The sequence below is a fragment of the Rhinoderma darwinii genome, chromosome 1 (genome assembly GCF_050947455.1).
Source record: "Rhinoderma darwinii isolate aRhiDar2 chromosome 1, aRhiDar2.hap1, whole genome shotgun sequence".
Lineage (NCBI taxonomy): Eukaryota > Metazoa > Chordata > Amphibia > Anura > Rhinodermatidae > Rhinoderma > Rhinoderma darwinii.
The window spans coordinates 481,568,503-481,712,681 of NC_134687.1; the positions used below are offsets into that span (position 1 = coordinate 481,568,503).

Consider the following 144,179-nt stretch of genomic DNA (forward strand, 5'->3'; position numbering starts at 1 on the left):
TTTCAACAACGCTAGCAGCGCGATGACGTCATCGCACCGATTGCGTCATTCAGCCCCAGCAGACCTGATCAGAAGAGGGCAGGCCTGCATTGCCACTGGACGGCGCTGGAACGGGATCATGTGAGTATGTAAAGTTTGAGCGGCATTATCTACAGGGGAGGCTCTATCTACAGGGGGTCTATATGTGGGGATGTGGAGCAATATATACAGGGGAGCTATATGTAGAGCACTATCTACAGGGGTTGGCTATATGTGGGACACTATATACAGGGGTGGGCTATATGTGGAGCAGTATCTATAGGGGGAGCTATTTGTAGGGCACTATATACAGGGGTGGGTTATATGGGGGACACTATATACCCGGGTGGGTTACCTGTGGGGCACTATCTACAAGGGGGCTATATGTAGGGCACTATCTACAGGGGTGGGCTATATGTGGGACACTATATACAGGGGGTTCTATATGTGAGGCACTATCTACAGAGGTGGACTATATGTGGAGCACTATCTATAGTGGGAGCTATATGTGGAGCAGCACGGTGGCTCAGTGGTTAGCACTATTGCCTTGCAGTTCTGGAGTCCATATGTGGGCACTTTCTACAGGGGCTTCTATGTAGGGCACTAACTACAGAGGCTCTATGGCGGTCACTATCTACAGGGGGGCTATGGGGGCACGATCTACAGGGGGCACAATGTGTGTGTGTGTGTGTGTGTGTGTGTGTGTGTGTGTGTGTGTGTGTGGGGGACACAGTGTATGGTACTATTATAATCAGGGACACAGTGTATGGTGCTATTATAATCAGGGACACAGTGTATCATGACATTATAATTAGAGGTGCAGTGTATGGCACTATTATGTTTAGGGGTGTTGAGAATTTTATCTTCGTTTATAGGTGCAGAAATGTTTTAAAAGTGAGAAGCTGAAGACATCTGAGCGGCAAACTTGAAAAATGGGTTGTGGCCAGGAGAAGTCATCATAGAGGTCTGGACCGGATAGAGACGAAAAGAGAAAAAGAACTAGAATCTGCGACGTCACTGGTGAGTCACTTAATGTAAATGTTTATTCTGCCTCTAATCAGTAATGCAGTCACTGTATTATCTGCAGCGAGATGATTGGTGGTTTGATTATATGATTTTTTTTTGTGAAACAACAACTCCCCGCATATCCTTACCATTGTTCGGGCCATGCTGGGAGCTGTAGTTTTACGCCGTACAAACCTATACGGCAGGGGTTGCGCTAAATTGAGCTGTTGTTCTGGTGCTGTATATATGTACAGAGCTTGGTTCTGTATATATGTACTGAACTTTGTTCTGGTGCTGTATATATGTACTGAGCTTTGTTCTGGTGCTGTATATATGTACTTATCTTGGTTCTGGTGCTGTATTTATGTACTGAGCTTGGTTTTGGTGCTGTATATATGTACTGACTTTGGTTCTGGTGCTGTATATATATATATATATATATATATATATATGAGCTTGGTTCTGGTGCTGTATTTATGTACTGAGCTTGGTTTTGGTGCTGTATATATGTAGTGACTTTGGTTGTGGTACTGTATATATGTACTGAGGTTGGTTCTGGTGTTGTATATATGTACTGATCTTGGTTCTGGAACCGTATATGTTCTGATGCTGTAATTATATAGAATATATTTATAATCACAAAATTGCAGGGCAGATGGAATTGTTTTCAATGCATTGTATATTTAATGGGAATCTGGTAGTTTTAACCCCTTGAACCACCACCATGCGGTAATACATAACTTGACAATATTTCCAAATGTATGTTTTTTTTTTCAGATGCAGCAAAATCTATAAAATCAACTTTTAAAATGGCGCACACTATATGCTAACTACTCATTAAAGGGTCATGGGTCGGTGCCGCTATCCTGAAGAGTCACATAGTCCTGCCTCCAAACCCACCTTTCCATGTTTGATTGACATCCCACTGGCTGATACAACTTTCTCGGATGCGCCATTGCCTTGTACTACTTGGGCACGAACCATGCAGGGAGATGTACTCTGCCCGGCTTCATCGCTGCACTGTGCATGCCAGGGGAGTACAAGTCAACAGCGCATTCGCAAGAGTTTGAGGAGGCTGGTAGTGATGTAGAACAGCCAGGGGGATGTCAATTAAAATCTGAGGGGCGCCATTTCAATTTTTGCCTCAGGCAGCAGAAAAGCTAGAATCGGCCCAGAGGCTGCAGGCCACTTTAGGCCTGCAGCCTATAAGGTGCTGGGAAGACTCCCTGTGCAGGCCGGCGTAATGACGTCACTGCATCACGCTGGTCTGCACATGTGTCCTGTGCAGCACTCCGTCCGTAGCAAGAATGGGGCAAGGAAATGGGGCTTTGTGGCACTATATATAACGGGGGAGCGGGGTCGCACTATATACAAGGGGAGGGAGCAGGGTGCCACTATATACAAGGGATGGAGCAGGGTAGCACTATATACAAGGGGGGAGCAGGGTGGCACTATATACAAGGAAGGGAGCATATGACACTATATACAAGGGGCTATGTGGCACTACTAAGGGAGGCTTTATGGCACTATTTACAAGGGGAGGGCTGTGGCACTATCTACAGGGGGCTGTGTGTTGTGCAATCTACAGGGGTCTGTGTGTGGCACTATCTACTAAGAGGTGGCTGTGTGGCACTATCTACTAAGGGGGGCTGTGTGGCAGGGCAGGGTGAGCTGTATAGCGCTATCTACAGGGGGGCTTTATGACGATATCTACAGGGGGCTGTATGGCACTATCTACAAGGGGGAGATGGGTGGCGCTATCTACAAGTGGGGTGTGACACTGTCTACAGGGGGGCTGTATAGCACTATCTACAGGTGGCACTAAGTATAAGGGGCGCTGCTTGTGGCACCTAGGGGTGGCACAGTCAAAAGTTTGCTATGGGGCCCAGTCTTTCCTAGTTACGCCTCTGGTGGCAGTCATGGGGGCATAGGGGTCATTGTAGTAGGCATAGGGGCTTTGTAGATTGCAAAGGGGGCATTGTGGATGGCATGGGTGAAATTGAGGGTACTGTGCCCAGAATGAAGGGCATTGTGGCTATTGTGGGAAACATTTGGTACGCCAACCTTTACCTTAGCAGCATCACCCCGTTCTTTGTTAACCAGTGGCTCCGTGTAATCCGTTCATAAAGATAGGATTCTGTATTTGCGACAATTGATGGAGTGTGACACAGGTATGCTTGACAAAGACTGCTGCGTGAGTCGAAATGTCGCATGCAGGTTTTTTTGCCTGTGTGAAATAAACACCTGATTATTTGCCAAATGATTGCTGTCATGAATTTACTTATGATAAATATGAAATTTGGGATTTTTTATGCACTCCTGAATTTTTTGCATCCTTTGAATCTTCAAAACCTTTTACATGGATACATAGGTCTCAGTGACTGACTGACTGACTGTAGAAAGCGAACAGTACATAGAGCTGGGGACACATCACGGATGGTGAGAACTGGAGAAGCAGCTCCCAGAACAGCCGCCCCAACCTCAGATGAGCGCAGGACGCTGCTCCCCCACAGGGACACTTCGAGCTACGTCATGGTGATCCGGGATCCTGCCGGAGAAAAGGGGAGTGGCTTGATGACGCGCACTTCAACCAATCAAAGTCCTCCACATGCCGCGATCGTGAGCCCTGAGCAGCCTCGGAATAAAATGTTATAGCGGCTTGTACGGCACTGCCACTCGTAGCGGCGGTACAGGAGCACACAGGCTGGACGCACGGAAGGGAGAGGCCATAAAAGGGAGGCCGCAGATCCAGGATAACACTAAGGGAACCGAGTAAGGGAATTGTGAACAGAAGCTGCCCGGGACTTCGCTATAGACACCTTCCTTATTACCTCGGCTCGTCCTGGTCTGCTCAGGCGAAGCGCTTTGAGGCAGCGCGGGTTACTCGGGAACACCCGTGAATCGATATAATCGCGGGCACTACTTTGAGGAGACGCAGTCATCGGTAGCTTTGTATGAAGGAATCCTAATATCGCCTGGCAGCTAATAGCGACCGCAACCTGCCCCATCCCTGAGACAGAGCTCGTATGGGAAGAGCGCTGTAAAGACTCCGCCGGCCTATTGTGCGCTGAGAAGAAGCGAACCAGGGTGAGGAGAGGGAGGAGAGATCCAGCCATGGAGAACGCACACACCAAGACGGTGGAGGAGGTTCTGGCGCATTTCAACGTGAATGAGAGCACGGGTCTGGGCCTGGAGCAGGTGAAGAAGCAGAAGGAGAGATGGGGGACCAACGGTACGTGCCCTCAAGGTGCAGTCAGGAAGGGGGGGGGGGCATGGCAGAGTTGGTAGCATGGGCAGGGTAATGTATAGTGAGCGGCCAGTGCCCGGTGTAAGGCTTGTGTGGAGGATGCCATTGTGTGTAATGTCTGTGGAAAAGCTGCAGTCATCTTCATGTAAGCACTTCCTGTCACGGCCAATCCCTACTCTACCCGGCGTCACAGGATCACACAGAAGATGGCTGCCTGGATGCAACCTCGTGTGTTCATTCTCCGAGCCGGTGTCTCCGCTGACATCTGCTAGTGGGGCTTTATGTACCTAGTGCCATTACAGGTGGGAGTCCCTAGAAGGGACCACAGCGGGGTCTGGTAGCCGTGCTCCTAGTTGTGGGCTGTCTATTTTTGCCAAAATGATTCCAGGATGTTCTATGTGGTGGTCACATTCTTGTACTGCGAGCCTCCCCAGAAGGCCGCCCCAGATCTGTGACTGATTAGTAAGGGCCTGTTCACATCTGCTTTAGGGGCCTCCATTGCAGATCCTGCCGAAAATACTAGTAAAACCGCAGGAACCCAATGGGTTCTGTTGGCTGCCGGTGGCGTCTATCGTGCAGCGGAATCGGTGCTACAGGTATATTCGTACTGCTCCTCTGATGGAGCAGAATGGCAATATCCACACAGATGTGAACAGGCCCTAATTCTTTTATATCCTTTGTATATTGGCCTCTCACCCATCTAGAGGACCTTTTTTTTTTTTTTTTTTAAATGCTATTCTGGTTTTCCAAACTGAATCCAGCTTTGTCGTGCGGCGGATCTGCCATATTGCAGATGTGAACAGACACCAGCGGTGCCCTATGGGCATCTCTAGATGCAAGGGATGACAGATCTATAGCCGCTTTCTTATGATCATGGGTAGATCTAGACATCAGGATCCAGTTAGACTACTCCAGATTATTATTTTTGTGATGCAGTAAATATAGATGTCAATAGTAACCAATCCTAGACACTATATATAATAATCCTGGATTGTGTGTATATAGAGCCAAAGATATAAAAAGTACAGGTTTGCTGAATCCATTCAGTATACGTCACTATGAATGAGGGCTGTGTGCGGCCTGAGTAATGTGAATAGATGCCTTGGGCACTGTCAGAATAGCTTCCTTGCAAGTGTCGCCTACTTGGGATATTGTCTTGTGCTTTCTATATACATTTGATACTAATGATTTCCTTTTCTTTACCTCCCCTCCTGCTCCTGGATCATTGGCCTTCTCAGAATTGCCTGCAGAAGAAGGTATGTGCGGCTCATGATGTCTGACTAGATTTCTCTACGTTGTGCCAGTCTGTGACAAGTGTCTTTCTCTTTCCTTAGGGAAAACACTATGGGAATTGGTGATTGAACAGTTTGAAGACTTACTAGTTAGAATCTTGCTACTTGCTGCCTGTATATCATTTGTAAGTATATGGAGAAGTGTTCCTTTTATGCGTGTGGGGGACAATACACATGTTCTAAGAGCAGCTAATACCATTTACACATGTATGTAAGGCTTTCTGAAGGTTCTCGTAGTGATCATGGGGGGGTTGGGGGATATTTCTGGACTTCCTGTCAGTAGTCCCTTTGAAAATTACTACAGTTGACCGAACTGCACTTCACATGTAGATCGACTATAGCGTTCAACATTGTGTAGGTGTATAAATCTGACCTAAGTCTACGTGGTCAATACAATACGTTCAAGTAGGATGGATAGACCCATTGGTGTTCGTCTTCTTTCCGGCATGTTCTAGAACTGTTTTCCTTTGTCGAGACCGCTGTGGAAGCGTGTAGAATTCAGTTTATTTTCACTAACTGCCTAGTGTCCCCAAATGGTTCTAAGTCGAACGACAAATAGTAGCAGAGGTGACTCCTTTCTTGACCAACTTTTAGTAACTGACCTTTAATGAGGGGAGGTTTGAAATAATATATTCCTCTTCCTGCACCCAGGAAGAGATGGCATCTGTTGACAGATGGCACGGTTAATATGCTAAAATCATGTTTTGTTTTTTTTTTTGTTTTTTTTTCTGGAAGCACTCGTCCTTTAAGCTAGAGCTGTAACTTACAGCTCCTGATCTTAGAGCAGCCTGCTAAATGCAGCTGGGGCTGGAAAACATTCGGACCCCAGCTGTTTAACCCTTTGATCGCCGCGGACCATGGCATCATCAAAGGGAACTCCCCTCTGTGATCACGTCATTGGAAACCTGGTGATGTGATCAAATACCGGGGAATCCCTCTGCAGTAAGCCCTGGGTACCTAGAAAGGACCCCAGGGCGGTCTGTTCAGTTTGCCTGCTGTTACGGCACACTATGTGCTGCCTTAACAGCAGCCTGTGTTATAGTGACAGTGTAATGTATTCGCATACAGGAGTATGCTAATACGTTATAAGTAAAAAAAAAAATAGAGTTGTAGACAAAGTTATCCCTTAAGATTACAAAAAGTAAGTCATTATCTTGCATAAAATATATTTTTTCCCCTGCATTGAATAAAAACAAAAACCTACACGACCGTAATAACCCTGAAGAATTAATCTAACAGGTTATTTAGCGTGAAAAGTGAAGGGGATCTAAAATGCTGCAGAGAACCGCGTTTTCCTATATTTACTGTGTAAAAAAATGTTTTCTACCCCCCCCCCCCCCAAACGGTAAAAACTGAAAATTTAGCTGGTCATTAAGGGGTTAATCTGCGTATGTATTGTACTTTGTTTCATGGATCGTTGGAGTATATAATGTGGTTTGTCTAGGCTGCAAGTTTTCTGTCTGGATCAGTCCTGCTATGTATAGTTGTCGGAATATAATTTACTATGCTTCACAGGATGATCTTCCAGCATGACTAGAAAGTAGCTGTAAGTGAAGCTTCTTAAATGTTGAGCCTAGTTTAAAGGGGTTTTCCCATGAGACATTTGCTATGTCATGAATGTCAGATAGTTGCGGGTCCCACCTCTGGGACCCGCAACTATCTCCAGAACAGGGCCCCGAAACCCTGTCTAGCCCTCTGTGTTGTGTTGTGGCTGAATGACGTGATTTCCGACCATGAAAATTGTTAAATGGTCGTGAGTTACCTAAACGGCGTAACTCTGAGCTACGCTGTTTCTGCATCTCCCATAGCAGTGAATGGCAGTTACGGAAGTAGCGTAGCTTGTGAGCCATGCTGTTTCCGGAACGACCATTCAGCCCTATGGGACTTAGGGAAATATTGTACCTCAGCGATGGTGGGACCCACATATATATATGATATTTATGACATCCTGTGGATATGTCATAAACCCCTCTCTCATGGGAAAACCACTTTAACCTACCAGTTGTGAGGTTTAATGGGTATAGGTTTTAACTTTAGTTCTAAACTTAAACAATTACTTAGTCACTCTAGGTAAAGGGAAGTAAGGGGTAATTTAGTATTGGGGTACCTTGGATGAAGACATAACATAGGTGATCGCATATAATAAAAACATACCCCTTGGCAGAGCAACATTTTGTAATGTCTCTAGGTGTAAGGTATCTGCATAGATGGGGAAACCGTAGTGTCTGCTTCTTTTGGACAGATCAGAATGCATTTTATTTTCTCCTGATTTTTCAGTCAAAATGATAAACTGCTCCAGTGATGGGGGAATAGTAGTTACTCATGATGTGGGGGTCTAGTAAACGTTCACCTTGTTTAGTTCTGCTTTCAATGGCACAAAGCTTCGATATTAATGGATGATTCTTCAATCTTGACAGCTGTAGTATTTGCGTTACTGGTATTCAGTGGCTAGAGGACCGAGGGGATCCAGCGGAATAGCAAGTGAAGATGCAAATCCCCCTGGGAGCAAACTACGTAACATGTTGGCATTTTCTAGAGTAGCGACTTCTGCCAAATGATTCTATTTTGAATGGATGAATTGGTTCAAGCTGTACTGCGTTTCTAGTTCAGCTCATCTGAGAAAAATTGGAAATTTAAATTAAAGTTCCTCATTTACCGTCCAGCTTTGACTGCAGCTTGAATTCAATGCATCCAGACTAGAAGCTGTGTATATTTTTCATTATTCATATAGCGCCAACATAGTCCGCAGCCGGAAACGCACAAGTATGTTGCGAGCATTCATACTCTATGGAAATAAATGTTGCCTTGGTCAAACACTGGACCCCCATGTTGCTGTAGATAGAATGCTGCTTTACTGTTTTAAAGTAGGTTAGTGTAACCAGTATAGATTCACCTTGGGGCGTTTACTCTGATCTTTGCCGTTTAATCCCTTAGATGTCAGTATTAACCACTGCTCCCTTTGATTCCCCTTCACCTACCCCTGTAACACGATCGTGGGGCAAACAGTTAAATATGGCAGCCAGGGGCCTTAGAAAGGCCCCCATGTCTGCCATGTGCAGATGCCTATTAGGCTATTCTCTATGCATTGCCTAATAGGTGGCTGTCAGATTTTCATTGACCGGCACTAGTGCTTCCAATGCATTTTATTTTTTTTTATTTTTTTTGCTTTTCAAAGTAAAAATCATAAGTAAGTCCCCTAGTGGGACAAAATAAAGTTAACCAATTTGTTTAAAAAAAGCCAAAAGAAAACCAGACTAAAGAATAAAAAATAGCACTTATTGTAAAAAAAAAAAACCACAACATATTAAGACAACATATTTAAAGGGGTTGTCCAGTCCCTAATTGATGGCCTATCCTCCGGATAGGACATCAATATTTGATGGGCCAGGGTCTGACTCCCAGGACCCCCGCCAATCCGCTGTTTTGAAGGGGGTGCAGCACTCGTAGGTGCGCTACATTTGTCCATAGGTGGTGTCTGGTATTGCAGCTCATTCCCATTTAAGTGAATGAGGCTGAACTGCAATATCCGACATATCCCAGAAGTGCGGAACACCGTTTCCTCTCAGTATTTTTGTTCCCCTTGGGAACAGATTGTAGTCCACTCGCTGAGCTAGTGGTGGGAACTTTGGGTTTCTGGACATGAGAACTGTGTAAATAAGCTAGTCAGGGGAAGAGTCGTTATGTAATATGTAACGGTATATATCCCTGCTATGTATAGACAGAAAATACACAAGCCTGTAATCCTTTTAATCCTGTCTAGGATGATTTGTTAATGTGGTCTTACAAGTGCTTGCTTAATGTATACCCCCAGTGTATTTTCTCATGCTTGTATCACTGCTGGATGGAATTCAGGGACCAGGGAAGAATGTCCTTGACACATGACTTTCCTATTAAGGCTTTTTATGTCTTGTTCCACAATAATCTCTGACCATGTATTGTGTAGCTGAGCATGTATTGTGGTAAGCACGGTTAGTATATACTTCAGCGAGTTCTTGTTTAAACATAACACTGTAAGACATTCCTGCTTTGTTAGAACTTCTATTTGGGACGTTTGAGCCCTCTCCAGCTCGGCTGTCTCTTACAGAAGGGCAGACCGCTTACAGTAAAACGTTAATGAATTTATTCCTGAAACGCTCTGCCCTGTTTATCAGCCTGACAATAATTATTTTTCCCATCTTTGTCTTGGAGTTTAGTTGTGCCTAAGGTCTCATGTAGTAGTAAAAGCAGTCACCACTTAACTGTCTATTGTAAGTGTATGATAATGTAGACCGTGCCAGTAAATTCCTTATGAGGACACGGGGGTCTTGGCGTTTTTTTTGCTAATGTATTTTCTTCTTTTTCAGGTATTGGCATGGTTCGAGGAAGGTGAAGAAACAATCACAGCCTTTGTAGAGCCTTTTGTAATTTTACTTATATTAGTAGCAAATGCCATTGTGGGTGTTTGGCAGGTAAGTCAATATTTGCGGTATGGCACTGCAATCTGTCGCCTTTCCAACCTTCTCTTAGAATCAGCCGTAGATTTGCTTGGACATATTTACTCTAAATACATATCTGTTTCAGGTGACAGTGTTCACTCTTAGGCCTAGCTCACACAGAATAGTCTGCCTGCATAAATCTGTTTTTGTTTTTAAAGTGGATTTGCACCACACACTTTTCCTGATGCGTTTTTTTTATTTTTATTTTTTATCTTCAAGAGGCAAAGGCAAAACCTGAGTGTTTTTCCCAAAAATGCGTCAAAACGCAGTGGCTGTTTTTTCCATCTTTAATTAATTTTCAATGGGGTTTTTGAGGCGGAAAATGCCTCAAGATAGGTCATGTCACTTTTTTTTTTTTTTCCCCGCTTGCGGGAAAACCACGCCTCCGCCTCCCATTGAGATCAATAGGAGGCGATTTCAGCAGTTTTTTGGCGCAGTTTCCGCATCAAAAACTGAACTAGCCCTTAAAGGAACACTAAACCTAGAAATGAATGACCATAATAAACAGGAGACCAACTTAATCACACGGTCAGTCTGCAGGGGTTAATTTCCTACAGATCTACTCCATTATTAACTGGGGCGGGGTTTAGTTAATCAGCGGGACTTCTAATCTGTGTCCTGCAGAGGGGGAGGCTCCTGCTGCAGGCAGTTGTTTTACAGCCAAATACAGTATTGTGGGGAAGGTAGAATAGCTGATTTCTTGGGGGACACATATAAAATTCTTTTATTTATCAGTATTAATTGTAAAAAAAAATTGTGTGCATTTTTTGTTTAGATTTCCTTTAAGCAGGGCACATTACTGCTGAGTGGGAAATGGTCTTCAGTCTTTGTTTTCTATTCTTAATTATTTGCCTTAAGTCCACGCTTACCATTTTGGTAAAGCTCTCCAGTCTTCTGTTTCTTCATCTAACCAATCTATTTTGTTTGAAATATGATGCTGGTTTGTAGGTGCACTAAAGAGTTGTGTTCTGTAGCTGATACTTATTTGCACTGGCATGTTGTAGGGAAAATTTGTTGGCACACAGGCGTTACAAAACCTGTTTGTGAAATGTGCAAATCTCTTTCCTCCACACTCATAGGGTAAGTTCACGTGGAGGTTTTTGTTTTTGCTTTTTCATTTTGTTAAATGAATCCAATGCGTCAAATGAGCGGCACGTTTTTTGTTTTTTTTTCTTGGGCCTCCCATTGATTTCAATGGAAGGTCAGAGGTGGAAACCGTTCCAGGAAAGCGTATGCGGGTAGTCAATAGAACTTCCGCTGGGGAGATAAAACTCCTCTTCTTCCCATTGAAATCAATGGGTGCAATTTGGGGCATTTATTGGTGCTGATTCTGACTTAATTTCCACCTCAAATTCAGCGGCAAAAAAACTGAACTGACCCTTAGTTTTGAAGGTTTATATGTTCTGCCCCTATACCTCTGAAAACTGTCTTACTAATCTATCCAGTTGGTTTGAGCTCATTGCAAGTGCTGCAATTTCCTGTTGCGCAAGTCTTTAACATGTTGCCGATTGCATAAGACATATTGAGACTTTGTTTTGCAATGTTCTCATTCTTCTTTTAGTATTACAAGTGTATATGGGATATCGGTAGCATCCCACTTGACTCTTCTTACAAGGATTGAATATGTCACATTCAGAAGTACAGTCAATTGTGAAATTTGTCTGTACACATTGTTGTCTAGTAGTTGTATCTGCGATAGGTTTGTTGCATTGTGCATGAAAATAAAACCTTCATTTAAGTTTTAAAATTGTAATATGTGGCATCTTTTAGAGATCTATTTCCATGAGCCTCTTTAAACCTTTCATTGCCTAAGACGTATGTAATGTCGTGACTTGCTGTGACTGATCACGTACGGACATCAAAGGCACTCGACGGACTCCATTGACTTACAATGAGGTCCACCGCATTTCGTCGCTTTGACTGTAAGGGTATGTGCACACACACTAATTACGTCCGTAATTGACGGACGTATTTCGGCCGCAAGTAGTGGACCGAACACAGTGCAGGGAACCGGGCTCCTAGCATCATACTTATGTACGATGCTAGGAGTCCCTGCCTCGCTGCAGGACAACTGTCCCGTACTGTAAACATGATTATACTACGGGACAGTTGTCCTGCAGCGTGGCAGGGACTCCTAGCGTTGTACATAAGTATGATGCTAGGAGCCCGGCTCCCTGCACTGTGTTCGGTCCGGGACTGGCGGCCGAAATACGTCCGTCAATTACGGACGTAATTAGTGTGTGTGCACATACCCTAAAAGTAGGGCTGCATGTTTTACTCTTGTCCGATAGGACATCTTATGCGACGGAGGCTTCCAACACCGATCTGAACAGCGCCTAAGGCGTCTAATTTCATGAAATAGGGGTATAAAGGGTTTAATAGGATTTTGTTTTATATTATAGTTTAGGTATTTATTTGGGTTTCTCAAAACTTTTGGGAATTTTTGCCAAAGCGTTAAAGGGAAGGTGTCACGTAAATTTTTTTTTTTTGTTATTGCTTTTAGTATGTCATTAAAATAAATTTTATTTATTTGTGCTTTTGTGTTGTACTCTTAGAATTGACTTAAATGGACATATAACCCCCGTCTGTTGATGGAGGGGGGGGGGGGGGGAGTATTTGTTAGTGCGTGTTTTTTTTTTTTTTTTTTTACCAGCATATTGGGAAATCTTGTGTGATAGCTTCTGGTTGTCAGGTGTCATTACATGACCTCTACTTTTGACTTTACAGAGTAATTGTATTCACAAGACTGTGCTTTAGAGTAGGGCCTATAGCAAAGGGCTGACTCACATCTTTGAGTTTTGGCAACAAAGTATATGTGGTGTTTTGTCTCAAGGTCCCAAGAGTCACAGGGGGGACCGATAGCTATTCCTTCCAATACACATATGCATGCATGTGCTTTCCATGGGAAGAGGGGAGTAAGCCACTGACAGACATTTCTGTGGGAACAAAGGTTGCATGTAGAAATCCAACATACCCAATCCTTCTTTCTCTCGACATATGCCATAGAGGGAGTGTTGTGGCACCCACATGCGCATTACATAGTTTACTGGTCTCAACAAGTTGGGACGACTTTTTATTTTTTTCCCCTGTATGGGTGCCTTTACAATGTTTTCCTGAGAACAACTTTCAGGGAGGAAATATTGGTTTCAGGAAAGAAAAGAACAAGCTAGTTTTAGAGTGACGGCTGTTATCACTTAAAGGGGTTTCCCACAATTAACTTTTATCGCCTAACCACAGGATTGGTAATAAACGTATGATCGCTGGGGGCCCTAACCACTGGGACTGGTTACTCCTCACTGTGAATGTGCAATGAGGAGAAAGGCGGGAACAGTGTTGAGGGCCCCCCGCTATCATAGGTCACCTATCCACAATGTTAAAGAGGCTCTGTCACCAGATTATAAAATCCCTAGCTCCTATTGAATGTGATGGGCGCTGCAATGTAGATAACGGAAAAGGTTTTTTTTTTTAAAAAACCATCATTTTTGCCCAAGTTATGAGCAATTTTAGATTTATGCAAATTAGCTTTCCAATGGACAACTGGGCGTGCTTTCTCGTTTTACCAACTGGGCGTGCTTTCTCGTTTTACCAACTGGGCGTGCTTTCTCGTTTTACCAACTGGGCGTGCTTTCTCGTTTTACCAACTGGGCGTGCTTTCTCGTTTTACCAACTGGGCGTGCTTTCTCGTTTTACCAACTGGGCGTGCTTTCTCGTTTTACCAACTGGGCGTGCTTTCTCGTTTTACCAACTGGGCGTGCTTTCTCGTTTTACCAACTGGGCGTGTATTGTGTTTTTTACCAACTGGGTGTTGTGAATAGAAGTGTATGACGCTGACAAATCAGTGTCATACACTTCTCATCATTCCCACCCAGCTTCTTTCACTGCAGACACACAGCGTGACATCACCCACAGGTCCTTCAACCTTGGCGTCGGACGAGAGAAGATACATCGGCTCCAGGCGTCCGAGAGGGTAATATGCTCGTCTCTAGGGAGTTTACTATGCTTACCTGCACACGGTGATGCTGCTGCAGATTCAACTGTACCCTCTCGGACGCCTGGAGCCGATGTGTCTTCTCTCGTCCGACGCCAAGGTTGAAGGACCTGTGGGTGACGTCACGCTGTGTGTCTGCAGTGAAAGAAGCTGGGTGGGAACGATGAGAAGTGCATGACGCTGATTTGTCAGCGTCATACACTTCTATTCACAATGCCCAGTTGGTAAAAACACAATACACGCCCAGTTGGTAAAAACACAATACACGCCCAGTTTGTAAAAACACAATACACGCCCAGTTGTCCATTGAAAAGCTCATTTGCATAAATCTAAAATTGCGCAAAAAAAAAACTTTGCTGTTATCTAGATTGCAGCGCCGATCACATTCAATAGGAGTTAGGGATTTTATAATCTGGTGACAGAGCCTCTTTAATTATGGGAATACCCCTTTGAATTTTGGCTCTGCTTGATTTGTCTTCTAAATCTTCCCACGTGTTTTTCTTTGAAATGTTGTTTTCCATACTTTGCTGCAATGACATTTCTCTACTTCCTTAACAGGAAAGAAATGCTGAAAATGCTATTGAAGCACTCAAGGAGTATGAACCTGAAATGGGCAAAATTTACCGACAGGACCGGAAAAGTGTCCAGAGGATTAAAGCCAGAGATATTGTCCCTGGTGACATTGTTGAAGTTGCTGGTAAGCGTGTATTTGCATTCATAGTAGTAATGTGACAGGCTTTTAAGAACTGTTGTGTAATGTTTTTTTAGTTAACTCATCCTAATGATCAGTACAGTTATTTTTTTATTTTTTTCCGTGGAAACCGTCTGAATCCATGCCAAAAGTGTCCGAAATCGCCCCCCCTCTCTATTTTGAAGCGTGCCAGAGGCTTTTTTTTTTTTTTTTTTTTTTTTTTTTCTTCTCTCTCTTCTCTCGGGGTCCTTTTGGCCCCTCGTGTGTGTGGGGGGGGGGCGCATGTCCTGCTGCGGTTTCCGCCACTGACCTCCCATTAAAATCAGTGGGAGGCAGATAAAACAGCACTCATCTCTGAGTTTTTTTCCCGCGGTCCTTTCATTAGCTTAATTGGCCACAGGTGAAAAACGCTGTGGAAAAATACGTGCAGGCATTTTGGAATCTGCCTCAAAATTCATTTCTATGCTTACGTTTTTTCAATTTAGTAACCTCCAAGTGGTGGAATAATTCCCTGCTCAGGGCAAATCTAGCCGTGTAGGGTTTCCATTGATGAATTTACTGTCTGGTGCTGAGCTCTGCATGTTATAATCTTTGTCTATAAATGTCATATAGCTTTTAAGACCAGACATGAGTGAAATTTATTGTAGGTCTACAGCACTCATGTTAAGTAGCTGTTGTATGTGGAGCATATTACTAATACCTTTTATGTTTAGTATTGTATGGACTTTGCCATAGAATTTGTAGAGAGATGTCCATGTAGGGAAATGAAGCACTTCACACAGGGATGCATATCTTGAGATGGAATTCTAGGCCGTATGCCAATGACATTTGTATGTCGAAACCAGTTTGCCTTCTGTGACAGCGGAGAAAATGACTGACTGCGATCTGTTTTATGGTGTCCATTGTTCTAAGCATTTTCTGTGGCCACTATCTCTTATTATAAGAGTGCTAGCTGCTGTGTGTTTCTACAATGATCGCGCTATTGCATGTTTTGTTTTCCAATGTTTGACACACAAATATAAATGGCTTTAAAATGACTAGCCTTAATTCCTCACTACTTAACGCATGTGAATTAGTACTTGATATGGCAGATGCAGTGATTACGAAAATGGCTTGATGGAGCATGTTACATAGAAAAAAGTTTGCGGGAGGAATCCTCCAGCTCACCGTTTAGCAGGACTTCATTGCAGACTGCGCCCGGATCTCTGTGTCGGCACACGGTGATTGAAACAGGAGAGAAGACCGCGATCCAGTCCAAGAGAATTGTTAAAAGGAAACGCAGTTCCAATTTTATTTCAGAAAATTCTTAAGACAAATGTCTCAGATGCAAAGGTGGTTATCCGTATTGATGGTGCATACGCGTTTTGGACAAATGCAACGTCCTTACTCATGGCCCATGGTCAACCAAATACTAAATCGAGGTTTATATCCGGTCATCAACAGGTGAAATAGATTGCAAGCAATGCATATTAGAGCATCACGTAAGTAAATTTATGACCAAACTATTAAAGATGGAAAATAATTTGTTGGATGTATGATAGTTTTTGGTGATAGTCGTATTTTCGAATCAAATTCTGTTATAACTATATTAATACAGGTTCTTGGCGACCGGACATAAACCTTGGAATACATACATGCTCACACAAAAAAAGTTAAATATAAGAAAAAAGCTAAAAATTACATAATTTATAAATCACAGAATATCTTAAGAACAATAAGCTGGCTGGAACAGACATAGACATTAATCACAACTGCAGAATTGTTAACGCAGTTAGTCCAGCCAGCGTATGTATGTATTCCAAGGTTTATGTCTGGTCGCCAAGAACCTGTATTAATATAGTTATAACAGAATTTGATTATTCGAGAATACAACTATTATCACAAACTATCATACATCCAACAAATTCTTTTCCATCTTTAATAGTTTGGTCATTAATTTACTTACCTGATTCTCTAATATGCATTGTTTGAACTGCAATCTATTTCACCTGTTGATGACCGGATATAAACCTCGATTTAGTATGATTTGGATGACTATGAGCCATGAGTAAGGACGTTGCATTTGTCTGAAACGCGTAGGCACCATCAATACGGATAACCACCTTTGCATCTGAGACATTTGTCTTAAGAATTTTCTGAAATAAAATTGGAACTGCGTTTCCTTTTAACAATTCTCTAGCTCCCCCTAGCACATATGATTCATGCAGATTGTTGCTACCCAGATGCATAACTTTAAATTAAACCTCATTTGCCAAATGGATGCCCAAACACTTAGTGGGTCCAAATCGGCTTACAATTCACGAACATCTTCCATAGTCTGAACATTATTACATAGCTTGGTGTCATCTGCAAAAATAGAAATAGTGCTATTAATCCCATCCTCTATCATTAATAAATAAGTTGAATAATAGTGGTCCCAGCACTGAACCCTGGGGTACACCACTTATTACCGGGGACCATTCAGAGTAGGAATCATTGACCACAACTCTCTGGATACGGTCCTTGAGCCAATTCTCAATCCAATTACAAACTATACTTTCTAAACCTATAGTCCTTAATTTACCCACTAGACGTCTGAGGGACAGTGTCAAATGCCTTTGCAAAGTCCATAAACACTATATCCACAGCGGCCCCTCTGTCTAGGCTTCTGCTCACCTCTTCATAAAAACAAATCAGGTTGGTTTGACAACTTCTGTCCTTGGTAAAACCGTGCTGGATGTCACTTAGAATACTATTTTATTATTATTTTTTGGCACATAATCCTCTATATAGCCCCTCAAACCTTTTCCCCCACGATGGATGTTAAGTTTACTTGTCTATAATTACCTGGGTAAGACCTAGAGCCCTTTTTGAAAATAGGCACCAAATTTGCCCTGCCCCAGTCCCTTGGCACTATACCAGGCACTAGTGAATCGCTGAATATTATGAAGAGCAGGACAGAAATAACTAAACGAAGCTCTTTAAGAACTCTAGGGTGTAACCCATCTGGTCACAGGGCCTTGTGTACATTTATTTAATTTAGCTTGGACCATCTCTACATTCAGCCAATTCAGTATATCAACTGATATATTAACAGCACTGGCACCGGCTACATCAGCTGCTCTTTCTTCTGTTGTATATAGAGTGTTGAAGAACCAATTTAGGAACTGCCTTCTCTTGATCCCCTTGTTTTACTATCCTTGGCCACCTGCCTTTCATTTGCTATTTTTGCAGATTTTATTAAGCTCTTTGTACCCTCAGATTTGTATTTTTTAAATGCCCTTTTTTTGTCATGTATTGCCCTTTTTACAGAAGGTGTAAGCCATGTGGGGTTTAATTTTAGTCGTTTATACTTGTTGCCTATAGGAATAAATTTTGCACTATAATTATACAAAGTAGATTTTAAGAACTCCCATTTATCATTTGTACCATTATTTGACATTTTACTTCTTCCCAGTCATATTACAAAGTGGGGGCAGGAAAATAACCTGCCTAAAAAGCATGCAAGACTTCATTCGCATTCATGTAACTTCTGGCTGTGGAAAGTGCCAAGTTCATGCATGTCCTTGGAGATGTTTTAAAGCTTGACATATACTTGTACCCAGTAGCCTCATATACTTCATATCCTAAAACCAGGTCACTGCGTTACTGTTGTTAATATAGATCTATAGATGATGTAATGGAAGCTTTTTTTTTTTTTTTTTTTAAAGCCCTAGATATTGTCTTATTGGACATACGCACCAGCTGATATTTGTTCACTCACTGACTATTTAGAAAAAAGATCCATTGCATTATAGGTGCCTCATAGGTGTTTTATTTAACCTGGGAAGGTTTCCTGCAGATGTTTAATAACAGAAACCTCAAAACAAGCTATTACTTGTAATTGCATAAGGACTCCCACTAGGGACTACTAGCACATACAGCTCCCTATGGTACAGAGGCGTGCAATTCACCATGCCAGCCCTTTTGTATCTGCATTGCCGTTAATCATGGGATTGCATTAAAATTTTGTATAAAACCTCAATAAAATGATTTTGCTTTATTTTTCACTTCTCAGAATTCTAAACACGGTAGTCAATGTAAACCCTGCCTTGTTTTATTTGATGTGGATATTTTCTTCAATATGTGGCATAGCTGATAGACAGAGATATATATATATATATATATATATATATATATATATATATATAGCAGTTATTACATTACTCTCACCCTATCACAGGCTGGCAGTCGCTTTCAGAAGGTTCACTTGATTTCATATACTAGTTTATGTGCAGCAGTAAATTTTATTACTAATGCTGCTAAGCCAGAACTTGAGCACCTGGTTGAGTTCTTAGGCCGGGTTCCCACGGGACGGATACGCTGCGTAAAAAAACACGCAGCGTATCAGACCTGGAACCCGCAGTACATTCCGTCCGAAAACCGCACCATATTGTGGTGCATTTTTTTTTTTTTTGGACGGCATTTCTGCTGTAGAAAGCAGCGGTAAAAACTGCTCATACTTACGTAGGTAGGTTATGGAGATGCATCCATCCATTGCGGTCCGGCCTCCCTGGATGATGCTGCAGCCTATGATTGGCTGCAGCGGTCACATGGCATGCAATGTCATCCCAGGAGGCCGAACTGCAGGAAGGTGTGGGCGTTCTGGGTGGTAAGTGTTTTTTTGTTTGGGTTCTTTTTCCCCCAGTATTTTTGTTTTTTTGCGGCATAATCGCTGCAAAAGTCGCAACACCTGGCTTTCTGTAGCGCGTTTTGGATCCCCATTGAAGTCATTGGGGAAAACCAACAAAAATGCAGCATAAATTGACCTGGATTTTAGTTCCGCGGCATGTCAATTTAGTAACATTTACATTGCGGTTTTGTTTTCGCAGCATGGGCAAGAAATGTTCTAAATCTTATTCACTATGCTGCGGAATTTCCGCACAGAATTCCGCAGCGTTTACGCTACGTGGGACAATTGGTCAATGCATCAGATAGTTGTTTTGACGGAAGCAATACCGTAGTAAACTATGCTATTGCTTCCGTCAAAATAACTTAACCCTTGCACAACTGAGACAAACGGAAACCATTTGCACCGGATCCGTCACCATTGAAATCAATGATGATGCAAATGGAAACCTATGGTTTCCGTTTGTCAGTGTTCCATTCTGACGGGGAACTCCCTCTGTCACCCATTGGTGGCCCGCAAATGCGATCTCCGGCCGTTAACAGGTTGCCATGGCAGCCGTGTGTCTAACAAAGACCCCCCCCAAGTCTGCCCTGCCTTTATGCATGCCTATTAGGCCGTGTCGGAGGCATGGCCTAATTGCCTGTCAACTGACTATTAAGAATCCTGACACTTCGCTAACATTTGTGGTTGATTTACAGCACAGCAAGCATAATTTCGCTGTAAATTACAGTTTACAGCGTAATCTCGCGAGACTACGCTTGCTGTGCTGTAAATCCACCACAAGCGTTCAGGATTCTGAATACACATGATGTCCTGGCTGGTAGTGATGTCTATTCACTGTCAGGACACTTGAGTAACGTTAATGTGTGTGTGTATGTGGCTGCACAAAGTGATCCAGTAAGATCACTGTGTAATTGAATGGAGCTCAATGTATGACGCGGATTGGGCAGCGTCATACACTTCTCTCCAACGCCCACTTGGTCAAAAAGTAAAACACGCCCAGTTGGGCATTAAGAATCATTAGCATAAAGCTAAAATAGGTCATAACTCCGTCAAAAATGATCGTTTTTCTAAATAAAAAACATTACTGTAATCTACATTACAACGTCGATCACATTTATGTAGAAGATTGTCACCACATTATAAGTGGCCTATTTTCTTACATAATGTGATTGGCGATGTAATGTAGGTAACAGCAGTGTTTGTTTTTTTTAATTTAGAACTATCTATTTTCACCAAGTTATGAGTGATTTTAGCTTTATGCTAATGACTATTCATGCCCAACTGGGTGTGTTTTTACTTTTGACCAAGTGGGAGTTGTGGAGAGAAGTGTGACGCTGACCAATCAGCGTCATACACTTCTCTCCATTCATGTAATCCGCACATAGTGAACAACGCAGGATCACTGTCACATACACCCACATTAACATTACTGAAGTGTCTTGACAGTGAATAGACAACACCTCCAGCCAGAACGGGATGTCTATTCACAATCCTGACACTTCGGTAACATTTGTGTGGGACTTACAGCACAGGAAGACGTGATCTCTATGTGCTGTAAGTCCCACACAAACGTTAGCGAAGTGTCGGGATTGTGAATAGACATCACGTCCTGGCTGGAGGTGGTCTATTCACTGTCAAGACACTTCAGTAACGTTAATGTGGGTGTATGTGACAGCACATAGTGAACCCAGCAGGATCACTATGTGCTGAATACATGAATGGAGAGACGTGTATCACGCTGATTGGTCAGCGTCATCACTTCTCTCCACAACGCCCACTTGGTCAAAAGTAAAAACACGCCCAGTTGGGCATTAAGAAACTCATTAGCATAAAGCTAAAATCGTTCATAACTTGGTGAAAATAGATCGTTTTCTAAATAAAAAGCATTGCTGTTACCTACATTACAGCGCCCATCTCCTTATGGAGGGGAGAGGGTACTTATAATGTGGTGACAGAGCCTCTTTAAATTCTATTTTTGACTCCCATGACTAAACAAACTGTTCACAACGTAGATGTGAATAATGTTAGTTAGGGCCTGTTCACATTAGCGCTGCCCTTCCGTTGAGGGTTTCCTTCGGGTTAACACCTCAACGGAAAGGCAAACTGAAACCTAAGCTTCCGTTTCCCTCACCATTGATCTCAATGGTGACAGAAATGTTGCTAATGGTTTCCGTTTGTCACCGCTGTGACAGGGTTCCGTTGTTCTTTACTAAACCAATAGTGTAGTCGACTGCGCTATTGATTTAGTCAAAACAACGTAACCCTGTCACAGCGGTGACGAACGGAAACCTATAGCAATGTTTCGATCGATTGGTGAGGGAAACTGAAGCTAAGGTTTCAGTTTGCCTTTCCGTTGAGGGGTCAACCCGACTGAACCCCTCAACGGAAGGGCAACGCTGTTGTGAACACAGCCTTATGTTTAGATGAATCTTTTTAATGCAGATTTTGGTATTTGTAAATATTATTTAAAAAAATGTCTTGCATATTTTTTTTTCTAGTTGGTGATAAAGTCCCAGCGGACATACGGTTAACTTCTATCAAATCTACAACGTTGAGAGTAGACCAGTCCATTCTTACTGGTATGTATAAAACAAGTGGGTTACACGGTTTCACTAATAGGTTGCTATTTTGCCAATAATGAACGTGGGGTTAGCACTTTAAAGCCTTATTCACACAATGCAGATTTTGCATGTATTTTTAAGCCAAAACCAGAAACGGAACCAAATAGAAGAAATATATAAAGGAAGGCCTTAAAATTTCTCCCCTTCTAGATCCAATTCTAGCTTTTGCATAAAAAAAAAATGCCTGCAAAATCTGCATCAATTAGCCACTGTGTGAACAAGCCCTTAAAGGAGAAGTTGGTTCGAAATTCAGAGCCAATTAGTATTGCCCCCTTTTGGGCAAAAAAAATGAAATCTAATATTGAAATTGGTTTCTATGGCTTTACATGTATCAAAACAGGAGGCCTGTAACTTCAACCTCTGACAACTTGGCGCTGGAATTAGTTTTAAACGCTGTATAATATAAATCTTCTAGTAGTTCTCCTGTATCTCCACTACCTTCTAATGTAAGATGAGGAGCAGATTGTGACTCTGCAAAGGAAGGCCACACTTTGTACTCCAACATGCACATAATCCGTAGTTGGAGTATGGGTTCTGTGTTTTGTTTTCTAAGTTAGTTTTTAATTTTTTTTGCTTGAGGTAAATACAATGTTCTTACTACAACGTGCGATGTTTATTATTATTTTTTAGGGGAGTCTGTGTCTGTAATAAAGCACACTGACCCAGTCCCTGATCCTCGAGCTGTAAACCAAGATAAGAAGAACATGCTGTTTTCTGTAAGTAAGCATTATACATGGTACAGTAATTTAAAGAGGCTCTGTCACCACATTATAAGTGTCCTGTCTCCTACATAAGGAGATCAGCCCTATAATGTAGGTGACAGCAGTGCTTTTTATTTAAAAAAAAAAACAACTCTGTTTTCACCACTTTCTTAGCGATTTTAGATTTATGCTAATGAGTGTCAAAAATGCCCAAGTGGGCGTATTTTTACTTTAGACCAAGTGGACATTGTACAGGGGAGTGTATGACGCTGACCAATCAGCATCATGCACTCCTCTCCATTCATTTAGTCAGCGCATAGTGACACTGCGTTATTCACTATGTGCTGTCTTATACTGACATATTTACGTTACTGAAGTGTTTAGTCAGTGAATAGACATTCCACGGGATGTCTATTCACAATCTCTGCACTTCGTTACGGTTTCTGTGGTAGTTGCAGCAGAGTAAGTGTAATCTCGCGAAATTATGCTGTAGATGACAGGTTACAACGAGATTACGCTTTGCTCTGCTGTAAATACCACAGAAACAGTAACGAAGTGCAGAGATTGTGAATAGACATCCCGTGGAATGTCTATTCACTGACTAAACACTTCAGTAACGTAAATATGTCAGTATAAGACCGCACATAGTGAATAACGCAGTGTCACTATGCGCTGACTAAATGAATGGAGAGGAGTGCATGATCCTGATTGGTCAGCGTCATACACTCCTCTATACAACGCCCACTTGGTCTAAAGTAAAAATACGCCCACTTGGGCATTAAGACACATTAGCATAAATCTAAAAACGCTAATAAAGTGGTAAAAACAGATAGTAATGCTGTTTATTTAAAAAAAACTCGCCTACATTTATAGCGCCGATCTCCTTATGTAGGAGATGGGGCACTTATAATGTGCTGACAGAGCCCCTTTAAACTCCTTAACTATATTCACTTCAATTCTTTTTAAAATGTTTTCTGCTTTTCTCCATCAGGGTACAAACATTGCTGCTGGTAAAGCCATTGGTGTAGTGGTAGCAACTGGTGTCAACACTGAAATCGGCAAGATTCGTGATGAAATGGTAGCTACAGAGCAAGAGAGGACTCCTCTGCAGCAGAAGTTGGATGAATTTGGGGAGCAGCTTTCTAAAGTGATCTCCTTAATTTGTGTTGCTGTGTGGATCATCAACATTGGACACTTCAATGATCCGGTGCATGGCGGCTCTTGGATAAGAGGAGCAATTTACTATTTCAAAATTGCTGTTGCCCTGGCTGTTGCTGCTATTCCTGAGGGTTTGCCCGCTGTTATCACCACTTGTTTGGCTTTGGGTACTAGAAGAATGGCAAAGAAAAATGCAATTGTCAGGAGCTTGCCATCAGTTGAAACACTGGGCTGTACGTCCGTTATTTGCTCTGACAAGACCGGTACTCTAACCACTAACCAGATGTCTGTCTGTAGGGTAAGAAATCGCATCATGTTTACTTTTTTGTAAATAAATTGAATCTGTAGCGCTTTATATTACCTCAGTAAGGCTTCGTTCACATCAGCGTTGGGCTTCTGTTCATCGGCTTAATTCGATCTTTCTGTTGGAGGAACCGATTAACGGAAACCATAGCTTCCGTTTGCAATACTAATAGCCATTACAATGGTAATACTTCCATTGCAGTTGGTTTCTGTTCCGTAAAGTTCCCATTTTTTTCGTAGAAACAATTGCATAGTCATAAAAAAAAAATTCTCCAATTTGGTGAAGACTTAGATTTTGGTTTGGTCTTGTGACAGTAACCTATTGCCTGCTTTATCAATGTCACCTTGACTTTAAGTGGTGTAGTGCTTTTCTTTTAGTAAAGGAAGATCCAGCCTCCATCATTTTGCTAGTCAGTTGTGCCTGCGGTGCATTGCCTTGTTAAGTACGTCATGGATGAATGGGCAATTTCTGCTTCCATCTCTTGCTGCATTCGAAGTAGAAGATTGAGTCTGTCTGGAAAAAAACACAACCCTAAAATCAGGCTTCTCCGTATGTGCTGCAGGGGTAACCTGAATAGATTTGTTTTCATGTTTGCTCTGTTATTCATCAGTGTAATGTGTTTTGTTTCTTTCATCTGGCAGGCCAGAATTGTCAACTTTTAAAATGAAAAACTCATTAGGCTTTTATAGAATTCCTGTTCTTATTTGACTGACCGGTCGTCTTTACCTAATCCTCGCGGAGTAGAATTGTAACCTCTATTTATCAGCCGGCAGGCGCTGATCAGTATTCACCATGAGACCAGTTGCAGTCTTTTTCCGTAACTGCTGTATTCAGAGCAAGGCTTGTTCTCTTGTGCTTCCTAAGATGTTACAAAGCATTGTGTCCCCACTTTCTTCCTGCAAAATACCTTGTGAACTAGGCCTAATAAGCTTTCAAGGGGTGGGAGGGGGGGGGGGGCAGCAATTGTAAGCTTGTATGGGATAGTGGCAGCCCGCTAACTATTTGTAAATGATGTAGTGCGTGAGAATTGCTGTAATATTTGTGTCTGTTCCTACAGCAAACTTGCACAATCTCCTTTCTTGGATTTGCCCTTTGCTAGCTATTCATTATAAATCTCCTTTGTACAAGGGTTGATGTAGCCAATATTTGGGTTTTGTGTTGTAAGTCGGAGTATGTTGTTTTTTACCAAAAGTCACTGAACAAGAAAGTCTGGAAGCTGCTCATGTTGCGTTTATGATGTAGTCTGTTTTCTTAAGAGCCTGTGTATACGTACGTACATGCATCCTGTGATGTGGGACCGTGACTCATCCCAAAGCTTTCAACGATTTGCCATATACAGAAAGAAGTATGTGGAAACGGCTGTGTACACAAGGCCTTAGGAGCAGATTATTGTACCATAGCCAGCGGGGACAGCAGTTTGTATGATTTATGGAGATATACTCTGAATTGTAGGCAGGATATTAACCCCTTCCCGCCGCAGCCCTTTTTCAGATTTTTCACTTTCGTTTTTTCCTCCTCACCTTCCAAAAGCCATAACGTCTTTATTTTTCCGTCGATATAGTCCCGAGGGCTTGAGTAGTTTTTCGGAGCACCATTTATTGTGCCATATAATGTACTAGGAAACGGGAAAAAATTATTTGTGGGGTAGAAAATGAAAAAAACAGATTCCTCCATGGTTTTTTGCACGCCGTTTTTACGGAATTCACTGCAATTAAAACAACATGTTAACTTTATTCTATGGGTCAATACGATTACGGCGACACAAAATATATATATGTTTTGTTTTTTCTATATTTTACTACTTTTCCGTGTAAAAAAGAATTTTTGTGTCGCCAAATTCCGAAAGCCATAACTTTTTTTAATTTTCCGTCGATTAAGTGGTACTGGGGCTTATTTTTTGCAGGATAAACTGTAGTTTTTAATAGCATTTTGGTGTACATGCAACGTTTAGCGATTCTGGCGCTTTTACCAACTTTTTTTTTTTTTTTGAACGGCGTTCACCATGCAGGTCATGATTGGGGCAGGGCTTAATAGGTGCACAAAGATAGCGGACCTGGGGGCCTTCATTAGGCCCCCAGGCAGCCATGGCAACCATCGCCCCCCCCGTGATTGTGTTGCAGGGGGGCACGATGAGCTGTTAGAGGGGGTCGACCCCTCGTTTTAACTATTTAAATGCTGCGGTCGCTATTGACCGCAGCATTTAACGAGCGCGATGCCGCTAGTTACTCTGAAGTGTCGGCTGTAGCAAACAGCCGACACCGGCATCGTATGGAGCGGGTTCACTCTGTGAGCCCGTTCCGTTACCCCCCCCCCCCCCCTCCCGACTTTGGCGTATGGATACGTCAAATGTCGGGAAGGGGTTAAAGGGTATTTCCGTCTTATAAAGTGGTGACCTATCGCTAGGATATGTGATCTCATTATGATGCGTAAGGGGCTGACCTCTGGGCCCCCCACTGATCCTGAGAATGAAGGGGATGCAGTGCTAATTTAGTGCTGTGCCCCTTCACTTTTTTTTTTTTTTTTTTCCTCCCTGCGCCGACGTGCAGGGAAAACTTAGAAGTGGGCAGCCCCTTCATTCTCGGGATTGGTGGAGGACACAGAGGTCGGACCCCAACTGATCATAAAGTGATGGCATAACTTAGAAATATGCCATTACTTTAGGAGATGGCAATATCCCTTTAAGCGTGTAGTATCATGGCGCTCTTGTGGTTTTTTGTTTTTTTTTGTGGTCGACAGTGCTAGTATAAATGTTGAACTGCTTTTTAGGCAATGGCTACATTGGAAGAGGAGATGTTGACAGTTCTATGTTGGAAATGTTTTACCTTCAGGTTTGTGACCTGTGGGAGTCCCAGGTTTGGTGTTTTGTGCCAGCGTGGTTACCTCATGGATTTTTGTGCAGGGTTTTTTTTTTTTTTTTGTTTTTTCCCTTCAATAAGCAAGAAGTGCTCCGAATAATTAAAGACCCTCATACTTCTGTAGAAAGAAACCAATAGTTAGACGCTAGTGAGTACATTCCAGGCACTTTTGGCTACCTGACCCCTGAGATATTCAGGTCTGTAGCTAGGACACTTGTTACTGCTTTGAATAGGATAAAACAAAGTACATGACCAAGCTGTCAGTGTTTTGTGATTCTGAAATTGGAGGTAACGTTTAGGTGAGACGTGAATGGGAAATCTCTTGCTGCATTCTATATAGAGATCTTTTGGATATATTGTGAAATCAAAGATCTTAAATTTGGTTTGTTTTAACATGGAAATTGCTGTGACTTTGTAAATAAACTGCTATAGTTCAGTATTGCCACAATATAACAAATCTATAGGCCTATTGTGTACATTGACATCTATGTATATAGTGCGTCCATAGACTGTACTGTAACAATGATGTGCATGGCTCTATTCACACATGCGTTGTGCCTTCTATTCATAGCATACCCAATTGACTTATAGGGTTTCTTCATGGTTTCTGTTTTGATGGGAAGAAAAATCCTATAATATACTTGCCATCAAATGTAACTGAACTGCCGACTGAGGCTTCATTCCGAGCCACCAAAGTCAGTGTGAGCGCAGCCTAAATAAGCAGATATCCATACAGTGCAGTCCTCTGTAACATACCGAATGCAATTTGTTCTAAAGTGTCTGCGCTTTTAATGGACAAGAGAACGTCTTTAAACTCGACCTACCAATAGGAAAAAACGACTTTAGAAATATGCAAGTTTAAGGTTGTATTGACATGACGTACACTATATGATTTTTGTATATTCCGTTTAACATTTTTGAGTTTACGATAAGGACCTAAAAAAAAATGTATAATAGAATAACCCAAACTGATTGTCTTTTCCCATCTTCTTACAGATGTTTATTATTGATAGAGTTGAAGGCGATAACTGTTTTTTGAATGAGTTTTCAGTAACGGGCTCCACTTACGCACCCATTGGAGAAGTGTAAGTTTCCATAACAGTTTGCAAACCTTATTTATTGTCGTAGGGCTTGTAGTTTTTCATTTCTGAGTACAGTCATATCTTCCCTTTATAAACGTGTTTTTTTAATGTATATTTTTTTTTAAGCCTTTCTGTTAATATTAGTCCTGCTAATGTCTGTCTGATCTGCTTTCATTATATAATTAGGAATATTCTGATAAGTTACACTTGACCTATCCATAGAATATGCTAGAACTATGATGATGAGTACATGGATCCCATGTCCCCCATTACTAGCATAAACCCAACGGTTAAAGACAGGAGAGGAAAGGCAATATGTTTCCATTGAAATCCAAGCCTATGGGAAGTGACAAACCACCAACTGGGAGCACTGTCTCTCTCGTACAAGTGTATTCCAGGCCTACTCCTCTGCTTTTGCCCTGGATTTAGCGTAGATGGGACACCAGACCCCCACTGATAATTTATGGATATGCTATTAGTCGCTGGGAGTTTCTCTTTGAAATTCTTACTGTAGGGCCACTAGACTAGCATAATGGTAGTTCCCCATGTCTGTTCCAAAAACAAGCAACTGAGCATTAGAAGTTCCAGTAGTAATGTATCTTTGAAGTGTAGGCTTTTAATGTTCACTTTTTTATTTAAATAATTTATTTTTTCCCCATTGACCCTTTTAGGCTGAAAGATGACAAACTTGTAAAATGTTACCAGTATGATGGACTGGTAGAGCTTGCCACAATTTGTGCACTTTGCAATGACTCCTCTTTGGACTTTAATGAGGTTTGTATAACTGAAATAAATGGGTGAAGTCTATATAACACTTGATAAGTGGTGGAATGCAAAAGTAGGTATGAGAATTATTGACGGGTTAGCTGGTATCCAGTAATTCGACGATCTGCCCATTTGAGCAATGTTGTTCAGAATTTAAAAAAACAACAAACTGTGATATGTAATTTCATTAGCCTGTCATAGAAAAAGCATCACCACCCTAGATGATGGAAATTGCTTCCTCCATCCAACTAATGCTTTCCCTTTTGGCCCACCATTGGTTTTATAAGCGTTCTATTATTCTGGACTTGATTAGTGAGAAATGCTAGGGTCAAGGGAAACCGCTGAATTGTGAAAGTGACACTTTGTAATAGGGATTTTTACCGACGAACTACAATATCCTTCCCTGTAGAAATTGGATTTGCATGTTCGCTTGTACACTAAAGTAATACAAGAATGCCTGTTTATAAGACTATGGGGCCCTGCACACACTGCAGACTTAGCGATGGCAAATCTGCAATGTTGTACGCCCAGTTCACACTGAGTTTTTTTTTACGTGAGAACCGCGTCCGATTAGACGCCAAAAAACTTCCGAAAATGCCTCTCATTGACTAATGGGAGGAGAATTTTTTTTTTTTTTTCTAAAAATGTTTCCCCCCCTTGACTGCTTTTAACCACTCGTGGTATAACAATAAGCGGCATGATCTTACTTTCAGTGGTTACGCCACTGTAGGCTTTGAGACAGATAAAGCGTTTGTTTTGTTTTTTTTATTTTATTTTTTTCACCCCACGGCGCTTAATGGCCCGCAGGCAAATGCCGTGGAAAATCGCGGCAAGAAATTGCAGGCAGGTCAAAATCTGCCACAAAATTCCTTCAGAAATTGAGGTGGATTTTGCTGCCTGCGAAAAACTGAACAGGGCTATAACAGTTCCAGCCATGTAGTGAGATTTGAACAAAGCTCCTCTACACGCTGCAGAGTTTTTTTTTTTTCCATGGAAATTGACCTGCGTTGCGGATCTTAAAATGGTTAATTTCTGTTTTGGTTTTTACCCCTTTTTATGAGAGGGGTGAAATACACAACAATGTCCGCATGTGTAACGTTTGCGGCGATATCTGAAGGTGGATTTGCAGTGGATATTTCCGCTACATGTGCACGCGATCTTATTCAAATCTTCTCTGTGTGGAAATTATGATTGTCTGTCTTTTCTCACAATATAGGCTAAAGGAGTTTATGAGAAAGTTGGAGAAGCGACGGAGACTGCTCTTACTTGTTTGGTTGAAAAAATGAATGTGTTTGACACCGATCTTAAGGGACTGACCAGGATCGAACGTGTTAATGCTTGTAACTCGGTAAGTTTCTTCTCCTTCACTCCCCTTCCCAAGTGCAGTGATACTTGATTGAACTTTGCTAAACCGTAATGACCGTTGTGCCACCTGTGCGGATGTACAGTAACCAGTGCAGAAGTAAAACCCCTTACATGTCGTTTTAATGTAATCTCTAGCAAGGCACTAAACAATCGTGGGCAATACTTCTGTTGTAGCAGTTTTCAGTTAAATGAATGAGTTGGGTCTCCTAGAAAGGGAAGGGATTACATTTGAATATCAACTCGTGGCAGAGCGCTTATCGCAACTCCCCACCTTTCTTTTGCAGGTTATAATGCAACTTATGAAGAAAGAATTCACATTGGAGTTCTCAAGAGATAGAAAATCCATGTCTGTGTACTGTACACCAAATAAACCAAGTCGGACCAACTTGAACAAAATGTTTCTTAAGGTAACTGCAAATTCAAGAATATATACCGATGTTTTTTTTTATGAAGGAACAGACCTAAATGGGGTCGATCCCCTCTGTATTGCATGTGTGTGAGATATTGATAACCTTGCTAATATTTAAGTCCACTCGTGGCATCAGGAGGTTGTAAGTGGAGACGTGGTACATTGAAGGCTTCTGTCACTTTAACAAAAACTAATGGTAATGAACGGGTTATGGCAATGCTGGACTCCGGTAATTAACTGTGAATTTCTCTTTTCATGTTTGCTTCTTTAGGGTGCCCCTGAGGGCTTAATTGATCGCTGTACACATATTCGTGTTGGTAGTGGAAAAGTACTTTTGACTGCAGGAATTAAACAGAAGGTATTGAGTGTGATCAGAGAGTGGGGTTCAGGCAGAGACACTCTGCGCTGCTTGGCACTGGCAACACATGATAACCCTCCACGGAAAGAGGAGATGAATCTGGAAGAATCTTCCAATTTTATTAACTATGAGGTGAGCGGTTTGATATACATTAACCATGTTTCCACTTGTCCATTGTACCCATTGTTGCGATCTGTAACTAGACATGATGAAATGTTGCATCACATGCAGCTACTAGTGTATCCCTGGTTGTGTGTATTTTAGAATACGTATTTTCTACCCCTCTGATCACTGGCCCATTTGCTTAGTTTAGTTGAGCTGCATAAATGAACAAGGGTTCTATTTTGAGGAGATTGAGCAACAAATTCCAACTTCCGATGGATATTTTTTATTTTTTTTTTTTAACTGCTCTTTTACATAAACCTGTCAACCACTTGAAATAAATGCATTTTTTTTTTTTCATATTTAGACCAATCTGACATTTGTTGGCTGTGTTGGAATGTTGGACCCTCCAAGAACAGAAGTTGCCGCCTCAGTAAAAATGTGTAGACAGGCTGGTATTCGCGTGATCATGATTACTGGCGATAACAAAGGAACAGCTGTAGCAATTTGCCGACGTGTTGGTATCTTCCGTGAAGATGAAGATGTTTCTGACCGGGCTTTCACTGGCCGCGAGTTCGATGAGCTGTCTCTAGCCGCTCAGAGGGACGCTTGTATGCATGCACGGTGCTTCGCTCGTGTTGAGCCTTCACACAAATCAAAAATTATTGAATTTCTACAGTCTTTTGATGAAATTACAGCTATGGTAAGTAATTTAGGTGGCTTTTTCCTGTATAATAACTGTTGCCCCTTTAGCACTGCAGCCTTGCTCTTCGGGAACTAGTTCACAAAAGAGGCCATATTTTGTTGCACTAGTTGAGAATTCTTGTTTTACTTAATGTAGCCGGCCTCTACTAAAAAAAAAAAAAAAAACCCGCACTACAATAAAACTGCGTGTGTGAATATAACCTCAATGTGTACCAAATAGGGTTTGAGGTTTTAAGATCCTTTTTTATTATGGGTACTTGTACACCACAGTGAAATATGTGCCGACTACAAAAAAACAAACTGCATTTAGGAGTTTGGCATGATCTTGTTTGCAATATAGGATTAGTCGCGAGAATTTAATTACGTGGATTTTCACTAATGTTGGTATATTTTTCTCCACCATGAGATTCTTTTTCCTGGCCTATTGGTTATCACATCATTCAGCTTCACGCCACACTTTGAAAAAAGTAAAATAATAAAATGTTTCGGTTACAAGTGTAAATAAAGAATGCGTCTGTCTTCTTTCAGACTGGTGATGGTGTAAATGACGCCCCTGCTCTTAAAAAGGCAGAGATTGGAATAGCTATGGGATCTGGCACTGCAGTCGCTAAAACTGCCTCTGAAATGGTTCTGGCTGATGACAACTTCTCCACTATTGTAGCTGCTGTTGAAGAAGGACGGGCAATTTACAATAATATGAAGCAGTTCATACGATACCTCATTTCTTCTAACGTTGGGGAAGTGGTTTGGTATGTATTTAGTTTTTAGCTACGAAGAATCCTTTCTCTTTTTTCTGCCAAAAAACAATATTTCCCCAGATCCTTCACGGACTATTAAAGGGGTTTTCAATAATCGTACTTTGTTTGAAAGGGCTTGTCTCCTGAAGACACCTACTTCTTGAAGGAAAAAAAACGGTCTTCTCTACCCTTTTGGTGTTAAGCTCTTGTGCTTTCAAGGCTAGGCGCACCGTTCCCTTGCTGTGGCCACTTCAATGAAAAGTGCTAGTCATTCAAATGAATAGCTGTCTATGTAATGCATGGATGTGCTGGTTCTACACAATGCCTCTGTTCTGGCACATGGAGGGTTGTGGGGATCCTGTGCAGGGGATCGCCCCTCGTCCAGATGCCCAAATAGAACATATGGACAGGGGTTGTTGTGGTGAAACAGTCCATTTTTAAACTATTGATTTTATTTATTTTCCTATTCCACTAGTATTTTCTTGACTGCAGCCCTTGGGTTCCCGGAAGCATTAATTCCTGTTCAACTGTTGTGGGTAAATCTAGTAACAGACGGCCTTCCTGCCACTGCATTGGGCTTCAATCCACCGGATCTGGACATTATGAACAAGCCACCACGTAATCCCAAGGAACCATTGATCAGTGGCTGGCTGTTCTTTCGTTATCTTATTATTGGATGTGAGTGTACTTTATATCAATAATACAGCCAACGCCTTTGTTTGAAATATAATTGTTCCTTTGAGTAACCTTGTTTGATATGGTTTTGCCTTAAGTGTAACTGAGGCTGTGTTAGGAGCCTTCATCACAAATGCGGTTAAAAATGGCAGACAAAATCGTGCAAAATGCTGCGCTTTTTTCCTCCAGTTAAATGAGACACCCTGACTTAAGCTAGACGGAACCCATTGAAGTCGATGAGTTCCAACAGGCTCCATTGGTGTCCATCATGCAATTGGTCCGTCGTTTCAGGTGTTTTGTTTTTCTCCTATGACTGAGCAGACCAACGGAAGACATGAACCCAAATGTGAATGAAGTCTAAATAGGCCAGAAATTTAACATAACTAAGAGAGGTTCTCATAATGTTTTTTTTTTTTTTTATTTCTATTAAACATAGGTTATGTGGGTGCCGCTACTGTTGGAGCCGCAGCATGGTGGTTTATTGCAGCTGACGATGGACCAAGAATTACTTACTACCAACTGGTATGGATTTTGCCATTTTATTTCTATGAAGTATCAGAATGTGGTGTTAATGGCATACTGCACATTGCATCTAAGATTATAAATCATTCTCTGTAAAATGTTGAAGGGTATTCCGAAGTACGTGATTGATCCTTTAAATATACATATAAACCAAGCCGCTTCTCAATAGCCACAACCAAGGGATCAAGGTTGAGTTCACCATACTCCGACCAATCAATATATATATATATATTGCATTGTCTGTCCTAGTTATATATATTGATTGGTCGGAGTATGGTGAACTCAACCTTGATCCCTTGGTTGTGGCTATTGAGAAGCGGCTTGGTACATGGAGGAACCTCCCTTTGTCACTATATGGCAGGATTAATTTATTTTAAAATTATATACTTACCCAAATTTTTATACTTATTTCGTGCCTGTCCAGTTGTTATCTAGAAGGTTCTTTAAACAGCTTGATGGTATACTGCGATAGTTTTATTGGCAGGGTTGCGTGCCTAGGTTCTGTCTCGGTCTGCGGCAGGGGCCTAGGAAAATGTGGGGAATGGCAGCGCCAAATCTTCATTTGTACTACTTAGCCTCTCAACTAGTGATTGCGCGTTGGTGGATAGATCTGAGTAATGCAGCCACTGCACTGGCGTGTGCACTGATGTCCTCCTATGAGAGTCTTAAATCTCTGCAGCAAGTTTGTAAGTCCCCTGGGAGCTTGCCACTGCCGCTTCATACGGTGGCTGTTGCTTGGAGGGCGGCACATTCTCTGATGAAGGTATCGGAGGTTCCCTCATACTCACCTAGGACTCCTCTATGGAATAATCCCTGGTTGTCTCATCTTGAGTTGCTCCCGGGAGCGGTGATGTGTTCTGGGGCTGGGGTTAAATTCCTGGGTCAGGTTTGTAATGCAGACTCTGGCTTTGTATCCTGTTCCGCACTTCAGGATAGATTTGACATTCCAGGGACGGCCTTTTTCCATTCTCTTCAGCTGCGTCATGCTTGGTGTGCCCAATTTGGCTCTGTCATCTCCGGTTGGCCTCTCTAGCCTGGAGGACCTTCTTGGAGTTCCAGCTCTTTCCAATGTTCCTACCCAGGTCTACATCTTGTTGTCCTCCCTGGGACAAAGACCCTTTGATAAGGCATTTACGCGTTGGAGGGGAGATATCCCTGATTTGGTGGAGGAGGATTGTAGGGAGGTGGAACTTTCTTTTTTTGACTCTGTTGTGGGTGCAAGGGATTTTCTGATAGTCTCGGTTTTTACATAGGATTTATTACACACCCGTCAGACTCCGCAGGATCGGGGCATTGACCTCAGATAGCTGTTTTTCCTGCCAGATGGATGTGGGTACTTATTTACACTGTGTGGGTATGTCCCAGAGTGACCCCCTTTTGGTACACGCTCATTATGGTTTTCCACGAATGATTACACCTCAGATGTGTCTTTTGGCTATTATGAATGAAGTCATACCAAATCACTATGATAAGATATTTTTTAGGGGATGAATGTGTGTGTATGTAAGGTTGGACTGGGTTGGGGTATTGAGACATGGATATTTAGTGAATCCTGTATGTGCAATGTATCTGCTCTGTATTCACTGTAATGATGCCTATCGTAATGTCTCGTAGTTTGTCTAACTTGAAAAAAGTTTGGAAAATAAAGCCTTTTTTAAAAAACAAACTCTATTGATTTCTCATTGTAGAGCCACTTTCTTCAGTGCAAAGAGGACAATCCAGATTTTGCAAATGTTTCATGTGTAGTCTTTGAATCTCCTTACCCAATGACTATGGCATTGTCTGTCCTAGTTACTATTGAAATGTGTAACGCTTTGAACAGGTAACTTTTGCTCTTTTCTATTTCCTATAAAGCTATAGTTTTAGTTTTTATTTTTTTGGTTGTGCTGCATTTCAACTTACCTTTCCTATGCTAAATTGTAGAAGTTCTTTTTATTCCAAGCTAATGAAATGACAACCTGGAGGCCATTGTAGCCAGATTTAACGATTCTGTTTAATCCCATGTAAACATTCTATGCATCCAGAACTGTATGGCGTAAATAAGCAACTCTGTTCAGTGGCATGAATGCCTGCGCTCACTCTTATGTCTCTGTATTCCAGATTCTGTGGGTTTAACCTGTTAAGGGCACATAGGCTAAGATTTCTCATTTTTAACTTTGTATCATTTTCTTTTCGTAGCTTGTCTGAAAACCAGTCCCTACTGAGAATGCCTCCATGGGAGAACGTCTGGCTTCTGGGCTCCATTTGCTTATCCATGTCTCTTCATTTTCTAATTCTTTATGTAGAACCATTACCGGTATGTTCATATAACGCTGCCAGTAATATGGAATTTTAACAGTTTGAGCCGACCTTCATTCTAACGACTTTTTTTTCTTCTTTTTTTTTTTTTTTTTTTTTTTTTTTCTTCTATAGCTTATTTTCCAGATTACTCCATTGAACTTGATTCAGTGGTTGATGGTGCTGAAAATCTCACTACCGGTTATACTTCTGGATGAAGTACTTAAATTTGTTGCCCGTAACTTCTTGGAACCTGGTAAAGAGTGTGAAAAGCCTGCAGCCAAACCGTGCACTTTTTCAGCATGCACTGAGGGGATTTCTTGGCCGTTTGTGTTCATTTTCTTACCTTTGATTATCTGGCTTTACAGCACCGACACTAACATTACTGAGATGTTTTGGTCTTGACTGACATTTTTACAGAATGGAAATGTTTAACTTAACCAGTTCATTATTTTTTTTATTTTATTTTTTTGTTTAAAGCAACTGTCTATTTCTGCTGAATTTTCACATGAACATAGTGCTGGTGAAGGCAAGTTTGTTTCTCATACTAGGTCTTATTTTCTCATTTTGCTCCCATCTGCCCCACCCAGCCCTCTTGACTCCAATGCGGATAAGAGGTTTTTTTTTTTTGTTTTTGTTTTCCTTTCATGTAGTGTTCATTGACATGTACAGAAGACTAACACTATTTTATGCAAACATTATTTTTTTTTTGTAGATGGGGAAAAAAAAGCATGTACAGTGTTCTGTTTCATAGTATCATTTCTCATTTAAAGGAAAAAAAAAAAAAAACACATACAAGGAAGCAAAAAGGAACAATAATTTGATCCAATGGACATAATCTGCAGAAAATTAGTCGCAGATTTAGGGAACGTGTGATCTTAATTGACTAAAATTACAAAGCATGATCTGTGTTTCTGCATGGTCATTTGATTTGATATCATAATACTGTCTGTCTAATGGGCTTTTTTTATTTAGCCATAAGCCAGTTTGTTTTTTCTGCACTAAGCGGATAACTGCTACCTCAGTCAGTATTTTGTTTTCCAGCCTCATTTCATTTATTTCCTATCTGTTTACAATAGTCGGATTCCCTGTAAGAGGTATGCCTATTCTTGCTTGTGTAGTTCCCCTCCCCCAACAAGTTCAAATCATGTTTTCCTTCCATATATTTTAAGGTTATTTATTTAAATGTCTAATGTATTTTATTGTAGCCAACCAATTTTTTTTCCCCTTCGTATTGCCCATTTAATGGGCTATACTTCACAGCCTAGTAAAAATAAAATAAAACCTTTTAATGGACAGAGAAACATGTCTTGTCTTACAAATGCTTTATCACCTAAGTTCCTTATCATATTTTCTTCTTTTTTTTTTTTTTTTTTATATCATTTTTTTTTTCTATATAGAACATTGTGTGGGTGTGATCAAAAAAATTGCACTACAAAGATAAAGCTGGATTATATTTCACAGTTGTTGGCAAGCAAGCATCCATCTGTTATCATTGCAAGTTATTCTTCTAACCTGTATTAACCAGAGTTGGGGAAATAACTATGTATTTAACTTTTTTTTTATTTTGTAAAACCTGTAAATAGCACATGACCAAATGAACATATTGTATAGATCTATTTTTATTTTAAAGTGACACTAATGACCATCATTTAACTGTTAGAGCATGTTTTCAGGTTGACTTCCCTCAGCCACCAAAGTTTAGGTCATTAAACGTCCTAATTGTGGTGTTTTTCTCCAAATGCCTTCCAACACATCAACTAAAGTGAGTATTCATTGCCTCTGAAACACTCCGTCATAGCTGGTTCGTGTAACGATGCAAGAAATTACAGTCTGTATTGTTGCTAAAGAATAAAATTGGTTAAGTTTCCCAATACTTTGCACTGAGTCTGTCCTACACTTACATTTCACATACAGGAAATATTTCACTAATCCTGTTTTGTTTTCAATGTTAACGTGCCCACTAGATCTGCACTGAATGTGTATAAAATGAATTGACCTTCAGAACAGATATTCAAGCATATAGGGTCTAGGGCCTCATGCACACGGCCGTGCTTGTAATCCGCATTTGCGGAACGTGCTCGCATATAAAGTATGGGAGCACGGTTTGGGATAAGCAAAACACCCGTCCTATATTCTATGTCCCAGACACTGTCCTGTAAATAAACGGACATGTGTTCGTGGACAATAGAAATGAATTGGTCTGTAATTACGGATGATTTTTATGGCCGTGTGCATGGGCCTTACTTGTCTGGGTTACGCTATTGTCATGGGATCATGAGTTGCTAAAGCGTTTAGTAACAAATCATTTGTTTTATTTTTGGTGCTAATGGTTTCACACAATCTAGTAGTTTACCAAATAAGCAGCTGGAGGAAGTTAAAGGAGTTATTAAACGAAAACTTTTGATATGTCATAACGACACGTCAGTAGTTTTTTGATCGCTGGGAGTCTGAGCACTGGGGCCCCCACTGATCGCTAAAACAGTGGCAGAAGCGCTTGGAAATTCTGTGCTGCTTAATTTCTGATCTGCTGGGGTTTTGTGTTTTGGTTTTGTTTTTTAGAAAACCGAGCAAGTGGTGTACAGGCTCAATAGAAAGTCTATGGGTTTGTACACCGCTTGCTAGGCTTTGCTGAGGACAGCTGTTCAGAAACTAAGCAGCACTTCTGCCGCTTTGTTTTTAGCGATCGGTGGGGATCTGTGCTTGGGCCACCACCAATCAAAACTTTGTGACGTCAAAAGTTTTTAGTCATCATTTAAGCATCACTGGTTCAGAGTAACTCATGCCAAGTAACGTGAACACTTGATAGTATCATGCATGGCCCAAACGGGGATTCTTTTTTTTGGCCATAATGCTAGAGCTTTACTTTCTTAAAGAGGCTCTGTCACCAGATTATAAGTGCCCTATCTCCTACATAATGTGATCGGCGCTGTAATGTAGAGAACAGTGGTTTTTATTTTGAAAAATGATCATTTTTGAGCAAGTTATGAACAATTTTAGATTTATGCTAATTAGTTTCTTAATAGACAACTGGGCGTGTGTTTTACTTTTTACCAACTTGGTGTTGTACAGAGGAGTGTATGACTCTGACCAATCGGCGTCATACACTTCTTCTCATTGTTTCAACCCAGTGTCAATGTGCAGTGAAAGAAGCTGGGCTGGAACAATGAGAAGTGTATGATGCTGATTGATCAGCGTCATACACTTCTCTGTACAACACCCAGTTGGTAAAAACACGCCCAGTTGTCTATTAAGAAACTAATTAGTATAAATCTAAAATTGCTCATAACTTGCTCAAAAATGACAGTTTTTCAAAATAAAAACCACTGCTGTTATCTACATTACAGCGCCGATCAGATTATGTAGGAGATGGGGCACTTATAATCTGGTGACAGAGCCGCTTTAAGTTCACTTATGAAAATGGCACTATTCTAGAACCCCCCCCCCCCCCCTCGTCCTCTACTATACAGCAGATGAAGCCTGAAATTTACGATAAAATACTGCCACTGAGGTCTGACTTTCTTTGACTTGTGTGATTATCTAATCTAGCAAGAGGAGCAATGCTGATCAGCAAATGGAGCCATTTCCACCCTCATTTATTGAAGGTTGTCTGGTTTTGTGGGGTCTACATTGTACAGTGATACTGCAAGAGTGGGACTTAGGCCTCGTGCACGCTTCCGCCACAGTTTTCACGGCCGTCTGTGACTGATCCGTTTGCCCGTTTTAATGGCCGTGTGCACTCCGTGTTTCCGTTTCCGTGCGCCGAGCATGGTACTGTCCAGGGTGCTGAAAGAGTTAATGGGCTGCACTGATCGGTGGTAATTCTTTCAGCACCCTGGACAGTACCATGCTCGGCGCACGGAAGATACAATTTTAATGTAATAAAAATACATTTCATACTTTCCTCCTGTCCGGCGTCCATCGATGACGTTTCATCCATGTCACCGCTGCAGCCAATCACAGGCTGTATTGGCAGTCACGCACGTCAGGATGACGTCAGAAGGCCGGCCTCCAGGGATGACGCTTCATCCCATGTGACCGCCTCTGCAGCCAATCACAGGCTGCAACGGCCTCTGCAGCCAATCACAGGCTGTATTGGCAGTCACGCATGTCAGGATGACGTCAGAAGGCCGGCCTCCAGGGATGACGCTTCATCCCATGTGACCGCCTCTGCAGCCAATCACAGGCTGCAACGGCCTCTGCAGCCAATCACAGGCTGCCGCGTCAGAAAGGAAGGCCGGACTGGAGGAAGAAGAGGGACTCGTCACCAAGACAACGACCGGGTACATATGAACTGATTTTTATTTTTAATCGGCAGCCTCTTTTCTCTATCAGTGATTGATAGAGACAAGTGGCTGCCGATTAGTGTAATATTTTATGTTTTTCTGCCCGCCCGGCCGTTGCTAGGCAATGGCTCCGTCACACACGGACGGCACACTGATGCCTTCCGTGTGCCTTCCGTGTGCCTTCAGTTTTTTTTGACGGCCCCATTGACTTGCATGGGCCTCACGGTCATGGAATCCCGGACCAAAGTAGAACATGCTCTACTTTGGATTGGAACGGAGCAACGGGACTCTCAAAAAAACTGAAGTGTGCATGGCCCCATTGAAATGAATGGGTCAGGGTGCTAGCCGTCAGAAAAACGGCTAGCACCCTGAAGGAAAAACGGAAGTGGGCATGGGGCCTAATGCAAACATTTAGGGTATGTCCATACGGCGTAAGCACGGCAGAATTTCCGTCCGCATTGCATGTCAATTGACTTTTAAAATCTGATTCACATTTCAGCTACTGTAATACACTGGCGTATTTCCACATGGAAAAACCCAACAGAACAATTCTGCAGTGTGTGGACGTGTCCTAAATCTGTTTGCAGTGGTATGATTTATATTCAGTACACGTTTTGCAGTCTAAGGGTATGTTCACACGCAAACGCAAAATACGTCTAAAAATACGGAGCTGGTTTCAGGCGAAAACTGCTCCTGAATTTCAGACGTTTTTGCAAGTACTCGCGTTTTTCGCATCGTTCATTATGGACGTAATTGGAGCTGGTTTTCAATGGAGTCAATGAAAAACTCCAAAAACGTCCAAAGAAATGACAGCGACGCGTAAAATTACACCTCGTCTGAACAGAACATCGTAAAACCCATTGCAAGCAACGGGCAGATGTTTGCAGGCGTAATGGAGCCGTCTGAAAATAGGCCGTGTGAACATACCCTTACACTCCTAGTTTTAATGAGTTGACCGGTTACTAAGGAGTGTCTGTGTTCAGGCTACACCAGAAATAAAAGGCATGTCTTTTCTAAAGAAGTTTCAGACCATTTAACCCGTTAGTGACCGGCCCATCGTGTTTTTAGGTCGGTCACTAACTGGCCTTATTCCGATGCCATAGACTTTTTACGTCGTGGCATCGGAATAAGTTTACAGAGCAGGGAACTGTCAGATCTCCCTGCTCTCAGCTGCTGGCGTCCCTGCTCTGCCGGGTGAGATCGATATTAGTATCGATCTCACCCGTTTAACCCCTCAGATGCGGTGCGCAATAGCGAGCACCGCATCTGAGTGGTTTTGGAGAAAGGGAGGGAGCTCCCTCTCTCTCCCACCGACACCCGGCGATACGATCGCCGAGTGTCTGTGTCTCCAATGGCAGCCGGGGGCCTAATAAAGGCCCCCAGGTCTGCCTGGAGTGAATGCCTGCTAGATCATGCCGCAGGCATGACCTAGCAGATGCCTGTCCGTGTTAAACGGCCAGGCAGTAATACACTGCAATACAAAAGTATTGCAGTGTATTATAAATGCGATCGCAGAATCGCATATTATAGTCCCCTAATGGGACTAGTCAAAAAGTGAAAAAAAAGTTTAATAAAGTTAATTAGAAAAAAAATGAAAAACCCAGCTTTTCCCCTTACAAACTGCTTTACTATTAAAAAAACAAAATAAAGTTAAAAAGTTACACACATTTGGCGTCCGTAACGACCCCGACTATAAATGTATGACATTATTTAACCCGCATGGTGAACGCTGTAAGAAAATTGCTATTTTCTGTGAATACTGACTTAAAAAAAATGTGATAAAAAGTGATCAAAAAGTCGCATCTACTCCAAAATGGTAGTTTTTATTGGTACAAGTCTTCCCGCAAAAAAAAAGCCCTCATACAACCGCATCGGTGAAAAAATAAAAACGTTACTGCTCTTCAAATATGGAGACACAAACAAATAATTTTGAAAAAAAAGCGTTTTTACTGTGTAAAAGTAGTAAAACATACAAAAACTATACAAATTTGGTATCGTTGCAATCGTAACAACCCGCTGAATAAAGTTATTGTGTTATTTATACCACACTGTAAACGACGTAGATTTAAGACGCGAAAAAGAGTGGCGAAATTTCAGGTTTTTTTTCTATTTCCCCCCAAATAAAAGTTAATCAATAAATAATATGTCCCCCAAAATGGTGCTATTGAAAAGTACAACTTGTCCCGCAAAAAACAAGACCTTATACAGCTATGTCGACGCAAAAATAAAAACGTTATAGCTCTTGGAATGCGACGATGGAAAAACTTAAAAAATGGCCTGGTCATTAAGGTCCAAAATAGGCTGGTCATTAAGGGTTTAAGCATGAAATATCTGCATTGTTGCAAACAGGGCAGTTAATTCACATACACAACACTTCTATCATGAAGGAAAGAAAATTGCGTAATAAAGGGGGGGGGGCTATCCGATTGGGATTTTGTAGCACTGATTCCTGTGATTAATAGAATGGCTTGGCTCATTGCAGAGCTGCTGACAGGGCTCTCCTCCAGAAACTGTTCTGCACCCACTAGTCTAACCTTAAACATCTTATAGATGCTCTGATTTTAAATCGCCATGGTCTCATGACCATTTTGGTGTACATAGCACTTAAAAATTGACAGATTCCCTTTTTCTTATTTAAGCAGCTAGCTTGAATAACATGAGAACGGGATTCTGTCATGTGCAAATAGACGTTAACCCCTTAAGGACACAGCCTAGTTTAGCCTTCATGAAGCAGCGTTTTGTTTTTTTGTCCCATCCCTGCCGCCTTAGAGCATAACTGCACCAAATCCTTGGTTTAAAACTATATGCCACAAGAGAATACACCTTTACTGTACAGTAACGAGCCATGCACTTGTGATTACCACATGACCAGCGCTCACTCACATGCTCACTCACTCATGCTCACTCACATGCTCACTCACACTGTTGTAACCAATGAAGGTTCCAATTGTAAAACTGTAAGCAGAGATCTTAAATTGTTAGGAATTTAAATGGTCCTTTCAATCTTCTGTTTGTGGTTCTATTAATTGTAAACTAACCTGCGAGCCTAAAACACCCGGTTACCCGTGCGGAGCCCATTGATGCACTAGGATATTCATTCTGCATGCATCAATCGTGTTGCTTGAAGAAACCCTTAAATTAGGTTTGCTTACTCCCTTTTTTTTTTTTTTTTTTTATAGCATGTTTCGTTTTTCCTCCAAATGTGGTGTTTTTGTCTGGTTTTCCCTGAACACAGGTTTGTGTTAGGGGAAATCGCAAAAGATACGATTAACTGCAGCCTGTGTAAAAAAAATAGTGGAGCTGCAGTTGTGGCATAGATGAGCTCCACCTGTTATGATAAGTCTTAGTTAGTGAGTGCCCTTATTTTTAGCTCATGTATTATTACTTTTTGATTATTTGGCTTGGCTGTGTATAGTGCTACCAGCTTTAGCAGTTTGAATCAAAGCATTTTTGCTAGAAAGAGGTTCAAGCCTATTATGTCCATAAATGGAGAGGTTAAAAGCAAGCATTCCTAGTGACCAAGCTGTGTTTAACGCTACAGTCACACTTCAAAGCTGCCAGGAAAGACTTGCGGTACTTTTTTTTTCCATTTCATCAATCTTTCATAGTATATTACTTTATCCTAATTTTAGGCAGAAGAATTACAGTTGTAATCTCAATACCTTGTCCAATTTAGGGGATTTTAGGATATTAAAGCTTCTATGATGTTTTTTACCTTTTTAGTGTAAGTTTTTTTTGTTTGTTTTTTTTTGTTTTTTTGTTAATGCTTCAAACGGTACATTTTTTTTATTTTTTTTGTAGCGGTTTTCCTGTGAGAATCTTCATTTTGTGAATTTAGGTTTTTATAATGTAACACAAGGCGACTGTTTTCGTCGCTCAAGATTCCCGGTAAAATTGCGGCATTACCTGAAACGCAACAGAAGTAGTCACGACTATCACAAAAAGTTTGTTCTGGTTAAGTTGGACTATGGTGGCTGTACGGTGGCCCACAACCTTGGACGTGACTAAATGTCACCTTGTTGCTCTAGTGAGAAACCGATACGATCACCAGAATATATGAAGCAGCTGGCTTTCCTTGTCCTAAAATGTAAATGTGATAAAGTGGTAAGTAACTTGATAAATATCTTCATAGTGCCATAGATCATTTTGTTATGCTGGCTAGTTTTATTGTAGGTTTATTCCTCTGGTAGTTATTTCGGATCTAATCTACATTTTCCACACACATGTGAAACTGTCAAATTTGCAATTAAATCGGGAACTATTGCAGCAGAAGGCTAGATATTTTACTCATTTGTGCTCTTTTCCGGTTTTTGCCTGTTGGGTAGCTGCGCGGGGGTGAGGCTTAGTGTTGCTCGCCCTCTATTCCAGAAAGTAGTGGGAGAAGTCTCCTTCAGTAGTCCGTTTTCTTACAGCCTGACATAGGATTGTGAGGAAATGGCTGATCACATTGGACACACCAAAGAATGCTTAATATTTCGATCAATACTTGGAAATGAGACAGAATATTAGAGGAAGGAGATTTTCTTTTTAACATTCAGTGTTCATTTAAAGGGAACACGTCAGCGGTTTTGATTCCTCAATACTGCTGACCGCGTTATCTACAGGGTGGGGAGTGCAGCAAAACGATACCTTAAGTTGTATGACTGAGAAATCTCTATTTTGATGTAACACGGAGATGGCCTCTTAAATTTCAGTGCACTGGCCGCGGCCAGCCGCTCCCCTCTACTCTGAGTGATGCATCCAATCCGGATACTGCTAGAACAATCATTGGGAGAAGGAAGTTACGTTTACAAATGCGGCGCCAGAGCCTCACAACTGAGATTTCTTGGTACTGCAACTTGCATGACCGACAACATAGGCGTGGCTGCGCCGCACTCGCCAACCTGTTTATAGCGCTGTCAGCAGTTTTGCGAAACTCAAAACTGCTGACAAGTTACTCTTAACTAGTGACAAAATTGACAACTCTAAATACTATGTTTGCATTTCATGGTAAAAAATAAAAAAAACTTATGTTAAACTTACATTTGGGAAGCAACATCTGAATCTCGATGGTTTGTGAAAGATATGCTATCATATTGCAAAACGGTCTGATCCAGTGTAGATGCATCTCGCCCAGTGACCCATGCTACAGTAGCGATTGGTAGTTTGACTTGATAATGTGGTATGTTTTTTGCATTTAACATCTTGATTTCTACCAACCTGGAATTGAGATTTCCATTTTTGCGCTCTCAAGGTGGTGTGACCCTGGGTACAACTATGTGGGATGCTGTAGGATGGGTTTCATCTTTACTCCCAAGTTCATGTTGATCACGAGAGTATATGAACTGACAGGTCCCTGAAATACATGGCTGGTTATATTCTAAAATGTGTGATAAATCACTACTTTTAACCTTTCACCTCTACTACTTTAATAACACACTTCTTCATCCACACACTAATGAACACGGTTGTCATTTGAAGTTCACTATGCACATGAATGCTGTTAACTACTGTGATATAGAATTGTGTAGACTCATGACCCAATGATGTTGCATATTTTTTGGCAAGCAAATCAGAAATAGCCGTTCATTATGCCAGTAGGTATTTACAGTTGGATTTTAAGTCGTGCATTGAACTTTTTTTTTTTTTAACCAAATTGACTGCCAAGTTAGCGTAATATTAGGTCTCCATCAATTGAGAACTACTGATGGTAGTAATATATACTTGGTATTGTCCCATTTAGGGCGAGAACACAGAGCAGCAGCTGAAACCAGCCCACATGTGGTGGCGAATGGCTCTCTACGATGTCACTGTTAATTGTGCAGCCATTCACCGGTGTATTTTCTGCGGCATGCGACTACCGCTCAGTCTGTTCTCACCCATATCATGTGTCTGATAGAGATTTAAAAAATATATATTAGATATATATCTATCTACTGTACTACTAATTGGACCCACCATACTCTCCCACTATTGACAGAGCATCCAATGAGCTGTAAAGTCACAGTAATGTGTAACATAGTAAGATTATTCTAGATCTTTTAGTTCTACAAATCTTGTCTAAATCTCACAGCCCCCTTTACACCTGTGAATTGTATATCCCAAATATAGAGCCAATCTATGGAGCTATTTCTATGCATTAATTCTGTATTTGCAATGCAGAGCATGCTCCATTGAATGTCATATGATGGCTCTATTCTTCCCATATCTGTAAAAACGTAGTCATAATGTTTGTCCCCTTTTATTGTACCTTTTTAATATAGAATATTAGAAACCACCAAGGAATTCTTTGATAGATCAGCACAAAGCCACAGGTGGCGTGCATTTATATACACGCACCTTCCATGCTGCAGAAGCTCTTTTTGTCCACCATTTATTGAGATAAAACCGCCTCCGTCTTGTCTAAAACAAAAAAAAAGTCTTCAGCATCTGAGTTGGAGACACGGAACTGTATAATGCACTGCAGCTGCTGAAGAACCTCTTCTTTAACTGGTGAACCACATCTGACATGTAGTACCCCCACCCACTACGTGCCAGTCAGTGAGCTTCCTGCCAAAGCGGTATACATGATTGCGTCTGCAGAAAGTTGAGCAGTGCCTATAAAATAATTCCACTTCTCTATATACTTGTCAGTGATCGTTATGCAAATTTCCATAGAGATATCGTATATGATATTTCAAAATCTGATACATGACATTCCTACTATGGATCCGTATTTACAATATGGGAGAAAATACTGAAGCGAATAAAAATACGGGTAAAAAAAAAAAAACCTTAAACAACAAAGTGCCGGCATATGTAGACCATGCTGACCTTCAGACTAAATACAATTCCTATTTTTAGAGCGTGATGGCCATTTAGCACCATATTTTATAGGCCAGTGTGACGTTGCAATGTAATACAAGTTCATTAGGTCCTAGAGTAGGTTTTTATTCCAATCCGATTTGATCTTTTCAGTATTCAGTCCATGTAAGGAGGACCATAGTAAAGCCTGTTTGAGGCACCACGTATGTGTTTTATCTGGCATGTCCTCTATACATTAGAATCTAGTCCTGGGCTCTACAATATGCATATTCAGGTGCGCTGTATTCTCTTACAAGCCTGATAATCTGCAGACTTCCAAACCGCTGATGTAATATTTCTTCTTTCCTTTTCAGAACAACTGGAGTAATCCCCTTCTTAAACAATTGTGCAGAGATGTAAGGTTGCTTATATTGCGTGCATGTGTGTGTTTAGAGGCAGTTTTCAAAGTAAATGGAGACAAGAAAAGGCATGTGCTTCAAATTGTGCTAAAATACAAAACCACTTCACAATAAAATGTGATGGAAGATTCCACGGAGGCGTCTGATCATTCCGTGCACAGTGAAGATAATATATTTTGCTGCTAGAGGGTAAACCTTGAACTGGAGTGTTGGAGGCCCCTCTAGCAACAAATGAAACGAGAAGATCATCTAAGCAGCCAAGTGTCTGTGTTTCGCCATGCAAGATGTCATCCGTTCATGTACAATATCATTGTAGTGCATGCTTTCCGTTGTAAGTAGCCAGATATCTGTACTGTATCCTTTCCTTTATAAACCGCTATGTACCATATGCACTTGTTCTATTTATAAACTCATTCAAACGCTACAAATGTTGAATGTTTAAAATGTAAATCTCTAGGTCACCATTTCATAAGTTTTTGTTTTTTAACTTTTTAAGTGTGCAAATGTCATTTTTGCACTGTAATAATGTAACTTATTAAATTCTAAAGCAGATAAACTTTTTGGTGCAATACGATTTACTGTGATGCTTCGAATTCAAGAAAACCATGTCAGTTGCTACAAACGCATGTTTGGCCCCTAGACAATTGTAAATAAATTCAGTTGTTGCTGACCTAAGCATCATAAAGACATGGTTTCCGATAAATAAAAGTTTTGTTCTACTATAAAGACAGTGGCTGAATTGTATTTTTTTTAAATTTATTTTTTTAGCCTTGTATACAATAGAATAGGTAATTGGAATTATTCTTCCTTGCATGTGAACTACATTGCAAAGCCGCTGCAATGCTCGGTAAAATACTGTTTCGTTTTGCCTCACATTTTTTGACATTGGCAAATTACTGCAATGTGTAAATCCAACCTAATAAGACAGTCAGCATGGAGACTGCCATTTATCAACAGGCTTCACGCCTGATGTTGGATTCACACAATTGACTTTACTCACATTTAAAGTGGTGATACTGTTGCGAGACACTGGGGATGGAGACAGGGAAACTGCTTGAGAACCCACGTATACAGCCGTATTACAGATCTGCATTGCACCGTTCCATAAAATGGCACCGATGGACTGCTATGGCCATATTGCGTCTGTACTAAACACCTTTAGGGTATGTTCACACGCACTGTTTTCAGACGTAATTTGGGCGTTTTACGCCTTGAGTTACGCCTACAAACATCTGCCCATTGCTTTCAATGGTTTTTACAATGTTCTGTTCCCACAAGGTGTTATTTTACACGTTGCTGTCAAAAGATGGCGCGTAAAAAGACGCCCGCGAAAAAGAAGTGCATGTCACTTCGTGGCATGTTTTTGGAGCTGTTTTTCATTGACTCCATTGAAAAACAGCTCCAATAACGTCTGTAAAATACGCAGCGAAAAACACGAGTAGTTACAAAAACGTCTGAAAATCAGGAGCTGTTTTCAGGTGAAAACAGCGCTGTAATTTCAGACGTATTTTGCTACTGCATGTGAACATACCCTTACGAGGCACCACAGAAGGCTTTCTTTTTTTCTCCCTCAGAAGCAAATAGGAAACACTGCCTCCGTAAGGGTGTTTTGTTCTGCGGTTTAAAACACTAGCAGTTTAACCCATTAGTGACCGCCAATACGCCTTTTCACGGCGGTCACTAATGGGCTTCCATTGCGTATGCCTTTTCACGACGCTGCATCGGAATAAATAAACAGCAGGGAGCTGTTCAATCTCTCTGCTTGAGGGCTGGGAGCAGCCCTGCTCCGTATCAATCTCGCCAGTTTAACCCCTCAGATGCGGCGCTCAATAGCGAGCGCCGCATCTGAGGGGTTGAAAGAGGGAGCTCCCTCCCTCCAAAACCAAACAGCATCCTGCGTGTGATCGCAGAGTGCCGGTGTCTTCTATGGCAAAAATTTCTGTTTTCGGTGAATCCTGCCTTAAAAAAAAAAAAATGTGATCAACTGATCAAAAAGTCACATATACTCCAAATTGGTACCAATAAAAACAAGTTGTCCCGCAAAAAAAAAAAAAAAAAACCCTCATACAGCTGTATCGGTGTAAAAAAAAAATAAAAAAAAACAAAACAAAGTGTTTACTGTGTAAAAGTAGTAAAACATACAAAATGTATATAAATTTGGTATCGTAACAATCCGCTGAATAAAGTTATTGTGTTATTTATACCACACCGTAAATGGCGTAAATTTAGGATGTAAAAAAGTGTGGTGAAATTGCTGGGGTTTTTTCTATCTCTTCCCCCCCCCCCCCCCCCCCCCCAAAAAAAATAAAGTTAACACTTATGTACCCTAAAGTGGTGCTATTAAAAAAAAAATAAAAAAAATATAGCATGTCCCACAAAAAAACAAGGCCTTATACATCTATGTTGACGCAAAAATAAAAGTTATTGCGCTTTGAATGAGACGATGGAAAAACGTAAAAAAAATAGCTTGGTCGTTAAGGGGTTAAAAGTGTTTTGAAAGTGCAAAATTATCATTGTCACTCTTGCATTACAGCCGTGTTGTATAGTTAACGGTTCTGCTTCTCAGACAGTGGCTGGAGGTAAAATATTTCTCCCCATTGTAGGAGAAGCCAATAATAAAGAGATGCTGTATAGTAATATTTTCTTTCCTTGCGATCGAAGTATTGAGTAGAAGTAATTAAAAAAAAAAAAAAAAAACACAACACAACAAAGGACCAGCTGACCATTGTACAATCTGTGGTTTAAAACTAAAAGGGATCTTCCTTGAAACCAACCATCCTCGACCTAAGAAAATAATAGCGTTTATAATGTACATTCCTTTATAACTCTGCTCTGGTCCCTTTTCCCTGATGTGACTCACCACAGTCAGCACCATAACCGGACATAAATTGGGGGACCCTCAAGTAGTAGTAGTCCCTTTCTCAGGAAACCAGTTTGACTTGACTTACTGGCATCCCCTAGCGAGAATCAAATGTATAAAGTTCAATGTTAGGATCCAGCGAACACGTAATGATTTTCTTCTGGTTGGCACATTCATTTACTGCCACTGTATGTTCATCCGTGCAGTTTTCTGCATAGACTGTTGTTTTTCAATGGCAACTTTTGTAGAGCTGTGAATAGGATCGTTACAAGTTCAGTTTACTCCGAGGTTAAGAACTGCAGGTTTAGTTTTTGTCTTTCCTCCTAAACTAAAGCACCAAATATCCCTATGTTTTTTTTTTTTATGGCATTTACAAAGCAATTTCCCTGTACCATGTGCATTAATGTGTGGTGTTTGCAAAGGGGATTTATCATTATGCAAATATTACTAAAATGATCGGTTATGATCAATCCCCCCCCCCACTTTTAACCAGTAAAGTCTTCAATCTTTGCAGTTCTTTACGCCACTTCAGCGACAATCTCAATACTTTTCATCATAGACACCCGCTAACTGGCACCTAATACAACCTCCGCTAAGAAGTAAGCCAACCCCTAATAACATTTCACTCAGCAGAACACCTTCAACATTTAGGACATAGTCTGGGGGTTACAGTCCTATTAATTTTTTTTTTGAGTACTGTATATCTCCCTATCTTTTACCTTCGTCGTAGTATCAGTTCCAATCCCACAGCCAGTAATAAAATTAATGACCACAGCTCCCTGTCAAAGAGTAGAAAGCTATTCAAAAATAGTATCACCAGACTGAATTCCAAGACGCAATGTTTACATCTCCATGAGGTGTGTGCGGAGCTGTGTCCCCAACAGCTATTAAATCAGCCAGGCATAGATTCTCTGCCAAGGTCATGCTTGGTTCACACCACTCTCTGACATGCCAGTCATTTGTAATTACTGACAAACAATGACTGACAAACAAACGCCGACATGCGATTTAACCTTTACACATTGTATTAAGGAGCCTCCGTTTTTATCGTTTGTTCCTGAATGTAAACCTAGTATAATACTAAATAATGGCACAGTTTGTTCTTTAAGACACTATATGTACAAAGGTATTGGGGGACACCTCTTAATCATTGATTTCAGGTTTTTCATTCAGTCCCATTGCCCCATGTATCTAAAATAAAGCCCCTAGCCATGCAGTCGCCTTTACAAACATTTGTGGATAGAATGGGTCGTTCTAAAGATCTCCGAGAAGTCCAGCGTGGTAATGTAATAGGATGCCACTGTTGCAACAAGTCAGTTCGTGAAATATCTTCCCTCCTAGATATGCCACAACTCATCCACAAACTTGCAGACCATGTAATGTTAGGGTATGTTCACACGAGGGCGTCCGTTACGGCTGAAATTACGGGGATGTTTCAGCCTGAAAACATCCCTGTAATTTCAGCCGTACCGGCATGTGCAGGCGCTTGAACGCCGCGTCCATTACGGCCGTAATTAGCGCTGCTATTCATTGGAGTCAATGAATAACTGCTCCAATTACGGCCAAAGAAGTGACAGGTCACTTCTTTGACGCGGGCGTCTTTACGCGCCGTCATTTGACAGCGGCGCGTAAATATACGCCTCGTGTGAACAGACAATGGGCAGATGTTTGTCAGCGCTATTGAGGCGCTATTTTCGGACGTAATTCGGGGCAAAAACGCCCGAATTACGTCCGTAAATAGGCCGTGTGAACATACCCTTACAAAGCGGGATCGCTGAGTGCTGAGGCAAATAACTGCTGACTCAATAACTGCAGAGATCCAAATCTCCACTGTCATTAAGAACCGCACAAAAACTATGATCCTTGAGCTCCATGGTTTCCATGGCTGAGCAGCTGCATGCCAGCCTTGCCGAGCATCGGATGGAGTGGTGTAAAGCATGCCACCACTGGACCCTGGAGCAGTGGAACCGTCCATCAGACTGCCAGATAGAGAAGAGTGATTTGTCACTCCACAGAACACAAGTCTGGGTTTGGAAAATGCCAGGAGAACGTTACCTGCTTGACTGCATTGTGCCAACTGTAAAGTTTGGAGGAAGGATAATGCTATGGGGTTCTTATTTGGGGGGTTGGCCGAGGCCCCTTAGTCCCAGTGAAAGGACAGCTTATTACTTCAGCATACCAAGACATTGTGGACAATTGTGTGCTTCCAACTTTGTGGGTGCACTTTAGGGAAGGCCCTTTTCTATTCCAGCATGACTGTGCCCCAGTGCATAAAGCGAGGTCCATAAAGGCATGGTTGGATGAGATTGATGTAGAAGAACTTCACTGGCCCACATAGAGCCCTCACCTAAACCCCATAAAACATATTTGAGATGATCTAGAACAAAGCTAGCGAGCCAGGCCCTCTCCTCCAACATCAGTGTTTGACCTCACAAAGGCTCTTCTGTATGGTTGAGAAAAATTCCCACAGACACTCCAACATCTTGTAGAAAGCCTTCCCAGAAGAGTGGAAGATGTTTTAGTTCTCATGGTGACCAACTCCATATTAATGTCTATGGATTTAGAATGGGATGTCATAAAAGCTTCTGTGGGTGTAATGTGCAGATGTCCCAATATTTTTATCCATATAGTGTATTTGCAATGTGTAATTTGCCGACAATATATAAGACAATTACTTTTGACTGAAATATTTCAGAAATTCTGATACTCCAACACCACGAATATTTCCATAGGCAGATTTGGCATGTTTTTCATAAATCCGGAGCTGACATTCAGGTTTCTGCCGCGCATAGTAATTCAATGGAACTAATTTGGCAGCCTTTCAGCGCCAAATCCCTGCCAACAATGAACATGCAACTGTTCACTATTTTGCGTGGATATTTTCCTGCGCTTGTGGATGTGGTATAAAATACCCCATTCACATTCTTTGCTGGCAGAATGAATAATTGCCTAAATCCTGACAGAATACTGAACATATACAACGCTCTGACCCAGTCGTTAACCATTAGGGTATGTTCACACGGCTTAGCAAAATACGTCTGAGAATACGGAGCTGTTTTCAGGCGAAAACAGCTCCTGATTTTCAGACGTTTTTGTAGCGACTTGCGTTTTTCGCAGTGTATTTTACGGACGTTATTGGAGCTGTTTTTCAATGGAGTCAATGAAAAACGTCCCAAGAAGTGACATGCACTTCTTTTTCACGGGCGTCTTTTTACGTATTTTGACAGCGACGCGTAAAATAACACCTTGTGGAAACAGAACATCGTAAAACCCATTGAACGCAATGGGCGGATGTTTGTAGGCGTAATGGAGCCGTTTTTCAGGCGTAATTCAAGGCGTGAAACGCCTGAATTATGTCCGAAAACAGTGCGTGTGAACATACCCTTATACTTTGGCTCTTGCCAAAGTCACTCAGATCCTTCTGCTTGACCATTTTTCCTACAATACATCAACTTGAATAACTGACTGTGTACTTTCTGCCTAATATATCCCTGACAGGCGCATATGTAACAGAATAATCAATGTTATTCACTTTACCAGTCAGTGGTTTTAATGTTATGGCTGATCAATGTATATACAATAGAAATTTATTTTTGGCGCAAAACAAGGGAAAACCGAAAGCGGCTGACGGAACCCATTGACTTTCATGTGTTCCGTCGGCTTTACCAGAAATAATAGCGCAGTACGGCTGTTGTTTCAGGTATTCTCGGCCAGATCTGCGATAGAGGCCCCTAACGGGGGTCTCTGACGCAGATGTGAACAGAGCCTAACCTATCCACATCTACTGCAGATCAGGGGAATAGCTAAAGGCTCGTAGGTCCGGGTGCAAGAATTCAGCTTGGGCTCCCCAACACCACCATCATCAGACCCATGCGCGCACCTATACCCAGACGCCTTGCCCAACAGCCCCCATAGTATAATGCTCCCATAGCTACCCCCACACAGTATAATGCCCCATAACTTATAATGCCCCCCATAACAGCCCCATACCGTATAATGCTCCCCATATCAGCCCCCACAGTATAATGCCCCACATAGCTGCCCCCATACATTATAGTGCCCCCCATATCAGCCCCCATACAGTATAATGCCCCCCATATGAGCTTCCCATACAGTATAATGCTCCCCATACAGTATAATGCCCCTCCATATCAGCTCCCCATACAGTATAATGCCTCCCATATCAGCTCCCATACAGTATAATGCCCCCCATATGAGCTCCCCATACAGTGTAATGCCCCCTATATCAGCTCCCCATACAGTATAATGCCCCCATAGGAGCTCCCCATACAGTATAATGCCCCATATGAGCTCCCCATACAGTATAATGCCCCCCATATGAGCTCCCCATACAGTATAATGCCCCCCATATGAGCTACCCATACAGTATAATGCCCCCCATATGAGCTACCCATACAGTATAATGCCCCCCATAAAGTATAATTCCCCCATATCAGCCCCCATGCAGTATAATGCCCCCCATCTTATCAGCCCCCCATGCAGTATAATGCCTCCCCTGCAATATCAGTCCCCCATACAGTATAATGCCCCCATATGTGCATAATAGAAAAATATCATAATTACTTACCTATCCCCGTTCCTTCGCCCCCTCCGGTGTGTGCTATGAGTGACTCAGCGTAGGCAGGCACGATGATGTCGCTACATCCCGCCTGCCTGCGTCGAGCCGCTCAGGGCACAGTGAATGCTGGATCAAGGAGACGTCAGCTCCTTGCTCCAGCATTGAATGGAACCGGGACCTCGGTGAGTGACTCGCGACCCCCTGAAGGTCTTCACACTAATCCCCAGGGGGACGCGACCCACAGTGTATAATGTATTGTGTTGTATTGTTGAGTTTGCGGTGGAGAGAGGAGGGGGGGCTGTAATTTAACGGGCCCCCAGTCTCCACCGTAAACAGCACAATACAACACAATACATTACAATACAACACAACACAACACAACACAATACATTACAATACAGACTCTGCAGCTCACCTGGAGTCCTCTGCACCTGCTCTTCCACTGCACTGGCTGTAAGACGTGTCACGTTACAACATGGTCACATATTACACTAAGTGTACCATGTGACCGTAACCAGGAAGTGCCGGCTTCACGGCACAGAAAATAAATTTTTAAAAAGCATGCTGTATCGCAACGGGGGCCCCCCAGGCTTAGGGGCCCGGTCGCAACTGCGACCCCTATAGCTACACCACTGCTGCAGATCCAATAATGACCCATGATACATTTCAAGTAAATATTCTAATAAAAGTAAAATTTAAAGATGCCAGCAAGGAATAAGTGTATGTGCACACGCTTACTAAAAAACTTCTGAAAATTTCCTCGGAAAACAGCTCCTGATTTTCAGCCGCTTTTTATTCAAACTCGCATTTTCACTGCGTTTTTTACGGACGTTTTTGGAGCTGTTTTTCTATAGAGTCAATGAAAAACGGCTCCAAAAACGGCTCAAGAAATGATATGCACTTCATTTTCGTGGGCGTAAAAAAACGCTCAGTCATAATAAGAACGTTGTTTTTCCCATTGAAATCAATGGGCAGATGTTTGGAGTGGTTCTGCCTCCAATTTTTCAGCCGTTTACGGCCCGAAAAACGGCTGAAAATAAGCCATGTGCACATACCCTAAGGGTATGTTCACACACAAACTCAAAAGAAAACAGCTCCTGATTTTCAGACGTTTTTTATGGCACTCGCGATTTTCGCTGCGTTTTTCGTGGTGTTTTTTATGGACATTTTTGGAGCTGTTTTTCATAGACTCTATAAAAACGTCAGAAGAAGTGACAGGCACTTCTGTTTTGCTGCCGTTTTTTTACACGGCCGTTTTGAAAAACGGCCCATAGGAACACAACGCCGTTTTTCCCATTGCATTCAATGGGCAGATGTTTGGAGGCGTTCTGTTTCCAATTTTTCTGCCGTTTTTCCGCCGTTTAGCCCATGTGAACATACCCGAATTGTTATGGGGTTTCGTGGTTTTTTTTCTGAGATAACTGTTCCATGCTTCAGAATCTAAAAAACTTGATAATCCAGCATTGACTTTTACTGTATATATATATATATATATATATATATATATATATATATATATATATATATATATATATATAGTACTTTGTTAAACTATATTAACAGTGTGATATAGTAATATACTGAGACTTACCAGAAGCAATATTAAAAAAAAAGCCCTTTATTGTACATTTCCTGATTGTCCTATGGCAGCACACTTATTAAGATACTTCACCTGACTGGATAGAAGAGACATATTACTCAGCAGTAATCAATTAAACAATTAGGAGGTCCCAGGTAGTCTTAAATAGAGCCCAAATCCCTTCAGAAAGCGTATTTTTTCTCTTCTAGGAACATGGATAGTTGAAGACATCTATACCATAATGCTTTATACGGAGGGGATTCCTCTGTCCCTAAGCTGCGACCCAAGAGGACATGGGGGGGGGGCTGTATACTGGGGTTTCCGCAGTACCTCGGCCTGGCTTCTAAAAATCTTACCTGGAGGTAATGAGAAGCCACGCTTCCAGTTTGGAGTGGCATACAGATTTTACCTGTCCCTCGGCTCCTAGACGTGGATCCCATACACCTCCAGACGGGTGTCCCAAGATGGCCACCGCCGACCTAAGGTGTACGCTGGATTCCGGCGAGAATGGAAGTCTCGCGGGATCCCGGCAGTTCAAGAAAGGACCGCGAATCCGGGGCTACGGTGCTGGTTCCACTGCTCGAACCTGGAGATTAAGGTAACCCGAACTTTCATCGTGTTAATGTGAGAAGAGTTTTGCTTCCTTGAGGCCACTTACAGATAAGATTGTAAATTGCATGCCTTTTTTCCCCAGATGGCAAGTCCTGCATCTCAAGGGAAACGTAAAAGGAAATCCAAGCACAATATGTGTAAACAGTGGCGTAGCGGCTGCTACGGGGCCAGTCCCATGTGGGGGCCCGTGTCGCCCACCGGCACGGGCCCCCACCATGGCTGGAGGCTCCGCTAGCTGCCGCTATGGCTGCTACAGCGCGACGCCACTGAACACTACAGCAGAGGAGGGAGGTATCTCCCCGCTCTGCCATTAAACAAAAGACATGTATCCCCTATCCACAGGATAGAGGATACATGTGTGATCGCTGGCATTGGGAGAACGGGGGACTGAAAGTCCCCTGAAGTTCTCCATCACAAACCTCGGACTTCCGGGGTCTGTGTCGGCAGCTCCATAGAAATGAATGGAGCGCCGGTCGCGCTTGTGCGCATGCGTGACCAGCGCTCCTTTCATTTTTATTGAACTGCGCAGACGCCGGAAGTCAGAGGTTAGTCATGGAGAACTTGGGGGGACTTTCGGTCCCCCGTTCTCCCTATCGCTGCCAGCGATCACACATGTATCCCCTATCCTATGGATAGGGGATACATGTCTTTTGTAGGACACACTGTAGGTCAGATTTTTTTGGGGGGTTGGGGCTGCATAGCGTTACCTAATGGGGGGGCTGTATAGCGTTACCTACAGGGGGCTGTATAGCGTTACCTACAGGGGGGCGGTATAGCGTTACCTACAGGGGGGCTGTATGGCATTAGCACCATACTGCCCCCCCTGTAGAGAACGCCATACAGAGTCCCCCCCCTGTAGATAATGCTATACAGCCCCCCCTGTAGATAACACTATACAGCCCCCTTTGTAGATAACGCCATACACACCCCCCTGTAGATAACGCCATACAGAGTCCCCCCTGTAGCTGCAGAATTTTTGTGTGATGAGTCTCTGGATGTCTTGAAGTGTTCTTCCAGATCCCCGGCTCTCTCTAATATGGTGCATAGAACCCTCTGGATCAAGCAATGGACAGGGGACGTGCCATCTAAGGGGAGATTCACACGAACGTTGCGTTTTTGCGCGCGCAAACAACGCAGCGTTTTGCGAGCGCAAAAACCAGTTGACAGCTGCGTGTGTCATGCGTGTCTGATGCGCGGCTGCGTGATTTTCGCGCAGCCGGCATCATAGAGATGAGGCTTGTCAACGGCCGTCACTGTCCAAGGTGCTGAAAGAGCTAAATCTTTCAGCACCCTCGACAGTGAATGCCGAACACAACAGCGAAAAACCTGTAAAAAAAAAAGATAAAGTTCCTACTTACCGAGAACTTCCCGGCCGTTGCCTTGGTGACGCGTCCTTGGTGACGCGTCCTTGGTGACGCGCCTCTCTTGACATCGGGCCCCTCCTCCCTGGATGACACAGCAGTCCAAGTGACCGCTGCAGCCTGTGATTGGCTGCAGCCTGTGCTTGGCCTGTGATTGGCTGGAGCTGTCACTTGAACTGAAGTGTCATCCCGGGAGGTCGGACTGCAGGAAGGAGACAGGAGTAATCGGTAAGTTAGAACTTCGTTTTTTTTTTACAGGTTAATGTATTTTGGGATCGCAAGTCACTGTCCATGGTGCTGAAACAGTTTAACTCTTGCAGCACCATGGACAGTGACTATCTCCTGACGTCGCGTACCGATAATTTTTTTGCCGGGATCGGCCAAAACGAGTTTGGCCGAACCCGGTGAAGTTCGGTACGCTTGTCCGGCTTCGCTCATCGCAAAGACACTCCGTTTGGATGTTCGGAAACAGAAAAGCACGTGGTGCTTTTCGGTTTTCATTCATCCTTTTCACTGCTGTTGCGCGAATCACGCTCGTCCAACGGAAGTGCTTCCGTGTGGTGCGCGTGATTTTCACGCACCCATTGACTTCAATGGGTGCGTGATGCGCGAAATACGCAGAGTTATTGAACCTGTCGCGCATTTTGCGCAGCAGACAAACGCTGCGCAAAAAGCACGGACTGTCTGTACTGCCCCATAGACTTGTATTGGTCCATGCGTGCCGCGTGAAAACCACGCGGCCCGCACGGACCGAATACACGCTCGTGTGAATCCCCCCTAAGAATCATTTCTGTTCCCTACCAGTTCATCCCTCTTTTTTCTTCAGCCCTCAGCTCGAAGAAATCCTTAAATTAATAAATGATGAAATAGGGGTTTCCTACCCACGTCCTCCAAAGAGGCCGCCATTTAAAACCTTTCAAAACCATTCCAAAAGGTCCCCTAAGGGTCAAAAATATTTTAGTGGGGGTGACACGCAGTGTAGATTCAAACGCAAGCAGGATGGTAACCCCTACTTCAGGAAGAAGTCACCCTTTCAAAGAAATCCTAACATGACGCCAAGGGAGAGGAGTGTCCAGTAGGTGGAAGACTAGGAAAGTTTGTTCACCTATGGCAAAAAACGTCCACAGACGCTTGGGTCAGATCCACCATGCAGAATGGCTACTCGCTGGAACTAAACACCGTTCCAAAGAACAGATTCTGTATAAACAGAGGAAGAAATCCTATTGCTCTCAGTCTTATTCAGGACTTCATAAGGAAGGGAGCATTGGAGGAAGTCCCGTATCATCTGTGGGGTCAGAGAGTGTACTCCCCTATCTTTGCCGTTCAAGCTATCAAGGCGGTACCCTGGGCAAGGGCACACATCCGAATGTTACAATCCAACATACTAAAAAATTGGGACAAGAGAATAGTGTCACTCGACACCTTAATATCACTGCCTCCGGATGTGAAACAGGACCTCCAGTGGTGGCTGGTACCCTACCATCTCGATCGAGGCAAATCTCTGAGACTAGTTCATCGGATACTCTTCACTACGGATGCCTCAGGCTCAGGCTTGTGTGCACATGTGGGAACATCATGGGTGTAAAAGAAATGGTCCAAACACGACAGCTGCCTTCATCCAACATGAAGGAGCTCAGGGCAATCAAACTAGCCCTATTACACTTTCAGGCTGTACTCCATCATAACGATGTACAAATTCAGTCGGACAACCTCCCCGCAGTGTTTTATAAAGAAGCAGGGGGGCACCAGAAGCAATTCTCTCAGAAAGGAATGCAGTCAGATTATGCGGAGGGCAGAACGCAATCTGAGATCAGTTTCCGCAGTCCACATTCGTGGAGTGTTGAATCTGAAAGTGGATTGGCTGAGCAGGAAACTGATTCACCCAGGAGAGTGGAGCTTGAATCCGGAAGTCTTCCTCCAAATCACCAGGAAGATGGGCAAACCATCTTTAGACGTCATGGTGACCGCAAAGAATGCCAAATTAAGGAAGTTCTGCTCCCTCAACAGGTCGGATCACCCATATGCCATAGACAGTTTATCGTTGAGTTAGGAAAAGACCTTCATATATGTCTCCCCCCCCCCCCCATCCCTCTAATTTCTCGGGTGTTGAGGAAAATAAGGGACGAGAAAGTGAAGGCCATAGCGATCATTCTTCATTGGCACAGAAGGGCATGGTTTCCGCTTGTGTTGAAACTCTCGAACGGCAACTTCTGGAAACTCCCATTACGTCCAAATCTCCTGTTACAGGAGGATTGGTTTCATCCCACGTTAGACAGGTTACAGTTAACGGCATGGAAACTGAACGACAATATCTAAAAAATAAGGGCTTCTCTGATGAAGTAGTTAATACCCTATTAGCCTCCAGGAAACCCAGTACGACAAAAATATATTCTCGAATATGGCTTATATTTTCAAAATGGTGTCAGGTCAATGACAGGTCACAAGATACAGTGTCCACAGTTTTACAGCTTCTGCAAGAGGGATACCAGAAAGGCCTCAAGCCCAATGCATTAAAAGTGCATTTAACGGCCATTAATGCCAATTCAGAGGGGAGGTTCTCCAACCATCCACTGATTACCAGATTGCTGAAAGCAGTTAAAAAATGAAGGCCATACTATCACAATCCTCTGCCCTCTTGGGAATTGCCCATTGTTTTGAAGCACGTCAGCCGTGCCCCATTTGAGCCGCTTCATAGTATAAGCCTTAAGCTTCTCTCATATAAAACCCTATTCTTAGTTATTACCTCCACAAGGCAGGTTGGCGAGTTGCAAGCTCTGTCCTGTAAAGAGCCTTATCTTAGGATTTTGCCCGAGTGTGTTATCCTTAGAACAATGCCAGGGATCTTACCAAAAGTACCATCCAGCTCCAACTTAAATCAAGAGATAGTTTTGCCGGTCCTATCAGTAGACTCAGCCTCTGATACCCCTATTGATTCACAATGCTTAGACGTAAAGAGGTCCCTACTTGCCTATCTAGAAATAACCGACCCTTTTAAACAATCCGAAGGGCTGTTTCTCCAATTTCAGGGGCCAAATAAGGGGGGAAAAGCTAGAAAAGCCTCACTAGCTAGATGGCTCAAAGAAATCATCAGGGACTGCTACTCATTGGAAGGCCTAGAGTCCTCCTTAGATATTTGGACCCACTCAACCATGTCCACATCCACATCATGGGCAGAAAGTTGCCATGTCCCCTTAGAACAAGTCTGCAAAACAGCCACCTGGTCTTCTTTCTCGACCTTCATTAAACACTATAGGCTCGACTTATTTTCTTTTGAAGGTTCTACCTTTGGCAGGAAAATACTAGTGGGAGCATCCAAAGCTTAACACCCCCCCCCCCCATATTCTTATTGCCTTAAGTGTGCTGCCGTGGGACGATATACGTTACGCTTTCTGAAGGGATTTGGGCTCTATTTAAGGTTACCTGGGACCTCCTAATTGTTTAATTGATTACTGCTGAGTAATATGTCTCTTCTATCCGGTCAGATGAAGTATCTTAACCCATAAGTGTGATGCCTACGGACTCCAGGAAATGAAAATTTCAGGTAAATTTTCCACTTAACGCCTTCCCGCAAAACGACGTGTCTGGTACATTGTAGTGCAAGGGGGAATGTATAGTGCGCGCACACGCGTCGAGCGCACTCCATACGATGCGGGTGTCGGCTGTGTTTTACAGCCGACACCCGAGACCAAATGCCAGGAACAGCGATCGCCCTGTTATTGGCTGCTTAACCAGTCAAATGCTGCGGTCAATCGCGACCGCAGCATCTGAGGCGTTGAACAGCTCATCGGCTCCCCCCCCCCCGTATGAGATCAGGGGGTGATGATGGATTTCATGGCAGCCCAGAGGCCTAATGAAGGCCTGTAAAAATTACAATATACTAACGTATTTCAGTATATCGTACCAGTGATCAATTGCTGGTTCAAGTCCCCTAGAGGGACTAATGAAATGTGTAAGAAAAAAAAAAAAAAAGTCAAATATAGATTTTAGTAGTGAAAAAAACATAAAAATGGAAAGTTAAAAAAAATCCCCTTTTCCCATTTTTCCTCTGAAGAAATGTAAAAAATAAAAAAAAGTTAACAAAATTAGTATCGCTGCATCCATAAAAGTCTGAACTATTAAACTATAGCATTATGTAATGTGCACGGTGAACGCCGTAAAATATAAAACATTTAAAACACCAAAATCTTTGTTTTTTGGTCAACTTATCTCCCCAAAATTTTCTTATAAAAAGTCATCACAAAATTATATGTACCAAAAAATAATACCGATAAAACTACAGCTCGTTCCGCAAAAAATGAGCCATCACACCTCTCGATCGATTAAAAAAATAAAAAAGTTATAGATCTCAAAATGTGGCGACAAAATCATTTTTTTTTTTTAAAACGTTTTTTTCTTTGTTTCAATTATTGTTTATTGAAGGTTTACAAGAAAAGGTAAACTGTACAGAAAACAATGCAAACAGCAGTCGGGGGCATTCCCCGTAAATCGAATCATAACAGACAAATATATTCCAGATATTGCCACATGTCAAAAAAGCAAAAATCAATAAGGAAGGAATAAAAGGGAGGGATAGAAAGAAAGAGCGAAAAGAGGGGGAAAGGCAGGAGAATGAGGGTCAGGTGTCCTCTAGGCAAAATGGACCTAAGAGCTCGTCCCAAGGTATCTGCGCCATGGCTGCCAAACTTGAAGGAAGAGCTCCTCCTTATCTGAGACCATACAGTGTAAACGGTCATTGACCATAATCCAATTCAGTTTAGTCTTAACCAGATGAAGAGGAATCACAGGACTTTTCCAAGATGTACACTACCGTTCAAAAGTTTAGGGTCACTTAGAAATGTCCTTATTTTTGAAAGAAAAGCACAGTTTTTTTCAATGAAGATAACATTAAATTAATCAGAAATACACTCTATACATTGTTAATGTGCTAAATGACTATTCTAGCTGCAAACGTCTGGTTTTTAATGCAATATCTACATAGGTGTATAGAGGCCCATTTCCAGCAGCCATAATTCCAGTGTTCTAATGGTACATTGTGTTTGCTAACTGTGTTAGAAGGCTAATGGATGATTAGAAAACACTTGAAAACCCTTGTGCAATTATGTTAGCACCGCTGTAAACAGTTTTGCTGTTTAGAGGAGCTATAAAACTGACCTTCCTTTGAGCTAGTTGAGAATCTGGAGCATTACATTTGTGGGTTCGGTTAAAGAGAGCTTTCATGTGAAACTCGACAGTCTATTCTTGTTCTTAGAAATGAAGGCTATTCCATGCGAGAAATTGCCAAGAAACTGAAGATTTCCTACAACGGTGTGTACTACTCCCTTCAGAGGACAGCACAAACAGGCTCTAACCAGAGTAGAAAGAGAAGTGGGAGGCCCTGCTGCACAACTGAGCAGCAAGACAAGTACATTAGAGTCTCTAGTTTGTGAAATAGATGCCTCACAGGTCCTCAACTGGCAGGTTCATTAAATAGTACCTGCAAATTAATATAAATAATATGGGCAAAAGCACACAGACATTGGACAGAGGAAGATTGGAAAAAAGTGTTATGGACAGACGAATCGAAGTTTGAGGTGTTTGGATCACACAGAAGAACATTTGTGAGATGCAGAACAACTGAAAAGATGCTGGAAGAGTGCCTGACGCCATCTGTCAAGCATGGTGGAGGTAATGTGATGGTATGGGGTTGCTTTGGTGCTGGTAAAGTGGGAGATTTGTACAAGGTAAAAGGGATTTTGAATAAGGAAGGCTATCACTCCATTTTGCAACGCCATGCCATACCCTGTGGACAGCGCTTGATTCGAGCCAATTTCATCCTACAACAGGACAATGACCCAAAGCACACCTCCAAATTATGCAAGATCTGCAATGCAGTAATTATTTCAAATAAAAATCATTATTTCTAACCTTGTCAATGTCTTGACTATATTTTCTAGTCATTCTAGTCTGTTTTTCTATAGAGTCAATGAAAAACGGCTCCAAAAACGGCTCAAGAAATGATATGCACTTCATTTTCGTGGGCGTAAAAAAACGCTCAGTCATAATAAGAACGTTGTTTTTCCCATTGAAATCAATGGGCAGATGTTTGGAGTGGTTCTGCCTCCAATTTTTCAGCCGTTTACGGCCCGAAAAATGGCTGAAAATAAGCCATGTGCACATACCCTAAGGGTATGTTCACACACAAACTCAAAAGAAAACAGCTCCTGATTTTCAGACGTTTTTTATGGCACTCGCGATTTTCGCGGCGTTTTTCGTGGTGTTTTTTATGGACATTTTTGGAGCTGTTTTTTATAGAGTCTATGAAAAACCGCTCCAAAAACGTCAGAAGAAGTGACAGGCACTTCTGTTTTGCTGCCGTTTTTTTACACGGCCGTTTTGAAAAAACGGCCCATAGGAACACAACGCCGTTTTTCCCATTGCATTCAATGGGCAGATGTTTGGAGGCGTTCTGTTTCCAATTTTTCTGCCGTTTTTCCGCCGTTTAGCCCATGTGAACATACCCGAATTGTTATGGGGTTTCGTGTTTTTTTTTCTGAGATAACTGTTCCATGCTTCAGAATCTAAAAAACGTGATAATCCAGCATTGACTTTTACTGTATATATATATATATATATATATATATATATATATATATATAGTACTTTGTTAAACTATATTAACAGTGTGATATAGTAATATACTGAGACTTACCAGGAGCAATATTAAAAAAAAGCCCTTTATTGTACATTTCCTGATTGTCCTATGGCAGCACACTTATTAAGATACTTCACCTGACTGGATAGAAGAGACATATTACTCAGCAGTAATCAATTAAACAATTAGGAGGTCCCAGGTAGTCTTAAATAGAGCCCAAATCCCTTCAGAAAGCGTATTTTTTCTCTTCTAGGAACATGGATAGTTGAAGACATCTATACCATAATGCTTTATACGGAGGGGATTCCTCTGTCCCTAAGCTGCGACCCAAGAGGACATGGGGGGGGGGCTGTATACTGGGGTTTCCGCAGTACCTCGGCCTGGCTTCTAAAAATCTTACCTGGAGGTAATGAGAAGCCACGCTTCCAGTTTGGAGTGGCATACAGATTTTACCTGTCCCTCGGCTCCTAGACGTGGATCCCATACACCTCCAGACGGGTGTCCCAAGATGGCCACCGCCGACCTAAGGTGTACGCTGGATTCCGGCGAGAATGGAAGTCTCGCGGGATCCCGGCAGTTCAAGAAAGGACCGCGAATCCGGGGCTACGGTGCTGGTTCCACTGCTCGAACCTGGAGATTAAGGTAACCCGAACTTTCATCGTGTTAATGTGAGAAGAGTTTTGCTTCCTTGAGGCCACTTACAGATAAGATTGTAAATTGCATGCCTTTTTTCCCCAGATGGCAAGTCCTGCATCTCAAGGGAAACGTAAAAGGAAATCCAAGCACAATATGTGTAAACAGTGGCGTAGCGGCTGCTACGGGGCCAGTCCCATGTGGGGGCCCGTGTCGCCCACCGGCACGGGCCCCCACCATGGCCGGAGGCTCCGCTAGCTGCCGCTATGGCTGCTACAGCGCGACGCCACTGAACACTACAGCAGAGGAGGGAGGTATCTCCCCGCTCTGCCATTAAACAAAAGACATGTATCCCCTATCCACAGGATAGAGGATACATGTGTGATCGCTGGCATTGGGAGAACGGGGGACTGAAAGTCCCCTGAAGTTCTCCATCACAAACCTCGGACTTCCGGGGTCTGTGTCGGCAGCTCCATAGAAATGAATGGAGCGCCGGTCGCGCTTGTGCGCATGCGTGACCAGCGCTCCTTTCATTTTTATTGAACTGCACAGACGCCGGAAGTCAGAGGTTAGTCATGGAGAACTTGGGGGGACTTTCGGTCCCCCGTTCTCCCTATCGCTGCCAGCGATCACACATGTATCCCCTATCCTATGGATAGGGGATACATGTCTTTTGTAGGACACACTGTAGGTCAGATTTTTTTGGGGGGTTGGGGCTGCATAGCGTTACCTACAGGGGGGGCTGTATAGCGTTACCTACAGGGGGCTGTATAGCGTTACCTACAGGGGGGCGGTATAGCGTTACCTACAGGGGGGGCTGTATGGCATTAGCACCATACTGCCCCCCCTGTAGAGAACGCCATACAGAGTCCCCCCCTGTAGATAATGCTATACAGCCCCCCCTGTAGATAACACTATACAGCCCCCTTTGTAGATAACGCCATACAAACCCCCCTGTAGATAACGCCATACAGAGTCCCCCCTGTAGCTGCAGAATTTTTGTGTGATGAGTCTCTGGATGTCTTGAAGTGTTCTTCCAGATCCCCGGCTCTCTCTAATATGGTGCATAGAACCCTCTGGATCAAGCAATGGACAGGGGACGTGCCATCTAAGAATCATTTCTGTTCCCTACCAGTTCATCCCTCTTTTCTCTTCAGCCCTCAGCTCGAAGAAATCCTTAAATTAATAAATGATGAAATAGGGGTTTCCTACCCACGTCCTCCAAAGAGGCCGCCATTTAAAACCTTTCAAAACCATTCCAAAAGGTCCCCTAAGGGTCAAAAATATTTTAGTGGGGGTGACACGCAGTGTAGATTCAAACGCAAGCAGGATGGTAACCCCTACTTCAGGAAGAAGTCACCCTTTCACAGAAATCCTAACATGACGCCAAGGGAGAGGAGTGTCCAGTAGGTGGAAGACTAGGAAAGTTTGTTCACCTATGGCAAAAAACGTCCACAGACGCTTGGGTCAGATCCACCATGCAGAATGGCTACTCGCTGGAACTAAACACCGTTCCAAAGAACAGATTCTGTATAAACAGAGGAAGAAATCCTATTGCTCTCAGTCTTATTCAGGACTTCATAAGGAAGGGAGCATTGGAGGAAGTCCCGTATCATCTGTGGGGTCAGAGAGTGTACTCCCCTATCTTTGCCGTTCAAGCTATCAAGGCGGTACCCTGGGCAAGGGCACACATCCGAATGTTACAATCCAACATACTAAAAAATTGGGACAAGAGAATAGTGTCACTCGACACCTTAATATCACTGCCTCCGGATGTGAAACGGGACCTCCAGTGGTGGCTGGTACCCTACCATCTCGATCGAGGCAAATCTCTGAGACTAGTTCATCGGATACTCTTCACTACGGATGCCTCAGGCTCAGGCTGGTGTGCACATGTGGGAACATCATGGGTGTAAAAGAAATGGTCCAAACACGACAGCTGCCTTCATCCAACATGAAGGAGCTCAGGGCAATCAAACTAGCCCTATTACACTTTCAGGCTGTACTCCATCATAACGATGTACAAATTCAGTCGGACAACCTCCCCGCAGTGTTTTATAAACAAGCAGGGGGGCACCAGAAGCAATTCTCTCAGAAAGGAATGCAGTCAGATTATGCGGAGGGCAGAACGCAATCTGAGATCAGTTTCCGCAGTCCACATTCGTGGAGTGTTGAATCTGAAAGTGGATTGGCTGAGCAGGAAACTGATTCACCCAGGAGAGTGGAGCTTGAATCCGGAAGTCTTCCTCCAAATCACCAGGAAGATGGGCAAACCATCTTTAGACGTCATGGTGACCGCAAAGAATGCCAAATTAAGGAAGTTCTGCTCCCTCAACAGGTCGGATCACCCATATGCCATAGACAGTTTATCGTTGAGTTAGGAAAAGACCTTCATATATGTCTCCCCCCCCCCCCCCATCCCTCTAATTTCTCGGGTGTTGAGGAAAATAAGGGACGAGAAAGTGAAGGCCATAGCGATCATTCTTCATTGGCACAGAAGGGCATGGTTTCCGCTTGTGTTGAAACTCTCGAACGGCAGCTTCTGGAAACTCCCATTACGTCCAAATCTCCTGTTACAGGAGGATCGGTTTCATCCCACGTTAGACAGGTTACAGTTAACGGCATGGAAACTGAACGACAATATCTAAAAAATAAGGGCTTCTCTGATGAAGTAGTTAATACCCTATTAGCCTCCAGGAAACCCAGTACGACAAAAATATATTCTCGAATATGGCTTATATTTTCAAAATGGTGTCAGGTCAATGACAGGTCACAAGATACAGTGTCCACAGTTTTACAGTTTCTGCAAGAGGGATACCAGAAAGGCCTCAAGCCCAATACATTAAAAGTGCATTTAACGGCCATTAATGCCAATTCAGAGGGGAGGTTCTCCAACCATCCACTGATTACCAGATTGCTGAAAGCAGTTAAAAAATGAATGCCATACTATCACAATCCTCTGCCCTCTTGGGAATTGCCCATTGTTTTGAAGCACGTCAGCCGTGCCCCATTTGAGCCGCTTCATAGTATAAGCCTTAAGCTTCTCTCATATAAAACCCTATTCTTAGTTATTACCTCCACAAGGCAGGTTGGCGAGTTGCAAGCTCTGTCCTGTAAAGAGCCTTATCTTAGGATTTTGCCCGAGTGTGTTATCCTTAGAACAATGCCAGGGATCTTACCAAAAGTACCATCCAGCTCCAACTTAAATCAAGAGATAGTTTTGCCGGTCCTATCAGTAGACTCAGCCTCTGATACCCCTATTGATTCACAATGCTTAGACGTAAAGAGGTCCCTACTTGCCTATCTAGAAATAACCGACCCTTTTAAACAATCCGAAGGGCTGTTTCTCCAATTTCAGGGGCCAAATAAGGGGGGAAAAGCTAGAAAAGCCTCACTAGCTAGATGGCTCAAAGAAATCATCAGGGACTGCTACTCCTTGGAAGGCCTAGAGTCCTCCTTAGATATTTGGACCCACTCAACCATGTCCACATCCACATCATGGGCAGAAAGTTGCCATGTCCCCTTAGACCAAGTCTGCAAAACAGCCACCTGGTCTTCTTTCTCGACCTTCATTAAACACTATAGGCTCGACTTATTTTCTTTTGAAGGTTCTACCTTTGGCAGGAAAATACTAGTGGGAGCATCCAAAGCTTAACACCCCCCCCCCCCATATTCTTATTGCCTTAAGTGTGCTGCCGTGGGACGATATACGTTACGCTTTCTGAAGGGATTTGGGCTCTATTTAAGGTTACCTGGGACCTCCTAATTGTTTAATTGATTACTGCTGAGTAATATGTCTCTTCTATCCGGTCAGATGAAGTATCTTAACCCATAAGTGTGATGCCTACGGACTCCAGGAAATGAAAATTTCAGGTAAATTTTCCACTTAACGCCTTCCCGCAAAACGACGTGTCTGGTACATTGTAGTGCAAGGGGGAATGTATAGTGCGCGCACACGCGTCGAGCGCACTCCATACGATGCGGGTGTCGGCTGTGTTTTACAGCCGACACCCGAGACCAAATGCCAGGAACAGCGATCGCCCTGTTATTGGCTGCTTAACCAGTCAAATGCTGCGGTCAATCGCGACCGCAGCATCTGAGGCGTTGAACAGCTCATCGGCTCCCCCCCCCCCCCCCGTATGAGATCAGGGGGTGATGATGGATTTCATGTTAGCCCAGAGGCCTAATGAAGGCCTGTAAAAATTACAATATACTAACGTATTTCAGTATATCGTACCAGTGATCAATTGCTGGTTCAAGTCCCCTAGAGGGACTAATGAAATGTGTAAGAAAAAAAAAAAAAAAGTCAAATATAGATTTTAGTAGTGAAAAAAACATAAAAATGGAAAGTTAAAAAAAATCCCCTTTTCCCATTTTTCCTCTGAAGAAATGTAAAAAATAAAAAAAAGTTAACAAAATTAGTATCGCTGCATCCATAAAAGTCTGAACTATTAAACTATAGCATTATGTAACGTGCACGGTGAACGCCGTAAAATATAAAACATTTAAAACACCAAAATCTTTGTTTTTTGGTCAACATATCTCCCCAAAATTTTCTTATAAAAAGTCATCACAAAATTATATGTACCAAAAAATAATACCGATAAAACTACAGCTCGTTCCGCAAAAAATGAGCCATCACACCTCTCGATCGATTAAAAAAATAAAAAAGTATAGATCTCAAAATGTGGCGACAAAATCATTTTTTTTTTTTAAAACGTTTTTTTCTTTGTTTCAATTATTGTTTATTGAAGGTTTACAAGAAAAGGTAAACTGTACAGAAAACAATGCAAACAGCAGTCGGGGGCATTCCCCGTAAATCGAATCATAACAGACAAATATATTCCAGATATTGCCACATGTCAAAAAAGCAAAAATCAATAAGGAAGGAATAAAAGGGAGGGATAGAAAGAAAGAGCAAAAAGAGGGGGAAAGGCAGGAGAATGAGGGTCAGGTGTCCTCTAGGCAAAATGGACCTAAGAGCTCGTCCCAAGGTATCTGCGCCATGGCTGCCAAACTTGAAGGAAGAGCTCCTCCTTATCTGAGACCATACAGTGTAAACGGTCATTGACCATAATCCAATTCAGTTTAGTCTTAACCAGATGAAGAGGAATCACAGGACTTTTCCAAGATGTACACTACCGTTCAAAAGTTTAGGGTCACTTAGAAATGTCCTTATTTTTGAAAGAAAAGCACAGTTTTTTTCAATGAAGATAACATTAAATTAATCAGAAATACACTCTATACATTGTTAATGTGCTAAATGACTATTCTAGCTGCAAACGTCTGGTTTTTAATGCAATATCTACATAGGTGTATAGAGGCCCATTTCCAGCAGCCATAATTCCAGTGCTCTAATGGTACATTGTGTTTGCTAACTGTGTTAGAAGGCTAATGTATGATTAGAAAACACTTGAAAACCCTTGTGCAATTATGTTAGCACCGCTGTAAACAGTTTTGCTGTTTAGAGGAGCTATAAAACTGACCTTCCTTTGAGCTAGTTGAGAATCTGGAGCATTACATTTGTGGGTTCGGTTAAAGAGAGCTTTCATGTGAAACTCGACAGTCTATTCTTGTTCTTAGAAATGAAGGCTATTCCATGCGAGAAATTGCCAAGAAACTGAAGATTTCCTACAACGGTGTGTACTACTCCCTTCAGAGGACAGCACAAACAGGCTCTAACCAGAGTAGAAAGAGAAGTGGGAGGCCCTGCTGCACAACTGAGCAGCAAGACAAGTACATTAGAGTCTCTAGTTTGTGAAATAGATGCCTCACAGGTCCTCAACTGGCAGGTTCATTAAATAGTACCTGCAAATTAATATAAATAATATGGGCAAAAGCACACAGACATTGGACAGAGGAAGATTGGAAAAAAGTGTTATGGACAGACGAATCGAAGTTTGAGGTGTTTGGATCACACAGAAGAACATTTGTGAGATGCAGAACAACTGAAAAGATGCTGGAAGAGTGCCTGACGCCATCTGTCAAGCATGGTGGAGGTAATGTGATGGTCTGGGGTTGCTTTGGTGCTGGTAAAGTGGGAGATTTGTACAAGGTAAAAGGGATTTTGAATAAGGAAGGCTATCACTCCATTTTGCAACGCCATGCCATACCCTGTGGACAGCGCTTGATTCGAGCCAATTTCATCCTACAACAGGACAATGACCCAAAGCACACCTCCAAATTATGCAAGATCTGCAATGCAGTAATTATTTCAAATAAAAATCATTATTTCTAACCTTGTCAATGTCTTGACTATATTTTCTAGTCATTTTGCAACTCATTTGATAAATATAAGTGTGAGTTTTCATGGAAAACACAAAATTGTCTGGGTGACCCAAAACTTTTGAACGGTAGTGTAGCTATAGCAATTTTGGCTGCCAGGAAAAGAAAGTATACAAATTTATGAGAGGCTCTAGATAGTCCAGGGTCTCATTAAGTAATACCTGTCTGGGAGAATGTCAAGTTAATCTGAGTTATAGAATATAACATATTAAAGATTCGTCACCAAAACCGGCGTACCCTCAGGAAACCCCACCATATGTGCAGAGGGTTTCCCACACATCCACAGTGTCTGAAGCAAGAAAATGAGGCAGAAGGGAACATCTTGGCCAGTCTGGAGGGAACTAAGTACCATCGTAAAAATACTTTATAATTGGCTTCGACCAGCAAAGCGTTAATGGAGATTTTCGCAGTACGTTCTGCCATATCTTGCCATTCGCTAACAGTAAAGGATGTGTGTAAGTCCCTCTCCCACACAGCCATATGACAGCCTGTCGGATGGAGAAACCGAAAATGAGTAAATATTAGAGAAGAGATGATGACCACTAGAATTATTCAAACATAAGTTCTCAAATACGGATGTACTCTGCAGAACCGAAGTAGGTTTAAATTAGGCCATAAAATGGTGAATCTGGTAAAAGCAAAAAATCTCAGAGTCTGGCATGGGGTGGATGGACTGGTAAAAATAACAGGGTTTTACACCTAGTCTATCACAAAAGTGTCCAATTCGGTATAGATTTTTATCCAGCCACCATTGAAACGCTGACGGTTGCATTCCAGGAGCAAAAATAGGTTTAGCAAATAAACTGGCTGCAGGTGTGTGAACAGAACAGAGTCGGAACCTAACTTATCCCACAGCGCCAAGGAAGAGGAGAGTGTATATATGATTAGATCATATCAAGTGCTAGAGCTCAGTACAAATTGTACGGTGCAAACCAGTGAACAATAACTATTATAATGCGGGGAGGAAGGGAGGAACAAGTGAAATTGGGGAAGCGGCAAGGAATATGAGGAATGTTGAAGGGAAACCACTGGTAAACAGGCACTCGGCTCAGCAATATGTAAAAAGATCAAAATTTATTATCAATTAGTTAAAAAACAGAAAGTAGCACTAAGTGCGACCTTGTATCAATATGGACAATTAAACACAAAATAACAATACATACAATAGACAAACAGAAATAGACACCACAGGCCCGGCCAGGTCACTAATAACTAGCTCACATAAATCGTCAATGATAATTCAAAGGATTGTAACATCAAATTCAAGATCAAGTATTTGAAATGTGGTGAGCTAATAATAGACCCGTTCAATAAAGGGCAGTGTGCAGATCATGCGTTTGATTAGTCGATGTGTTCCACATATTAATCAAAAGTTGTATCAGCTGTGGATACAGGATGGATCTAACCTATTAATATACCACATAGGTATATTCACGTGTGTAACCTATGTATCTCACTATATGAGCATACAATGAAAAAATGCAATCAGTGTGTATAACCTATGGATCTAGCTGCAGGAGAATATAATGAAAGAATGCAAGTATTGCATAAACATAGCATACAGATTATAACCAGCAAAGTTTGTTCAACAGCACGTCAGATTATATACTTATCGCCAATAATTGTGGCTTCAGAAGGGTAGATCGACATGTTATCATTAGATTTCATATATGCTGTCAATTTCTTTGGTTGCAAGCTTTTGTGCTTTTTCAAAGTCCGTATTGTAACCGGCATCCAGGCTGGAACTACAAGGAAGCCCAGAAGGCAGTAGTGGTTTTTAGAGGGAAACAGTTATTTGTTCCAATGGAGAGAGTTCCTTGGTAGACCATGTGTCATATGGATTAAAGACAAGCAGGATAGAGCTAGCTGCGTGTATATCGGCCCCATCTCTCTGACCATCAGGCTCTCAGATCGTCAGGCTCTCATCGGCATAAAGGTTATAAGTTTCAAGCATATATATGTAGCAAGCGGTTCACAGGTGAGTCCACACACTGCTCGGCATGTGATGTCACAAACAGGGTGACTTCCTCAGAGCGTAACAACACCATCAATGATCACCTATTTAGATAGACTGGCAACCAATCAGAGACCAGGATCGCCGTCATTCAATTCAATCCTAGGTGCACAGTATGATATTAGGTAAGTATACAAATTCACTTTTGTGTTAATACTCAATTCCAAATCATCGTTAGGTGGATATCTAGAAAATAAAACATAAAAGAAAAAAGAAAAAGAAGAAAAAAGGGAAGAAAATAGAAATTTGAATGGGAACACACATAAGAGGGAGATGCAGGCTGGGTCCCGGGAGTCCGACCACACAACAATAAAGTCGTGTGAACAGAGTCCCGGGACCCATACCGCATCAAAGAAACATGTCATTTAAGTTCATTATTTAAACCCAGGGGATTAATGGTTTTAAGGGTATAGATCCACATGCTCTACTTCTATAGTAGCAAACAATCACGGTTGCCGCCCCTGTTTCCTCTAGGGAGTTGGTAAATAGCAATGAATGATAATCCTTCTGGCGATGGTTTATGATATTCTTTAAAATGCATGGCTAGGGGACTCTTTTCTTCTCCCTTCCTTATATCCCTTATATGTTCAGAAATTCTCAGCTGTACTTCCCTTATTGTTTTCCCAACGTAAATTTTTTTACAGGGACAGTATATTATATAAACGACCATCGAAGAGCGGCATTTGAGAAATATTCGTACATTCAATTCTTTACGACCACAAGATTCTGAGAATACATTTGATATTTTTACAAAAAGGTGGTCTGTGTTTGGGCTTCAGCCATAACAACTGGTCTACAGGAACATCCGGAGTAGCTGCCTGTTCAATAGGAATCCAACGTGTTTGGTTACTTATACTGTGGAGTGAGACTAAGGGTGTCAGACAAGCAGCATAGTAGTATTTAGTGAGGTTCAGTAAACCCAAACCCCCAGAAACTTTAGGATCATATAGAGTACTTTGTGGCACTCCACATCGTATAGGACCCCATACGAAGGACAATATAAGCCTTTGAAGGTCTTTTAAATAGGGGGCAGGGACATCTATTGGTAAAGTGCGGAAGAAGTATAGGATTCTGGGAAGAACCGTCATTTTGACAGCTGCTATCCTACCAAACCAGGAAAGAGGCATAGAAGCCCAGTGCAAACATTCGGTTTTCAATTTTTGTTTGAGAGGGAGGAAATTTGTGTGAAAAAGGGTGGAATAGCAAGGAGTGAGGTGAACCCCCAGATAGGAGATTTGATCTTCCTTCCATCTCAGCTCAAAGTTCAATTGTATCTACTTGGCCATGGAATGTGGAACGCTGATGTTCAAAACCTCAGACTTACCATGGTTGACCTTCAATCCCGAGACCCGGGAAAATTGGTCTAAAACGTGATAGAGATTCGGGAGGGAAGTAAGGGGGGACGATAATACCGATAAGATGTTGTCTGCATAAAGTTCACATTTATGTGTCTGACCCCTAACCTCAACTCCTTTTATGTTTTTCATCCTTATCAGGTGGGCCAGGGGCTCAATAGCCAAGACAAAAAGGATAGGGGATAGAGGGAACCCCGGTCTCATCCCCCGGGCTATGGATATACGGTCTGAGAAGAATCCCTTGATCATTACCTGGGCAGATGGAGCCGAATATAGACTACTCAAAAGGGTAATAAATTTATCACCAAACCCCCAACGCCTCAGGACAAAAAATAAGTAGTCCCAGGTCAGAGAATCAAAAGCCTTATGCAGGTCCAGTGACAGGCACAGTGCTCCCGTTTTCCGCGCTCCATCACAGTGTGAACGAACAAGGGATATAAGATCAATGATACTTCTAGTCTGATCAGCCGCTTGTCTGTTTGGAACTAAACCCACCTAATCCGGGTGAATGTATTGTTCTAGAAAGGCATGGAGTCTCGTGGCCAAGATTTTAGTGAAAATCTTCATGTCAACATTAATTAATGATTGTGGCCTATAATTTTGACAAGAAGAGAGGTCTTTACCTGATCATTGAGATGTATGCCCTGAGGGCTTCAGGTCCAGGAGGACTACCATCCCTCAAGAGGATGACCAAGTGAGGGGCCAAAACATCCGCAAATTAATTATAGTAGAGATTAGAGAATCCATCTGGTCCTAGGGGATTTAGCTGGTTTGAGGGATTTAATCGTAGCTAAAACTTCCTGAGTCGATATAGAGGCCTCCATATTATCCTTTTGGGGGTCTGTTAGTACGGGCAAGGACATATCCTTAAATAATGTATCAGCTTTCACTGCATCTAGCTGGGGATTTATACAGGGAGGAATAGAATGAAAAGAAACTATTGAGAACTTCTGTAGGGTGCTGCGTGAGATTACCGTTCGCTAACCTTAGCTTAGGGATCATAAAATTACAAGAAAATGGAGCAAGTTTCTGAGCTAAGAGGGTGCTGGCTTTGTCACTTTGGGCAAAAAAATCGATATGTGTCCAACGAATGTGACGTTCTGCGATAGTCGTAAGGCATAAGTTAAGTTCAGTACGGGCATCTTGAATTTTAGACCGCAAATCTGTATCTGCCTCCTGCTGTCCAACTAAAGCTAAATAAGTTGCTTTCTTATCCTTAGGAGTTTGGTCTCTAGTTCTTTTTAGACGTGAGGCAATCTGAATAAGTTTCTCTCTAAGGGTAGATTTATGGGCCTCCCAGTTAATAGCTGGGGAAGTGTCAGTCGTGCAGTTGATTTGTAAATACTGTTCAAAACTGTTCTTTTGAATATTTGGGGGTTTGTCAGAAGGGACACATTCAAATGCCATGAGCAAGACCGAGGTTTAAGCCAGAAGCAATCCAATGTAAACAACACCAAGTCATGATCTGACCACGAAATGGGATGTATTTTGGCCTGGAGTAGGCTATTTAAAAGCTGAGATGGAAGGAATAGATGGTCTATACGAGTGTAAATGAATGGGCATGAGAATAAGGGTATGTTCACACGACTTTTTTTCAGGCCGTATACGGCCGAAAAACGGCCAAAAAATCGGAAGCAGAATGCCTCCAAACATCTGCCATTGATTTCAATGGGAAAAACGGCGTTCTGTTCCGACGGGGCGTTTTTTTACGCAGCCGTTTTGAAAAACAGCCACGTAAAAAAACACCTGCGAAAAAGAAGTGCATGTCACTTCTTAGGCCCTTTTTGGAGCCGTTTTTCATTTAACTCTATAGAAAAACAGCTCCAAAAATGGCAGTGAAAAACGCAATTTGCTTAAAAAATGGCTGAAAATCAGGAGCTGTTTTCCCTTGAAAACAGCTCCGTATTTTCAAATGTCTTTTAGTAAGCGTGTGAACATACCCTTATAGGTATAATCCCTGGTGGAGAGATTGGCAGATCTCCAGGCATCAACAAAATCATGGGAGTGTAAGGGCGGATCCACACGAACGTGATTTTTGTCCGTGCAGCCTGCGTGGTATTCACGCGGGTCGCACGGACCTATACAAGTCTATGGGGCAGTGCAGACAGTCAAGTGAGTCCGCTGCGTAAAACCAATGACATGTTCTATATTTAGGCGTTTTTCGCGCATCACGCACCCATTGAAGTCAATGGGTGCGTGAAAATCACGCATGCCCCACGGAAGCACTTCCGTGGGACAAGCGTTATTCGCGCAACAGCAGTAAAAGAATGAATGTAAACAGAAAAGCACGCAGCTGCGCATCCATATGAACAGGACACACGGAGCTGACACGCTGCTGCCACGCGCGCAAAACTCAGGGTTTTGTGCGCGCGCTAAACGCTCATGTTCGTGTGAATCCATCCTAAGAGTTTGGCTAATTGCAACCCTTGTTTAGGGGAGGGGCAAAGGGAGGAGGAACCTGCGACCGTTTTGTAAAGTAGTTGATCCAATGCTACATTAGAATCCCCACCCAAAAACACTTTACCAAGGCAATGAGGAAGTAAATGTCTAAACATGGCATTGAAAAACTTATTTGGCCCCCGTTTGGTGCGTAATAAGAAATAAATGTGACCTGAGTGTCCTGTAGTGTACCATTTCCGAGCAAATACCTGCCCTCAGGATCAGTCACCGTGGTTTGATGTGTGAAGGGAAGATTTCTTTTGAAAAAGATGCCCACTCAGCTCCTCTTCTCCGCAGCAACCGCCGGGTAATGCAAAGGATAATGATTATGATTATGCACAAATCTAGGACAAGAGCTAGTGGAGAAATGCAGTTCTTGCAGAAACACAACATCACAATGCAAGGATTTATACATTTGGAAAGCTTGTCGCCGTTTAGTCGGCAAATTGAGTCCTTGAACATTGTGAGTGACAATATTAAAGGAGGACGGAGAGTCAGCCATGACCTAAATGTTCACAGAAAGCACAATTCCTAAGACACTCGACCATCACACGAAGGGGACAGCAAAGGAGGGGAGAGGAGCAAAAGTAAAAGAGAACAATAATCATATATTATTTTGGTACATATAGCAAGATGTAAAGCAACGCCCAAATAGGACCATGGGGGATGTTGAGAGAGTACCACCCCAAGAACAATATAATATCAGTGGGGTCTCTCAAGATCCCAAGGAGGGCATAGCATCAACCAATGGAAGGGTTGGCCCTCAATAGCTCAGCCCATATCTAGCTGAAGGACCACAGCAAAAAAAATACCACAGTAGTAAAGGCAATATCAATGTAAAATTAAACGTTAAAACGGCAAAGGGAACTAGTATGTGGAGAAAGTTCCAGTCACAGGATCCCATGAGGAGAGCAGCCAGATGACATCAAGGATTTGCAAGTTCAGGTATTAGAAGCTGAGGGTCTGGCTGAAGATCTGGAGCTCCAGAGCGGTTGAAGACGTGCTGTAGAAGAGGAGGAAGCAGGCGGTCAAGTTTTTTTTTCTTTAAAAGTAGTAAAATATAAAAAACCTATATAAATTTGGTACCACCGTAATCGTATTGAGCCACAGAATAAAGTTAAGTTGTCGTTTTTACCGCACAATGAAAGCCGTAAAAACGAAACCCAAAAAACAATTGAGGAATCTTAGTTTTTTCCAATTTCAGCACGCAAATAATTTTTTTCAGTTTTCCAGTACATTATATGGTACTTTAAATACTACCAATAGAAACTACAACTCATCCTGCAAAAAAATAAGCCCTCACACCGCTCTATTAACGGAAAAATAAAAGAGTTATGGCTCTTGGAAGGTGGCGAGTGAAAAATGAAAATGAAAAATCAAGAAATGTCTGCGGCGGGAAGGGTTTAAAGGAACAGTGTTACCACAATTTTTTTTTTAATATGTTAAAGATGTTAGTGCTTTATTAAAAACGTTTGGATTAATTTGTGTGTTTGTGTGTTACTTTTTCTTATTTTTACACTTTTTCTTCCCTATGGGGGCTGCCATTTTTTTTTCCATTTCTGTATGTGTCGATTAACGACACATACAGACATGGAATACGGCAGCCACAGTCCCATAGGGACTGCGAACGGGTCCCATCCCATCCACTTCTGTGTACGCCGTCTGTGTGGGAACTGCGCATGTGCCGCTCCCACACAGTCCAATTTGAAATGCGCGCCGTCCGGCGCCATTTTCCTGTGGACCGGAAGTCGCGGCCGGACAGTAAGATTACTACTTCCGGTCGCGGCTTCCGGACTTGTGCACTTGGACCAGCGGCAGCAGACGGAGCGGACGGGCCGGAGGGAGCCGCGGCGGCAGGAGCAGGTAAGAGATTTCTATGTATGTTCGTGTTTGTGTGTGTTTACTACTGTATGTAAACCTACTACACTGTGTGTTAGCTCAAAAAATGGCGACACACAGTGTAGGAGGTTAGACCGTTCAATCCCCTCGTTTATCCCGGCACTAGCCAGGATAAAGGAGGGGGGGATTCTCAGAGCTCACTAGAGCGAGTGCTTTTTACCCAATTTTGCAGCAAAAAGCAATGTGGTTGCTTTACCACATGCAATGCTGCAATTTTGGGAATAGCTCCATCTAGTGACCAGCAATGGGAAATATTATAAATTAGAATCTAATTTATAATATTTCCTGACTCGTGAAAAAAATAAAAAAAATGTGAACAATGTTTAAACACCTACACACTAAATGTTTAATTAAAAAAAAAAAAACATGTTTTGCTGGCAACACATTCCCTTTAAAATGTTTACCCTCTTAAGGACCGGGCCAATTTAGACTTTTTGAGTTTTTGATCAATGTAGCTGTATGAGACATTTTTGCGGGACAAGTTGTGCTTTATGTAGGTGCCATTTTTCGGTACATATACATTTATTTTAGCCAAAATGCAGTTTTTGTTTTTTCTTTTTACAGCATACACCATTTATCATAAATTAAGCTATACATTTGTTGTGCAGGTTGTTACGGTCGTGACGATACCAAATATGTGCATATTATTTTATGCTTTGGGACTTATATTTAATAACGTTTATTTACTGTAAAAAATGCATTTGTGTGTATTTTTTTACAGATTTTTTTTAGTGTTACATTTTCCCCATCACGGGGGGATTCTTAATTTAGATTTTTTTGTTTTACATTTATTTATTGTACTGGTGTGTGTATACGTGTGTGTATGTGTGTGTGTATATATATATATATATATATATATATATATATATATATATATACCAGTACGCCTGTGAACTGATAGTACACAGGCAGTTGTTATGTCTGCCCATATAAGTTATGTCCCTTAATCGCGTCGCAGGGATTTCCCCTTCACTCTTTCCCTTTGAATGCTGCAATCAGCTTTGATCGCACCATTAAAGGGTTAACGACTGAGATCATAGGTTTCTCTTATCTCCAGCATTATTCGGTGTGAAATACGGACTTGACATTTTTGGCGCCTGACGGGGACCTCACTCGAGGAAATATCGAAATCCGGATAACCGACAATCACAGGGTGAAACACTTATCTGTGTTAGTGGACAGTCTTGTGGCGATCTGTAGAACCCTTTTGTTGATTTCCTGGATTATCTCAGGCGACAAAGGCGATATTTTCTGCTGTGAGGTCGCAAACCTGTGAGACCTTACTCGCGCCCGACTAACCATCCTCTGGGTAATTAGGGACTAGATAGAAAATATAACAGACCGGAGAGCTATAGACTGAGATTTTAATATTTCCAGCGAGGCCGGAGAGTCTAGCTAAAGATTATATAACAGACCGGAGAGCTATAGACTGTGAGATTTTAATATTTCCAGCGAGGCCGGAGAGTCTAAATAAAGATTGTTATATCCTAGCGAGATGTAATAATAAATACATTGCAGACTAGGAATTGTAATATTTCGGCGGACCGGAGGCTGTAGACTGAGGAATTGTAATATTTCCGGCGAGGCCTGGGAGTCGTTGACCAAAAATTGTTATATAAATTACGTGTATAATATAGACTGTTAGGCATATGATTTAGTGAAGCGAAGAGAAGGGAAGCAGTATGTGAGTAAAATGAAGAAATTGATGGAAGTGTGTGGAATCCATAGAGGAGGGCGGCTGCAAGCCGGAGATTGGGCAAAAGGTATTGTGGAGAACAAAGGGAAGTTGGAAGGTAGTAAGTTGATGGAAAGTGCTTTAGAGGGATTTGCAGAAGAGGAAGTTAGGAATAAGAAAGGTATTATATTATGTTATATGTATTAGAAAACAAAAGAACAGCCCCCACCTTATAATGGCTCTGTAAGAAGCAGCCCCAACCTAATAATGGCGTCTGTACTTCATGTCGAGTGTGTTGTTTCCAATGGGAGAGGCTGCCCCCCTTCCCCCCCCCCCCGCCCATGATGTGGCCACGCCCGGCCCAACCAAATCAGTATGAAATAATCGCCTTGTTAATTTTATCATTTGTAGTGTCTTTTCTATTTTTAGGTTCCATTCTAGTGTGCGGGACGCTGTTCACTGATGAAACAACACGTCATCATAATATAGAGCTGGTGGCCGACAGCTTGGGCTGTTACAGATTATGTGTTTGATGTTTTGAACGTAGATAATTCCTATACAATGGTGTGATGAATGATTGCAGATACGTATGTTGTTTTCCTGGCATTGAAAGTGTTAAGATTGTTAGACTAGAAGCTGTGAGTGTGTGACCCCCCTCCCTCCCCCCTTTAGTATGCTGTGTTTGGGGAGGAGGAGGGGGGGCTGACTGGGTGCAGTCTGCAGGGCTGATGAGACAAAGGGATTTCAATATGCACTGCTTTTAGATATATATATATATCAGTGATGTCTACAAACCGAAATAAATTTCTTCTCTTTGCGCATGCGCTGTTGTTTATAAAAGTTATGATATTTATGTGTTATGATGTGATCAGATTTCATGTGTTATGATGTTAATTCAAATGTATTAAACTACAGATACTGTGAGACACAGGGTTTTGAAAATGTATGTGCCCCCCACCGTTCCCTATTTTTATATACAGGTTATTGGTTTGCAGTACTTAATGTTATCAGATATAATATTTTCGGTTTTATTGAATAACTAACTACAATTGTTTTGTTTTTTATTTCACACATGAGTTATGTCATTGTAAAAATAAAATTTATTTTCGTCAGGAAAAAAGTCATTTTTTTGTTCCAGGCTGTTGTGTATTACAGGGGTTAAACTAGTGCCGCACAGATAGAGTGCCCGACTTTGTTATGTTGAGATGTAGTTTTGAACTCTGCTACATTACTTTCGCAGAGTCCACAAAGGGGGGAATGGTGAAGGGACTGATCAGGTACAATTTTGGTTTGTTTTGAATTAATTAATTTGGTTTCAGGAGATCTAAAAATGTGTATGAGACCCCAATGAGTAATCCAGATTAAATGTGTATGAGAGTAACCTAAATGTTGAGGTTTTTCTGTGTAGATGGTTCCAGATCTTTCCAGAACAGTAAATATGTGTAACGTCTATGGCCACGGCCCGTCGATCGGTCGTTAACCCCGACGGCCGTGGCCATGGACAGCTTACCTGCCTGCAGCGTCGTCCCCCAGTCAGGCGCCGGCACTCTCTTCCGGATTCCGAGTGTCTCCGGCGGGTGCGCGCGCCCGCGCGTGCACGGCCTTAAAGGGCGGGTGCCCGCGCGTGCACGGCCCTAAAGGGCCAGTGCACGCGTTTTTGTAAAAAACTGTAATCTGGCCCAGGATGCCCTGGGCTATAAAAAGGGCTCTGCCCTCTTGCCCTTTGCCAGAGCGTTGTTAGTTTTCCCGTTGTTCGTCTTGCTTATGGTCTCCCAGTGTCTTCCAGCCTCCCAGTGTACCTTGCTCCTGTATTCCGTATCCCGTATCCTGTTTCCGTGCTACCTAGTGCTATTGCCGTGCTGTGCTACCTGCCGTGCTGTGCTACAGTCTACGCTACCCTGCTACGCCTCACCGAACGACTTCCCACCGCCTGGTTCTGGACGTGTCCGCCTCGCCACTGCCTACAATTGCCTCAGGTACTCTCACTGAACCATTGAACTGTGTACCTTCCGGTTTGGCCAGCTGCCAACCCCGCTACGCGGTACGGCCCAGTGGGTCCACACCCCGCATCGTGACATCCACACCCCGCAGCGTGACAGTACGCTCTGGCCATGGACCCCGCTGGCCAATTCAAGGGCTTGTCACCCTCCCAAGCCATGCAGGCGGATCTGCTGGATCTCCGAGCTAGGCAGGACCAGCTCCTCGTGGCCGTGGACTCTATGGCGCAGCAGCTAGGGACGCTAGTTGCCTCCATTCCTCCTTCTGTGCAAGTTCCTCAAGCCGACCCTCCTCTTGCTCCTCCTGGCAGTTCCTGTACGGACCCTCCGTTCTCGCTGCCATTGCCCTCTCGGTTCGATGGAGACGCCAGTGCTTGTCGGGGGTTCCTGAACCAATGCCACATTCATTTTACCCTGCACTCTCGGGCATTTCCGTCAGATGGAGCCAAGATCGCATTTATCATCTCCCTCCTGACCGGCAAGGCCCTGGCATGGGCTAACCCTATCTGGGAACGTCAGGGACCCGAGACCCGAGACTTCCAGGAGTTCGCACTAATTTTCCGAACCGTTTTTGAGGAACCAGGACGAGTCCCATCAGCCGCCACCGCCATCTTCAACCTTCGCCAAGAGGACAACTCCGTGGGTGAGTATACTATTCAGTTCCGGACTCTGGCAGGAGAGCTAACCTGGAACAATGAGGCATTTTTGGCATCCTATTGGCATGGTCTGTCGCCCGAGATCAAGGACGAACTGGCTGCTCGAGACCTGCCTCCCGCGTTGGACGACTTGATTCTGCTTGCCACTCGGGTTGACATAAGGCTGAGGGAGAGATCCCATGAAGTTCGTCAGGAGCGCCGGCGTCCTAGACTGGCGCCCAACTTTCAGCAACCCCTCTTGCCTGCTTCTATCGCTTTGCCTGAGGTTCCGATGCAAGTCTGTGTGTCTGTATCCTCACAAGCCAAAAAACCCCAGCGCCTAGGCTTGGTTGGAGAGACAACCCTGGGCGTCAACACATTAAAGCAAGAACTCTCCTCCAAACTATTTATTCCTGTAACCATTATTGCTGGCGAGAGGTCTCATCAGGTCTCCGCATATCTGGACTCCGGCTCTGCAGCCAACTTCATCTGCCAGGATCTTGTGGATCTCCTACAGTTGCCCACTATCCCGCTTGAAAGGCCGTTGATCGTTGCCTCGGTGGATGGACTGCCATTACCAGACCCAGTTGTGTCCATAACCAAGCCGTTGAAACTCCAAGTGGGAGCCCTTCATGCTTAGATCATCTCTCTGTTCGTCCTATCCGAGGCCGTCAACCCCGTGCTGTTGGGGTTGCCTTGGCTTCGTCTGCACGCCCCCGTCCTGGATTGGAAATCTGGAGAGGTTCTCCAGTGGGGCCCGAAGTGTCTTGACCGCTGTCTGAGTCACATCCAGTCGCCACAGCCCGCTCCTCTTCAGTCGTTGGCAGGTTTGCCCCTCTGTTTCTCTATGTTCGGCGATGTCTTCAATAAAAAAGAGGCCGAGACCTTGCCGCCACACCGGGCATATGACTGCCCAATCGACCTGGTTCCGGAATCATCTCCTCCGCGTGGTAGAGTGTATCCTCTCTCCTTGCCAGAGACCCAGTCCATGTCGGCTTACATCAAGGAGAACCTGGAGAGGGGTTTCATTCGTAAATCTTCATCCCCGGCCGGAGCAGGGTTCTTCTTTGTTAAAAAGAAAGATGGATCATTACGACCATGTATCGACTACCGAGGCCTAAACCAGATCACGGTGAAGAACAGTTACCCTCTGCCTTTAATTTCGGAACTGTTTGATCGCATACGGGGGACAATTTTGTTTTCTAAACTGGACCTGCGGGGGGCCTATAATCTGATCCGGATTCGTCGAGGTGACGAGTGGAAGACTGCCTTTAATACTCGTGATGGGCATTACGAATACTTAGTCATGCCCTTCGGCCTGTGTAACGCTCCCGCAGTATTCCAAGAATTTGTCAATGACATTTTTTGTGATCTCCTGTATGTTTGTGTTGTGGTGTATCTTGATGACATTCTGATTTTTTTCCCCAGACCCAGTAACTCATCAAAGTCATGTCCGCCAGGTGTTGCTCCGTCTAAGAGAGAATCGACTTTACGCCAAATTGGAGAAGTGTGTGTTCAAGAAGAAGTCTCTATCCTTCCTGGGCTATATTATCTCAGATCAGGGTCTCAAGATGGATCCCCAGAAGGTAAAGGCCGTCCTGGAGTGGCCACGCCCCCAAGGCTTAAGGGCCATCCAACGCTTTCTAGGATTTGCCAACTTCTACCGACTCTTCATCCCCAACTTCTCATCTTTGACAGCACCTATCTCCACCCTCACTAAGAAAGGTATGAATGCCAAGTTGTGGACCCTGGAGGCTGAAGCCGCATTTGAATCCTTAAAGAAAGCCTTCACATCTGCCTCCATTCTGCACCATCCGGACGTGTCCTTACAGTTTTCATTAGAGGTGGACGCCTCCTCGGTGGGTGCTGGTGCACTGTTGTTCCAGAAAAGACCGAAAGGCAAGGCCGTGGTATGTGGTTACTATTCCAAGCTGTTTTCTTCCGCAGAGCGTAACTACTCGATTGGGGACCGGGAGTTACTGGCCATCAAACTGGCTCTGCAGGAGTGGAGACACCTACTGGAAGGCGCGGTTCACCCTATCCTGATCTTCACGGATCACAAGAATTTGACCTACATACAGACGGCCCAGCGGTTGAATCCTCGTCAAGCCAGGTGGTCGTTGTTCTTTGCATCGGTTCCGGTTCGAACTCCACTACCGTCCCGCCGACAAGAATCTGAGGGCCGATGCCTTGTCTAGATCTTTAGAAACCGAGGATGCCATGGAATCTCCACAGAATATCATTGACCCATCCTGTATCTTCTCTGTGAATCCCCTGCAAGTCAGAGACATTCCTCCGGGTAGGACTTTTGTGCGTCTGGCTGACCGAGGAAGAATTCTTCGCTGGGGTCACAACTCTAAGCTGGCAGGTCACGCGGGTGCTCGTAAGACCCAAGATTTAATCACTCGTCAGTTCTGGTGGCCCACGCTGCCCAAAGATGTCATGGACTTTGTCTCCTCGTGCACAGTCTGTGCAGCAAATAAAGTTGCTCACTCCAGACCTGCGGGCTTGCTCCAACCACTGCCTGTGCCCGTTGCCCCGTGGCAACATGTCGCTATGGACTTCGTCACGGATCTTCCTCCTTCTGCGAGTTGCAGTGTGATCTGGGTGGTGGTGGATCGATTTTCCAAGATGGCTCACTTCATCCCGTTTACCGCTTTGCCGTCTGCTACGCGGTTGGCTGACCTCTTCATACAGCACATCTTCCGTCTGCACGGATTGCCCCTGCATATTGTCTCAGACAGAGGTGTCCAGTTTACCTCGAAGTTTTGGAGAGCACTCTGCAGGCTCCTTGGTGTGAAATTGGACTTCTCTTCGGCCTATCATCCCCAGTCCAACGGGCAAGTCGAGAGAGTTAACCAGATTATGGAGAACTACCTACGTCACTTTGTGTCCAGGCGCCATGATGATTGGGTGCAGTTGCTCCCGTGGGCAGAGTTCTCCTATAACAACCACACCAGTGAGTCGACCACATCCAGTCCATTTTTCATCGTCTACGGCCAACATCCTCGTATACCTCTTCCTGTTTCTACTATGTCCCAGGTGCCTGCAGCCGACTCCACCTTCAGGGACTTTCTACAGATATGGCAACAGACCCGATCTTCTATCCTCTTGGCGGTGGACCGCATGAAGAGAAAGGCAGACACAAGAACATGGGCGCCTCCGCAGTTCCTTCCAGGGACTAAAGTCTGGCTGTCCTCTAGGAATATCCGGCTGAAGGTGCCGTCATGCAAATTTGCCCTGAGGTCCCTTGGCCCCTTTGAAGTCCTGCTACAAATTAACCCGGTATCCTACAAGCTGCGGCTCCCCCCCACTCTCAGGATTCCTAACTCCTTTCACGTCTGCTAAAACCGGTGGTCCTGAACCGCTACTCCAGGACTCCTAGTTACACAGTGGTTCCTGCCGGTCCATCTGGGACTTTCGAGGTAAAGGAGATTCTGGCCACCAAGAAGGTGGGAGGAAGGACATTTTATTTGGTGGACTGGAGGGGGTTCAGCCCAGAAGAGAGGTCTTGGGAGCCAGAGGAGAACATCGATGCCCCTGTTCTTGTGAGGAATTTTCTCTCTCGCTCTGGTCCCAAGAAGAGGGGGCGTAAGAGGGGGGATACTGTAACGTCTATGGCCACGGCCCGTCGATCGGTCGTTAACCCCGACGGCCGTGGCCATGGACAGCTTACCTGCCTGCAGCGTCGTCCCCCAGTCAGGCGCCGGCACTCTCTTCCGGATTCCGAGTGTCTCCGGCGGGTGCGCGCGCCCGCGCGTGCACGGCCTTAAAGGGCCAGTGCGCGCGGTTTTTGTAAAAAACTGTAATCTGGCCCAGGATGCCCTTGGCTATAAAAATGGCTCTGCCCTCTTGCCCTTTGCCAGAGCGTTGTTAGTTTTCCCATTGTTCGTCTTGCTTATGGTCTCCCAGTGTCTTCCAGCCTCCCAGTGTACCTTGCTCCTGTATTCCGTATCCCGTATCCTGTTTCCGTGCTACCTAGTGCTATTGCCGTGCTGTGCTACCTGCCGTGCTGTGCTACAGTCTACGCTACCCTGCTACGCCTCACCGAACGACTTCCCACCGCCTGGTTCTGGACGTGTCCGCCTCGCCACTGCCTACGATTGCCTCAGGTAGTCTCGCTGAACCATTGAACTGTGTACCTTCCGGTTTGGCCAGCTGCCAACCCCGCTACGCGGTACGGCCCAGTGGGTCCACACCCCGCATCGTGACATCCACACCCCGCAGCGTGACAATATGGCACTTGGTAAGCTGTGCTGTAGTCTCCACCCAATATGAGGTATTGTGTAAGAGACCATCCCCCTCCAGCAAATTTACACAGGAGGCAGAGGTGACGTCACCCACACGAGTCTTTATGGATTTAGATGGGGGAGAAGGCAAAACAAAAATTGTCTGGACATTGTTAATTTGGTGTAAAGTTTTTAGGAATTTTTTATTTTTTTATTTGTTTTTGTATTAATCAAGTATTTGCAGAACCTGATAAAAGTGAGAGTCTCAAAGTATTCTGGATTATCAGATGAGTGTGGATAAGTGTATAACATTTGGTTTTATTTTAGAGGATGAAGACGCCCCCTTTTGAAATGTTCTATCTATATGTGACGTGGGTTTTTAATGTAAATTTGTAATGAAGAAATACTTCATACAGTATGTACAAGACAGGATACGAGGCACCAGGTAAAATACCCAGAAACCACTCTCATCTTCTTGTTCATCTCAAGGAGCGGAGCTGTAGGTGCTCGCTGAGGCTGTAACCTGGCAGAAGGTAAGACAGCCGACATTTACACTGACTCTAGGTATGCTTTTGGCATCACCCTCAATTATGGGCCCATTCATTGGTAGTAGGAACTTTATTGGATCATCGGGTAAGCCAATTGAGAGAGCAAGAGAAGACAGACCTGACAACAAGGGTATGTGCAGCCAGGTATCAGTAAATTGGCTTGTCCCTGGATACAATAATGCCACAGCTTGGTTTGTAGCAGAGTGCATGATGTGCGCACTGCATGACATAGGTAAAACCGCAAAGGTACCTGTGAAAAGTGCAGCCCTGCCAGATTACCCGTCACAGCGAAGGCAGAACATACAACTACCCGAGGTAGAAGTGTATGACAATGTGCTCGTGTGTGTAGACCTGTTCTCAGGGAGGCCTAAAGCCCGGCCGGTATCTTCCCCACTGCAGACGTTGTGTGTAGTGACAGGGGAACAGTTTTATCCCAAGTATTGAACTGGTGTTTGTACAATGATAAGATGTCAGCAGTTCTTTAGACATTGTCCCAAGGTTAGTTTGTTTAATAACTGTATTTAAGAAATGTTGTGGGAATATTAAATACTGAGGTTAAGTTTTATGTAAAGTTCTGGATGAGCCTCAGCATTGGACTATTGGATGTGTCAGATAAAAGGTACAGAAGCGGAATATTCCCATTCGAAAAACATTTTTATTTGTTTATTTTTGTTGTTATTATTGTGAAAGGGAAATTTTAGAGCAGAGAATTCTGTGCAGTGTATATGTGTATATATATATATATATATATATATATATATATATATATATATATATATATATATATAGTTAAACAAATATATCCAGCAGCACCAGTATGCGGTGGGTGCAACTCCTCAGGAACAGACCACGTTCTAATTCCAATAGTATCCAAAAAAGAGGCAGCACTCCGCAGAAAATATGATAAAGGGTGTATTTATTGCCCCCTGTGCGTGCAACGTTTCAGCTCTATCCTCTAGAGCCTTTCTCAAGCAGAAAACATGTGATACATTCCAAGTATATAACATAGTGACAATTAAATCAGTGAATCAATAGCAATCAGAAAAAAAATATACATCAGCATAATATAAATAGAGTAATAAATATATAGTGACAAATAACACAATAATATCAAACATATAGTGTAAGAATAAGATGAATAATCAACAGTATATATGTCTAGAACCTATAATACAGTTAAAATATCCAATTAAAGATGGTGTCCGCACCTGTGCGTATCATGTGTGTGTATTAAAAACAAATTAAAACAGGAAATCACCTCTTGGGATATAGCATCACGGCGCCGCCATGGCGATATGTAAGAAAGCGCTATTGCGCATGCGTAGGAGTTTTGCAATGTACTAGATATTACGGATATCCGGTATGTGGATCGCGCATGCGCAAAAGAGCGCAGACGCAGCCATTTTTGAATAGGGAAAAATATCTCGTAATAGGGAATATATCAAGAAAGGTATGTACAAAATGCCAGAACATACCTATATAGGAACAATATCGCTCCCGATCTAGATTATGACTATATCTGTAGAGAGTGCATATATATCTCAACGGATATCTGAATAAGACATCCAAAATAAAGATGGGAGGGAGGTAAGAACGCGGTGGTATAACCCCATTCACATTCAGGATTTAAAATACTTTAACCCCTTCGCGCTCAGGTCAGTAATAGTACGTCCTGCTAAGTAGAACGTTCGCGCTCAGGTCAGTACTATTACTGACCTGAGTAAACACGGCGCCATCTTTCCCCGGCGCGTGTCTGAGCTGTGATACCTGCTGTTTCCGACAGCAGGCTATCACAGCTTAGTGTGCAGGGACCGATCGCGGTGGTCCCCGCCGATTAACCCCTTAGAAGCCGCGTTCAATAGCGATCGCGGCTTCTTAGGGGTTAAGCTGCCATCGCCGGCCTGCTACACGATAGCGGGCCGTGATGGCTACTATGGCAACCAGAATCCTAACAATGGACTCTGGCTACGCCATCGACGGAAGCCTAGTGGGTCCCGACAAAATCAGGACCCACTATGCTTGCTGTCAGCGAACAGCTGACAGCTCTAATACACTGCACTACGCATGTAGTGCAGTGTATTAGAATAGCGATCAGAGCCTCCTGCTCTCATGTCCCCTAGTGGGACAAAGTAAAAAAAGTGTGAAAAAGTAAAAAAAAGTTGTGTAAAAATAAGAAAATAAAAGATTTAAAAGTAATAAAAGTAAAAGTCCCCCTTTTTCCCTTATCAGTTCTTTATTATTAATAAAAATATATAAATAAACAAATAAACTATACATAATTGGTATCGCCGCGTCCGTAACGTCCTGAACTACAAAACGATGTCGTTATTTATCCCGCGCGGTGAACGCCGTAAGAGAAAATAATAATAAACCGTACCACAATCACAATTGTTTGGTCACTTCACCTCCCAAAAAATGGAATAAAAAGAGATCAAAAAGTCGCATGTACCTAAAAATGGTACTGATCGAAACTACAGTTCGTTACGCAAAAAATAAGTCCTCGCACGGCTTTCCTGATGGAAAAATAAAACAGTTATGGCTCTTAGAATAAGGCAACACAAAAAATAAATTATATTTTACAAAATGTATTTTATTGTGCAAACGCCATAAGACATAAAAAAAAACTATAAACATCTGGTATCGCCGTAATCGTATCGCCCCGCAGAATAAAGTGAATATGTCATTTATAGCGCACGGTGAACGCTGTAAAAAAAATTGAATAAAAAACAATAGTAAAATTGCTGTTTTTTTAGTCACCACGCCACCTAAAAATAGAATAAAAACTGATCAAAAAGCCGCATGCACCCCAAGAAAACTACAATGGATTCCTCAAGGGGTCTAGTTTCCAAAAAGGGGTCACTTTTGGGGGGTTTCCACTGTTTTAGCACCACAAGACCTCTTCAAACCGGACATGGTGCCTAATAAATTAAATTAAATTAATTAAATGTCACCTCTACTTTGCTCTAAATTCCTGTGAAACGCCTAAAGGGTTAATAAACTTTTTAAATGCTGTTGTGAATACTTTGAGGGGTCTAGTTTCTGAAATGGGGTGTTTGATAAGGGTGTCTAATATATGGGCCCCTCAAAGCAACTTCAGAACTGAGCTGGAAACTAAAAAATAAAATAAAAATGAGGCAATACTTCGCTTCTTACATTATACTGATAATGAGCCGTGCCCACCCCGAGATGACCCCAGTTTTGACCGTTTGTATAAACGGAGACCCCTATTAGACCGTTTCAGTGCCCGGTTTGCCCAAGCATACACCCCCGAGAAGTGTATTTCTAATGATGAGTCCTTGGTACATTTTAAAGGGAGGCTTCAATTCCGCCAGTACCTGCCGGGTAAGAGGGCAAGGTATGGCGTGAAGATGTATAAGCTGTGCGAGAGTGCATCAGGGTATACCTACAAATTTAGGATATATGAAGGGAAGGACACCAGTTCTCAGCCCCCAGAATGTCCCCCCTTACTGGGAGTTAATACAAAAATTGTGTGGGATTTGGTGCACCCACTGCTGGACCAGGGTTACCACCTCTACCTGGATAATTTTTATACCAGCGTCCCACTCTTCAACTGCCTCGCTTCCAGAAGTCCTGCGGCATGCGGCACTGCTAGAAGAAACCTGAGAGGCCTCCCTACGACTCTGCTTGGGCAAACACTCAGAAGGGGTGAGAGCAGGGCACAATCTAGCAGCAACATATTGTGTCTCAAGTACAAGACTAGGGAGATGCCACACCAGTACCCATGTACCTGTACGAGGTACCAGTACAGGGACCCCCAAACTAGACTGCATCCTGGACTACAATAGGTACATGGGAGGGGTGGACTTGTCAGATCAAGTCCTGAAGCCTTACAGTACTTCTGGAAGCGGGGCCACAGGCATCATACCAGGGCAACACTTTTTAGGAGAAGTTCCCCAAACTGGCAAGAAGGGAAAAAGTCAAAAGAGGTGCAGAGTCTGCTATAAGAGGGGGATAAGGAAGGACACAATATATCAATGTGACGCGTGTCCCGAAAAAAACAGAGCTCTGTATGAAAGAGTGTTTTCAAATTTATAATCCATCCCTTTATTTTTAATTTACCCCAGTTTTACTCGCTCTGATCCACTTCGCACAGCTTACCCCTCCTCATCTTTCCCCTCTGAGCCCTGCTGTGTGCCCAGGCAGCTGATAACAGCCACATGTAGGGTATTGCCGTACCCGGGAGAGCCAACATTACAGTTTATGGGGTGTAGGTCTCCGGTGGCACATGCTGGGCACAATATATCGGACACTGACATGGCATATATATAGAAAATTGCAAATCTCACTCTGCACCATCTGCTGCGCATTATCTTTTACACAATACCTGTGGGGTCAAAATGCTCACTACACCTCTAGATGAATTCCTTAAGGGGTGTCGTTTTTAAAACGGGGTCACTTCTCGGGGGTTTCAACTGTACTGATACCTCAGGGGCTTCTGCACACACGACTTAGCACCAGAAAATTCCCAGTAGGCCACATGGTGGTCCTTTCCTTCTGAGCCCTCCCATGGGCCCAAACGGCAGTTTATCACCACAAATAGGGTATTGCCACACTCAGGACAAATTGGGCAACAAAATGCGGTATTTTATTCCTTGTGAAAATAAGAAATTTTGAGCCAAAACTACCTCTTATTGGAAAAAATAATTTTTTTTTTAATTCACAGCCCAATTCAAATAAATTCTGTGAAAAAACTGTGGGGTCTAAATGGTCACAACACCCATAAATAAATTCTTTGAGGGGTGTAGTTTCCAAAATGGGGTGACTTCTGGTGGGTTTCCATTGCTTTGATACCTTTGGGGCTCTGCAAATGCGACATGGCACCCGAAAACCAATCCAGCAAAATCTGGGCTCCAAAGAACACATAGCGCTCCTTTCCTTCTGAGGCCTCCCATGGGCCCAAACGGCAGTTTATCACCACAAATGGGGTATTGCGGCACTCAGGACAAATTGGGCAACAAATTGGGGTATTTTATTCCTTGTGAAAATAAGAAATTTTGAGCCAAAACTACCTCTTATTGGAAAAAATTTCATTTTTTTGAATTCACAGCCCAATTCAAATAAATTCTGTGAAAAAACTGTGGAGTCTAAATGGTCACAACACCCATAAATGAATTCCTTGAGGGGTGTAGTTTCCAAAATGGGGTCACTTCTGGTGGGTTTCCATTGCTTTGATACCTTTGGGGCTCTGCAAATGCGACATGGCACCCGAAAACCAATCCAGCAAAATCTCTGCTCCAAAGAACACATAGCGCTCCTTTCCTTCTAATACCTCCCATGGGCCCAAACGGCAGTTTATGGCCACAAATAGGCTATTGCCGCACTCAGGACAAATTTGGCAACAAAATGGGGTATTTTATTCGTTGTGAAAATAAGACATTTTGAGCCAAAACTACATCTTATTGGAAAAAAGTTTTTCTTTTTAAATTCACAGCCCAATTCAAATAAGTTCTGTGAAAAAACTGTGGGGTCTAAATGGTCACAACACCCATAAATAAATTCCTTGAGGGGTTTTGTTTCCAAAATGGGGTCACTTTTGGTGGGTTTCCATTGCTTTGATACCTCTGAGGCTCTGCAAATGCGACATGGCACCCGAAAACCAATACAGCAAAATCTGGACTCCAACAAACACATAGCGCTCCTTTCCTTCTGAGCCCTCCCATGGGCCCAAACGGCAGTTTATCACCACAAATGGGGTATTGCCGCACTCAGGACAAATTGGGCAACAAAATGGGGCATTTTGTTCCCTGTGAAAATAAGAAATTCTGATCAAAAATGACATCTTATTGGAAAAATTGTCATTCTTTTAATTTCACAGCCCAATTCAAATACGCGCTGTGAAAAAACTACGGGGTCAAAATGGTAACAATAACCATAAATTAATTCCTTGAGGGGTGCAGTTTCCAAAATGGGGTCAGTTTTGGGGGATTCCTACTGTTTTGGCACCTCAACACCTCTCCAAACCTGGCATGCTGCCTAAAATATATGCTAATAAAAAAGCACCACCAAAATGCACTAGGTGCTTCTTTGCTTCTGGGGCTTGTGTTTTATTCCACGAGCGCACTAGAGCCACATGTGGGACATTTCTAAAAACTGCAGAATCTGGACAATACATATTTAGTAGTGTTTCTCTGGTAAAACCTTCTTTGTTACAGAAAAAAAATAGAATAAAATTGAAATTCAGAAATAAAAACGAAATTTGCAAATTTCACCTCCACTTTGCTTTAATTCCTGTGAAATGCCTGAAGGGTTAAAAAACTTTCTAAATGCTGTTTTGAATACTTTGAGGGGTCTAGTTTTTAAAATGGGGTGCTTTATGGGGGTTTCTAATACATAGGCCCCTCAAAGCCACTTCAGAACTGAACAGGTACCTTAAAAAAAAGGCTTTTGAAATTTTCTTAAAAATATGAGAAATTGCTGTTTATGTTCTAAGCCTTGTAACGTCCAAGAAAAATAAAATAATGTTCTAAAAACGATGCTAATCTAAAGTAGACATATGGGAAATGTGAACTAGTAACTATTTTGGGTGGTATAACCGTCTGTTTTTCAAGCAGATGCATTTAAATTCTGAAAAATGCTATTTTTTCTAAATTTTCTCTAAATTTTGCAATTTTTCTCAAATAAAGACTGAATATATCGACCAAATTTTACCACGAACATGAAGCCCAAAGTGTCACGAGAAAACAATCTCGGAATCGCTTGCATAGGTTTAAGCATTCCGACGTTATTACCACATAAAGTGAAATATGTCAGATTTGAAAAATGGGCTCTGAGCCTTAAGGCCCAAACTAGGCTGCGTCCTTAAAGGAACAGTGTCATGGCAAATAATTTTTTTTATATGTTAAAGATGTTAGTGCTTTAATAAAAACGTTTTTATTCATTTGTGTGTTTGTGTTTTACTTTTTCTTATTTTTACACTTTTTCTTCCCTATGGGGGCTGCCATTTTTTGTTCCATTTCTGTGTGTGTCGATTAACGACACACACAGACATGGAGTACGGCAGCCACAGTCCCATAGGGACTGCGAACGGCTCCCGTCCCATTGACTGCCGTGTACGGCGTCTGTGTGGGAACTGCGCATGCGCCGCTCCCACACAGTCCTATTCGAAATTGGCGCCGTCCGGCGCCATTTTCCTGTGGACCGGAAGTCGCGGCCGGACTGTAATATTACTACTTCCGGTCGCGGCTTCCGGACTTGTGCACATGGAACAGCGGCAGCAAACGGAGCGGACGGGCCAGAGGGAGCCGCGGCGGCAGGAGCAGGTAAGAGATTTCAATGTATGTTAGTGTTTGTGTGTGTTTACTACTATATGTAAACCTACTACACTGTGGGTTACCTCAAAAAATGGCGACACGCAGTGTAGCAGGTTAAACCTTTCAAACCCCTCGTTTATCCCGGCACTAGCCAGGATAAAGGAGGGGGGGATGCTGAGAGCTCACTAGAGCGAGGGCTTTTAACCCAATGTTGCAATGCTGCAATTTTGGGAACAGCCCCATCTAGTGGCCAAAAATGGGTAGTATTATAAATTAGAAATAATTTATAATATTACATGGCTCGTGCCAAAAAAAAAAAAAAAAATTTGAACAATGTTTAATCACCCACACACTAAATGTTTAATTTTTTTAAAAAAAACATGTTTTTAGGGCAACACCATGCCTTTAAGGGGTTAATGAACACTGGAGTATACAGGTTGGTCAATGGCCATTTTATAAATGCCCATTTCCACCCCAATAATGGAGGAACATAGACAATGAAGACATGTCATATGCCTCAATGTCATGTTGCTCCCCTTAACCCCTATATATGTTTTTTTGAACTTCAAAGTGAATATCGTATACCTCATACACGTCCAAAACCTCTCACTACCAAAATTGATCACAATCTGTATATTTTTTACACCCTCTAGAGATAACATGGCAGAATATATGTAATAGTATAATATTTTATATAGTTTCACAATATGATATCCGTAAAAGAATACAATGCAAAAAAAATGTTTATAAAAAAAAATTTTTCATTATTTTATTATTATTTTTCAAAAGTATTGATATATAGAAAAAATCGTGATGTTCTTCGTCCGTAGAGGTGATCTTCCAACAAGTTCAAAAGAACGCTCTAGAGTAAAAAGAAGAAGATAATAATATTAGTATCTCAAAAGGTAGTAACCCTATGAATCAACATGTTAGTATTTATATCTACTAATAAAAATATCAAGCGGATCCACATAATGGGGTATGATGGAACGAAGGAGAACTCACACCACTCCACTCAACACATAATCGACATTGAGTCCATTTGGTTTGAGGGTATTGAGCCTCTTAATCCATTGTAACTCCCTAGTTTTTAATAGTGTAATCCTATTACCACCTCGTCTCAGGGGAGGAATATGATCCAAGATCCAAAATTTTAGTTGATGCTCCGTATGGCCCATCTCCGGAAAATGTTTCGAAACAGGTAAGTCCAAACGTTTTTTCCTAATCGTGTATCTATGCTGATTTAGTCTGATTTTCAACTCAAGTGTGGTTTCACCCACATATAATAGATGACAGGGACATCGTAGAACATAAATGACGAAATCTGTGTTACATGTTAGATAGTGTCTAATTTGAACATTTCTTTGTGTAGTAGGATGTATAAGAGTTGGACCTTTTAGCATGTGACTACATGTGATGAGGGTTAAAAGAATAGTTAGCGACACAGATATTGCCACTGTAACCCTTGAAAAAATGGTAAACCGTTTTCGTACTCGGGGATACCCCATGAAAATTTTGAATGAACATAAGTTTAAGGTGTTACAAACGGATAGGGATACTCTCCTTAGACCTAAAACAACTAAAATACAAACTGATCGTATCCCATTTATATCTACATATACGGACCAGAGTAAGGCCATTACGGACATCATCAGACGTCATTGGCCTATGTTGAGGAATTGTTTGACACATATCCCTGAATTTTCGAGATATCCACTGCTATCATATCGCAGATCTCAAAGCCTCAGGGACAGATTGGTGAAAACTGATGTTGGGTCCCTTAAACCCACTGGACAAACATATTTGACTAAACCCAAGGTTGGGTGTTTCCCATGTTTGAACTGTATAAACTGTAGTCACATGCTAAAAGGTCCAACTCTTATACATCCTACTACACAAAGAAATTTTCAAATTAGACACTATCTAACATGTAACACAGATTTCGTCATTTATGTTCTACGATGTCCCTGTCATCTATTATATGTGGGTGAAACCACACTTGAGTTGAAAATCAGACTAAATCAGCATAGATACACGATTAGGAAAAAACGTTTGGACTTACCTGTTTCGAAACATTTTTCGGAGATGGGCCATACGGAGCATCAACTAAAATTTTGGATCTTGGATCATATTCCTCCCCTGAGACGAGGTGGTAATAGGATTACACTATTAAAAACTAGGGAGTTACAATGGATTAAGAGGCTCAATACCCTCAAACCAAATGGACTCAATGTCGATTATGTGTTGAGTGGAGTGGTGTGAGTTCTCCTTCGTTCCATCATACCCCATTATGTGGATCCGCTTGATATTTTTATTAGTAGATATAAATACTAACATGTTGATTCATAGGGTTACTACCTTTTGAGATACTAATATTATTATCTTCTTCTTTTTACTCTAGAGCGTTCTTTTGAACTTGTTGGAAGATCACCTCTATGGACGAAGAACATCACGATTTTTTCTATATATCAATACTTTTGAAAAATAATAATAAAATAATTAAAACATTTTTTATAAAATTTTTTTTTGCATTGTATTCTTTTACGGATATCATATTGTGAAACTATATAAAATATTATACTATTACATATATTCTGCCATGTTATCTCTAGAGGGTGTAAAAAATATACAGATTGTGATCAATTTTGGTAGTGAGAGGTTTTGGACGTGTATGAGGTATACGATATTCACTTTGAAGTTCAAAAAAACATATATAGGGGTTAGGGGGAGCAACATGACATTGAGGCATATGACATGTCTTCATTGTCTATGTTCCTCCATTATTGGGGTGGAAATGGGCATTTATAAAATGGCCATTGACCAACCTGTATACTCCAGTGTTCATTAAAGTATTTTAAATCCTGAATGTGAATGGGGTTATACCACCGCGTTCTTACCTCCCTCCCATCTTTATTTTGGATGTCTTATTCAGATATCCGTTGAGATATATATGCACTCTCTACAGATATAGTCATAATCTAGATCGGGAGCGATATTGTTCCTATATAGGTATGTTCTGGCATTTTGTACATACCTTTCTTGATATATTCCCTATTACGAGATATTTTTCCCTATTCAAAAATGGCTGCGTCGCGTCTGCGCTCTTTTGCGCATGCGCGATCCACATACCGGATATCCGTAATATCTAGTACATTGCAAAACTCCTACGCATGCGCAATAGCGCTTTCTTACATATCGCCATGGCGGCGCCGTGATGCTATATCCCAAGAGGTGATTTCCTGTTTTAATTTGTTTTTAATACACACACATGATACGCACAGGTGCGGACACCATCTTTAATTGGATATTTTAACTGTATTATAGGTTCTAGACATATATACTGTTGATTATTCATCTTATTCTTACACTATATGTTTGATATTATTGTGTTATCTGTCACTATATATTTATTACTCTATTTATATTATGCTGATGTATATTTTTTTTCTGATTGCTATTGATTCACTGATTTAATTGTCACTATGTTATATACTTGGAATGTATCACATGTTTTCTGCTTGAGAAAGGCTCTAGAGGATAGAGCTGAAACGTTGCACGCACAGGGGGCAATAAATACACCCTTTATCATATTTTCTGCGGAGTGCTGCCTCTTTTTTGGATACTATATATATATATATATATATATATATAAAAAGAAAAGAGGAATCAGTTTGTAGGTATCAGTTTTATTCACTGACCAGTGTGCACGTTTAACATAAATCTGTCATTGTTAATGTTTTTCTTCAAGTTAATTATCTGATTAAGATCAATTACTGATTAGGCTATGAAAAGCTTGTTCTTCACAGGAAGAGTCCAACTGGGAGCGGAAGGCGTGAGAACCAGATTCTAACAGAATGTGGATGGATAAAGGAAGGTAAACCGGTAGTGCCCAATGCATTCTTGATAGCACTTGTATTGATGGTGTATGACCTCACATATGCCCCAAGACTGCAAGGATCGATGTGGTAAGATCTAATTGGTATGTCCCAGGCTTTACAGCTGTTGCTGCTAAATTCTGTTAGAGCTGTTTTATTTGCCTACAGAACAGTCCTGGCAGACCGGTGCCAACCTTATCATACCCGCCTCACACGAAGAGAACCGACCTTGAGAGGCCTTCCCAGGTAGAACGAACCAGATTAGAGTAAGAAAAATTGGTTTGAGACACTTGTCAGATAAACATGTGGAATCTGTGTATGTTTCTGTGAGGTGTAGATGTTCTAGGCAATCAGCTGAGATCAAGGTACAAATCCTGATGAAAGAATATCACCAAGAGCAAATGAAATGTACCCAGTAATCACACATCTGCTAGGTGCCCTGTCCATTGTAACAAAGAAGTTTTTTCCTATATATAAAAGGTGTTTGATGTCATTTGAGGGCCTGACATTATTGTATGTACTTAGAACAACGTTTATAGTGTACGCGGATGATGTTATCACCAGATTAGTATTTATTTTAACAATTGACAAGAGTTGGGGGTCCCCGGCAAGTGCCAGTAAATATGAACTAAAAGACTTTTAACACGATGAACTCCATCATTGAGATGCGGCAGGCACAGCCTGAGCCAGTACAACGCGTTTATCATGAACTGACGGCAGTGTCACAATTCTAAGCGGCCGCCCAGACAAGTAACTTGCCAGAGGAAGAGTACAGATGCGGAGGGTTTGTGATAGTCACAATACAACTCCACTAATCCGCCTACGTGGGATCTCACCCCAGGCCCACAGCATGAGGTGCTATGTACAGCCCGGTGACGTAAACTAAAGGAGACGGTGTTGGACAGATGAGAAGGACCAAACCAAGTCCTGATGACATCAGCAAAGATCAAAGTAAAGACCAAAGACCTGAGTGAATCCGTCAGCAGGATCAAGTGTTTTGATAAGTGGCTAGGAGGGGGTAATAATAACTCCCCCACTGGACACCAACGTAGTCTGACTCCACAATTGTGTGGGTTACCCTGAGGGTGACAGTCAGTGAAGAGCAGAAGACAGGAGAAGAAGGGGACGATGGTGTACAGGACTGGCAATGAACTGATGGGACCCGAAACCTGAGGGTGATAGCATGAGATTGGTGATAGCATTATGATTATTAGTTGAGGCCCTATTGTTTATAATGTCTGAGGTTTATAATTATAATGTGTGTAAATATGCCACGGTGCTGCAAATTACAATCTGAGGAGTTTTCTGTGAAGGTGTGAGGTGAAGGTCACTGTGCTGCCCATGACCTGTTATATCTGCAAGGGTAAAAGTCCCATTAGGACAGTAAGTGACAGTGCGACAATTGTTACCATTAATAAAATGTAGACTGGATTAATTATATATATATTACAACCTGCAGCGGCTTGTAGATTATATCAAGACAACCATCCTGTATCCTGAGGAGAATAGGGACAGTTAGGACCACTCCGAAACCTTGGAAGTCCAGGTACAAAGGGGGTTTACTTATAAGTGGTAGCTCGTCTCAAGCTGGTGAAGAAATCCAAAACCCTTACCCGCCTGGTTCGAGTTGTCAGTGGTAGGTTGATAGGCAAGACTCAGGGATAGAGTAATAATATTTTTAGGGGGGACTGTCAGGGATCATTACTATGTATATTGTTTGAAAAATATTATCCTCACACATATGTATATACATTTCAGTTCTTTGTGTAATATACTGATATATAATAAGTTCTTTGTTCATGTCGGACACACCTATGGAAGACACCGCCCCCTGGAATGCAAGAAGAGTGAGTCTGAGAATTTACAGCTGAGAAATCGGTGGGGGCTTGGGCACTCCCACATCTCTGGGGTGGAGGCATGTGTCTTTTTCTGTGTTTCTTTGTTCTGAATAAAAGTTTCAGTTTTCCTCCTGGCTGACAGAGGGAAAGATGTCTACCGACATTTGTCTGTGTGGTGTACTTCTTTCCAGGCATGCCTTCAGCTTTCAATTTACAGAGGTGGTTATTCGGTGTGAAATACGGACTTGACACCTGCAGTGTGCTCGGTCCGGGACTTGCGGCCGAAATACATTCCGTCCTTTACGGATCGAACATGCTCGTGTGAATCCAGCCTTAGAGTAAAGATCAGAGGTCCTCAAGTCCCCTAGTGGGACAAAAAAAAAAGTTTAAGGAAGTTAATAAAAAGTTGGATAAAAGTGTAAAAATAAAAGTTTCAAGTTTCAAAAATAAACACTGCTTCTTTTTTCCTATAATAAGTCTTTTATTATAGGAAAAAATTTAAAACGTTAAAAAAAAAGTACACATATTTGGTATCGCCGCATCCGTAAATTACCCAAACTATAAAACTATAATGTTATTTTCCCTGCACGGTGAACACGGCAAAAAAACAAAATAAAAAACCATGCCAAAATCCTATATTTTTTTATCACCACCCCTCCCAAAACATGGAATTAAAAGTGATCAAAAAGTCACATCTACCCCAAAACAGTACCAATAAAAACAACAACCTGTCCTGCAAAAAACAAGCCCTCAGGCCCCAGGCACACGACCATAAAAAATCTCCGCAATTGCGGACCGTAATACGGTCTGCAATTATGGACCCGTCCGGTTCTATTGGCCACGGACACCTTTCCGTATCGCTATAGATAGGTGTCTGTGCCATAGAACCGTGCCGGGGATTATGGAGCATGTCCTACTTTTTATTTTTTACGGGCCGTGCTCCCATACTTTGCATGAGGCCTTATACAGCTTTTTTGACTGAAAAATAAAAGAGTTACGGCTCAGTATATGGTGATACAAAAAAGAATTGTAAAAAAAAAAAAAAGTGGTTTTATTGTGCAAACGCTGCAAAACTTAAAAAAACAATATACGTATGGTATCGCCGTAATCGCATCGACCCGCAGAGTAAAGTAAAATTGTCATTTATAGCCCACGGTGAACACTGTAAAAAAAAAAAAGAATAAAAAACACGTCAGAATTTATGGTTTTTGGTCACCTTGCTTGCCAAAAAATGTAATAAAAAGTGATAAAAAAATCGCATGTACCCCAAAATGGTACCAATGAAAACAACATATTGTCCCGCAACAAATATGCCCTCACACAGCTCCGGTGGAGAAAAAATAAAAAAAGTTCCGTCTCCCAGAATATGACAACACAAAATGTGCAGTGTTCCAAAAGCGGATACGATCGGGCACCATTTATCAGTGCGACGCTGGCCACATATCTATGAATTATTATTTATTTACCCCATTATTGTACCCTCTATGCCCTTATGTACTCCGCACAAATTATATATGCCCCCACATTATAAACTGAAATACCAGCAAAACCCCAAACAGAACTATTACCAAGAAAAATCTGCGCTCCAAAAGCCAAATTCCGCTCCCTCCCTTCTGAACCTTGCAGCGTGCCCAAATAGCAGTTTACATCTACATATATGAAGAAAATAGAACCCCAGCACACACAAAAGAACATGAAGAATCAAGATGCAAAAATATTTAGGTTTTATTGCAACATAAATGGCAATATTATGGTAGTGGGCGACTTGATAGGACGTTTTGTCACTGTCGCTGATTGTAAGTGTCACTGGTATGGGATGTCCGCCGGATCTGCCCATATTTTTGCATCTTGATTCTTCATGTTCTTTTGTGTGTGCTAGGGTTCTATTTTCTTCATATTGTGGGATCTCGTCCCTACCCTACTAGCACCACACTAACAAATCGAGGAGTGCATCCCAATATTTATTCTTGACTACGTCTACATATATGGCATCGCCAAACCCGGGAGAATTAAAATGTTATTTTATATTTGCCTTCGGAGGCACAAACTGGGCGCAACATATTGTGCACTAAATTGGCATATCAGTGGAAAATTTCGATTTTCACTTTTCACCATCTGCTGCGCATTAATTTCTATTGAAAAACACCTGTGGGGATCTAAATGCTCACTACACCCCTTAAAATGCCTTAAGGGGTGTAGTTTCCAAAATAGGGGTCTCTACTTGGGGGTTTATTTTACTATTTGATCTCAGAGCCCTGCAACTGTGGACCAATGGTGTGAAAATCACCAAAATAGATCTCAAATGCTCATGGTGCTCTTCTCTTCTGAGCCCTGTCATATGTCCAGGCAAAGGATAAATGCCTTGAGGGGTGTAGTTTCTAAAATGGGGTAACTTCTTGGGGGCTTCCATTGTATTCTGGTACCTCAGGGTTTTGCAAATGCAACATGGCCCCCAAAAACCAAGCCAGCAAAATCTCTATGCCAAATAGCGCTCCTGCCTTTCTGAGCCTTCTGTGTGTCCAAACAGCAGTTTATGACCCCATATGGGGTATTGACGTAATCAGGAGAAATTGCTTTTCAAATGTTGGGGTGCTTTTTCTCCTTTATTCCCTGTAAAAATTAAAAATTTCCAAGTTTTGTAAAAAAAAAAAAATATTTTCCAATTTCACAGCATAATTGAACTAAATTCAGCAAAAAGCCAGTGGGGTCAAAATGCTCACTATACCCCTTTATAAATTCCTTCAGGGGTGTTATTTCCCAAATCGGGTCACTTTTGGGGGGTTTCCACTGGTCCGGCAGGGGTTTTGCAAATGTGGCCTGGCACCCAAAAAACATTCTAGCAAAATCTGCATGTCAAGTAGCGCTCCTGCCTTTGAGCCCTGCCGTGTATCCAAACAGTTAATGACCACATGTGGGATACTGCTGTACTCAGGAGAAATTGCTTTACAAATATTGGGGTGCTTTCTCTCCTTTCACCCTTATAGAAATTAAAAATGTCAACATTTTAGTGGAAAAAATGTTGATATTAATTTTCACGGCCTAATTCCACAAAAAAACTGTGGCGTCTAAATGCTCACTATACCCCTCTATAAATTCCTTGAGGGCTTTATTTTCCCAAATGAAGTCACTTTTTGGGGGATTCCACTGTTTTGGTAACACAGGGGCTTTGCAAATGCGACATTACACTGAAAACCATTCCAGCAAAACTTAAAGAGGCTCTGTCACCAGATTTTCCAACCCCTATCTCCTATTGCAGCAGATCGGCGCTGCAATGAAGATGAGTAATGTTTTTTGTTTTTTTTTAAAACGAGCATTTTTGGCCAAGTTATGACCATTTTTATATTTATGCAAATGAGGCTTTCCTAAGTACAACTGGGCGTGTTTAAAGTTAAGTCCAAGTGGGCGTGTATTGTGTGTGTACATCTGGGCGTTTTTACTTGTTTTACTAGCTGGGCGTTGTGAATGGAAGTGTATGATGCTGACGAATCAGCATCATCCACTTCTCTTCGTCAACACCCAGCTTCTGGCAGTGCACAGACACACAGCGTGTTCTCGAGAGATCACGCTGTGACGTCACTTCCTGCCCCAGGTCCTGCATCGTGTTGGACGAGCGAGGACACATCGGCACCAGGCGACAGAGGCTACAGTTGATTCTGCAGCAGCATCGGCGTTTGCAGGTAAGTCGATGTAGCCTCTGTCGCCTGGTGCCGATGTGTCCTCGCTCGTCCGACACGATGCAGGACCTGGAGCAGGAAGTGACGTCACAGCGTGATCTCTCGAGAACACGCTGTGTGTCTGTGCACTGCCAGAAGCTGGGTGTTGACAAAGAGAAGTGGATGATGCTGATTCACGAACATCTTCCATAGACTGAACTATATTACATAGCTTGTTGTCATCTGCAAAAATAGAAATAGTGCTATTAATCCCATCCTCTATATCATTAATAAATAAGTTGAATAATAGTGGTCCCAGCACTGAACCCTGGGGTACACCACTTATTACCGGGGACCATTCAGAGTAGGAATCATTGACCACAACTCTCTGGATACGGTCCTTGAGCCAATTCTCAATCCAATTACAAACTATATTTTCTAAACCTATAGTCCTTAATTTACCCATTAGGCGTCTATGGGGAACAGTGTCAAATGCCTTTGCAAAGTCCATAAACACTAAATCCACAGCGGCCCCTCTGTCTAGGCTTCTGCTTACCTCTTCATAAAAACAGATTAGGTTAGTTTGACAACTTCTGTCCTTCGTAAAACCGTGCTGGCTGTCACTTATAATACTATTTATTGTCACATAATCCTGTATATAGTCCCTCAATAGCCCCTCAAACATTTTCCCCACAATGGATGTTAAGCTTACTGGTCTATAATTACCCGGCGAAGACCTAGAGCCCTTTTTGAAAATAGGCACCACATTTGCCCTGCGCCAGTCCCTTGGCACTATACCAGTCACTAGAGATTCTCTGAATATTATGAAAAGGGGGACAGAAATAACTGAACTAAGCTCTTTAAGAATTCTAGGGTGTAACCCATCAGGTCCCGGGGCCTTGTGCACATTTATTTAATTTAATTTAGCTTGGACCATATCTACATTCATCCAATTCAGTATATCAACTGATATATTAACAGCACTGGCACCGGCTACATCAGCTGCTCTTTCTTCTGTTGTATATACAGAGCTAAAGAACCCATTTAGTAACTCTGCCTTCTCTTGATCCCCTGTGACCAACTCCCCATTACCACTATCTAGGGGTCCTACATGTTCAGACTTTGGCTTTTTAGCATTTATATACTTGAAGAATTTTTTGGGATTTGTTTTACTATCCTTGGCCACCTGCCTTTCATTTTGTATTTTTGCTAATTGTATTACATTTTTACAGATTTTATTAAGCTCTTTATATTTTACAAAGGCTGCAGATGTACCCTCAGATTTGTATTTTTTAAATGCCCTTTTTTTGTCATGTATTGCCCCTTTCACAGAAGGTGTAAGCCATGTGGGGTTTAATTTGAGTCGTTTATACTTGTTACCTATAGGAATAAATTTTGCACTATAATAACTCAAAGTAGATTTGAAAATCTCCCATTTATCATTTGTCCCATTATTTGACATTAGTTCTTCCCAGTCTATATCCTGAATTGCAGCCCTCATTCTGGGGAAATTGGCTTTCTTAAAATTAAATGTTTTTGCCCTCCCAGCCTGCGTTTGTTTTTTACAGTATAGGTAAAATGTAACTATATTGTGATCACTGTTACCGAGGTTTTCACGAACATTGACATTCTCAACAAGATCTGCATTATTAGAAATGACCAGATCCAACACAGCTTCACCTCTAGTCAGGTCTTCCACAAACTGGCCCATAAAATTTTCCTGCAACAGGTTGAGGAAATGTCTCCCCTTTGCAGTTGAAGCTCAACCATGACACCAATTAATATCCCGGAAATTAAAATCTCCCATTATCACTACAGTACCCGCCTGTGCAGCCTGCTCCATCTGTTTATATAGCTGACCTTCCATCTCCTCAGTTATATTGGGGGGTCTATAGATTACACCAAAAGTAATTTTTTCAGTGTTTACCTTCCTTTCTAGTTCCACCCACAAGGTTTCAACCTCCTCACAATCTTCACCCACTATTGTCTCTTTCACACTCGCCTTCATATCATTTCTCACATACAGACATACACCACCGCCTTTCCTATTTGTCCTGTCTTTCCGAAACAGTGTAAAACCCTGTAGATTTACAGCCCAGTCATGTGAAGAGTCCAGCCATGTTTCAGCAACACCAACTATATCTATATTTTCTTCCAGTATCAAGGCCTCCAGCTCCCCCATTTTGCTTGCTAGACTTCTGGCATTTGTGAACATATACTTTAACTTGCCTGTCAGTTTTTCACTTTTATCAGAAATGTGATTTGACATTATTTGGCCATTTTTATTTACACTGCTGTTCTGTAACGAAAGGATCTCCTTATCTTGTTGCCTAGTCCTCTCCCAACATTCTGTTTCTCCCCCCACCAATATAGTCTGACCCCTCTCTAACCTGGCTACCCCTTTTTTTTCTACATTGACCTCCCTCCCCAGCTAGAATTCTCTCCCCCAGCACAGCGGACCCCCTTCAATTTAGGTGCAAATCATCTGCAGAATACAGTTTGTACCCCAATGAAAAGTCAGCCCAGTGCTCTAGGAACCCAAAGCCTTCTCCTCTACACCAAGACTTAAGCCATGCATTTAACTCCCTGAGCTCCCGCTGTCTTTCCTGTGATGCGCATGGCACAGGCAGTATTCCTGAGAATACAACCTTGGAGGTTCTTCCCTTCAGCTTGTGGCCTAGTTCTTTAAAATTATTCTTAAGATTCCTCCACCTACCATTTATTCTGTTGTTGGTACCGACATGGACCACGACAGCTGGATCATCCCCAGCCCCTCCCAGCAATTTGTCCACCCGTTCCACCACATGCCGAACCCTGGCACCAGGGAGACAGCAAACCATTCGGTTGAGGCGGTCTTGGCGACAAATTATTCTATCCGTCTTCCTGATTATAGAATCCCCTACGACTATCATTTGTCTTGGCTTACCTGCATTACCATCCCGCCAACTACTAGATGGGCTGTTCTGCCGGCTGTTAGGGAGATCAGTATCCACTAGGGCTGCCATTTCTGAGACCGACACCCTCGCATCATCACCCAACTTGGCAATTTTGGTTGGAATGTCAGAAACAGGATTGGCCTTCCTTTTCTTGGACCCCTTTCTACTGCCCCTAACTACATTAACCCAGCTACTTGCCTGATCCTGCTCACCCATGTCTTCACCCTCCCATTCTAACCCACTAACATCAATCGTGGGCTGTACAATATTATCAACTTTATAATGCCCCCTCCATAGCTGCCCCACACACATTCTAATGCCCCCATAGTTGCTCCACAGTATAATGCCCCTATAGCTGCCCCATTGTATATTGCCACCCATAGCTCCCACATACAGTGTAATTCCCCAGAGCTGCCCCATTCAGTATAATGCCCCCATACAGTATAATGGCCCCCATAGATGCCCCATACAGTATAATGCCCCCCATACAGTATAATGCCCCATACAGTATAATGCCCCCATACAGTATAATGCCCCCATGCAGTATAATGCCCTCCATAGCTGCCACATACAGTATAATGCCCCCATACAGTATAATACCCCCCATAGCTGTCCCATGCAGTATAATGCCCCTCATATAGTATAATGCCCCCCATAGCTGTCCCATACAGTATAATGCCCCCATAGCTGTCCCATACAGTATAATGCCCCCCTTAGCTGTCTCATACCCAGTATAATGCTCCCTCAGCAGCTGCCATATGAGCCCCCCTCCTATACCCAGTATAATGCCCCCATATGTATGTACCTAATATAAAAACAATAACATAACTACTTATCTATCCCTGTTCCCACGACGGGTGGAGGATCCTTCTCCTCCTCTGCAGTGTGCTGTGAGTGACTCGGCGCAGACAGGCACGATGACGTCACTACATTGCGCCTGCCTGCGCCGAGCCGCCTTTGGCACAGTGAATGCTGGAGCAAGGCTGCAGCATTGAACCCAACTGAATATGCGTCCTGCGGACGCAGATTAAGTTGGAAGTGAGACCAGCACGGTCAGCACTGTGTGGCAACGGGGGCCCTATGGACCCCCCAGGCTTAGGGGCCTGGTCGCAATTGCCGGCCCGGGAGTGGACCAGTTTGGTCACCTGACCTCACGTCACTGACTCAGGTCAGGTGAAGGGACTGGTCCACTCTTGGGCTGGCACAGACCAGTCACCTGACCTAACGTCAGTGACTCAGGTCAGGTGACCGGACTGATCCACTCTTGGGCCGGCACGCACCGACCTCCTCACTTAAACTGCAGATGCCGCCACCATATGTGGCTCCTAAATATGAGTAGGGCGGAATCACGGCGGTAGTGGCGGTCAAAGTGAGGTGGGCCGGACGTTTCCCACCCCTGCTATAGACCATTGACTTGAATTTTGGATCTATCTAATTTTTTTGGGGCTGATCCAAATATAAACTATAGGTACTTCCTTGTGCTACGACCTGTGTATGCAATATAAACGGTGAATACGAAATTGTTCTGCATAGCTGATAAGCAGGTCCTCAGACTAGTTAAGTCTGTGGGTCCGACACTAGAGATATTGCCATCAGAACTAGTGAAGCCCTCTGGTTCGGCCTGTAACTTCAGGTTATTTAACAGTCTCCCCTTTTTTTCTACTATAACACTGTTAGTTGGTGTTTATAGATATTACATGTTACATAGTTATAGTCTTGTATACATGACAATTTAATTACAGTAAACTGATTGAGTGGGCCACACACGCTGATGATAGATTGTTTAATAATTTATTAGATAAAAACCATTGCAGTATTAAGTGTCCGCTCAAATGTTATAAGTTACTTTCTGTGGAGATATGCTTCTATTATTACTACTACTTTATCCAGTGTTTCCTAATGTAATATATATGAGGGGTGCCTGACTGTACCCAGATGGCATTAAACAAGAGTCAGGCATGTTGGAGGTGTCTGGCAGAGACTTATCGCCCTCTCCCTGTGGCGGTAAATATGTATGTTCATCCAATCCAAGAATGTATGTCTATGAGGGAATCGGGAGAGATGGCTGTCAGCCAAACAAGTGTTCAACCGAAAAAAATCTTATGTTCATGGCCAGCATAAGTAATATGTACTCTGTGACTTTCTGCTACTGTTACTTAGCAACTAATGGACTAAAGAGCAGGTGACAATGATGTCCATGAGTCTGAGATTAGTCTTTGTTACTCAGGTGCCACAACAACTTCTGCCCACTGGACTGCAAGTTTTCCTAGGTTAAAATGGTTGAATGCAGGCTTAAAAGAGTGAGAGAAAATGTGCTTGGCCGCAATGTCTATGGGAATTTTTAACATAGCAAGGCATTAAACCATTGAATTAAACGGATTTCCTTTCTGTTCCTTTATGGCCATTTCAGTTCTCCAACCTCTAACCCCTTCCCCATTATCATGGCCCATTTTTGTATTAATAAGACTGTTTTGCGTTTGAAAATCGTTTGGTACAATTTTTCTCAAACGAAAAACAGTCTAAATATAATATTTTTTGGTTTTAATAAAAGTCATAATTCATGCATGTCTAGTTGCATATAGCCATGTATTCAAGTCATTTATTTATAGGGATTGGCTAGCCTTGCCTTTTCTCAATATTTCCCATGTTTGGTACATACTTGGATTGTACTCTAGCTTATAATGTGCTATTTTCTCTTTTTCCACAAGAACTTGTAGTATTTCTTAATGCTTTGTAAAAATTGCTCTTTATACATTTTTGCATGCATTCACATATTTTGCAATTTTGCTGAATGATTAATATGTTTCTTAAAATGGTATTAGCATTGCCTTTACTTACATGTGTCAGGATTGGCTATTGTTGATTTTGAAACACGTGTCGAATCTGTTACGTTACGCTATGAGTAAGAACACTTTGTCCGAAACGCGTTAGCGGTAACACTCTCTACCTGTGTCCTTCTGGACTTTTAAACTTATGTTCTAATAAAGCTCTTTTTTTTACATTTTCAAATGTGGATGTGCTGAGGATTTTTTCTACATTTTTCTATATATTGGGTTCAGTGAAAGCAGGTCCTCGTGTCTCTGACACGCAGGATCCACCTGTATTTTATCACATCTCAGTTATGAATTAGATGTGATCGATAGCAGCTCAATCCTGCATGTCAGAGACACCAGGACCCGCATTCACTGAAACCGTCAGACCCGCTGACCCGACAGATTCAGGATTCAGTACTAGATACAGCTGTTCTGTATACAGGATACAAAGCAGCTGTATCTCAAAAAGTAAAAATAATTAAAAAAAAGTATTTTGAAAGTTGCACCAATCACACTGATACCCATTTTTATTTCCCTTGACTATTCATGTTAACAGTTACATGTTCTTATTTTCAAAACATAGATCTTTTAATATCTGCACTAAGCAGCCATACTACTTACTATCATGAAGTGCCTTTTTCCAATACTGTCTGTGCCTACATTACTTTTCAGGAAAATGATAATATTGCCTACATTGGCTATTGCTGTACAAGGACCCCAACCATTGAAGTTCACATACTGTTGAAAATAAAATTATACAAAACATTATTTTTTTAATTATTCTTGCATATGTGCGAAAGATTGAATTTCAATTGTAATACAATACAGAACACATTTCCAATTCAGCAGCTTTACTAAAGCTGAGAATAAACAAGTCAGGCATTTCAATCAATAAATGATTCCGAGCTCTGATCCCTGTGATTATAAATAATAGGAATCTTTAATGTAAAAATTGTTACATTCAATGTTATCTAAATCAACAAAACCTCATGTTCGCTGTTGAAGTGTGCTATGTAATAGCTAACATATACTTTTGTCTGTATTTACACAAATCCAACTTACTATTTATTTCAAGTGGAAAATATTTTTTTTTTGTCAAGACGTTTATTCTACAGTATACCATATTTCAGTAGGAACAGCTCTTTTTGTAAGTCACATACAAGCGTATGGTAAATTGGTTGTCTGGAATAATTGTATAGGTACTTAAAAAAAAGAATCCTTCCATGTATACCTATCCCAAAGCCTGCTATACACATTAAAGTTGTAATCTACATATCTCTCCCCACAATTAAACATGCATGCTTGCACCATCCAAAAGGGGGTCAGGAGGGCGCTTTGGATCACAAAAACTTTCTTAGACTGACACTTATACCATATCAGTTGTATAAACAAGTCTAGGTCAGAAGATTTTTCAGCATCTTAATGTAAACAAGAATGTTTCCATTAGGCTGTGTTCACATCTGCGTTGGGATTCCGTTCTTGGGTTCCGTTAGACCTTTGTAATGGCCGGAAGGAGGTGAAGGGAAAGTGAGCCCTAATCTACCCACCGCCCTGTCCCTGCCTACTTGCAACGACTCGCCCTAGGCGACGAGGTACAACTGGGCGGCGGTCCCTACGCTGTCTAAGTGCACAGGAAAACAAACAGGGAACATGCAAGGGAAGGGGCAGTAGCCACGGAACGCCACGAGGAAACGGAGCGGCGAACGGACAGTCAGGACCAGGACGAAGTGAGTACACCCAAGCGGGCAAGGAGACAGAAGCAAGCCAGGGGCAAAGCAAAGCAGGTCAAGCAGAACTGCAGCAAGGCAGAAGCACGGCAGAAGCAGGCTGGAGCAAGCAGCAGTGGGGCCAGGAATCCAAAAGAATTACAAGCACTGAGGGAGAGAACAGGGCAGGTAATAAAGGACAGGGGGCGGAGCTAACTCCGACAGACCAGGCCGCGATAGGCTCTCCCACTCCTGAGCCTGCCACCCTGGTTGGTGGGAGATGGTGTCAGTCGAACAGGTCTGGCCTCAGGTGTGGATTGATTAATCCCAGGAGTATACCTAGATGAAGTACCTGGCAGATCCCTAACAGTACTCCCCCTTTTATGAGGGGCCACTGGACCCTTACTAAGGGGACCCGGTTTAGTGGGGAAGAGAAGGTGGAACCTCCTGATCAATACCCCAGCGTGAACATCACGGGCAGGTACCCAAGTCCTCTCCTCCGGCCCGTATCCTCTCCAATGGACCAGGTACTGGAGGGAGCCCTGGACCATCCTACTGTCCATAATCTTGGCCACCTCGAATTCCACCCCCTCAGGGGTGAGAACGGGAACAGGAGGTATCCTCGAGGGGGACCAGGACGGGGAGCAGCGTTTAAGGAGGGAGGCATGGAAGACGTCATGTATGCGAAATGATGGGGGGAGCTCCAGACGGAAGGATACAGGGTTGAGGACTTCAATGATCTTATAAGGTCCAATAAATCAAAGAGCAAACTTCCTGGACGGGACCTTAAGGCGCAAGTTCCTGGACGACAACCAGACCAAATCCCCGACGACAAACCGGGGGTTAGCAGAACGTCTACTATCCGCCTGAATCTTTTGTGCGCTCTGGGACGCCTCTAGGTTCTTCTGAACCTGGGCCCAGACGGTGCACAGTTCCCGATGAACATCCTCTACCTCAGGATTATTGGAACAACCAGGGGAGACGGAGGAGAATCTTGGGTTAAACCCGAAATTACAGAAAAACGGGGAGACCCCTGACGAGTTACTGACCCGGTTATTCAAGGAAAATTCAGCAAGGGGAAGGAATGAGACCCAATCGAATTGACAGTCAGAGATGAAACACCTTAAATATTGTTCCAGGGATTGGTTGGTCCTTTCCGTTTGGCCATTAGTTTCGGGATGGAAGGCGGAGGAGAAGGACAGATCAATCTCCAACTTTTTACAAAAAGCTCTCCAAAATAAGGAAACAAATTGTACCCCTCTGTCAGAAACGATATTGACTGGGGCCCCATGGAGACGCAGGATGTGTTTCACAAACAAAGAAGCTAACGTCTTGGCGTTAGGTAGCTTCTTAAGGGGCACAAAGTGGCACATCTTGCTGAAGCGGTCGACTACCACCCACACCACCGACTTGCCCTGAGATGGAGGCAAATCGGTGATAAAATCCATGGAGATATGGGTCCAAGGTCTCTGGGGAATGGGCAAGGAACGTAGTAGGCCCGCAGGTCGGGACCTAGGGGTTTTGGACCTAGCGCAAACCTCACAAGCGGCGACGTAAGCCCTAACGTCTTTAGGCAACCCAGGCCACCAATAGTTTCTGGTAATGAGGTGTTTGGTGCCCAAGATGCCAGGATGACCAGATAGAGCGGAGTCATGGTTTTCCCTGAGTACCCTTAGCCGGTATTGCAGGGGAACAAACAGTTTGTCCCCAGGGACGTTCCCGGGAGCTGCACCCTGATCAGCCGCGATATCAGAAGCTAAATCAGAATCCGTGGCAGAGACGATTATACCAGGGGGTAAAATACAAGCAGGATCCTTCTCAGAAGGAGGATTGGCCATGAAACTACGTGACAGAGCATCAGCCTTAATATTCTTGGACCCAGCCCTATAGGTAACCAAGAAATTAAATCTGGTAAAGAATAGTGCCCACCGAGCTTGTCTAGGATTAAGCCTCCGGGCCGATTCTAGGAAAACCAGATTCTTGTGATCCGTAAGGACCGTTACCTGGTGTCTGGCCCCCTCCAGGAAGTGCCGCCACTCCTCAAAAGCCCATTTAATGGCTAGAAGTTCGCGGTTGCCAATATCATAGTTACTCTCCGTGGGCGAAAACTTCCTAGAGAAGTAAGCACAGGGGCGGAGATGGGTGAGGGAGCTGGTACCCTGGGACAAGACGGCCCCCACTCCCACCTCGGAAGCGTCAACCTCCACAATAAATGGCTCCTCTTGGTTGGGCTGAATCAGCACGGGGGCCGAGATAAAGCACTTCTTGAGGGTCTCAAAGGCCTGGACGGCCTCAGGGGGCCAATGGAGGACATCAGCACCCTTGCGGGTAAGGTCCGTAAGAGGCTTAGCGACGACCGAGAAGTTGGCAATAAATCTCCTGTAATAGTTGGCGAACCCTAAAAAACACTGTAACGCCTTAAGGGAGGCAGGTTGGACCCATTCCGCCACAGCCTGAACCTTGGCAGGGTCCATGCGGAATTCATGAGGAGTGAGGATTTGCCCTAAAAATGGTATCTCCTGTACCCCAAAGACATTTTTCAGTCTTAGCAAACAGATTATTCTCCCGAAGGACCTGGAGCACCTTCCTGACATGCTCCACGTGGGAGGACCAGTCCTTGGAAAACACCAGTATGTCATCAAGGTACACAACAAGAAAATTACCCAGGTACTCTCTCAGGATTTCATTAATAAAATTCTGGAAGACAGCAGGGGCATTACACAACCCAAAGGGCATGACCAGGTATTCGAAATGACCCTCGGGTGTGTTGAACGCAGTTTTCCACTCATCCCCCTCTTTGATGCGGATAAGGTTATATGCCCCCCGTAGATCGAACTTAGAAAACCATTGGGCTCCCTGAACCTGATTAAAAAGATCCGGAATCAAAGGAAGTGGGTACTGGTTCCTTACGGTGACCTTATTCAGGTTACGATAATCAATGCACGGCCTAAGACCACCATCCTTCTTCCCCACGAAGAAGAAGCCAGCACCTACAGGAGAAGTCGAGGGGAGAATGAAACCCTTGGCCAGGCATTCTTGGATATATTCCCTCATAGCTTTACGTTCAGGACATGAAAGATTAAATATCCTCCCCTTAGGAAGCTTGGCACCAGGCACCAAATCGATAGCGCAATCGTAATCTCTATGGGGGGGCAACACCTCGGAGGCCTCCTTAGAAAACACATCGGCGAAGTCCTGAACAAACTCAGGAAGCGTGTTTACCTCCTCCCGGGGAGAAATAGAGTTAACAGAAAGACATGACATAAGACATTCATTACCCCATTTGGTGAGATCCCCAGTATTCCAATCAAACGTGGGATTATGCAACTGCAACCAGGGAAGGCCTAAAACCAGATCAGACGATAATCCCTGCATCACCAGTACAGAGCACTGCTCCAAATGCATGGAGCCAACAAGGAGTTCAAAAACAGGAGTATGCTGAGTAAAATAACCATTAGCAAGGGGAGTTGAGTCGATTCCTACTACAGGGATAGGATAAGGTAAATCAATACAAGGCATCTTTAGAGACATAGCAAATTCCGCAGACATGATATTAGCAGATGACCCTGAATCCACGAAAGCACTGCCCGTGGCAGCCCGGCCAGCAAACGAGACCTGAAAGGGAAGCAAAATTTTATTGCGTTTCACATTAACGGGAAATACCTGTGCGCCCAAGTGACCTCCCCGATGATCACTTAGGCGCGGAAGTTTTCCGGCTTCTTATTCTTGCGCCTGGGACAGGTGTTCAGTAGATGCTTGTCGTCCCCACAGTAGAAGCAGAGACCATTCATTCTGCGAAACTCCCTACGTTGTCGAGGGGACATGGAGGCCCCGAGTTGCATAGGTACCTCCGAGTCCTCCGTGGAGGGGCGAGGAGACGGGACCTCGGGGGGGATCGCAGAAAAGTCAGAGGGGAGCACACTGAAGCGTTCTAGCTGACGTTCCCTGAGACGTCGGTCAAGTCGTACTGCTAGGGCCATAACCTGGTCAAGGGAGTCAGACGAGGGGTAGCTAACCAGCAGATCCTTCAGGGCGTCAGATAATCCTAACCTAAACTGGCACCTTAGGGCCGGATCGTTCCACTGAGAAGCTACGCACCACTTCCTAAAATCAGAACAGTATTCCTCAACCGGTCTCCTACCCTGACGTAAGGTCACCAGCTGACTCTCGGCTAAGGCAGTCCTGTCAGTCTCGTCGTAAATGAGTCCGAGGGCAGAGAAAAAACGATCAACAGAGGAAAGTTCAGTTGCGTCAGGAGCCAAGGAGAAGGCCCACTCTTGGGGCCCTTCCTGGAGTCGGGATATGATGATACCCACCCGCTGGTTCTCGGAACCTGAGGAGTGGGGCTTTAGGCGGAAATACAGTCTGCAACTCTCCCGGAAGGAGAGAAACGTCTTACGGTCCCCTGAGAACCGGTCAGGTAACTTGAGGTCGGGTTCTAGAGGTGAGGTGAGGGGTACTACTAAAGCAGCGTCACCCTGATTGACCCTTTGGGCCAGGGCCTGGACCTGTAGGGAGAGGCCCTGCATCTGCTGGGCCAGGGTCTCAAGGGGGTCCATGATAGCGTCAGCGTAGGAGAAATGGTAGACAGGTAAGGGCTTGTAATTATGTAATGGCCGGAAGGAGGTGAAGGGAAAGTGAGCCCTAATCTACCCACCGCCCTGTCCCTGCCTACTTGCAACGACTCGCCCTAGGCGACGAGGTACAACTGGGCGGCGGTCCCTACGCTGTCTAAGTGCACAGGAAAACAAACAGGGAACATGCAAGGGAAGGGGCAGTAGCCACGGAACGCCACGAGGAAACGGAGCGGCGAACGGACAGTCAGGACCAGGACGAAGTGAGTACACCCAAGCGGGCAAGGAGACAGAAGCAAGCCAGGGGCAAAGCAAAGCAGGTCAAGCAGAACTGCAGCAAGTCAGAAGCACGGCAGAAGCAGGCTGGAGCAAGCAGCAGTGGGGCCAGGAATCCAAAAGAATTACAAGCACTGAGGGAGAGAACAGGGCAGGTAATAAAGGACAGGGGGCGGAGCTAACTCCGACAGACCAGGCCGCGATAGGCTCTCCCACTCCTGAGCCTGCCACCCTGGTTGGTGGGAGATGGTGTCAGTCGAACAGGTCTGGCCTCAGGTGTGGATTGATTAATCCCAGGAGTATACCTAGATGAAGTACCTGGCAGATCCCTAACAACCTTTCTGTCAGAGGAACCCATGAATGGACACAATAGCGTAGACTAATGCACTATTGTTTCTGCTAAAAAAAAAACGGAAACCTTACAGAACGGAGACAAACTAATGCAATGCTATAGTTTCCGTTTGGTTTTCCGTTCATGGGTTCCTCTGACGGAAAGGTCTAACGGAACCCATGAATGGAAGCCGATGTTGGAACGCTGATGTGAACCGCAGAAGAAATGCTAGCACAGGCTTCCATTATCCGTAGTTTCAGTTGCTGCACATAGACACACAGCATAGACAATTGCCTTCAGATGACCCCAAAGATAAAAGTCTAAGGGGGTCAGATCGGGAGGCATTTCTTCTGTGGTGTTGCTATCAGTGTGTGAAGAGTGGGAGAAAAGGGTTGCATTGACAATCCAACACAATGGGCAGCACTTTGAACACATTTTATAAGTGGTCAGAAACTTCTAAATAAGTCATGAAAGAATAAAGTAACGTTAAAACCAAGCACACCATTGTTTTTCTTGTGAAATTCTCGATGAGTTTGATGTGTCACATGACCCTCTTCCCATTGAAAAAAGTTGGATACAAAATGGCCGACTTCAAAATGGCCACCATGGTCAACACCCAGCTTGAAAAGTTTCCCCCCTCCCATATACTAATGTGCCACAAACAGGAAGTTAATATCACCAACCATTCCCATTTTATTTAGGTGTATCCATATAAATTGCCCACCCTGTACAATGATTAAACCTATTTACATAAGAGTTGAAGGATAGCCCAATTAACATAACCTTTACTATGGAGCCTAATAACTGGTATGTGAAAGAACTATTCAACATAAGCATATTTGTAGAGTTTATCAGGCAGGGATGTAAATAACTGAAGGGTCGTTTAGAGTAGAGTGGTCCGGTATTAGAAATAGAATGTATGCTTAAAAGGAGCCTGGACCTAGTGTATTGAGGAATGTTTATATTACCCAATATTCAGGAAAACAGCAGCAGAACAATAAAAAAAAATTTGTGGGAAAGGATAACTCCCCAAACATGGGTGGTGCACGCAGCAAAGAATCCCAGGTCCAAGGGAGACAATCAATATGCAAATCGAAGAAAGGAACTGCAGCACTCAAGATAATCCAATGAAGTGTATTTGATTTATTCACCAAGCATAAAAACACTTGCAACGTTTCAACCCATGAATGGGTCTTTATCAAGCTTGCTTGATAAAGACCTATATATTACCCAATACTCATCTTGGATATTTTGTACATTGGCGTATGTGAGTCAAAGAAAGCTTCAAAGGAAGAATATGACGGATTCTGTGCCTGTTTGCATGAGCCCTTATTCTGAGGTGTCCTGTAATAATTGCTTCGTATAGATGACCTAAAGTCATTGTTGTCGATTGATGACAACTGCTATCAAAATAATAATATGGAAGGAGACGTGTTATAACTTTGTGTCACCGGGTAAGCTCTATTACAAGGATCACCACTTGCGATCATTGTTATAAAGTTTTTGTTTTTGCATCAAATTGAATACCTGCAGCGTGTAAACACTTGCTTCTTTGTACGATTGTAATCCTACTAGAAATTTGATGGCGAGTTGGATTTTTGCAGATCTGCGGTGTGTAAATCCAGTCTCAGAAAACAGCAAGAATATAGTCAGCAGATAAGGCAGAAGGCCTAATATCAGCAGCCTCCATGTTGACTGTAAATAGTTTAGTAAGAAGAGTCATGTGTCCAAAACAAGCCATGGATACAAAAGAGAAACATGGGTATTGATAGAAAAGTTTGTTTTTTTTTTGTTTGTTTTTTCGTAATTAAGGATATATTTCCTGTACCATTTTCTGTACATAAATATGTGGGCAGCCAAAAATGCCTGAGCTACTACGACAGCAGCTCCAGAGATTTGATTTTAGGCAGACACCTAAACATAAGAAAAGACTCAGACTTCTATAGGAAAGACACGCATAATCCATATCTACGTAGGGTTGTGGCCTGTCCCAGGCTGTAATGTCAAGTGACGTGAGGTGATAAATGAGTCGGTTTCACATATATGTGTATTACTTGTCTATCAGATTGGTTGAGGTCTGGTCAGTTGAAGACCTACTGCTCTCAACAGTCGGCCAGTTCTGTTCTCGACAATCAATAAAGAAGTGCCTATCCACTCGTACTCCACTGAAATGGGAACAGTCGCATTCTCAAAATAATTGGGGTAAGCATATGAATTTTTCCATCAGTAATGACTTTCTCAATCTCTTTTTCTAGAAGCAATAGACTGCAGACTAGGCATCAATATAGACCACTTCTTCTCAACTCCAGTCCTCAAGTACTCCCAACTAGTCATGGTTTGACAATTTTCTATAGTAGGAGCGATGCAGTGATATTAACTACAATGTTCAGAAACTCCTCAACGCATGACCTTTTGGAGGATTTAAAGGAAAATTCAAAAAACAGAAATAAAAAGATGGTTAACCCCTTCCCTCTTTAGCCACTTTTGACCTTCCTGACAGAGCCTCATTTTTCAAATCTGACATGTGTCACTTTATGTGGTAATAACGTCGGAATGCTTTTAGCTATCCAAGTGATTCTGAGAATGTTTTCTCGTGACACATTGGACTTGATGATACTGGCAAAATTTGCTCGATATATTCAGTATTTAATTGTGAAAAACACCAAAATTTAGCGAAAAATTGCAAACATTTGCATTTTTCTCAACTTAAATGTATCTGCTTGTAAGACAAGCAGTTATAACACACAAAATGTTTGCTAACTAACATCCCCCATATGTCTACTTTAGATTGGCGCTGTTTTTTGAACATCATTTTATTTTTCTAGGACGTTACAAGGCTTTGAACTTTAGCAGCAATTTCTCACATTTTCAAGAAAATTTCAAAAGGCTATTTTTACAGGGGCCAGTTCACTTGTGGAGTGGCTTTGAGGGCCTTATATATTAGAAACCCAAAAAAAGTCACCCCATTTTGAAAACGTCACCCCTCAAAGTATTCAAAACAGCATTTAGAAAATTTCTTAACCCTTTAAACTTTTCACAGGAATTAAAGCAAAGTAGGGGTGAAATTTACAAATTTCATATTTTTTTGCAGAAATAAATGTTTAATCCAATTTTCTTTATAACACAGAAAGTTTTACCATAGAAATGCAACTGAACATTTATTGCCCAGATTCTGCAGTTTTAGGAAATATCCCACATGTGGCCGTAGCGTGCTACTGGACTGAAGCAAAAGCAAAGGAGCACCTAGTGGATTTTGGGGCCTTATTTTTATTCTAATATATTTTAGGCACCATGTCAGGTTTGAAGGGCTCTTGTGGTGCCAAAACAGTGGAAATCCCCCAAAAGTGATCCCATTTGGGAAACTACACACCTCAAGTAAATTATCTAGGGGTATACTGAGCGTTTTGACCCCCTAGGTTTTTTGCAGAAATTATTGGAAGTAGGCCCTAAAAATAAAAGTCTACATTTTTTCAAAGAAAACGTAGGTTTAGCAAATTTTTTTCTCATTTCCACAAGGACTGAAGGAGAAAAAACACCACAACGTTTGTAAATAAATTTCTCCCGAGTAAAACAATTCCCCACATGTGGTAATAAACGGCTGTTTGGACACACGGCAGGGCTTAGAAGGGATGGAGCACCATTTGGCATTTGGAGTTCACATTTAGCAGGAATGGTTTGCGAAGGCCAGGTCGCATTTACAAAGCCCCTGAGGGGACAAAACAGTGAAAACCCCACACAAGTGACCCCATTTTGGAAACTACACCCATTGAGGAAATTATCTACGGGTATGCTGAGCGTTTTTACCCTACAGGTTTTTTGCAGAAATTATTGGAAGTAGGCCCTGAAAATAAAAAAATCTAGATTTTTTTAAAAGAAAATGTAGGTTTAGCTAATTTTTTCTCATTTCTACAAAGACTGAAAGAAAAAAAGCACCACAAAATTTGTAAAGCAATTTCTCCCGAGTAAAACAGTACCCCACATGTGGTAATAAACGGCTGTTTGGACACACGGCAGGGCTTAGAATGGAAAGAGTGCTATTTCGCTTTTGAAGATCACATTTAGCAGGAATGATTTGCGGAGGCAATGTCGCATTTCCAAAGCCCCTGAGGGGACAAAACAATGTAAACGCCCAAAAAGTCACTCCATTTAGGAAACTACACCCCTTGAGGAATCCATCTAGGAGTATTGTGAGCATTTTGACCCCATAGATGTTTCATAGAATTTATTAGAATTGGGCAATGAAAATAAAAACAATCCTTTTTCTTCAATAAGACGTAGCTTTACCGCAAAATTTTTTGTTTTCTCAACAAATAAAGGAAAAAAAGAACCCAACATTTGTAAAGCAATTTCTCCCGAGTATGGCAATACACGATATGTGGTCATAAACGGCTGTTTGGGCACACGGCAAGGCTCAGAAAGGAAGGAGCGCCATTTGGAGTGCAGATTTTGCTGGATTGGTTTCTGGGCGCCTGTGGAACCAAAACTGTGGAAACCCCCCAGAAGTGACCACATTTTGGAAACTAAACCCCTCAGTGCATTTACCTAGGGGTGTAGTAAGCATATTAACCCCGCAGGTGTTTTGTAGAAATTAGTGTGCACTCGATGTTGCAGAGTGAAAATGGGATTTTTTTCCATAGATATGCCAATATGTGGTGCCGAGCTTGTGCCAAGATAACAAAGCAGCTCTCTAATTATTATGCTGGGTTTCCTAGTTTTAGAAACACCCTTCATGTGGCCCTAATCTTTTGCCTGGACATTCGACCAGGCTCAGGATTGAAAGCGTACCATGTGAAAGCGAGGCCTAATTTGGCGATTTATAAAGTATTAGATCACAATTGCAGAGGCTCAGATGTGAAATAATAAAAAGAAACCCCTGAGAAGTGACCCCATTTGGAAAGGCATTTATTAAGGGGTGTAGTGAGCATTTTCACCCCACAGGTCTTTTCCATAATTGATTGCGCTGCGGATGGTGCAAAGTAAAAATTGATATTTTTCCCTAGATATGCCATTTCAGTGGCAAATATGTCATGCCCAGCTTATGCCACTGGAGACACACACGCCAAAAATTGTTAAAAGGGTTCTCCCAGGTATAACGATGCCATATATGTGGAAGGAAACTGCTGTTTGGGCACACTGTAGGGTTCAGATGGGTGGGAGCGCCATTTGGCTTTTGGAGCATGGATTTTGCTTGGTAATAGTTTTGTTTGGAGTCTTACTGGTGTTTCCGTTTATAATGTGGAGCATATGTGAGCTGGGCAGAGTACATCAGGGGCATAGTCAGGGGGTATAATAATGGGGTAAAAAAAACAATAAAATAATCCATAGATGTGTCGCACTGATATATGGCGTCCTTTCTTATGCCCATTTTGGTCCACACTCTGCACCTTTGCAGTTTGGGGAATTTTGCTGTGAAGTGTTGTCCTGGTATAATGCGGGCACCCTCAATTCCAGCAGATATGTTTGGGCCCTCCGCTTCCTGGTTCCCTAATTTTAGATCCTTGATAAATCGCCTCTTGATACAGAAGAAATGTTCCCCTCGGGCACAACTGCATATTTTTTATTTCCTGACTTATTGGAGCCATAACTAATTTTATTTTTTCATAGATGTAGTGGTATGAGGGCTGTTTTTTTGCAGGATCAGCTGTAGCGATTATTGGTACCATTTTGGGGTACATGCGACTTTTTGATCACCTTTTATCCTATTTTTTGGGAGGCCAGGTAAACAAAAAAACGCAATTCTGGCACAGCTTTTTTAGTTTTTTTTATACAGTGTTCACCATGCGTTATAAATTACCTGTTAACTTTATTCTGTGGGTCCGTACGATTCCGGCAATACCTAATTTATAGAACTTTTTTATGTTTTACAACTTTTTGCACAATAAAATTACTTTTGTAAAAAGAATGTATTTTTTCTGTCGCCAAGTTGTGAGAACCATAACTTTTACATTTTTTTGTCGACGGAGCTGTATGAGGGCTTGTTTTTTGCCAGACAAGCTATAGTTTTTATAGGTACCATTTTTGGATACGTGCAACTTTTTGATCACTTTTTATTCCAATATTTGTAGGGCAAAGTTACCAAAAAACAGAAAATCAGGTATAGTTTTTTACGGGTTTTTTTTACGCTGTTCACCGCGTGCAATAAATAATATAATATTTTGATACCTCAGGTCGTTACGGTCGCAGCGATACCAAATACGTATGGTTTATTATTTTTTTTCAATAATAAAGGACTTGATAAGAGAAAAAGAGCGATTGTGTTTTACTTTATTACTTGAAACTTTTATTGTTTTCAAACTTTTATTTTTTTCACTTTTTTTTACACTTTTTTATACTTTCTTTTACACTTTTTTTCAAGTCCCACTAGGGGACTTGAAGTTCCAACTGTCTGATGTTTTTTTTCTAATACATTGCACTACCTACGTAGTGCAATGTATTAGATCTGTCAGTTATTCACTGACAGCAAGCCGATTAGGCTCCGCCTCCCGGCAGGGCCCAATCGGCTTCCGTAATGGCAGAGCAGGAGGCCATTGTGTCTCCTGTTGCCATAGCAGCAGTCGCCAGTCCTGATTGCCTGTCAGGGCTGGTGATCTGCTAGTAACCACTACGATGCAGCAATCGCTTTCGATTGCTGCATCGAAGGGGTTAATGGCAGGGCTCGGAGCTAGCTCTGGTACCCGCCATTACAGGTGTATATCAGCTGTAACATACACCGCTGATGACGCTGGATCAGCTCCTGAGCCGGCGCCATCTTGCCGTCGGCTACGGAAGCCGATCAGGCTCCGGAAGCCGATCAGGCTCCGCCGCCGGGCGGATCTTGACCGGCTTCCGTGCTAGGCAGACCAGGAGGCCAGTATTAGGCCTCCGGTTGCCATTGCAGCCACCAGAACCCCGGAAATTTCATTGCTGGGGTTCCGATGAGCTGCAAACACCTTAAGTGCAGCACTCGCGTTTGAGCGCTGCACTTAAGGGGTTAATGGCGGGGATCTAAGCTAATTTCGGTCCCCGCCATTACAGCCGGATGTCAGCTGTAAGATACAGCTGAGATCCGGCGATGATGGCACCGACTCTTCTGAGTCGGTGCCAAACATTTGGCGTATGGATACAGCAATTTGCGGGAAGTCATAGCTTTCCATGGCGTACCCATACGGCAAATGTCGGGAAGGGGTTAATCTAAGGATGTGTACACTTAATTGTGCAGCAACACTTGTTGTCTCCATTCTATGTCAGTGTGGGAAGTAGATGTCCGGCCTTATGATTTTGTGATATGTGATAGACCCAGAATCCCAAACACCAAACCAAAGAATTCAAAATAAAGACACAAAACATTATAATTGGGTGTTAAATGGTCAAAACTTTTATTATATTATATGACCAAACCCAAAATGGCAAACCTCCGACTCACGAAGAGTCACCCTCCAGCACGCAGGAAAGGAAAAACCCCCTGTGGGGGAAACCTCTAGGGAAACCATGGCTGGAGGATTGCCCTTCCTCTGGGCTTAGAAGGTGCCAAAATATAATTTGTAACAAAATTTGTACGTTTTCTCTGATTTTCAAGGAAAGACAATACAATGAACGAACGACATAAAACACATAAATCGGCTGATCTGGTTGGCTAGGCGGATGTCACTCTACCTGGGCACACATTAAAATTAATGGGCGATCCACGGATGAGACGGGTCCTCCAGATGCCTCCTTGTAGCACCTGTCTCCGCTCTGGCTAATAGAGGGGGATCTCCTGCTGGAAACCCCCCTCTATTACAGACAACCCGTATGAAGAGGATGGCATCATTGTGATGAAGAAGTGGTCTGGGGTGAAGGGTTTCCCTGCTAGAACCTCCAAATTACATCAGGTCGGTATTGGTGGGGAAGTCAAGCTCAAGGTCCTCAGTCCCATCCAATATGGCGCTGAATGTGGCAGTAAAACCTTCTAATATGGAATCTTCTTTATGTCATAAACATTTGTATTTATGACATCAGCACCTTCATCATCATTACTAAAGGAATTTATTACCACTGCACAACTCATACATTGTGACGTCACCCACAGTGGTCTGAAGTGTTAACCCTTTAATGACTATCAATGTACTTACCACAGAGGCCATAAAGCTGAATAGAACATATCAGCGGCCATAAAGGAAAAGGGATAATGCAGGGAGCATCTCCGCAAAAGAATTATCCATGACAAAGGGTTGTCCAGGATGAGAGAACTTATCTACTTTCTCCAAAAACCAGCACCACACCTGTCCATAGGTTGTGTGTGGTATTACAGCTCATTAACATTCACTTCAATGGAGCTAACCTGCAATACCAAATACAACCTGTGGATAGGTGTGGTGCTGTTTTTGGAAGAAAGCAGCCATATTTTTCTAATCCTGCACAGCTCATGTTAGAAATAGTTCAAAAAAAGTGGGGGGGAGAAGGAGAAGAAGGGGAGAGGGAAAGAAGAAATTAAAAAAAGGGAAAAAGAGGAACTCTGATGTAAAAAACAATCAAACTAGACTGAAAGGAGTCCGCTGGAGGTGCCACATGGAAAGACATATTTCTGCCATGGGGACCAGATTAGTTGAAATGTATCTTGAAGGGGGGCTTCAGAGTGTGGGTTTTAGCACCTTCCTGCCTTTGAAGTGCTGTTGCATTGAAAAACTATGCATTTCATCTTCTAATGCAGCGTCACAAAACTATATAAATTTGGTATCGCCATAATCGTAACGACCCGCAGAATCACGTTATCATGCAATTCATGCCGCCCGATGAACACTGTAAAATCAAAACAGAAATGGCGGAATTCCATTTTTTTTTCAATTCACCCCACAAAATGTAGGTTTTAAAAAATAAATTTTTAATACATTATATGGTACATTAGGCCGCAGGGTAAATTCCACGTAAACAGCGCCATTCATCGGTTAACTGTTTAAATGATACCAGTTCAAGTGACCTTTATCGAAAAACACTATAAGACATTTTTTCCCAATTAACCTTTTAATTGGGCCTAGCATGTGTGATACTGTCTGCTAAGCCGTTGTATCTAAGCATATTACATGTGATACTGTCTGCTGACCCGCTGTCTCCTATCAAGTAGCAGAGCTATCAGTTGTCATAGTCTTAGGGTTCACACGCAAAGTTAAAAATGGCTGAAAATTACAGAGCTGTTTTCAGAGAACACAGCCTTTGATTTACAGCCGTTTTTGAAGCTGGAAACATTTTTTGAGGTGTTTTTTTCTAGATGTTTATGGAGCTGTTTTTCCATTGACACAATGAAAAACATCTCCAAAAACGGCTCAAGAAGTGACATGCTCCTTCTTTTTACGTGCCGTTTTAAAATACAATAGGCAGATGTTTGTAGGCATTGGGCTACCGATTTTTCAGGCGTATTTGAAGGCGTTTACGCCCCGAAATACACCTGAAAACACAGTGTGTGAATATACCCTTATAGATACGCTGTCTCAGATATATATATACATTTTTTTTATTTATTTTTTAGGGGGGTGGGCAAAACACATGTCTTGTGGCACAAGACAGTCTGATTAGTGGGGGAGATACTGGGTCTGGCTTATGCCTTTTGTTACACACTCAATGTAAAATTGTACACTAGCTCGGAGCTGGCGTTGATTTCTGCTTTACATTACGCCCGTTACTGGTGTAAATGATAGTAAAATTGTCGGCCCTTTCCGCAAAGCGCCACACACTTTTCAAAAAGTGCCAAGCACAGCATAAACTGCCCAAAAGCTTTCCCGCACTTTTGGGACTTTTCTATGCCAGATAAGAGGCTTAGCAAGGTTAATAAATTCTCCTCTAGGGCTACAGACAGTAATACAATATCTTAATGCAAGGATCTGTACACTCAGTGTCTGACTGAGGTACCTTGGACCCATCAAAGGAAATAATTCTTGGGGGTCTACCCTTCAACTATATAGAAATAATTTGAACACTCTTAATTGTGTACTAAAAACGTGTGTAGTAAAACAAAGACCAATATTCCCACCATATTGTGACAGATATCAGTCCTACACAGGCATTCTGCAGACCATATAAGTGAATACAGTGCAGTGAAATTCAGTGACTCACAGGTGATATCTTCTCAGATTGGAGTCGTTCACGTTCTCTTTTCTTCTTCATCTGGCCCAGAGCGCCATGATGACTTCTTCCAGTCTTCTTCATCTCCAATGCCCAAGCGCGAACCACAAGATACGTCATGAAAGTGTTGATGTAACCTAGATACCACGTGTAATGACGGGGTAGGGAGAAGACAGGTGAGCCCTAATCTACCCGCCACTCAGTCCCTGCCTACTTGCACGGCCCGTCCTAGGCGACGGCGTACAACTGGGCGACGGTCCCTATGCTCAATATGTGCACCACAGACAGACAAGGGTACACAGAAGCTAAGGGAAATGGGGCAGTTGCCCACGGCAACACAGAGAGCAACAGGCATAGTGAACGAGCCGAGTCAAAACAGGAGTGTACGAGGTACCAGACGCAGAGCAGGAGCGTAGTCAGTAAAGCCAGGGTCAAAATGAAGCAAGGTCAATAATAATAGCAGGAGCAGCAGAGCCAGGAAACAGGAAAGAATCACAGGCAAAGACAAGCAGGAAATGAAGGTATAAATAGACCGAGGGCGGGAGCTAGAACCGTCTGGCCAGGCTGTGATAGGTTCTCCCACACCTGAGCCTCCCAGCCAGAGTGGTAGCAGATCCAGTCACTATCAGACCTAGGAGCAGGTGCAGACTGATTAACCACGGGCGTCGACACAGAAGCTGTGTCTGGCAGATCCTTTACACCACGTTCCCGTGACCCAATGTGCCACGTCACAGTGTATTCAAATCATGGAAGCGTCCGGTCTACATGACTACCGACCGTCATGGTGTGCAAACCTTAGATCAAAATTTCGACATATAACTAACTCTAAACCTCATAAGGTAATTTTCTTTAGCTATTATACCAGGATGTAGGCGGAGGAGTAGGCTAAGAGAACGGAAAGTGGCCGAGGCGGGAGTTGGGCCAGAGTGAATATGACGCTTGACTGGGGTCTGGGGAGGGGAAGGGGAGAGAGACAGGTGGGAGCAGAGGGGCAACATAAAAAAAATAATTTAACTGAATCTACTACTTTAAAACAGTCACTCACCAAGTTGCAGAGCTGGCCGCTGCTTCTGGCCCCTGCATGGGTCCTATTCCTTTCTACAAACCAGTTACCGCTGATCATAACCTTGATGAGCGGCGGCTGCCCACTTTATTTTACTTTTGTGGCCAGGCCCCTGACAGTAGTACCAGCGGTACTACCCTGATGGTAGGCCTGTTTGCAGGGGTACTAGCCAACTACGTCACAGATAACCCAAGTTTCAAGACCATGCAAAGTTATGGATTCTTGCCATCCCGTGGAATATGGGAACAATAGGAAATTCTATCAGTAAGTATTCTGCCTGTTTCTTGGCTAATACTCCTAATCCAATTCCTTCTTCTAGCAGATTTTTTAAAGATTCTTTACATGCGGTGCTTGGTTTCGCCACAAGTTTGCGATATGTCGATTCATTGTCTAATATGGTATGAACGTGTCGGGAATATAAACAGGAATCTAGAACAACTCCTGCTCCATAAGATTTGGAAGACACAGTTATACGCTGGATATATGGTGAGCACCTCTGTGTTTTCACCTTTAGCCCTTATGTGTGTATAGTGAACCTTTTAGAAGGTTAATCTTTACCCGCTAAGGTGGAAGGGTTGGTTCCAATGCCTAGTTATGGTGGTGTCTGAGGAAATAAAGGTCCTTTTAGACGTCCCGATACTGACGATGAAAACCAGCGGCAATCGACGATACAGCGTGTCACAAGGAGCAATAATCGGTAGTGTATGGGGGCAAACAATCGTTACTACACCAGACCCCGCACCGATCTGCCAGTCCAGCTGCCTCCGGACACTTGACAACACTGCCGGAAGAAGATGGCTCTGATAACTGCATAGCGGCCGTTCGGCAGAACTGCAGCTCGGCCTCTATTCTTTGACCGGAGCCATCTGCTTCCGGCAGTGTTGTCCGGTGCCCGGAGGCAGCTGGAGTGGCGGATAGGTGCGGAGTCCAGATGTCGGACACGCACCGATCATATACTGATGACCTATCCAGTGGATAGGTCATCAGTTGTCAAAACGTGGAAAACCCCTTTAAAGGGAAGGTGTCACGGAATTTATTTATTTTTATATAATATTGCTTTTAGTATGTCATTAAAATAAATTGTATTTATTTGTGTTTTTGTGTTGTACTTTTTACTTTTTTCTCTCTTTTACTTCTCTATGGGGCTGCCATTTTTTTTTCATCTCTGTATCTGTCCATTAACAACACATACAGAGATGGAATACGGCACATACATCCCCATAGAGAATGCGAAAAGGAGCCGTTCCATTCACTATAGCGTACGCCGTCTGTGTGGGAACGGCGCATGCGCCACTCCCACACAGACCAAAGGGAAGGTCTTTGGTAGAGCGACATCCGGCGCCATTTTCATGTGGACCGGAAGCCACGACCGGACAGTAAGATGACGACTTCCGGTCGCGGCTTCCGGCCATATGTTGAAGGCAGCGCAGACACAAGTACTAGGAGCCGCAGGGCGGAGGCGGCAGCGGCGGCAGGAGCAGGTAAGTTATGTTTGTGTATGTGATGTGTGTGTATGTTAGTGTTATACTGTCTGCTAAGCACTGTATCTAATCCTCCTACACTGTGCATTCGCTCAGAAAATGGCGGCACACAGTGTAGAAGGTTTGAACATTCAACCCCCTCCTTTCTCCAGTAGCCAGGATAAAGGAGGGGGGATTCTGTGAGGACACTGGAGCAAGTGTGTCTACTACAAATTTTCAGCATAAGGCAATGAGGTTGCTTTACCACATGCCAATGCTGCAATTTTGGGAATTGCTCCCTCTAGTGACAAGCACATGGAAATGTTATAAATTAGAATCTAATTTATAATATTTCCTGACTTGTGAAAAAATTAAAAAAGTTAAAACAATGTGTAATCACTTATATACTAACTGTTTAACTGAAAAAAAGAAAAAAAAATTTCTAGCGACACATTCCGTTTCATACACCAGTCCTATTAAACAGTTTGCTGGAGTAAGATGCAACACATTTATTAATAGGCGAACGCGGCCTGTCATCAGTACTTTCTACGTGCTGCGGCCTGCTGTAAGAGCCTGAGGGAATCCGGGAGGGAGAATTGGAGTGGTGAGGTAAGTACATTTTTAAAATGTATTTTATTGTATTGTATTTTATTGTCTGATTGGGGGGGGGGGCAAACAGTCTGATTGGGGGGGAGGTATGGGTCTGGCACGGACCTTTGCCTTGTTACGCCCCCCAGAGATAAATCTGGGCCGCACTATACATATAGATTTCTGCTATAATTTACATCAGTTACTGGCGTAAATTATAGTAAAATTGTTGGCCATTTCTGCTAAGCCCCGCCCATTTTTTGCCCCCAAAAATGTCAACATTTGTGCATTTTGTGAATTTTTTACGCTAGTAAACTGGTGTAGAAAGGTTAATATATTCCCCCCAAAGGCTACAGACCGTAATACAATGTCTTAACCCCTTCCCTCTTTAGCCACTTTTGACCTTCCTGACAGAGCCTCATTTTTCAAATCTGACATGTGCCACTTTATGTGGTAATAACGTCGGAATGCTTTTAGCTATCCAAGCGATTCTGAGATTGTTTTCTCGTGACACATTGGACTTGATGTTACTGGCAAAATTTGCTCGATATGTTCAGTATTTAATTGTGAAAAACACCAAAATTTAGCAAAAAATTGCAAACATTTGCATTTTTCTCAACTTAAATGTATCTGCTTGTAAGACAAAGCAGTTATAACACACAAAATTGTTGCTAACTAACATCCCCCATATGTCTACTTTAGATTGGCATCGTTTCTTGAACATCCTTTTATTTTTCTAGGATGTTACAAGGCTTTGAACTTTAGCAGCAATTTCTCACATTTTCAAGAAAATTTCAAAAGGCTATTTTTACAGGGGCCAGTTACATAGTTACATAGTACATAGTTACATAGTTAGTACGGCTGAAAAAAGACACGTCCATCAAGTTCAACCAAGGGACGGGAAAAGGGAAGGAAAAATTTCTACACATAGGAGCTAATATTTTTTTGTTCTAGGAAATTATCTAACCCATTTTTAAAGCAATCTACTGTCCCTGCTGTAACCAGCTCCTGCGGTAGGCTATTCCATAGATTCACAGTTCTCACAGTAAAGAAGGCTTGTCGCCTCTGCAGCTTGAACCTTTTTTTCTCCAGACGGAGGGAGTGCCCCCTTGTTTTTTGAGGGGGTTTTACAAGGAACAGGATTTCACCATATTTTTTGTATGTGCCATTAATATATTTATATAAGTTAATCATGTCCCCCCTTAGTCGTCTTTGTGAAGTGGCTTTGAGGGCCTTATATATTAGAAACCCAAAAAAAGTCACCCCATTTTGAAAACTTCACCCCTCAAAGTATTCAAAACAGCATTTAGAAAATTTCTTAACCCTTTAAACTTTTAAAGCAAAGTAGGGGTGAAATTTAAAAATTTTATATTTTTTTGCAGAAATTTATTTTTAATCCAATTTTCTTTATAACACAGAAAGTTTTACCATAGAAATGCAACTGAATATTTATTGCCCAGATTCTGCAGTTTTAGGAAATATCCCACATGTGGCCGTAGTGTGCTACTGGACTGAAGCACCAGCTTCAGAAGCAAAGGAGCAACTAGTGGATTTTGGGGCCTTATTTTTATTCTAATATATTTTAGGCACCATGTCAGGTTTGAAGGGCTCTTGTGGGGCCAAAACAGTAGAAATCCCCCAAAAGTGATCCCATTTGGGAAACTACACACCTCAAGTAAATTATCTAGGGGTATACTGAGCGTTTTGACCCCCTAGGTTTTTTGCAGAAATTATTGGAAGTAGGCCCTGAACATAAAAGTCTACATTTTTTCAAAGAAAATGTAGTTTTAGCTAATTTTTTCTCATTTCTACAAAAACTGAAAGAAAAAAAGCACTGCAAAATTTGTAAAGCAATTTCTCCCAAGTAAATCAGTACCCCACATGTGGTAATAAACGGCTGTTTGGACATACGGCAGGTCTTAGAATGGAAAGAGCGCTATTTGGCTTTTGAATATCACATTTAGCAGGAATGGTTTGCGGAGGCAATGTCGCATTTGCAAAGCCCCTGAAGGGACAAAACAATGAAAACGCCCAAAAAGTGACTCCATTTAGGAAACTACACCCCTTGAGGAATCCATCTAGGAGTAATGTGAGCATTTTGACCCCATAGATGTTTCATAGAATTTATTAGAATTGGGCAGTGAAAATAAAAACAATCCTTTTTCTTCAATAAGACGTAGCTTTACCGCAAAATTTTTTGTTTTCTCAACAAATAAAGGAAAAAAAGAACCCAACATTTGTAAAGCAATTTCTCCCGAGTATGGCAATACCCCATATGTGGTCATAAACTGCTGTTTGGGCACACGGCAAGGCTCAGAAAGGAAGGAGCGCCATTTGGAGTGCAGATTTTGCTGGATTGGTTTCTGGGCGCCTGTGGGACAAAAACTGTGGAAACCCCCCAGAAGTGACCACATTTTGGAAACTACACCCCTCAATGCATTTACCTAGGGGTGTAGTAAGCATATTGTTTTGTAGAAATTAGTGTGCACTCGATGTTGCAGAGTGAAAATTTGATTTTTTTCCATAGATATGCCAATATGTGGTGCCCAGCTTGTGCCAAGATAACAAGAAAGCTCTCTAATTATTATGCTGGGTTTCCTAGTTTTAGAAACACCCTTCATGTGGCCCTAATCTTTTGCCTGGACATTCGACCAGGCTCAGGATTGAAAGCGTACCATGCGAAAGCGAGGCCTAATTTGGCGATTTATAAAGTATTAGATCACAATTGCAGAGGCTCAGATGTGAAATAATAAAAAGAAACCCCTGAGAAGTGACCCCATTTGGAAACTGCACCCCTCAAGGCATTTATTAAGGGGTGTAGTGAGCATTTTCACCCCACAAGTCTTTTCCATAAATGATTGTGCTGCGGATGGTACAAAAGTAAAAATTTATATTTTTCCCTAGATATGCCATTTCAGTGGCAAATATGTCATGCCCAGCTTATGCCACTGGAGAAACACACCCCAAAATTTTTTAAAAGGGTTCTCCCGGGTATAACGATACCATATATGTGGAAGGAAACTGCTGTTTGGGCACACTGTAGGGTTCATATGGGTGGGAGCGCCATTTGGCTTTTGGAGGGGGGAATTTGCTTGGTAATAGTTTTGTTTGGAGTCTTACTGGTGTTTCCGTTTATAATGTGGAGCATATGTGAGCTGGGCAAAGTACATCAGGGGCATAGTCAGGGGGTATAATAATGGGGTAAAAAAAACAATAAAATAATCCATAGATGTGTGTTACACTGTGAAGCAATCCTTTCTGCACAGGCCAGTGTCGCACTGATATATGGCGTCCTTTCTTATGCCCCTTTTGGTCCACACTCCGTACCTTTGCAGTTTGGGGAATTTTGCTGTGAAGTGTTGTCCTGGTATAATGCGGGCACCCTCGCTTCCAGCAGATATGTTTGGGCGCTCCTGGTTCCCTAATTTTAGATCCTTGATAAATCGCCTCTTGATACAGAAGAAATGTTCCCCTCGGGCACAACTGCATATTTTTTATTTCCCGACTTATTGCAGCCATAACTAATTTGATTTTTTCATAGATGTAGTGGTATGAGGGCTGTTTTTTTTACGGGACGAGCTGTAGCGATTATTGGTACCATTTTGGGGTACATGCGACTTTTTGATCACCTTTTATCCTATTTTTTGGGAGGCCAGGTAAACAAAAAAATGCAATTCTGGCACAGCTTTTTTAGTTTTTTTTATACAGTGTTCATCATGCGTTATAAATTACCTGTTAACTTTATTCTGTGGGTCCGTACGATTCCGGCAATACCTAATTTATAGAACTTTTTTATGTTTTCCAACTTTTTGCACAATAAAATTACTTTTGTAAAAAGAATGTATTTTTTCTGTCGCCAAGTTGTGAGAACCATAACTTTTTAATTTTTTTGTCGACGGAGCTGTATGAGGGCTTGTTTTTTGCGAGACAAGCTATAGTTTTTATAGGTACCATTTTTGGATACGTGCAACTTTTTGATCACTTTTTATTCCAATATTTGTAGGGCAAAGTGACCAAAAAACAGAAACTCAGGTATAGTTTTTTACAGGGTTTTTTTTACGCTGTTCACCGCGTGCAATAAATAATATAATATTTTGATACCTCAGGTCGTTACGGTCGCGGCGATACCAAATACGTATGGTTTATTATTTTTTTTCAATAATAAAGGACTTGATAAGAGAAAAAGGGCGATTGTGTTTTACTTTATTACTTGAAACTTTTATTGGTTTCAAACTTTTATTTTTTTCACTTTTTTTTACACTTTTTTATACTTTCTTTTACACTTTTTTTCAAGTCCCACTAGGGGACTTGAAGTTCCAACTGTCTGATGTTTTTTTTCTAATACATTGCACTACGTACGTAGTGCAATGTATTAGATCTGTCAGTTATTCACTGACAGCAAGCCGATTAGGCTTCGCCTCCCGGCGGGGCCCAATCGGCTTCCGTAATGGCAGAGCAGGAGGCCATTGTGTCTCCTGTTGCCATAGCAGCAGTCGCCAGTCCTGATTGCCTGTCAGGGCTGGTGATCTGCTAGTAACCACTACGATGCAGCAATCGCTTTCGATTGCTGCATCGAAGGGGTTAATGGCAGGGCTCGGAGCTAGCTCCGGTTCCTGCCATTACAGGTGGATGTCAGCTGTAACATACAGCTGACTTCCACCACTGATGACGCCGGATCAGCTCCTGAGCCGGCGCCATCTTGCCGTCGGCTACGGAAGCCGATCAGGCTCCGCCGCCGGGCGGATCTTGACCGGCTTCCGTCCTAGGCAGACCGGGAGGCCAGTATTAGGCCTCCGGTTGCCATTGCAGCCACCGGAACCCCGGAAATTTCATTGCTGGGGTTCCGATGAGCTGCAAACACCTTAAGTGCAGCACTCGCGTTTGAGCGCTGCACTTAAGGGGTTAATGGCGGGGATCTAAGCTAATTTCGGTCCCCGCCATTACAGCCGGATGTCAGCTGTAAGATACAGCTGAGATTTGGCGATGATGGCACCGACTTTTCTGAGCCGGTGCCAAACATTTGGCGTATGGATACAGCAATTTGCGCGAAGTCATAGCTTTCCATGGCGTACCCATACGGCAAATGTCGGGAAGGGGTTAATCTAAGGATGTGTACACTTAATTGTGCAGCAACACTTGTTGTCTCCATTCTATGTCAGTGTGGGAAGTAGATGTCCGGCCTTATGATTTTGTGATATGTGATAGACCCAGAATCCCAAACACCAAACCAAAGAATGCAAAATAAAGACACAAAACATTATAATTGGGTGTTAAATGGTCAAAACTTTTATTATATTATATGACCAAACCCAAAATGGCAAACCTCCGACTCACGAAGAGTCACCCTCCAGCACGCAGGAAAGGAAAAACCCCCTGTGGGGGAAACCTCTAGGGAAACCATGGCTGGAGGATTGCCCTTCCTCTGGGCTTAGAAGGTGCCAAAATATAATTTGTAACAGAATTTGTACGTTTTCTCTGATTTTCAAGGAAAGACAATACAATGAACGAACGACATAAAACACATAAATCGGCTGATCTGGTTGGCTAGGCGGATGTCACTCTTCCTGGGCACCCATTAAAATTAATGGGCGATCCACGGATGAGACGGATCCTCCAGATGCCTCCTGGTAGCACCTGTCTCCGCTCTGGCTAATAGAGGGGGATCTCCTGCTGTAAACCCCCCTCTATTACAGACAACACGTATGAAGAGGATGGCATCATTGTGATGAAGAAGTGGTCTGGGGTGAAGGGTTTCCCTGCTAGAACCTCCAAATTACATCAGGTCGGTATTGGTGGGGAAGTCAAGCTCAAGGTCCTCAGTCCCATCCAATATGGCGCTGAATGTGGCAGTAAAACCTTCTAATATGGAATCTTCTTTATGTCATAAACATTTGTATTTATGACATCAGCACCTTCATCATCATTACTAAAGGAATTTATTACCACTGCACAACTCATACATTGTGACGTCACCCACAGTGGTCTGAAGTGTTAACCCTTTAATGACTGGCAATGTACTTACCACAGAGGCCATAAAGCTGAATAGAACATATCAGCGGCCATAAAGGAAAAGGGATAATGCAGGGAGCATCTCCGCAAAAGAATTATCCATGACAAAGGGTTGTCCAGGATGAGAGAACTTATCTACTTTCTCCAAAAACCAGCACCACACCTGTCCATAGGTTGTGTGTGGTATTACAGCTCATTAACATTCACTTCAATGGAGCTAACCTGCAATACCAAATACAACCTGTGGATAGGTGTGGTGCTGTTTTTGGAAGAAAGCAGCCATATTTTTCTAATCCTGCACAGCTCCTGTTAGAAATAGTTCAAAAAAAGTGGGGGGAGAAGGAGAAGAAGGGGAGAGGGAAAGAAGAAATTAAAAAAAGGGAAAAAGAGGAACTCTGATGTAAAAAAAAATCAAACTAGACTGAAAGGAGTCCGCTGGAGGTGCCACATGGAAAGACATATTTCTGCCATGGGGACCAGATTAGTTGAAATGTATCTTGAAGGGGGGCTTCAGAGTGAGGGTTTTAGCACCTTCCTGCCTTTGAAGTGCTGTTGCATTGAAAAACTATGCATTTCATCTTCGAATGCAGCGTCACAAAACTATATAAATGTAATAATCGTAACGACCCACAGAATCACGTTATCATGCAATTCATGCCGCCCGATGAACACTGTAAAATCAAAACAGAAATGGCGGAATTACAGGTTTTTTTTCAATTCACCCCACAAAATGTAGGTTTAAAAAAAAAAAAAATGTAATACATTATATGGTACATTAGGCCGCAGGGTAAATTCCACGTAAACAGCGCCATTCATCGGTTAACTGTTTAAAAGATACCAGTTCAAGTGACCTTTATCGAAAAACACTATAAGACATTTTTTCCCAATTAACCTTTTAATTGGGCCTAGCATGTGTGATACTGTCTGCTAAGACGTTGTATCTAAGCATATTATGTGTGATACTGTCTGCTGACCCGCTGTCTCCTATCAAGTAGCAGAGCTATCAGGTGTCATAGTCTTTTTTCTCATTGACACAATGAAAAACATCTCCAAAAACGGCTCAAGAAGTGACATGCTCCTTCTTTTTACGTGCCGTTTTAAAATGCAATAGGCAGATGTTTGTAGGCATTGGGCTACCGATTTTTCAGGCGTATTTGAAGGCGTTTACGCCCCGAAATACGCCTGAAAACACAGTGTGTGAATATACCCTTATAGATACGCTGTCTTAGATATATATATACATTTTTTTTTTTTTTTTTTTAGAGGAGTGGGCAAAACACATGTCTTGTGGCACAAGACAGTCTGATTAGTGGGGGAGAAACGGGTTCTGGCTTAGGCCTTTTGTTACACACTCAATATAAAATTGTACACTAGCTCGGAGCTGGCGTTAATTTCTGCTTTACATTTACATCGTTACTGGTGTAAATGATAGTAAAATTGTCGGCCCTTTCCGCAAAGCGCCACACACTTTTCAAAAAGTGCCAAGCGCAGCATAAACTGCCCAAAAGCTTTCCCGCACTTTTGGGATTTTTCTATGCCAGATAAGAGGCTTAGCAAGGTTAATAAATTCTCCTCTAGGGCTACAGACAGTAATACAATATCTTAATGCAAGGATCTGTACACTCAGTGTCTGACTGAGGTACCTTGGACCCACCAAAGGAAATAATTCTTGGGGGTCTACCCTTCAACTATATAGAAATAATTTGAACACTCTTAATTGTGTACTAAAAACGTGTGTAGTCAAACAAAGACCAATATTCCCACCATATTGTGACAGATATCAGTCCTACACAGGTATTCTGCAGACCATATAAGTGAATACAGTGCAGTGAAATTCAGTGACTCACAGGTGACATCTTCTCAGATTGGAGTCGTTCAAGTTCTCTTTTCTTCTTCATCCGGCCCAGAACGCCATGATGACTTCTTCCAGTCTTCTTCATCTCCAATGCCCAAGCGCGAACCACAAGATACGTCATGAAAGTGTTGATGTAACCTAGATACCACGTGTAATGACGGGGTAGGGAGACAGACAGGTGAGCCCTAATCTACCCGCCACTCAGTCCCTGCCTACTTGCACGGCCCGTCCTAGGCGACAGCGTACAACTGGGCGACGGTCCCTACGCTCAATATGTGCACGACAGACAAACAGAAGAGGGTACACAGAAGCTAAGGGAAATGGGGCAGTTGCCCACGGCAACACAGTGAGCAACAGGTGTAGTAAACGAGCCGAGTCAAACCAGGAGTGTACGAGGTACCAAACGCAGAGCAGGAGCATAGTCAGTAAAGCCAGGGTCAAAATGAAGCAAGGCCAATAATAATAGCAGGAGCAGCAGAGCCAGGAAACAGGAAAGAATCACAGGCAAAGACAAGCAGGAAATGAAGGTATAAATAGACTGAGGGCGGGAGCTAGAACCGTCTGGCCAGGCTGTGATAGGTTCTCCCACACCTGAGCCTACCAGCCAGAGTGGTAGCAGATCGAGTCACTCTATCAGACCTAGGAGCAGGTGCAGACTGATTAACCACAGGTGTCGACACAGAAGCTGTGTCTGGCAGATCCTTTACAGTACCCCCCCTTTTATGAGGGGCCACTGGACCCATTCTAGGTGGACCTGGCTTATTGGGGAACCGAAGATGGCACCTCCTGAGCAATACCCCAGCGTGAACATCCCGGGCGGGTAACCAAGTTCTCTCCTCAGGCCCATTTCCTCTCCAATGGACAAGGTACTGGAGGGAGCCTTGGACCATCCTGCTGTCCACAATCTTGGCCACCTCAAATTCTACCCCTTCAGGGGTGAGAACAGGGACCGGAGGTTTTCTCGAGGTAGCCAAGGACGGGGAGCAGCGTTTCAGGAGGGAGGCATGAAACACGTTGTGTATTAGAAAAGACGGGGGTAACTCCAGTCGGAAGGAGACAGGTTTAAGGACCTCAATGACCTTGTACGGCCCTATATACCGGGGAGCACATTTTTTGGACGGAACTTTAAGGCGCAAATTTTTTGAAGACAGCCACACCAGATCCCCGACCACAAACAAGGGGTTAGCAGAACGTCTTCTATCTGCCTGTGTCTTTTGTATGCTCTGGGATGCCTCTAGGTTCTTCTGAACCTGGGCCCAGACTGTGCACAGTTCCCGATGAATGACATCTACCTCGGGATTGTTGGAACCACCAGGTGAAACGGAGGGGAACCGTGGAATAAATCCAAAATTACAGAAAAAGGGGGAAACCCCTGACGATTTTCTGACCCGGTTATTAAGGGAAAATTCGGCGAGGGAAATGAAGGGGACCCAATCATATTGACAGTCAGAGATAAAACACCTTAAATATTGTTCTAGAGACTGATTAGTCCTCTCAGTTTGGCCATTAGTTTCAGGATGGAAGGCCAAGGAGAAGGACAGATCAATCTCCAACTTTTTACAGAAAGCACTCCAAAACAATGAAACAAATTGTACCCCTCTGTCAAACAATATTGACAGGAACCCCATGGAGACGCAGGATGTGTTTGACAAACAAGGTAGCTAACGTCTTAGCATTGGGTAGTTTCTTGAGGGGCACAAAGTGTCACATCTTACTGAAGCGCTCTAATACAACCCACACCACCGACTTGCCTTGAGATGGAGGCAGATCGGTGATAAAATCCATGGAGATATGGATCCAAGGTCTCTGAGGAATGGGCAAAGAACATAGTAATCCCGCTGGTCGGGACCTGAGAGTCTTGGACCTAGCACAAATTTCACAAGCGGCAACGTAGGCCTTAACGTCTTTAGGCAACCCAGGCCACCAATAGTTTCTGGCAATGAGGTGCTTGGTACCCAGGATGCCTGGATGCCCAGATAGTGCAGAGTCATAATTTTCCCATAGTACCCTTATCCGGAATTGCAGGGGAACAAACAGCTTGTTCTCAGGAAGGTTCCCGGGAGCTGAACCTTGATCAGCCACAATTTCAGAGACTAAGTCAGAATCAACAGAGGAAATGATTATACCTGGGGGCAAAACACAAGCAGGATCTTCCTCCGAAGGAGGGCTGGCCATGAAGCTAAGCGACAGTGCATCAGCTTTAATATTTTTAGACCCAGTCCTATAGGTGACCAAAAAGTTGAATCTAGTAAAAAACAATGCCCATCGAGCTTGTCTCGGGTTTAGCCTCCGGGCAGATTCTAGGAAAACCAGATTCTTGTGGTCGGTAAGGACCGTTACCTGGTGCCTAGCCCCCTCCAGGAAGTGGTGTCACTCTTCAAATGCCCATTTAATTGCTAAGAGATCGCGGTTCCCAGTATCATAGTTACTCTCAGTGGGCGAGAACTTCCTGGAGACGTAGGCACAGGGACGGAGATGGCTGAGGGACCTGATACCCTGGGACAAGACAGCACCCACTCCCACCTCGGAGGCGTCAACCTCCACGATGAATGGCTCCATTTGGTTAGGCTGAATCAGCACTGGGGCCGAGATAAAGCACTTCTTAAGAACCTCAAAAGCCTGGACCGCCTCCGGAGGCCAGTGGAGGAGATCAGCACCTTTGCGAGTAAGATCCGTAAGAGGCTTAGCGATGACCGAGAAGTTAGCAATAAAGCTCCTGTAATAATTAGCAACCCCAGGAAGCACTGTAACGCCTTCAGGGAGGCAGGTTGGACCCATTCAGCCACAGCCTGAACCTTGGCAAGGTCCATGCGGAATTCATGAGGAGTGAGGATTTGACACAAAAATGGTATCTCCTGCACCCCAAACACACATTGTGCGGTTTTAGCAAAGAGTTTGTTTTCCCGAAGAGCCTGGAGCACCTTCCTAACATGCTCAATGTGGGAGGACCAGTCCTTGGAAAACACAAGTATGTCATCAAGGTACACTACAAGAAATACCCCCAGGTAGTCTCTTAAAATCTCATTTATGAAAATCTGGAAGACTGCGGGAGCATTACACAACCCAAAGGGCATGACAAGGTATTCGAAATGACCTTCGGGCGTGTTAAACGCAGTCTTCCACTCATCCCCCTCTCTGATGCGGATAAGGTTATAAGCCCCCCAAAGATCAAACTTAGAGAACCATTGGGCCCCCTGAACCTGATTGAAGAGATCAGGAATCAAAGGAAAGGGATACTGGTTCCTTACAGTGACCTTATTCAAGTTTCGGTAATCGATGCACGGCCTAAGACCACCATCCTTCTTCCCTACGAAGAAGAAGCCGGCACCTACCGGAGAAGTAGAGGGGCGAATGTAACCCTTGGCCAGGCATTCCTGGATATACTTTCCCATGGCTTCACGTTCGGGACAAGAGAGATTAAATATCCTACCCTTAGGGAGCTTAGCTCCTGGTAACAAATTGATTGCGCAATCGTATTCTCTATGAGGAGGTAACACTTCGGAGGCCTTTTTAGAAAAAACATCAGCGAAGTCCTGAATAAACTCAGGTAGAGTGTTCATCTCCTCAGGGAGAGAAATAAAATTAACAGAAAAACATGATGTCATGCATTCATTACCCTATTTGGTAAGACCCCCAGTATTCCAGTTAAACGTGGGATTATGCATCTGCAACCAGGGAAGGCCTAAAACCAAATCGGACGATAATCCCTGCATCACCAGTACAGAGCACTGCTCCAAATGCATGGAGCCAACAATGAGTTCAAAAACAGGGGTATGCTGCGTAAAATAACCATTAGCAAGTGGAGTGGAGTCGATACCCACTACCGGGACAGGTTTAGGCAAATCAATCAAAGGCATAGCTAGAGACATAGCAAATTCCACAGACATAATATTAGCAGAAGACCCTGAATCCACGAAGGCACTGCCGGTAGCAGACCTACCTTCAAAAGAGACCTGAAAGGGAAGCAAGATCTTATTAGGTTTCATATTTACGGGAAATACCTGTGCGCCCAAGTGACCTCCCCGATGGTCACTTAGGCGCGGAAGTTCTTCCGGCTGCTTATTCTTACGCCTAAGACAGTTGTTCACTTGATGCTGGTCATCCCCACAGTAGAAGTAGAGACCATTCTTCCTGTGGAGCTCTCTACGTTGTTGGGGATACACGAAGGCCCCGAGTTGCATTGGTTTATCCCAGTTTTCCGTGGAAGAACGAAGCAACGGAACCTTGAGAGCCATCATGGGGGAGCCAGAGGAGAAAGCACAAAAACGTTCAAGTCGTCGTTCCCTGAGACGTCGGTCAAGACGTACCGCTAAAGCTATAACCTGATCTAGAGAGTCTGAAGAGGAATAGCTAACTAACAGGTCTTTCAGGGCGTTCGACAGACCCAATCTAAACTGGCACCTCAAGGCAGGGTCATTCCACCGAGAAGCTACACACCACTTCCTAAAGTCAGAACAGTACTCCTCAACGGGTCTCTTACCCTGACGTAAGGTTACCAGCTGACTCTCGGCAAAGGCAGTCTTGTCAGTCTCGTCATATATGAGCCCGAGAGCAGAAAAAAAAAGATCAACAGAGGAAAGTTCAGGGGCGTCAGGAGCCAAGGAGAAGGCCCATTCTTGGGGCCTGTCCTGGAGCCGGGACATAATTATACCCACTCGCTGGCTCTCAGAACCTGAGGAGTGGGGCTTTAAACGGAAATAGAGCCTACAACTCAAAAGGTCTTCCGGTCCCCTCAGAACCGGTCAGGCAACTTGAGGTGGGGTTCAAGAGGTTAGGTGGGGGGCACTACCAGGGTAGCATCATGCTGGTTGCCCTTCTGAGCCAGGGCTTGGACCTGTAGGGAGAGGCCCTGCATTTGCTGAGCCAGGGTCTCAAGGGTGTCCATAGTTGTGTCAGGGACCAGGGTAGAAAAGGTATATGGGCCTGTGATTATGTAATGACGGGGAAGGGAGACAGACAGGTGAGTCCTAATCTACCCGCCACTCAGTCCCTGCCTACTTGCAACGGCCCGTCCTAGGCGACGGCGTACAACTGGGCGACGGTCCCTACGCTCAAT

The 144,179-nt window shown here is 42.9% G+C and overlaps 1 protein-coding gene across 1 annotated transcript; it reads left to right on the forward strand.

Annotated features, from left to right (window-relative positions):
• The first annotated feature begins 3,611 nt into the window (after positions 1–3,611).
• ATP2A2 (ATPase sarcoplasmic/endoplasmic reticulum Ca2+ transporting 2) lies at positions 3,612–48,196 on the forward strand. The gene is made up of 21 exons (XM_075834532.1): positions 3,612–4,255; positions 5,509–5,526; positions 5,605–5,687; positions 9,906–10,010; positions 14,584–14,722; positions 21,866–21,946; positions 22,619–22,704; positions 23,681–24,145; positions 28,003–28,091; positions 28,760–28,862; positions 30,070–30,201; positions 30,503–30,625; positions 30,899–31,117; positions 31,455–31,790; positions 32,321–32,541; positions 33,005–33,207; positions 33,641–33,726; positions 35,415–35,548; positions 35,905–36,022; positions 36,139–37,768; positions 47,426–48,196. Exons 1-20 carry the CDS (start codon positions 4,138–4,140, stop codon positions 36,406–36,408), a joined length of 3,129 nt encoding a protein of 1,042 aa, XP_075690647.1. The 5' UTR covers positions 3,612–4,137; the 3' UTR covers positions 36,409–37,768; positions 47,426–48,196.
• The last annotated feature ends 95,983 nt before the right edge of the window (positions 48,197–144,179 follow it).

Bases quoted from the DNA above. Each gene is read 5' to 3' on its own strand.
- ATP2A2 (XM_075834532.1), top strand. From the start codon at position 4,138: ATGGAGAACGCACACACCAAGACGGTGGAGGAGGTTCTGGCGCATTTC. The intron at 10,011-14,583 runs GTAAGTCAATAT...CTTCCTTAACAG, and splicing joins CCATTGTGGGTGTTTGGCAG to GAAAGAAATGCTGAAAATGC. The intron at 35,549-35,904 runs GTAACTTTTGCT...TTCTTTTCGTAG, and splicing joins ATGTGTAACGCTTTGAACAG to CTTGTCTGAAAACCAGTCCC.